The following is a 144,179-nucleotide window of genomic DNA, read 5'->3' as shown; positions in this document are numbered from 1 at the left end:
ACACAAAACAGACAGGGGAACTACCCCCCTCTCCCGTCACATGGTATTGTAAATAGAATTCTCTTGTCTGAATAGAAAGGATGAAGTGTTTGTTCTTGATGAAAATTTTGTACAGTACATTACAGTGTCATCTGAGGTCATTAGCTGTGCAGTTCCTGTGTTCCAGTGAGGCATTTCCCAGGAAAGATGGGACACACAAAAACAACCACAAATTTCAGCTATCCTTTTATTTTGTGTACACGTTTGTGTATGTCTAATAAAAGTGGTCCTGCATCTACATTAATAAACATATTATTTTATATTTTCTTAAACTCTGGAAGATGCTGATTAGGAATATATTAATTTAGGTTATATTATGTGCACATGTTAGGTCTCATAATTGTTCAATTTTGCTGATCTTTCATTTGGACTTTTTTATTTTTCACCTTTTATGGGTATATATGATTCTTTATTCAGATGTAGGTGAGTCCACAGGTTATAAATTAATGTTAGAAATACTATTCCAAAAGAAATAGCTCAGGTATTAAATATATTATGTGTCTGTATACACAAACTTAAACACCACAGGGTTCTGAGTCAATGTCCCACAGATCATTAATCTTTTATTGGTCTGGTCTGTTTAAAAGACTTCAGTGTAAACACAATACTAATCTGCACATAGCTGAGAGCTGTGTAATGCAATGACAAGTTCCTGGTTTTACTGAAAGCAAAGACAGCTCAGTGGTTTCGTCACTTGTCTTGTGGAAGTTTGACGTGTTAGCATATCAAGATAGGACATTGTGTTGATGAGTGTGTGGGAGAGTGGTTGACTTATCTGCCATCTCGCTCAGAGAAACAGAGGAAAAGGCTTATAGTGTTGTGTGGTCAACATGTTCGCTGTTGATCTGTACTCATCTTATTTTATACCACTTTTTCTTTTGTCTTCTGCTTCACTCTCAGGTAAGACACTGTATTGTGCTACCAGCTTGATTATTGTGGTGCTTCTGCTGCCCAAGTATAGTGTTCTTGATGTAACTAATGTGAACTGCCTGGTAATAGACAGCGTTCAACTGTTTCCTGACAGATTCTTCTACAACGAAAAGAGTCTTTACATGAGTATCTATGGCTTTAAAGTCAGCCTACTTTTGCTTTCTGTTCAAGATTTTACTCCCAGATAGTGAGTACATGTAGAGATGTGTTTGTGAATAACTCATCGGGTTTACATTCATTCTCTTCGAGGATGTGTTCTGCCACTTCATTGACTACACTCTTCAAAATGAAGGTGCCAGAAAGGTAGTTTATTTTGAGGCGAGACCATAAAGACATGCTTTCTTGCCTAAAGAGCATTGTTAATTCACTCCAAATGTGTGAATGCGAAGAACCTTTTATAACCTTTTAAAATTGAAAGAACCTTCATATAATGTGAAGGTTTAACAACATGAGCAGAACTGCCTAGAACTAGTGAGAAACCTTTATTTTAAAGAATATGCTAATGTTAAGAGGCTGGGCAGCACATTTCTGGGTTTTAGTTCCCTAAAATAATCTTCCAATGGACATTAGCTTTAAAGAAGTGGTTTCCAAACTCAGCATTTGGGTATGTAGGATGGGCACCTAAATTCGACTTGATAAAAAAAAAACAATAGCAGCTCCAAAACCTCTGCTTGCCTCTACAATAAAGAACTTACCGTTTTATCTCAGTGAATATAAGGATATCTGCACTCCACTGCACCTAGAACTACTAAGGAACCTATTTTTAATTGTGTATTCATGTGAAGGGGCTGGGCAGCACATTCTTGCTTTAAAGGGACTTTTGGTTCTCTAAAATTATGAATGTTTTCCAAACTCAGCATTTGGGTATGTAGGATGGGCACCTACATTCAACTTGATAAAAACCCCAATAGCAGCTCCAAAACCTCTGCTTGCCTCTACAGTAATGAACTTACCATTTTATCTCAGTGAATATAAGGATATCTGCACTCCACTGCGCCTAGAACTACTAAGGAACCTATTTTTAAGTGTATATATGTGAAGGGGCTGGGCAGCACATTTTTGCTTTAAAAGGACTTTTGGTTCTCTAAAATTATGAATGTTTTCCAAACTCTGCATGTGGATGTGATATGTGCAACTACATTCAACCTAAAAAGAGGCCAATAACAGCTCCAAAACCTCTCTGGTTGCCTCTGTAATAATGAACATATTATTTTCTTCTTTTCTTCAATACCTCCTATACTTCAAATATAATATAACAGTAAACATAAGGAATGCATACTCAACAGATTCTTATGTGGTCCCGTTAGAACTGTACAGCCAAGCCTAGAACTACTGAGAACTGTTTGCGTGAGGGGCTTTGCAGCTCATTCTTGCTTTAAAAGTACTTTTGGTTCCCTAAAGTAATTTTTTACTGGATGTCATTTTTAAAAGCACTTTTGCTTCCCTAAAGTATTCTTTTAAATTATATTTAATTTCTAAAGAAGTGTTTTCCAAAAAGAGGCCAATAGCATCTCCAAAATCATGTTTGTTTCCTTAGAACTGCACAGCCAGTCTTGGGTTGGGCAGCACGTTCTTGCTTTAACTTTTGGGTCTCTAAAATAGTCTTTTACCTGATGTCTTTTTTTTTTTTTTAAGGAGTGTCGTGTGACAGTCAGTGATATTACCAGAAATCTCTTCTTGGGTGGACATGTACATATGTGCAATAGGCAACTATATTCGACAAAGTGGCTAATAGCAGCTCCAAAACCTCTGCTCGGCTCTACTGTAATTAACATATAATACATATAACGCAATAAGTCGACTGAGTCGCCAGGTTCTCTAGAACCGCACATCCACGTCTAGAATTACTGTGGAACATTTCTTTTTAAGAGCGTATTTACGTGAAGGAGTTGGGTAGGAAAATTTTGCTTTCAATGGATAAACTTTCAATGGATGCTATTTCATTTGAGAAGCGATTTGCAAACTAATGAGACAACTCTTTTGAGTTGGCAATGCACCCTGTGCACCCCCTGCAGCTGTGTCCCTGTGCCATTCATTGTGCCAGTCATGTTAATCACAACTTTTTCTCTGTGATTTCATGGATGTTATCACATATGACCACATACAATTTGCATTGTGTCACAAGTGTGCCTTAGATCAATCCTGAAAATCATTTAATTGCATGTGCCATTTTTAGAACTCATTTTCATGAGTCTTTTTGAGCATTTGGAAATGTACGATGGGCAACTACATTCTATTTACATTTACAGCATTTAGCTGACGCTCTTATCCAGAGCGACTTACAAGGTTACTCATATTACAGAGGAGGGCCAATGTAGAATTGGAAGTCTTGTTCCAATTCTTATTAGTGTAGCGCAGCATAGTCACCCAGACCAGGAATTGAACCCCGGTCTCCAATGTGGAGTGGTAGCTCACTGTCAGGTAAAGGTGTTGTCTGTTGCGCCACACCAACCACTGCCATTCTACCGCCATTCCATATTCAACAGCGAGGCCAACAGCATGCTCCAAAACCTCTGTTTGGCTATACATTAATAAAAATATTATTTTATCTTTTCTTTAATGCCCCTTAAACTCTGGAAGATGCAGATTAAGAATATATTAATCTAGGTTAGATTATGCATATTTGTTTTTCTTTATTATCTAATTTTGCTGATATTTCTATTAGGTTTCAGTTTGTTTGACCTTTTTAATGTTTCATTGATGGGTGATTCTTTATTCAGAAGTGGGTGTGTGTCCGCAGATTATAGATTTGTGTTAGAAATACTATTACAAAAGAAATAACCTAATGTTCATGACAACTATATATATATATAACTACAACAGCCAATGTCACAAGGTAACACTTCTTTACGATCTACCCATGGAAAGACTGACAGGGGAGCACATGACAGCCATGAGAGGAAAGTGACATTTTGATGCCTGGAAAAGTGAGTAAGTTAATCATGTATTTTGCAGATCATGTAAGAAAAAGGAATTGATTGCCATTAGCATGTATAACGTTATGGCAATACTTAATAAAGAAATCTAATTTCCCTTTATGTGTACGTATCTGAATTGCATCTAATACTACTGCTGAATAGTGTTAGGATAAGTGTTAATCTGGGAGATTTTTTTGCTAAAAAAGTGAAAATTGTCATTATTACCAACACAAAACTGGTTGTGATGGTATGCAAAGTTATCAGTTTCACTTTGGACTGTTTACTTGTAAGTTAAATGCAAACTAAACTGCCTAAAACTATTTTTCACTGTTTTTCAGAAAATATGGCCATAAGACAGTAGCTTTAGAGAGCACAGGAAAAAGTGGGCCATTTGGGACTACCTGGATATCGGCATTAATACAGAATTAATACAGAATTATTTAATAACATAAGCACAGTCTTGGCCTTCATGAAGTCTTTACTATAAAGCATGTAAACACTGTCTAGACATAATTAAAACAAAGGTTAAGATGGCAAAATGGGCCCCTGATTAAGGAATCACCCCTTATTCTTGTGTAAACCAGTTTGAGATTTTACAACTAAAATGAAAACAGTAGGCAGTAATGCGGCATAACTGAGACTGGGAGTACAAGTATTAAAACACATTAGATTACAGAGATCAGAGAATGCATCAACTATAGTACAGTTTTTGACAGTACATGAAGTCTAAAGGGTTATTTGACTTGTAATGTTCGTGGAAACCTTTTTGGTGCACTGTTGAACCATTTGAAGAACACAGTAACCAGCCAAAGAACCATTTAAGCATCTAAATCATCAAGACGTCATGGTTCTAAAAAAAAACCCTCAACAAAGTGTACAGTGTACTGAACAACTGTTCAATATTCAAACAGAGAATCTGTAATTAATTCTAGGTTGGCAGAGATGTACAGTGCAGAACTGTTAAAGTAGAGGAAATTAAGTTCTGAAATTTCCCTTTCTGGCACGTTGGTTTGTGATCTACCAGTGCAGACAGTTGTGGTTGTGCCTTGGTTATATTCATTTTTTGCCATGTTGGTTTGTGTTTTATCAGTACATGTCTAATGTGGTTATGCTTCCTGATTAGTACTGTTTAGCGAGGACTGATTTACTACACAGTTTGTTTTTTTAACTGGGAGATCAGAGCTGTCAGAGAACTTGTACTGGGACTGGTAAAAAAGAATCACGCTGGCAGTTGTGACAAATTTTACTGCAATTGGCCCGACATCAACCTGCAAACTGGCAAGCAGGCCAGCATCTGAGCAAAGACGACCCATGCAGATTAAGAAATAAAATGGCAGATTGAACTAAGTGTAAAAAATGATCACGATTCATCTAAGTTCATCTAGGTTTCATTTTAAACATTAACCATCTACCTGATCTGGGATCTGTTTTTCCTGAAAAACAAAATTGTCATTGTCATAAGAAGTCGTTACCAACACAAAACTGGTTGTGATGGTAATGAGTCCCCATTTGGGACTACCTGGATTTCGGCATTTACACAGAATTAATACAGAATTATTTCATAACATAAGCACAGTCTTGACCTTCATTAAATCTTTACTGTAAATCATGTAAATACTGTAATGACATAATTAAAACACAGTTATTGCTCATTTTATAGTTCATTTTAGGATGAACTATAAAGATCAAGCTGCACGTAGAATGTTCATCTAAGTTCATCTAAGTTCATCAAGGTTCACTTTAACCATTAGAACCACCTACCTGGAAAAATGACTGATTTCCAGACGACTGCCTTCACCACTGCTGCTAACGTTCCAAGCCATTTGTCTTACATCTTTCACAGACACAAATTGGACAGTTGAAAAAGAAAATGGCCCAGGCAAGTCTGCTTGCACTGTTTTGACATCTTAGCAATGACTATCATACCGCCACTCCACCTGTCAGCCCTGCAGCTACAAGTCTTCTCTCCACAGTTGGCACAGAGACTTGGTCCAGTGTTAAGCTTTACTACAAGGTGTTGTCATGTGAGCTGCCTATCACACAAGCTGTTGACTCTCAGAGACCGTCTGTCAGACCTCTGACAAGGTGTAGGACACAGTATTCGCGTCACTCTAATTTTTAAAGAATGCTCTGCACTTCTATAAGTTCTAATGCCCTATCTGCCTTCCTTGCTTTAGGTTTCTAGTCATTATGAGAGCAGTCTAAATGTGTACTGTTCTGTAAATACTGTGGTAGAGAGTGCAGAAACACAGCCTTTACCAACACTGCAAACTAGTTAGCGCAGTGTAACAGTTATTTATCAATTGTGAGCTTACCTAGAACATTATACTTATTCCAAGTACCAGTGGGGATCCTTTATTTTTAAGAGTATTGTTTATACACTGTTGTTTGTAAGCAGCGGCCGTACAAATCCAGACAAAGTACCTATGTGTTCTTGTGATGGCTATAGGGAGCAGTGCTTAAGTGGAAATGTAGATGTTATGAAGGTCTGTATAAAACCCTCATATGAGGTTTTTAGCCTTGGCCAGGATGCATTTCCTCATCCCAGTACTCTACATTACACTAACCCCCTTTTTTACTCTGCAGGTGCACAGAAAGTTTTTACAGTGTCCAGAGGACAGAGTGTCGTCCTGCCGTGTCCCTCACTGTTTCCAACCAGTGAGAAGGTTAGTTTTAAGTGGAAAAAGGATGGAGAGTCAGCTCTCTGTGAATATTTTTTAGAAAAAAACAAGACTAGTGGCCACAACTGCAAGTCTCGGTTTAAAGTAAATGAAGAACCTATCGGACTGATTATAACTGATGTGAGAAGCAGCGATGCTGGTGTTTATAACTGTTCTGTGACCAAAGTGATCCCCCCACCAGCAGAGGAGAAATTTTTAGTCCTGAGTCTTCAAGGTACTGATGATTACACTCTTTTTCTCTTATGATAATTAATATGTCATACATTATTGTCACATGTTCTGTAAAGTTCCACAAGTTCTGTGTGTGTGAGTTTCCTAAAGCCTGGTGTTGTCTACTGAACACTGTCCCCTCTCAGTTTCAGCGGGTCTTATCATAGAGCAGATGAACAGCAGTGATCTCAGCTGTGTGGATCTGCTCTGTTCTCTGGAGGGTTTGAGTCCAGAGCAGGTGAACTTCACCTGGACCAGAGGATCTGAGCAGCTTCTTCACCAGAACATCCCCACTGGCTTAAATAGCACGCTGCACCTCTGCAAGCCGCACTGGACTGAAGGAGACATAGTCATCTGTCACGCCAGCTACTCCAGCAACCACACGCTCTACAGCCAGAACATCACACTCACATGCAGCGACGGTGAGCCGTTCTTGTGTGTTGATTTGGAAGTGCCATTACAAGTACTGTTCAAATCAGGCTTTCAGTTAAGCCTACTGACTGTGTAGAGAGACTCCTGTTCTTAGACAACAGTCACTTCTTCGTAAGGCTGGGTACTTGCTTGGTCACACAAGCTTCCGTTGGTTTCATCTTCTCTTTCTTCACAGAGGCATGTTTACTCAACCGCTCTGATAGTAGATAACCACTGCAGCATTTTTCCACATAAACATAAACTGTGTGACAAGCAGAAACCACAATAAGCTTTGAGAAATTCAGAATTAGGACATCCAACTGGCCCTCAATGAAGTCAGAGGCCACTACCCTCCCAGCAGCACACATACTCTTGCAAAAGGAAGTAGCAGTGTTAGTGCTGCTGCTGGTCATAGTACTGGTAACAGTGTCAGGCTTATGCCTGACATATCACAGTGAAGAAATTCACAGAGCACAGAAAAAAAGAGTGATGCTTTGCATCAGTGACACTGTGTGTCCTTCCTCGTTCACAGTAACAGAAAATCTATTTATCCAGTGTTGACAATGCAGCACACTGTAACTTTACCCTCTGCATTTACTTGGTAAAAAAATTAACAAATGACTTTCAAGGCAAGTCAGCAAATGGATTGTAACTTACACTAAAAGATTTATTTTAAGATAAAGAAGTAAATAAATTGTTACATTTCAGATCAAAGTTAATTTTGGGACAATAAAAAACTGTCTCCAAAAAATCTACTTTACAGGAGAAGGAAAAATCCTACTAACCTTTAATTAAAAAAAAAAAATATATATATATATATATATTGAAATTCTATTGGTCCATTTATTAAAGCGAAAGACAGCAAACACTGACATATATATTTTTGCATGGGCACAACAATTTGCTAGAAATGTTTTGGGTTGTTACCACCCCGTAACAACCCAAAATGATCTCACATGAAATCAGAAAGTCAGTAATATGTTTGAAGGGTAAAATAATATTGATGCACAGAGGCACAGGTTTTATTTGCGTCGGCACCATTATGGGAGGACCACCAGTTAGATCCCTGGTGTTGCCATAGCCATCTGTAGCTGTGAGTCCAAGACAGCATAACTGGTCTCGTATTAAAATAAAACAAAAACTAATTCAAGAATCAACAAAAATCTAACCTAGAGCTGATCAGGACTAAATGTTTCCAATCATTTTTAAATGTATTTTTTTGATTATTGAGTGACACAAGTCCTGCTGGCTGATGCACTGTAGCTAAAATCAGATTTCACCATTTCAGAAAAAAAAAACTCTCAGCACTTAAAGGTCATCCAGTTACTGGATGGAGTTTAATGTACTGAAAAAAAGCCCTGAAAAATTGTTTGGAACAGATATTTTGGAAATGTAATTGAGTAAATGCAAAGGTATTTATTTGAGTTTGAGCTTGAGTAGAGTACAAATCTTCAAAAGTAACACTGTAAAGTAAAATTCCTTGAGTACGGTCAGACTCTCTACTTTCCTTCTGCTGAGGCCTTGTAGTGACTGAGCTGCTCATGTTGGATGTGGGTGAGGTTGAGGTTATTTCTGTTGTAGTTTCCTCATCCACATGTTTAGAGAAAGAGTTCTAAGAATGTTCTGGGGAATTCTGAAGAGGAAATAGTGGAGAACCGCATCCGGCCTACACCTGGGAAACGAGGGTGTGATTCCGTGTCCAGGCCAAAGCACAACTGCTATGCCAATAAGATCACACGGACAAGAGTAAATCACTGTAGATAATATTGTCTGCGATGAGATGGACGAGAGCATCTGCTATGTATGTAAAAAGGACAGTTTTGCTTTGTCTGCTTCATAACTGTGGTTTTCTGCAATCACTGAGGAAGTTCTATTAGAGACAAATTGGAGATCCTCTTTTGTAGGTAGATTTTAATATAATAAATGTAACAAAACCACAAAATGTCATCATAACACTGTATTGCAGAGCTCTTGTGATCCCCACCGTCAGACCCACTCAGTCATTCTGTGTGTGTTTTCAGGGTGCAGTGGGACTTCGACAATACCCTGGCTGCTGATTGCCTCGATTATTGGTGGCTGCGTGGGGCTTCTCCTCATCCTCCTTTTCAGCATCGCCTGCTTTAAAGGTGAGGGCTCATATCATCATTGTTGTATTAATACCCTCTCATTTTTCTACTTTTTTTACATTTTTATACCTCTATTTTTTTTTTTTTTTTGGGGGGGGGGTGGTAATATGGCTTGTTTTATTAATGGCAAGCATTTCATTTCATTACAACATTCTTGTTAATCTAGTGCCGTATCTAAATTGCTGTGTGCTCACCAGTGTGGGCAATTTTTTTGGCAAAGAAACCAAACAGAAATCCTCTCAACATCTTGGCACAATATAATAATATGGCAAACCCACTGCTCTTAAGGCCTGTTGCCTGTGGAAGCAAATGTTCAGAAATGAACATCACTGTTATCTGAGGCAATACTTATTCAGTACAGTACAAAAAAAAAAAATACCAGAATTTCCTGGAGAATTACAAAGAGGAAACTGTGACTGTCCTCCACCCTCTGTTCAACACCTCTTGCTGACATTTGTTCTCAGGCCTTCTGATCTCTCTCTCTCTCTCTCTGTCTTATTATGTCAAGGCCAGATCTGGTGTGATGTTTTTATCTTTCCCACGTGGGTGGCCTTTTAGTTTCAAGTTTAGCTACAGCTCCAAGTGCCAAAACACACCAAGTCTACTTCCTCTGTGTTAATTAGTCTTAAATTAAAAAACACTTTGTTGATATTCATAGAAAATCTTATGGGTTTGGTTCCAAAATGTATTGAATTCCATTTTCATATATTTTTCTTGTTAGGACTTATTAAGAGCTTTGCACACACACACACACACACACACACACACACACACACACATATACACAAACAAGAAATTCCAGGGCTATACGATGAAACTTGAGAATACTGTTAGATTTAATGCGGAATTGCAGACACCATTTGGAATGTAACTTTTCGTTTACTGGTTTGTTTATTTATTTTATCTGAATGTTTACACACATGCAAAGTTAATGGCTATTCATTTACACTTTCCCACTAGAGTGCAGTAGAGAGCAGTGTTTCCACCAACCCTCACTGACTCACTCACATTACTATTATTTTTTTTCCCCATACATATTAGTTACACCTAACTTATATCCATGCTACTCAGCACAGGGGTCACCCCAGCATGGCAGTGGCATAGTAGTGCGTGTGGGTGGGTGTTGGTATGACGTTGTCAGGCACTGTAGTGTCAATGCTGGCTTGAGGATATCCTGCAACTAACATAATATTCAGTCAACAGAGATTCTGTGGTCAGAAGCAGACAGACGATGATTAACTAGAAGATATCAGTTATATCTGAAATCAGTTGTATATGTAATCAGATCAGATCAGAAGGGTGAGGGTATGTGTTGGTTTTAAAATGATCAGAGAGTGTACCACAAAGGAACAAACCATCACACCCCAGCTTCTGCCATATTGCCGCCACTGCTGGTACCCTGCCCACATCAAAACTGGCTAGCGGTTGTCCAGTAGTGGTACAATAGCTGGTCCGCTAATATTATTATGAGCAGCTCTGTCATTTTTTTCCGTTTAAATTGCTAGTTGGACAAGTTTTAGTCATGTTTCCCACCCCACCACTGTTCTAGTGGACAGCCAGACTGCTCTCATAAAGGATCTAATAAATGACAGGCATGCTGCTGTAGGGTTTTTTAATCCTGTATACCCATTCCCCGGGAACCCGGCCCAACAACAGTTGTGTGAATATAATTATTGTTTTCATTTGACTTCATATAGATTAAGTTATGTGACTAATGTCTGAATATTCTGACAAGATTGCAAACCAGCAGGCTAAACTTCATGTTGGTGAAAGATGGATTCATTAATGGTATAGTAAGACGATGAATGAAGTAATAAGGCTATTATACAGATAACAGAGGCTATATACTACATATGAATAACACCTATGTACAAAACTCACAGATACAGTGGAAAAGCCATTAAGGTGGGGGAGTAAACAGAGCAGCAGGGCAGGATGCAAAGTTTCTAAGTTTACAATTTGTCCTACACTGCATTTGACTCATAGATCATAGAGTACTTATAAAGCGCCTGGAAAAGTGTGCAGTCCTTTCCGGGACAGTCCTCACTTTCAGGTTCAGGTCCTATTTAGAAGGCCGGAGTAAATTTGTTTCTATTTTCGGCAGTTATAAACCTAGTAGGATGCCTATGGCATATGGAATCCCCCAAGTATCGTTTTTTTGGGCACTTTTTGTTTCATCTCTACATTATTGCTGTCACACAAAAACCTCACATTTGCAGTTCTGCAATTTTTCCACTTCTTCACATAACTGGAATCTGGGAGTTGTTTATAGTGTGTCAAAATGTGTGAGTGTCAGTGTGTGAAATTGCCATACAAATACAAGGTTTTGCGTGACTGCGAAGATGTGCTTTTTTTGAGCCATTTCCTTCAGAACTGCAACACTGATTACCACAGTCATGCTGATGATACACAGATAAAACTATTTCTATCACCAGATAATTGCAGCTCTATGGACTCAGTGTGTCAATGCTTGGAACACAAAAATAATTGGATATGGACAAAACAGTGATTATTGTGTTTGGCAACAAAAATAAAGACACTTGGCACACACCTTGAAACCACAGCTCTAAAAACTAAAGTCCAGGTCAGAAATATTGTTCTAATAGACTAGTGAGCCATAATTAAAGCAATCTCCAGAACAGCTTTAAAATATCATCTTAACAATATAGCCAGAATCAGTGGTGTCCCCACAAGACTTAGAGAAACTCATCCAGCAGCATTGACTATTGTTATGGCCTCTTAACTGGACTCAAAAGAGCCTTAAACAGCTCCAGCTTATTCAAACCACTGCTGCAAGAGTTTAAACAGGACGAGAAGAACATTCCTGCAGTTCTAAAAACATTATACTGGCAGCTTTTAAAGTGCTGCTACTGGTCTATACATCACTCGGTGGCCCACAATCTATAACTGATATGTTAGGTCAGCTAGTAGAACCTAGAGACCAAGCCAAACATTGTGAAGCACCATTTAGCGACTGATACCTAGACCTCAGATGTGCCCAAATGTAGCAGTTTTGGCCTTTGGCAGATGCACTTTAAGCTGTCCTTTTTAAATCTTACTTTACTAACTTTACTGTATGTCCAAATGTTTGTGGACACCCCCTCTAATTAATGCATTGAGCTGTGGAACAGTGGGTTCTTGTTCTTTGAAATGATGGTTGGAGCTCCATCCAATACATTTGGGTTGAGTTGGGTTGTAGAGGATGAGGTGAGGTGGTGATCATTCAACATCTTGACCTCATTAATGCAACTGTAACTAAATGCAATCAAATCATCACAGTAATGCTCCAAAATCCAGTAGAAAGCCTCCCCTGGACAGTAGAGACAGTTACTCCAACAAAAGCAGGACAAACTCTTTTTAATATCCTTGATTTTGGACAAAACAGTAAATGAGCGAGTGTTCCAGTACAGTAGCTATTTATATTTGGCAGTTAGGAGTATTAGAGAGCTTTCTTAAAGATTTGCTTAAAGAAGGTTAAAAACATAAAGAGGATTCTTTTTTCTGTAATTTACCCAAGATCACAAGTCCTTGTGATTCCTGATCGTATTACCAAGAGGTAAAATGTACAAAGACAAAAGAAAAGGCCTTTAAATTGAACCTTGTGGCACTCACTCAATAAATCAAGCATTGGGGATGACTAAAGGTAAAGGTAAAGTTGCACATATTTGTCACTATACTTATATACTTATACTTATATACTTATATAAAACTATACTTAACCTAAACTGTACTTAAAGGGCTAAACCCGTTCTCAATATGGTGGATTAGAATCTCATGGTTAACTATTTCTAAAGCTGGAGTAAGATCCAATAATGCCAAAATATAATTTTTCTTATAATTGTTCTTATAAATATATAATTGTTCTCTCTCTTTCTCTCTCTCTCTCTATGTCTCTGTGTGTCTCTGTATGTGTGATGAGACAGGTAGAAAGCAAGAAGATCGCTCAGGCTCTATAGTCTTCAGCAATAAAGTCTATGAGAACTTAAATTTCTTCACATCGAGACCTAGCACTGGTCCCAATTCTACAGTGAATCCCAGGCCCAACCCACAGGGTGAATGTCAGGCTCAGAGAGAAGAGTGCATCTACGAGAACTAACAAGAACTAAGTCCCTGCTGCTGTGAAACCTCTCATCATCTCTGTTTGTGTGTATGTGTGTGTGTGTGTGTGTGTGTGTGTGTGTGTGTGTGTGTTGGCATGTGTATGTAAGTATGTTTATGACTAGTCACTTTATATTATTTTTACCCCAAGCAATGCAAAGACACTATTGGAGTTTCTCTGTGCACGTTGTGCCTCTGCAAGTTATTTTTGTTCCTTGGAAATAAATGAGAAATGAATTTTGATTCTGTGCACTCCTGTGGTCATGCTTTTCTAAAGGAAACAGATCTTCACAGCTGAACAGTGACAGTAAAAGCAGGCCACAATTTTGCCTCATGCAGTAGATGTGTGATGCTGTCAGTTACCAGCCTGAATAGGTGTTAGCATATGTAACCACATTCGACGGAGACACAAGCACACCAGAGAGTGGGAAAGCTTTATATGCTCAGGGGTCAAATGTGATGAGCTGACGTTCAGGCGTGATGACACAGAACAGCACAGAACAGCATGGTGTGGCCTGATCAACACCTAAAGCAGTTTATATAACTAATAAAAAGTAAATAACATCCAAGCTAGTTCCACCTTACTATATGGGCAAAAGTATTGAGACACCTTTTCTCAAGTACTATAAATATTATTTATAGAAATAGTATATTAAATAAATAATAAATATTTATGTAATTGAAATTGTCACCACATCCAGAGCATGGTTTACCTGCGGTCTGATAATTTACCAAAAAAGGCCTCCGTTTTGGTCCAAATTTTATATTGAGGCCTATTTTGACACTACTAGGTCAAACTGACCAGACCAGTATGTGTGAAACATAATCATCACAAAACCTTGTATCTTCATTTTGGCTGTTTTGAATCTGGCAGTTGTTCATTACATTCTGTCCATGTTTCACAATGAACAGACCAACAGAAATGCTCCAATAAGACCTGAAATAAACTCTTTCCATGTTGACTTCTATTAAGAGTTAAGTATGTTTGTCCTTCTCCTGGAAAATTGACATGTTGGAGATACAAGGTTTTTGCATATGCATTAACATACAAAATGGAAACACATTAAAGTAGTCCTTTTCCATGTACATGGTCATTTCATTAATTAAACCCAAAGGCTTTATTCTCCAAAAATGACAAAAAATAATTTTCCAGATTTTTTAAACTTTTATTTTTAAATGGCAATTGTGGCGTTGAAGAAATCACAATAGAGGTTCTTTATTGAAATAACAAACAGCTCTGCGAAGAATGGAAGAAGCTAAAGTATATCAAGACCCATTTTCTGGTAAGAATGCTTAGAATGGTTGCCAGACCACCAATAACACATCTGATCCCTGGTGGCCGCATACAGTCCCACCTTACACTAATCCACAACACATGTTTACTTTGACAACACATGTAGTAACAGTCCAACCCCAACAATGCTCTTTAACCAACTACTTACGTGTCCCAGTGTGCTCTATACTGCAGCATGCAAATCCAGCTCTGCCCATTGGCCTTCACTTACTCAGAGCCTGCTGATGTCTCGCTCCATGTGGTATTGATCTGCCCTGTGTGGGTGCTTCTGCTCTTATTCTCAGATAAGCAAAGACACAAAACATATTCCATAACACAATTGAACATACACTAACATAAACTTAGCCTTGCCTCCACTCACTTATCAGGGTTTGGATTTCTCGAGTCTTACTGACAATAAATAAATAAATAAATGATATTTCCCTTCTGATGCGTGTTTAGCTTCGGTTTAGCCAGCTATGGTAGTCTAGTGTGCTTTCGAGGGAGATAATGTTAAAGAGAACAGATGATATAAGCTAGCATAGGTTATCGTTAGCTTTTAGCCTAACTCAGATGCCCGTTTCCTTTCCTGGCTTTCACTTCTTCACATGCTGAGTTTGAGCTCCTCTTCTCAGACATCCCACCTTGCAAAAAATCATTTCAGGGAACAACATACTTTCTAAATTCTAGAAAGTTGAAGACAGTTCATCACACACACACATATATATATATAGATATATATATAGATAGATATATAGATAGATAGCTAGATAGACAATATAATAATGACAGCTGTTACTCATCTTAGCTTATCATGGGCAAAAGAAAAGTTGTTGTTGAAGGCAGGGCTGTAGGCAGGGCTAGTACGGTTTCTGCAGGACACTAAACTAAACTGATGCACAATGAGAGGGGTCGACTGTAAGTCTCGCCCTCAGAGAACACTGATAGGTCTACTGGGCACAAAGAGGGATCACTCAGGATGCTCTCTGTGTGACTCTCTCTCACTACATCTGGTACTTGCTCGCTCAGTCCAACTCGCTTGCTCCAAATGACATCTGCTGTCATTCAATTCAATTTAATTCAATTCAATTCACATTTATTCATATAGCGCTTTTCACAACGAATGCTGTCACGAAGCAGTTTTCCAGAGATCCGTTTCCAGAAGGCTTTTGAGCAAGCTGACCATTCCTACAAATAAACATGTGCTGGTAATTGGTTTAGAGGTGACTTATGGATCCGTTTAATATGTACATTAAGTGTGTTTGTGCTTTTGATTTGAAATGATTAGTTATTTGACATTGTTACCCTTCAGAAAGAAGTATCCGGCCTTCAGCTGATGGGATTAAAACCTCTGAACCCCCTCAGGTGAAGTTATCCCTCTCTCTTTTTTTATTGTTTACTATGTTTCAAAGGTAAACGAGCACTGTGGAGTAATCGTCTACAGAGCAGGCTAGAAAATGTAAGTGAACCCATTAATTCCATAACCTGTAGAACCTGCTCATGCAAATGAAGATATGCTGGTAATGTTTTGTTGTAGATTACTAAAAATTAGATGTTTGTAATTTTAATCTGAAATCATTTGTTATTTTCATTGTTACCTGTGTCTGATTTCTAGCTGATGGGATTAAAACTTCTCCCAGGAGAGAGTTTCAGAGAAAATGACTTTGCTTTGCTGACTTTATCTCCTGTTAATTTGAAATGTTGTCAAATCTATTCGACAACAAGTGGATATGTAAGTGAGGTTATCCATATTCATAGGTGAATAATATAGACTTGAAGCCTCTTGGAGGCACATCAAAACTCTGCTTTATTTTGATTCCAAGAGCATCAGTTCAAATAACTGTACATAAATACAGTTAACAGGAGGTGTTGCTAACTTGCCAGAGTCTGGAGGGAGACATAATTTGTTACCCTCAGCTAAGAGGAAATTGGTTTGGATGGTCAGGAACAATGACGGAAGAGCACAGGTGAGGCACCTGACCCCTATAACACTGTATCAACTGTTAAGTATGGTGGTGGTAGCATCATGCGCTGGGATTTCTTTTGCTGCCAGTGGAACTGGTACACTGCAATACCCTTCTGAGACCCGGATTTTTGCTTGGTGTGCATTGTTGATGTCTCCTCTTTGGGATAAGTAGGACCTAACAAGTATAAAAACTAAAGTTAGTCTTTGTACAGGAAGTCGTTTTTGCAAAAAACAATATGAGGACGAGGGTCTCAAGAGGTTAAGTGACTGGGATGTAATAGAGGCTTATTTAGTGTCTGTGCCTGTATTAGGTGAAATATAGTGGAAGAATGCAAATAATTAATTAAAACAATAAATAAATAAAAATGTCAAATTGAAATTTGACTTGTGCAATAAGGGACTGTGAGATTTTGATGCTGTCTTGTTCATGTTTATGTCTATTTGCCTGGTCTTGTGTTTCCTGTTGCCGCCCTTGTCCTACCCCAGTGTCTCTAGGTGGTCATTGTTCAAGGCCCTGTCTCTCCGGTCACCTTTGTCAGGTGTTTGTGATTACCGTAGAATAGATAGTCCTGTGTTTGTTTCCTTCTTTCACAAGACTTGTTTGTGTAAATGCTTTCACACAGTCACATATGTCAGTGTTTTTTCTTCTATAGGTTTGCTAAATAAAGTCTTCTCACCCACTTCTTGCCTCCTCATATACGTGACAAAGTGGTCTTAGGCTAACTTAAGACAGACCGCAACAGCATTTTTTTCTAATAGTGGACACATGAAAAGGGGGTGTTCTAGTTTGTAGAGCCTTCTGTGTTTATTTTTACCTCTTTCAGGATGCCCACAGTGCTAATGTTTTTGCACTTGTAAACAGCTTGCCTAACTTCTGGAAAATAAAATTAGCTTTTGTAAGATACAGCTGCCAAATGCTGGAATCTCCAGATCATTCTCCATGGCCATAACATTAAAACCACTCCCTAATATTGTGTATATCAACCTTGTGCTGCCCAAACAGCTCTGATCCACTGACGCATTAACTGCACAAGGCCTCTGAAGGTGTCCTGTGGTATCTGTTACCTCTGTTTAAGTCCTGGAAGTATATCCCTGTCATTTGTCACAGATGTTCACTCACTTTTTCTAGCCTGCACTGTGGATGTTTCCTCAATGTGCTCAGCCAAAGAAATGTACAGTGTACTGTTGGTGTGTTATTAGTTCAGTTAGATTGTGTTTATAATTGTGACTTATAATAATGATAATGATAATATTTTATTAGTAATTGGTGCAGAATTCCATGTACTTCCAAAGGGATCACTTTAGCTAAAGTTGTTTTAATGAAGTCATTGTTGAAGTCACTACCTTTTCCTTCTTGGCTTCTTTATTCCACTAAATGATAATCTTGGCTTTGTAAGATGTCAAATCACCTGAGCTTGTTGAATTGCCTTTCTTTAGACTTTTCTGTCCTGGTGAACAAATGAATGGCCTTGTTGGTTAAAACGGTTAAACTCAATGCTGAAGTGAAGTTCTACAGGAAAAGACAACAAAACCGTCACCTTATACTTGGGGTTACAAGGGCCCAGCCAATTCCCTTCATCCTTATTCTAAACACACACTACCTCAAAGTAGGCCGGTACACACTGATATGCACTACCAGCAACTTAAGTATTTTACTCGTTGAAGGACTAGGACTTTTTCCTGCTTTTGCAGGAAGTGGAACTGGTTTCCCAGGGAGGAGACAGAATTCAGTAAAACGCCTGAACTCATACCCAGGGGGCACTGCATGACATAACTATCACCTTTCCATTTTATTGACAAGACTAAAGCAAGTAATATTAATAGTGCAAATTCTGTAGCAATACTGAGGCCATCAAGTTTAGTGAGTGTTTACACACACAAAAAAATATTACACACATGATGTATAGTGTAATTTAATTATGTAACATCTCTATATTATTTTTAGTTATGCTAAATTAATAATTCTACAAATGTCAAAATAAACATATGTTGTGTTGAACATCAGCAATATCTTTTAGCATCTTTCATTCACTGTAGAAATTCACTGCAGAAATTCAGATTTGCTGATAACAGCCGATACACACACGAACATGTGAATATATGGAGTACCGACGCTTTTTTGTTTCCATTTCAAGCAATGCCTAGACTGCATGCATTCAAAGCACCTGGCTTAGAACCAAGTGTTGACCCAATTTTGAAGAACTGAAACACTGCGACTTGAATATCATGTGTGACAGTTGAGAAATGACCCTGCACTAGCCTACATTTTAGTTGTGGGTACTTTTCATTTTACCAGTCCCTGCTGAGCTGTGTATGCACCCGATAGCTGCTAGCATTGCTTTTGAGAATAACGGAAACTGTGCATAACTCAGAAACCACTGAAGAGAGAAGCTGACTCCTCGGCCTGACACAAATGGTGAGTGTAAATAGGCAAAAAGGTTTTCCTAAACATTTATGTAACATGTATTTACTCAAATAAACTTGGAAATACATTTAATGGCCTTTTTAAAAACACTTCCAACAGTGCCATCTCTGGGATTCAAAATGTGATTTTCTATCACTGGTTAGAGAAACCAGAGTTAAATAAATTAAATTAAATTTAAATTGCAATTAAAATGCTTCCAAAAAAGCTGCTTTAGAGATGTGTTTATAAAATATATTCAAAGTAATAATATAAAATATTCAAAGTAACAGTGATACAGAGCAAGCAATTTAGCTGCCGTATACACCAATCAGCCAGAACAATAAAACCAATGACAGGTGAAGTGAACCCTAATTATCTTGTTACAATGTTACCCGTCAATGAGTGTATATGTATATACATATTAGGCAGAAAGTGAACAGTCAGTTCTTAAAAGTGATGCATTGGAAGCAGGAAAAATGGGCAAGCGTAAGAAACGATTTGTGATGGCTAGACGACTGGGCCAGAGCACCTCCAAAACACCAGGCAACTGGTAAACAAGTGGCAGAGACATGGGATGTGCTAGACAAAGAAGTCAAGACTTAAGATATCTGCTGCTAATGTCTTGGTGCCAGATACCACTGCATCAACAGATCAGAGCTGTTTTGGCAGCACAAGGTCAATATACACAATATTAAGTAAGTCGTTTTATTGTTATGGACGTGTAGCATGATCTGTGATTCCAGCATTTGGGCAGCTGAATCTTATAGAATCAAATTTTTCTGATAACTTGAATAAAGAAAGTTTAAAATATATATTTGCTGTTGAATTTGTAGATACTCTATCAGTAATGGGTTTCTGTGTGCTCTGCTCCGTGTGGATGCCTCTGATGTTTCTCTCAGGTAGGCACACACATTTGTTTCACTGTTCATTTATTCAAATCCTGACAAATAGCCTAAATATATTCACTTTATATGGATATTTTAATATGGAATTACATTACGGCTGCAGTGTTTACTTAGTTTATGAAAAATATATATTTTGGTTGTTTTTTAAAAGATGAAAGATTAAGATCAAAGATTAAACTTAAACTTAAACACATTTTCTTTCTTATCTTCATAAACAGTAGAAAAAGTGTTTAGGCCATTGAAGTAAACTTCTTTTATACAAACTAAAAATGTTTTGCAGTCTCATAATTTAAGACCTGATTGGATTTATCAGATGTTCAGGTTAATCTGATGCAAGAGTTAAATGAAAGCTACACGTCTGATGAAAGCTACAATAAACCTCTGCTGTAGAATCAGCATGAGTAAAACTCACTTTTTCAGCAGAACTCGAACCCTTCAGTGTAATATATATATATATATATATATATATATATATATATATATATATATATATATATATATATATAGTTTATCTACATAAGATGTTTTTCTTCTTTTTTGTTTAAACTTAATTTCTTCAGAAGGTTTGGCCTGTAGTGTTACACTATCTTCTGTACATCTTCTACACAGTTATAAGGGGTAAGACTAATATATCTCTTTTCTTTGAACTGCTTTTTTTCAGTTGTGAAGAAGACAGACAGCACTGCGACTTACATCGTTCATCAGGGAAAGACAACCACCATCAACTGTGATTACAACAAAACAATTGAAAGGGAAGTTTTAAGAGTCATTTTGAGTAGGGAACGGTCACTGTGCTCATATATTTATCAGTATAAATCCTGGAACATTCAATCATGTAAAGACAACATCAGATTAATCTGGATCCCAGAAACAGAGGAAATATCCTATGAGCTGTTGAATCTTCAGATTTATGATTCTGGTGTCTACAAGTGTGCTGTGGAGAGACATGTAGCCCCTCCTGTAAAGTGTCTGGGATTAAAGAAAACATTCATTCATGTGATCGGTAAGAAATAAGATTTTTTCATAGATAAACAAACAGCCATGCCTTCTTACATGTAATGTGACTACCATTTAGTATTTCTTACATGAAACTATAATAATAAGTAATCTTTTTTTCCTTTTATTAATAACATTTCTTTGATATTTAGATAATATTAATTTATTACAGTTCTTTTGTTAGCTCTGCTGTCTTCAGTGTCAGTTAGCCGAGTCGAGTCGATCGCACCCCCTTTCCTACTCAGGACTGGCTCACTATATGATTACTAGATCATTATTGGCACCTATCAAGATGTCAGTTCTTTAATCAACATTTTATTCCCAAACTCTCCTCACTAATTACATTCACTAATTACTTAATTATTGTGTGTTCCTTATGATGAGTAGATTGGCCAGGTCAATAAAGAATCTCCGGCCTATTAATGGTAGCCTACCATAGTAGGAAAACCATGAACCTTGGCATCAGGTTCTGCATAAGAACCTCTTCTGGAGAGCTTCTTTTTTTGACTGGGGAATAGTATTTACTTGCACCCTCCACAAACAGATCCACAGGAATTGCACCTGTTCCCTACAACTGTACTGTCTGAAAAGTCAGTAGTTTTGTAGTTTGGCTCTTTACTGGAAAGATCTTCAGCATTCACTTAAAATACAGATTCTCTCTCTGTCTCTCTCTGTCTGCAGCACGCCCTGCAGTCTCCGTGTCGTGTGTGAAGGGGCCTGATGGAGTTCCCACAGTTCTTTGCACCTCTGAGGGTTTCTATCCTGCTGCTGTGGAGCAGGCCTGGATCAGAGATGGAGATTTTATCACCTACCTGAACACTTCACACACAGACACACAGACACAGCACCTGAACACTTCTGCTGTTCACTGGAACTCCAGCATCAACACAGATGGATCCCACAGCCTCTCATCGTACCTTCAGCTACTGACACACACAACTAGACAGGTGATGTTCAGCTGCTGGGTGAATCACTCGTCTCTGAACCAGCCGATCGCCGTCAACATGTCCTCCATTGAGTGCTCTGAGGAAGAAGAGGAGTTGACAGGTGAGCATGTGTAATGCACCTTATTTCAACTATTTCAGGAAAATGTTTGGGGTGGGGGTAATATAGCATGATAGGATCCAATAAATGGACTTGTATCAGCAGCAGGCAGACAGAAGTGGGCAGCTCAGTAGATAGGGGAGAGAAAAGAAAGGAGAAAATTATGATGGGTTTAGGAGTTTGTTCTAGTTCCTGTATTCCTTAAGTGCATCACTTCTGTTAAAGTGTCTCTCTTTAAAGCTTCATTTCACTGTAAGAGTTCCGGACTGCTCTGATTCTGTTATTTTACTGTGGTGGCGTTCATATTGGTCCTCCTCTATTTGCAGGAGTGATTTTTATAGTGGCCGGGATCAGCTTTGGTGTGTTGACTGGCATTTCTTTCGTCACTGACATTCCCTATCTGTGCTTCAGTAAGTTTACATTACTGAGGATTAACGCAAATGAACGTCTCCTGACTGTAATGCTGTGTAGAGGCTTGTAGAGCAGTTTCAGTGCTGAGATGAAGTCATTCGTTATTTGACATTGTTGTTTCAGGTAGATGTTGTTGTCTGAAGTCTGCATCTGATGGGACTAAAACATCTGAACTCTCTCAGGTGAGGGTTTACCTGAGTATATCTCTCTTGTGGAATTTTCCTGGACTGTCTCTAACTTTCACCCGTATCCTTTATCTTCCTTCATCAGGTGGAATTCCACATGATCTCAGCATCTCCACACATCATCTTAGCATCTCCACACTCTTCTCTAATCATGTACTCCAGCAACACAAACTGAAGCATCTGCTGTACAGGATGCAGTTGTTGATGGTTTGTCATGTCATTTTTGTCACTTCTGAAATAATAATAAAGGGACTGAATATTTATGTTTCAGAAATCTTATTTTGTCTCTTTGATCTAGAACACATCTGGTTGAACTGCTTTATATGACTTCTTTATGGCTTATAAATAATTCAATGCTTCATGGAATTTCCAATTTCACCTTTTTTTCCAATTTCAAGTCCAATCTACTGTCCTTTTTATAATGACTTTTTAAAAATACATTGAATACACTGAATATGACTGGAAAGACCGTCCACATAGTGCTACAATTAATGAAAAAAGATTAAAATATTAGATTAATGGGAAATTATATAATATTAATAAGACAGAATGGTCCCACTTTACTTACTGATTATCTAAAAATGGTCAGGTTATCTATTAATGCTAGCTTTAGGATTAGAAGAAAGGTAAGCAGTGCATTTAGGTTTTTGGTTAAAGTTAAGGTTAAGATTTTCTATTTGATTTTTACATGCCTTATTAAAAAAACATTGATGTCATTACAATTATTATTTTTATCACATTAAACATACTGCTGCCTGATGTAACTCTGATCATGGTTATCCCTGCTAAACCTCTCGGCTCCTCTAGGAGACTCTCTAGTAATCCCAAAAAGCATCTGGGCATTCAAAGGTGAAAAACGTATTTGGTAACTATTATACATTATTCACTGCCACAACTATAAATGGGGTAATTATGCAGTAAGTACAATAAATGATATACAACTATAAATTGAATAACTGCTATGTGTTTGGTAACTACTATAATTATTTCACTACTTATTATAAATTACTGAGTAACTGCTATAAAGTATTATGTAAATATGTAATGTGTATGAAGGTACAGGCCACCAATACAGGCCCATTCAGGATTACTCATTTTGCAACTACGTCAGCTACCTGTAATGTTCCGACCAGGGTGAATTCTTTAAGTAACATCCTGTAACTTCTGCACAATTTCAGGTGGAACATAAAATCCCTGTGTTTTAGGGATGCACTGTATGTTGTGGAACGACTAATCAGTGGATTGATTTGAGGAATCAGTGTTAAAGCAGAATTAAAGCTGACTGTAGCACCATGTTAGAAGCTGAATGTTTGTTAACTGCCCACAGAAAAGTAAACAAAAAGGCTGCATTCTCTGAGAGCAACATCTGCCAACCACACTACAATCAGATAAGATCTTTGAACATAGCTAACCGAAAAGACACCCTCTTCAGCTGAAATGGCGGGATTACATAAGGGCAGTATGTGGGGTGCATCTTTGTCATGACCAACTTCCTGTGTTCTCATAAAGGCAATCTAGCAAAACCAGTGTCTCAAGTATTAAAAACACTGATTACTCTTTATGCACTTTGTAACCTGTGTAACATTTATATCGCATGCTGAGCGAAGACCTTCATACTTCTGCCAGGACTCTAAAACTGGTCCGGATCATATGCATATATAAAATATGTAGGTTCATAGAGTTTCAGTACCTAAATTTGAAGCTATACTTCATCCATCCAACCCTGTTCAACAAAGGCCTCATTGGATTGTATGACTACACTGAGAAAAAAGGTCTAAATCTTACAATAACTGAAAATCTAAAAAATATGTATCTTTTTTTAAGAAAAGACTGCATAACATACATTCAGTCCTGTTATATCCAAGCTTGGTTGATGTTTCTGCAGCTATATACCAGAGACTCCTGGGGTTCTACTGAGTTTTACTCTCTTGCTTGAGAGTCCCCGGTTGTACTGTAAAGAGGGCTTACCCTTGGTGTCTATGGTCTTTGTGGTTTAACTTCAGAAGCTCTCTGTTGGTATTCAAATCCGGATAGATAGTGTGCATTTGATTAACTCGTTAAATTCTACTGGTTAGTTTTTTCTGATAAAGATTAAGCCTAGTTCTGTATGCCACAGCATTCTGAACAGTGATTATCCATTAGGAATAGCGTAGTCCTTAGACTAGACTTCATTCCACATCCAGGAAAAAGATCCTAGGGGTTCTTTTGTAGGTCCAAGTTTAAATTACTCACTTTCAAAACTACACAACTCACAGTAGATATTGAATGATTTACAGCAGTTAAATACATTTAATAACTCAATTATGAATCTTCTGTTCCATTATATTGTCCTCAACAGCAATAAGGGTTCAGTATGGTACTCTAAAGAGACTCTCGGACTCAGTAACAATTGTGGAATCTTTTCTGTTGCTATTTGGAACCAAGGTACCACATCCTTCATACAGATAAACCATTTAATTGTCATGTGTAATTGTCATGAACATCTTCATCAAGCTCACCAAATGTCATGGCTCTATACAGAACCAGTGGCTTTACTTAAAAACTCTTGAAGAATCCCACCTCTTTTTTTGAAGGGTATACCTCTCTTTTTTTCCTCTCTAGTCCCTAAAGTACATAAATAACAAGCATGCCTTGTCTTTCTTCAAGACAAAGGGATCTTGCCGGCATTATTGTAGTTGTAAAAAAAATGCTAGTTTGCATTCTACAGAAAGGAAACTGTGACCACAGAGATGCATTGAGCTCGAGTCTGCTCTTGACTGCAGGCTGTATGAGGAAGAATATCATTAGAGCAATGCTGATAGAAAGGGTGCATGTTCTGCTGCGTGGGATGGTGAGAAAGTGGTTCCTGTATCATTATATCAAAGGTTATGTGTATAAATCGCCTGATTGCTGAAGGCTAGGGTTCGTGTTTAATGTTACTAAATGTTGTCTGTAAATTCATTTCAGTCCAGTTCAGATAGACGAATGTCATCTTTTGTTGTCTGTGTTTAGCATTGTTTTATTTACTTTGGTGGTTTTAGATGAGTGTTAAAATGGGTGATTAAAGAGCGTAAAGTAAATACTGTTCATGTGAAACGTAAAAAAAGGGTAGTTTAAATTGCCTACGCAGTTGTGTTGTTTTTATTTAATACTACATGTCGTCGCTGTCATGCAAAAAACATTACATCTTTAAAATGTCAACTTTACAGGAGAAGGGAAATACCTCCTTAACTTTCAATGGAAGTCAATCTAAAAAGAATTTACGGCAAGTCATTCTGAAGCATTTCTATTGGTACATTCATCAATAAATTTGGACACGATATAAAGAACATCTGCCAGATTCACATTATGTCAAAAAGTGAACAAATGCCAAAGATGCAGATCCAAGGTTTTTGCATGATAGTGATACGATATTGGTCTTCATCAGTGCAATACATATTTGTCTTAGCTTTCTAAACAGACAGATTTAAGCTTTTGTTACCCTGCTTTCTGTTTTGTTTATAGACATATGTACAGTGTTCCTGTTTGCTCTGCTCTGTGTGGATGCTTCTGACTTTTCTCTCGGGCAAGTATTTATTTCACTCTCCATTTATGTAAAATACATGTATACTTTCATTAATATTACCATAATATCTCATTTCATCTCATTTTAATCAGACTTGTCCAAGACAATGTTTTAAACTGGTAGCTGGCAGCTGGTGTGATTCAGATCATTATACTATTTGAGCTGTTTCTATGTAGACTTCTGTAGGTTTGCATCCAAAATGCCTTTGGGCACATCTGACTACATTATTCCTTCAATACACATTAACTTAGACACCAGACCCTTCCATATCTATGCTCAACAGTGCTCTATCAGTCTGTTGTTGTGATTTGATGTGTTTTAATAAAAGTAATGGGAACCTAAAGAACATCTTCATCAAGCTCACCAAATGTCAAATGATTAAAGTGTCTAATATAATTTGGGGCCACTGTATGTAGTTATTAGAAATGAAAAGTCTTAACACTGCCATATCAGAGCCTCTGTAAGGAACATAGTTATATAAAGATGATGCTTTTACATACATACTGATATTTCTCTTCTTTAACTGAATTCTTTTAGCCGTGCAGACAGACAATACGACTCACATCGTTCATCAGGGAAAGACAACCATCATCAACTGTGATTACAACAAAACAATTGAAAGGGAAGTTTTTAGAGTTATTTTGAGTAGGGAACGGTCACTGTGCTCATATATTTATCAGTATAAATCCTGGAACATTCAATCATGTAAAGACAACATCAGATTAATCTGGATCCCAGAAACAGAGGAAATATCCTATGAGCTGTTGAATCTTCAGCTTAATGATTCTGGTGTCTACAAGTGTGCTGTGGAGAGACATGTACCCCCTCCTGTAAAGTGTCTGGGATTAAAAAAAACATTCATTCACATGATCGGTAAGAATGCTTACATTTGCTAGTTCGAAACTTCTCCTTAAAATAAGAAATTCACGTTGTATTCATGTTGTAGCTTTCTGTAACCTTTACATGATCCTATATGTATAAAACAGATGTTTTCTGTACATGAAAAAAGTCAGGGACAGAAAACAATGTATATTAAGACTCTGATGGGAAAATGAGTAATTCATTTAAATGGTAACACATACACAGCAATGATACTGATATACAAAGATATACAACCTGCTGACTACATCAGAGCGTCTTGCCATTAACATTCATATTTTTAGATGGTATGTATAAACAAACCTCAGATTCTTCAAGGCAGTGAATAAAAGATAAGCTATTTTTTGCTGATTCTTATTCTGATTAAATCTGAATTTTTGGCACTAAATATTTTGAATGTAGCCATAGCTAAATCCATGTGGAGGTCACAGAGACTTTAGTGCAGGGATGGGCAATATGACATGAAGATAATTTCATAATACACAATATATCAATATGTCACAATATATATAATTGTTTTATAGCAATAAAAATAAAAAAACAAGTACAAAGTATTTGTTTTGATACTTGTTTTTGGTTTGTGATATTTTACACTGTACCTAACCAGGTTTAATTCTATAATTCTTTGAAGTGAAACACTAGACTCTTACATACTGCTGCAAAGAGTTTCTTAAGCAGTGCCATAAAATAACCATATTTGGTTCCATAAAGAACCTCTTTTTAAAAGAAATGTGTGAGAGTGAAGAACCTTGAAATAAAAAACATCTTTATATGTTTTGAAGATTCTTTCAAATTTCACACATTTCATTTACATAAATGGTTCTTTATGGAACCAAAAGTGTCTTCTATGGCATTCACGTGTATATTACCTTCTCCAAAATTTAATCCTCATTCTCATTCTGTATTCACATAACTCGATTACAGATTTCTAACATTATTATTATTATTATTACCATTATTATTATTAACATTTTTAGCTATTGGGGATTCACTGCTTAATCTGAATTCAAAAACAAATTTGCATAATGGATGGTTTCCAATTCAAACAATGAAAGCGGAATTTGCATGTTTACTCATATTATGTCTTAAATGACCCTTGATTGACAGCATTACAGCATAACATACTTAGGAAGCCATTCTAAACTTTTAAACAGTCTTTGTGTTTAATAGCATAATCACCTCAAACACTGAAAACATTCTAGCGTGTGAATAAACATTGTCAAGTGCCACTGTCAATTAAATATGTAGGTATCTAGCTGCATGCTATAGTGATGACTGTACAGTAACATGGGGCTCACTGTACAATAACTGCATTTACTGCATAGTTGTAGGCTTGGATTGGATGCCAATACCAATCTGTTTTTATCAATACTTTAATAATCAGTGATATTTTTAAATGTGGAAATTCTGTTTTGCTTGAATATTTGTCTTGATTGCAAATGTTAAATGTTGTGATACATATTGTGTATTATGAAAATGAAAAGTGTTATGTACCTTGCAATTATCCACAGCCTCCAGACTGTAGGGGCAATTTGTCCACAAAATAGTACTTTATTCCTCATTATATTTCAGCTCGTCCAGCAGTGTCTTTGTCATGTGTGAAGGGGCCTGATGGAGTTCCCACAGCTCTTTGCACCTCTGAGGGTTTCTATCCTGCTGCTGTGGAGCAGGCCTGGATCAGAGATGGAGATTTTATCACCTACCTGAACACTTCACACACAGACACACAGACACAGCACCTGAACACTTCTGCTGTTCACTGGAACTCCAGCATCAACACAGATGGATCCCACAGCCTCTCATCGTACCTTCAGCTACTGACACACACAACTAGACAGGTGATGTTCAGCTGCTGGGTGAATCACTCGTCTCTGAACCAGCCGATCGCCGTCAACATGTCCTCCACTGAGTGCTCTGAGGAACAGGGAACAAGTATGATTTTCCACACACAGTTTTTACACAGAGATTGCGTTGCCCCCCCCCCCAAACCAGTTGCATTTACACTAATTAAAAAATATATTTTTACAGATCTGCTCATAATCACAGGCATCACCAGTGCAGTGTTGACAGGGACTATCTTGGTGATTGCAGTCCACTGTCATTGTCTCAGTAAGTTGAGCTTTTGCCAGCTTCCTGCGTGCATGTAGAGTAATGTTGTCTTCCTGTGGTTTGTTGTTCCATTACAGGCACCATCACATTACGTTGTGCCTTGTTCACCCATAGATGGTCCTCTATGCAGTTAGGGGGGTTTCCCATTCTAGCTGAAGTCATGATCTGCTAATCTAGTGACAGTGCTTTTAAATGGAGATTATACAGGCTGTTTGTGCACAACTGAATTCATGGACATGAATTAATTAAAATGGCTGTCTGGATACTTTTGGACATACAGTGTACAATTCCACATCAGTAATTGTAGCATATTTAAAAGCAATGTCTAAATACTGATGTAGTTTATCCTTATAGGAAGATGTAGGACCCATTCACGGCCTCCTGCGGAAAGGTCTCAGCCCTCGCCGCATTCTCAAGGACAGTTTGACACATACTCAACACTGGGGAACCACCAGCCAGTCCCGTGCAGGATCAACAGCAGCCAGAGCACAACTACTTACTACAACAGATGCTGAGCAGTCAAGCAGCTCTAAACGTCTGACTGATTTACAGACTGAAACATACATGAGGACCATGTCTTCTGTATGTCCGCCTCCACTAATAATTGTAGTGAAATGACATTCAATGTTTTTGCTAAATGCAAAAAAAAAAGATATTATATATAAGGGTATTTTTATATAGGCAACTGCACATCGCTACAAACCGATACCTTCAAAAAATCAATAAACTATTCATGCTCTTACTGTGAATTATTTATATGCTTTGAATGTGCTGTTGAATGTTCATATATATATATATATGACTATGACTATGACTGTGAATGACATACATGGCTTAAAGTCACCCAACAGCAATCTGAAAGACTAGTGGAGAGCCTGCCAAGACATGATAGACATGAAAGCTGTGATTGGCAGTTTGAACGCTCTCAAAGTTAAAATATTAGTACTGTTTTGTTTACATTTAAATAATAACTTCTGCATTATAATTATAATATAATATATAATATAATTATAATTATGATAATACCTTCTGTGCATTATTTGATCAGTTGTTTTTGAGCAGTTGTCATTTCGGGAAATAAATGCTCTAAATAGCAATATTTTATTTAGAATTTAGGTGAAATGTTCCATGGTTTATGAAATACAACATGAATGAAATTTTCCAGAAAAACAGTAAAAACAAAAAAAAACTGAAAATGTAGGGTGGTCTCTTAATTTTTTCCCCGAAGCTGTATATATATATAAAATTATATATATGAAACTATGAAACTGAAACTGTCCTCTTATGGACATGTGTGAGGACCAGGATTACTCATTTCACCCCGCTTCAACTTGTGCTCCCTTAAAGATGCAGATGCAGGCTGAAGTCTGCTTGGTCAGTGTATAAATATAGCTAGTATAGACATATTTTATAGCTACATTTTTTCATTATTACACTGCATTATTAATGTACATTAGGTCATATTTTTAAATTGTTTCTTGAAAAACTGTAGCTAGCTAATGTGTCTCTGTGTCCTTCTAGACTCTGCAAACCTCCAATAAAGCCATTAATACTCTATAGCTGAGCCTGTCGAATAAAACAGTTGTTAAAAAATAAAGCAGAATATTGGACTTATTTTATTTATGACTTATTTTCTTCACATAAAACACAAGGATCAACGTACTCACTATTTCACAGCTGTGAACATGAAGGTGGAACTACGAGACTGTGGAACTACGGGTTGCGTTTAACGTCGGACACACTGCGTTCATGGCGGCTGCGAGTGGGGTTTGGGCGAGTGAGCTAACGGCTAGCGACACTGAGTGACTGTTGTGTCTAATGCAGTTATAGAGCTATATGTGACCTGGTTGCATAAGTTAGCTATCGCTAGATAGCCTTTGCAAGAAAGCGGGTTCGGTAAACTTTACAGAGGGTCGCGATACTTCTTTGACGGTAAATGAGTCTGAGTGAGGAGTCATGGTGTTAGCAGCAGTGCTGTGTTTTTAGCAGGTAGTCAACCAGAGCCAGTGCTAGTGCTAGTGCTAGTGCTAGTGCCAGAGCCAGTACCAGTACCAGTACCAGTGCTAGTGCCAGTGCTAGTGCTAGTGCTAGTGCTAGAGCCAGAGCCAGAGCCAGAGCCAGTGCTAGTGCTAGTGCTAGTGCTAGAGCCAGTGCCAGTGCTAGTGCTAGTGCTAGTGCCAGAGCCAGTACCAGTACCAGTGCTAGTGCTAGTGCTAGTGCTAGTGCTAGAGCCAGAGCCAGTGCTAGTGCTAGTGCTAGTGCTAGTGCTAGAGCCAGTGCCAGTGCTAGTGCTAGTGCTAGTGCCAGAGCCAGAGCCAGAGCCAGTGCTAGTGCTAGTGCCAGAGCCAGTGCCAGGGCTAGTACTAGAGCCGGTGCCGGTGCCGGTGCCAGTGCTAGTGCCAGTGCTAGTGCCAGTGCCAGTGCTAGTGCTAGTGCCAGTGCTAGCTAACTAGCGCGTGTGTTTGTAAACAGAGATGACACAAACACCGCGTTTGTTAATTAGCACTATTTAATTTGATTAATAAAGCCTGGCGTGCATTTTTCAACTCAAACTGTGATCATTAACTTACCAAGTAAGCTGAATGCCAGCCAGGCACTTGGCTGTCTGCAGTGGCTCAGTAAGATCTCTGGGTCAGTCTGCTGCTGAAGATCATGTACCGTTGATTGTATATGGCAGTGATGTTGCTGAGTACAGCTTCACCCTTAATGTGCTTTTCTGTTGCAGTGAAAGTGAGACCACAGCTCGCTTTTGTCAACTGTGCTCTTTGTGCTGTTTTCATTTAGCTAAAGAGAAGGTCCAGCCATGTCGACCATATCTCATGGCTTTAAAAGCAGCAAGCAAGACTTCACGTTTGGACCATGGAACGTCACTGCGGCAAAAACCCACATTATGAAGTCTAAAGATATTGAACGGTGCGTAATATTATCAAGACCGGTGCTCTGGATGTCGGGGTGCTGTTCGTGTTGTGTACAGTGTTAGTCACCCTGTCAAATCTGTGCTCTAGAGAAAAAAAACATCAGTGATGGATGGTCCAGAAAGGCAGGGGCGATCTTAAAGTGTAAGCTTTAAAAAAAGACAGTGTGATGAATGGTTGTATGTTAATTAGTACTAAGAGGTGGTAATTTATTCAGTATGTCTCAGGATGTGACCTTACCAAGATAACTATGTGGTCAGACACACTGGTTTCCATCTCGGGTTAGCAGAGGGTTTATAGAATCAACCACTTAAAAATTGTAGTTCTATGAAGCTCATAAAGTATCAAGGTGAAAAATATGACAAGGTTTAAAACATTCCCTCAATTGGTCTGTTTCAATGGCTTAATAAATAGTTTCCTTTAATTAAAAAAATTCTGTTCCCTAAAGAGTCCCCTCTAAACAGATGAATCAATTTATTAAATTGAGTATACAGATTGTAACATTAAAGGATCAGTCAAAAGGTAGAGACTAAAACTGTCAAAATAGCTGAGTTTTGGGCCTCCGAGTGGTCCAGTGGACTAAAGCGCTGTCGCTGTGATCCGGATCACAGGATCGCTGGTTTGATTTTGAGCTGAAGTATCTGAGCTGGGGAACCACACCTTCCTCAGAGCATGCTGGCTGCCAAGCGATGCTGCATCAGCGGCAGTTCAAAAAGAGCTGTTGGCTGGCTTCACATGTGTTGAAGTAGACGTGTGCTGGTCTTCACCCTCCTAGTGATGGGAGTGTCCACATGAACGGGGACTGGGTAATTGGCTATCCAGATTGGGTAGAAATTGGGGGTAAATTAGAAAAACGTTATTAGGAATACCATATTTTTAAATTTATCTTTTATTTAAAGCTTCATTTCTGATTTTCCTCATTTTGAATGAGGGTGAGGACTGACACACGTTAGGTAGTGAATGATACTGTGGCAAATATGCAAACACTCATCATTATCCAAAACCATAGGGGTCAGTTGACTGGAAATAGGTTATTTCAGTGTCAGGTAAATCCCTCTGGAAATTTAATTTAGACTTTGCCTTAACCTGAGCCTAATGCAACTGTAATAATAACACAATCTTCGTAAAGTGGCAAACATTTAAGTTCAGTAGTTCCTAAATCTCTAATTGTTCATTTTGGCAAAATATGTCTGCATGCCCATTGTTTGTAGTTGTATTTTATTCGATTTATGATTAGATTCATTACTGTTTATTAGGCAGCCATAATAACTGGTTGTTAATGGTGTTTCAGGTTAGCAGAGGAGATGCACATGCCCTCTCTCCCAGAGATGCTTTTTGGTGACAATGTATTGCGCATTCAGCACACTGATGGGTTTGGCATGGAGTTCAATGCCATCGATGCTCTCAAGCGTGTCAACAATGCACAAGACATGGTAAAGGTGGCATGTGCTCAGGAGTGGCAGGAGAGCAGGTAGGGGACATATAGTATCAGAAATGCATTAAAACAATTCAGCCACATGAACTAAGTGTTGTTTCTGGTCCTGTATTAGCACTTTTATTTTTGTGCCTTCATCCCTGCAGAGCTGAATCTGAACACAAGGAGGTTGTGAAGCGTTATGACTGGACGTACACAACAGATTACAGAGGGACACTAATTGGCGAGGACCTGCAGATAAAGGTAATTTGGCAGGTTTGTCTGAGTAGTTGGTGAAATGGCTGCAGATTTGGAGACACTGGATACATGAATGTGACCAGAGGGATTGTTTACACAGTAGAGGAAGAGATTTGCTTTGGGTATCATACTGGATACCATGATTATCAGTTATGTTTCAGTCAGTCTGAATCGGTTCTTTGATGGGTGCTAATGCTATAGATTATAGGCTTGTGTTTAGTGCTCTAAACTGTTAACCAAAATTAAACTAATGATAAAATGATTATCAGTTTTAAATTGCAGTCAATTTTCTACCTTGGTTTGATCTCTGGTTGATTTTACACTAGTATTTACATCATATTCACAGTACTACTCGCAGTGCACTGTTGTTGCCTATTCTGAAAAATGGGCATTTACTCTGTGTGAATGTTACCCAGGTGTCTCCCACAACAGAGAGAATAGACCTGGAGAAACTAAAGGCTCGGGAGCAGATCATGTTTTTTGAGGATGTGTTGCTGTTTGAGGATGAACTCCATGATCATGGTGTTTCCATGATCAGTGTCAAAATTGTGAGTGATGCCAGTTTTATCTCAAAACTCTTGTTTCTACAGACATTTTTGACGAAAAGAGTCTGTCACTATACATTAAGTAGAAATGTGATCCTGATTTACATTTTAATGAAAAAACATGAATTAATTAAGCCGTTTTTATTATTTTGTGACGTCTGTTTTAGAGAGTGATGCCCACAAGTTTTTTTGTGTTGCTACGCTTCTTCCTGAGAGTGGATGGAGTGCTGATCCGGATTAACGACACACGGCTCTATCATGAGGCAAGTGAAACTCAACCAAAAGGAAAGTAACTAAAGGATCAATCTGTGAATCAGTCAGAATCACTTTAATGGCTGCTAATGTTATAGTTCTAGCTTATAGGCTTGTGTTTTTGAGTGACAGAATTTTACAGTGGAGTACTGCAGTGAAGTTTAGCTGGTATTAAATGTCCTAATCTCTTTTGCCTGCAGGCTGGAAAGAACTACATGCTGAGAGAGTTTAGCACACGAGAAAGCAAAGTGTCAGCTCTTCAGGTGAGGGATTTATTAACACTCAAGACGGTGAAATAATCTCACGACACCATCTCAGAAAGTATTCAAGGCGGGAAAGTTTGTGTGTGTTTCTTTATGGGGTCAGTGTGTGTCTGAATGCACACGCAAGGCAAAGCCTTAATTCAGTCCTGCATTTTATTATCAACACAAATACATGCTTTATCGTTGGGGATTAAAGTTGTAAAACAGGACACCTACAGAGAGATGACTCTCAAAATGCTGAACATGTTTGATGTTTCCTCCTTTAGCTGCCACTTTACGTCCATGGTTTTTGCAAACTACGCATCTGTCCTCGTTGTCAGCACCTTGTTTGTTTTTAGGATATCCAAAAGTAATCCTCCGCTGCTGATTTTAATTTCTTTTTTGGGAGATGGAGACTCTTCTCCCTCTGCATTTTCATATGTCTGTATGGTGTGTGGGTGAGAGTCTGTTAGGTTGCCTTTTTACTTTTTTTTCCTCTCCTCATCTCCCCCCAGCAAGTGTATATGACACGCTAACCATAATTTTCATACCATACTGTACCTAATTGATGCATGTGTTTTTTTATGGGCTGTGCCTGTTATTTGCAGTTCCTGAAGAGGTTAAGCTGGTACCCTGGAATTTCCACTATTACATTTTATTTATTTATTTATTTATTTAATTGGTTGATTTACAAAACACCTCACACGCCACACATAAATGAATACATTTTATGTAACAATGAAAAGCATGATTTTATTTATTTTGCTTATTTCCACTCATTTCTCTTGATGTTTCTTTCTCTTTGCAGCACGTTCCTCCCGCCTTCTACACAGACCCCAACGAGATCGCTCAACACTTACCCCTCAAGCTTACAGAATGTGAGAAGCTGGAGTTCCCCGAGCAAGCGCTATCATCCGAATCTACCAACGCGCCACAGTGACACAAATTCACACAGTGTCTTACACATTTACAAACCTCAGAGTAAGAAGGCTGATCTATAATGTCCGTAAATAAAACCCAGATCAGCGTTCGTACTGTGAGATGTTTGATGCATACGAGCCCGGGACTGGAGCTGTGATGAGCTGCACGCCTGCCTCTGCCTGTAAAGATGACCTTGAGTGCAGGTCCAGCATGCTCTCATTTCACACTGAAGACTTTTTACAACAAAACACTTAGAGCCTGTCTCAATCTGTGACACTGTTACAGGAACATCACTGTAAGTGTTGTCCTGTAAAACTCTCAGAGTTGAACTCACACATGGTGTAAGAGATTGGTCTGTGATGATTCTGTATTTTTTATAAAGAACTAAAGAAGTGGAATGTGATTATTGTGTGAATATGTTAGAGTTATTAATTGCTGGTCTAGAGTTTCATTGATTATCGATGTTAGAATGATGAATAGCTTATTAAAGATATGTGTTTGTAAATGGTGCACCACTCAGCAGTGTGTGTGATTTACACAAAGAATGAAATGAAACAAATAAAAAATGGATGTAGAAAATACTTAAAGTAACAGAAGCCCTTAACTGGAAACTTAAAGGCCTAAAGGCGCTGGGCAGATTATACCCGGAACATTATTGAAGACGAATGTTTCCAGTCGGACGTTAAGCAGTGTGACGCTGATGCTTCACGTGGGGACCCTGCAGTCTGAGAGCAGTAAGTGCAGATCACGGTTGCTGATCATATTCACTAAAACGTCTCTTCTTTTAGCCTCTGTACGTAGTGACAGTTTTATTTATCTATGTGAAAACCTCCTTATTCCCCTGACTAGTCGATGCCGAAAGTAATTCACTCTAACGCTCCAGCTGAAGCGGTTTTTACAGCATTTCCAATTTCAAACGACTTCTCTGCTAAATTAAAATCTCCCAATTGTCACCATCTCTCTAAATTATGCCAAACTGTGCAGTATAAAACCCTCTCCTAATCCATAATCTTCCAGTTTTCTTACAGAATTGTGCAAAATATAGTTAATAATTTTCTCTGATTCACAGCTTTTGCAGTTTTACTCATACGTGCTCTCATCACAGTCTTCTGTAGTTTCTGCTACAACTATTCCAGATTCTCATCGTTTTCTCTGCTAAATCTAGTTTCTTAATATTTTATGTAAGTACCAGAAGTATGTCATCATTTCTATTGTAAATCAGGCCAAACATCAAACGTTTTCCATACACTTCTGTAAAATAATGCCATTATACCAAATATTGCCATCGTTTTTTAACCTGTTAGTTAGAGCCTTTACAGTTTCCCCCAAATGTATCTAGCTGATTCCCAAGACGTTTGCCTATTCAGTTTTGCTGAAAAGCTGCGAATCGATTTAAGGTTTTTTATTTTATTTATTTTTTTATTATTATTATTATTTTATTTCTTTATTATATTTGTTTTACATTAGTCTTGTAGCGGCAGTGAACATCTAAAGAAGCAAACCTGGTCACCAAATATGTCTTGCCCAGTCCATTTGGGATAATTAAATTAGATTTGACAAGTTTATACGTTTTACTTTTTAGTGAACTATTTAAATAAAGTGGGGGTAATTGATTAAAATTTCGTAAGATCCAGTAAGAGACAAATTCCCTCCAGGTCCAGGTCAGCACAGTGTCTAACTTGCATTATGATTTAGTGCCATATCCTGTATACTGAAGTAGTCTAGTAGTTAAATCAATATTTTTTTGTAGTCAACAACTGACTGTTAAATCAAGTTACGAAATTAAAAAGTTACCAAGTACAAAACAATTCAGTATTTATGATTGTTGATTAAAAGCTTGGTCTGGGCTCTGACTCGCTTTCCTCTCAGGCTGCAGTTCTACAGCGAGTGGCAGCGCGCATTATAATGCACAGATCTGATTGGCCGGGGAGCGTCACGTGTGAGATTTTCAACGCATGCGATTGGTCTGTGAGATTGCTGGGCTGCTAAACCTGTACAGAAACGGCTAGAAAAGACACAGCGGTTAAAATAAACAGTCAAAATAAAACAGTTCTTAGTAGTTTATTAGTTATAGGTCCTGAACCGGATTGGACAGCGTCTGAGTTCAGTGACTTTAAATAAATAAATAAAAAATAAAAAAAAGATTTAAAACCTTTATGTGAAGACTGTTTTTTTTTGCTCTTGGGCTCCCTCTACAGGTGTGTAGTGTAATTGACTTTTACTCCACTGAAGTAAATACTTTGAGCTTTGCGTGCCCCACTAATGAACAACTATAAACACGCATTTCTGCGTTAGGTATTATTTTATATAGTATTATTTCAGGATTTTACTGAAATGCGGTTCTCGCGAGAGGTGTTATGGCTCTATTACGAGTTAGTGATGTATTGATTAATAAGTGCATCAATGCATCGATTATCAATTATTAAAAAAAGACTGGTGTAGACCAACCTGTTTCTGAACATCCATACCAAGCAAGATCACATGTGTCTATCTGCAGGACAGAGATGCCGAAGAAAGGGCGATCAGCAGTGAAGAGGCCTGAGAATGAGGCAGAGGATGGAGTGGCAGTGTCTGCTAAACAGAGAAAGACAGACAGTCTCCTGTGCTTCGACTCGCCCGCCAGCCTGTTCCAGAGTCTGATCGCTCCCATGGACGTGAAGCAGTTCTTCCAGGAGTACTGGGAGAAGAAGCCTCTGCTGCTGCAGAGATCAGATTCTGCACTGACCTCCTACTACCAGTCCCTTTTCCAGCTGTCTGACCTTAAAGATCTGTGTTCTCAGGGTCTGGAATATGCCCGAGACCTGAATGTCTGCCGCTGTGTGAACGGCAAGAAAAAAGTGATGAACAAAGAGGGAAGGGTGAACTACAGCCAGCTGAGGAAGGACTTTGAGCAGAGGCGAGCCACCATACAGTTCCACCAGCCTCAGAGGTTCAAGGTGAGCAAGATGAACAGGAGCGGGTGGCGTTCACTAAGCAAAAGTAGGATCATTCATGTTGATCAGAACTTTGTGTGTGTGTGTGTTCAGGATGAGCTGTGGCATATTCAGGAGCAGTTGGAGTGTTTCTTCGGGGCATTGGTTGGCTCTAACGTCTACATCACACCTCAAGAGTCTCAGGGTCTGCCGCCGCACTACGATGATGTGGAGGTATTAACCAACAGCAGAGTTCTAGTGTTCATCCGTTTTTAAGATGGTTCATCTTCTTTTATTTCACGGATCCCCTGAGGAAAATTAAGTGATAGTATATGATGCTTGTTAGGGATTATGTACCAAAAAACAGTCAACATTCCTATTATATAAAATTTTTCAAGCTGTTTTGGCTTGGTTGCCCAGTATTGCTCCTTATTTGTTAAGCAGTCAGGGTTGAAACGGTCCTAATAGGTGGGCCAAAACTGCTGTAGGTGGAATGGATCACATGCTCTATATGTCCAAATGTTTGTGGACACTCCTCCTAATTAGTGCATTCAGTTAATTTAAGTTGCGCCCATTGCTGACACCGATGTGCATATGCACATACACACACGCCACTTGTCTAGTCCATGTAGAGAAGCACTAACAATAGAATAGGACTCTGGTGCAAAACCTATTGGCACCGCACATAATGCCTGACATGGACCAGGGGGATATAAAGCCCTCAGCACCGAGCTGTGGAGCAGTGGAACTGTGTTCTCTGGAATGATGGTTGGAGCTCCATCCAATACTTTTGGGATGAGTTGTGGAGTTGGAGATGAGGTGGGGTGGTGATCATTCAACATCCTGACCTCACTAAAGCTCTTATTACCGAGTACAATTAAATCCTCACAGCAGTGCTCCAAAATCTAGTAGAAATCCTTCCCTGGACAGTTGAGACAGTTACTCCAACAATTGGAAAAAAAGAAAAATTAAGGCCAAATGGGAGAATTTGGCTGTCACTGTGCAGGAATCCGGCCCTCCAGGACTGGATTTGCCCACCCCTGCCCTAAACCCTCTGCTCAGCTGGAGTGCAATAATGAAAAACAATTCAGTCCAATCTTTTGTAAACAATAATCTACTGATGAGATTCTGATACCATTGTGCATCCCCAGTAAGAACTGCTGCTTAATCAGCTGTTGGTTCTTAGTTGACGATTCCACACAGTTTTATATATCTGTTTAATATCAGGATCCTAATATGTGTCCAGTCTTAGGCCCTGTGTTCTTTCTTCCCTCTGGGCAGGTGTTTATTCTGCAGTTGGAAGGCCAGAAGCACTGGCGTCTGTATGAGCCCACCGTCCCGCTGGCCAGAGAGTACAGCTTAGAGCCTGAGGACCGCATTGGCAAGCCAACTCATGACATCCTACTGAAGGTAATTACACCAAGGCCTATTACAGGAAAGCCAAGCATAGCAGCTCAGTGGAAATAATACAGTCCTTCAGTGAACCGCCAGCGCTTTTGGTCAAACTGAAACTAAATAGTAATTAAACCCATCGATGACAAAGAGCTGGGTGTAGTCTGATTGTGAGACATTGTTTCTCTGTTTCTCAAGTGTGCAGCATAATAGGTATCTCCCTCCATCCAGCCACCTACATTTTAACCAATCAAAGATCATGTGAACATTTGCTTGCAATATTTACAGTGTGAAACCAACTAAACCAAAAAAAAAATTGTGATGCAAACACCCCTAACTGTGGTGAGCACTTTAGCTATTATAGAAGGTGTGAAAACAGCTCTGCATTAACTAATGTTTTCATTTCCAGTTGCATTGTTCCTTTGAGCACATTCGCATACTTTTGTTAGCCTCCTTTCACCCAGTGTTTCAATGGTCAGGACCACCACAGATCATGCGTTATTTGGTGGTGGGTCGTTCTCAGCAGTGCATATTATATATGTGATATTTGGCTGCATGTGTGCAGGCAGGGGATCTGCTGTACTTTCCCAGAGGAACCATCCACCAGGCAGACACACCTGCAGGAGTGGAGCACTCTACACACCTCACACTGAGTACCTACCAGAACACGTACGTAAGGACGTGTGTGTGTGTGTGTGTGTGTGTGTGTGTGTGTGTGTGTGTGTGTGTGTGTGTGTGTGTGTGTGTGTGTGTACACATATATACTCAGTAGTAACTCCCTGAAATAACACTTATTTTTCAGGTCATGGGGTGACTTCCTTTTAGACGTCTTCCCCAGTTTGCTGTTTGACACCATGAAGAGTGACGTCAGCCTGCGTCAGGGTCTACCCAGAAGCCTCGTCACTGTAAGCTCAACCGTAATTATTTCAGCCACTGTAATTAACCACTGTGTATATAGACTATTCTTTTCACACAGAGTCATTCTCTCTTATTGCTTTCACCTCTTCTCTTCCCTCATTATGCTGTGTGTGTCTGTCTGTGTGTGCATTTGTGTGTGTGTTAGTCTCCAGGTGTGAGTTCAGATGTAAATAAGCAGGTGTGTGTGTTTCTGAGGGGTCTAGCGGAACGTCTGGAGCATGAACAGCAGGAGCTGCGCTCCTCAGAGATGAAGAGAGACTTCATCTCCAGCCGACTCCCTCCTTACAGGCTGCAGGAGGAGGACATCGCTCCAGGTGAGCCAGAGACTCACTCAGTGTGCGCGCTTGCAGACTGATGCACTCTAGAACAGGTTTCCAGAAAATACGCAGAAGAAAAGATTGGTGGGTGTTGTCAGATCCAGATTTGAAACTAGGGTGACCATGACTGGGGGCGTAGTTAGTGTGGGAGTGTAGTTAGGTTGTTGTGATCAGCAGAGGGGGGTTTAGGTAGGCTTAAGTTGTAGGGCTGTGGCAATGTGTGTCTGAGAGGGTGGGAGGAAGTGGCATTTCTTTAAAAATATGCAACTAACTTGCATACTTTTTGTACTTTATATATATATATATATTATAAAATTATATTAAAAAAATATAAAAATACATGCATAAAATCAAGTGTTGAAATCCACTGTTTCACTTGACACTTGTTTAGTCCTACTGGTGTCTCCAACAGGCTAAAACCCCTGCATTCTCCCTATCGGAAGCAGTTTGACCAAATGACCAAAACTGCATGTAGATGCAGGTACATATGGATCAGTTGTGTCCACCTGTGGGATTCTACTGATTCCCCAAATCTGTCCACTGAGTAGTCATTCCACAACATACAGCGCATCCCTAAAATGCAGGATTTATCTGCTCCACCTTAAATGGTGCAGAAGTTACAGAATGTTACACAACTTCTCAACTGTAACCAGAATGTATTTTCAGACGGGTTAAAGCTGTGAAAAATGTAGATTGTAGAAGCAAATGGCCACATGAAATCAAACCAATCCTGCCCATTTTGTGCAATTTAAAACACCTGGCCAGACACATTTTATTAGATTCCGAAAAGTGAATGTCCAAGAAAAATGTATCATGTAGCATTATGAGCACCACCTTTCTTTTGTTTTTCCCCCTAGTTGGAAAGTTACCAGCACTGGAGGACTCTGTGCGTGTCAGGTTCAAAGAGCATATCCTTCTCACAGTGGAGCCCAGTCAGGAAAACACAGTAAGGAGACTGTCTTGGAAGAATTTACTCCATTCATATGCTGCCAGTATTCATACATGTAATAGTGGTCACCAAACCTTCTCCTGAAGATCTACTTTCCTGCAGTTTCCATGGATGAATCAGCTGAGTCTGCAGCGAGGTAGATCTCCAGGAGCAGGATCAGTCAAACTGGGTTCCCTCTGGGCCACAGCTCTACAGGAATCAGCGGTTTCCCTTTTCTAACACAGTTAAACTTATTACCTAGTTTACTGATGATTGGAATCAGTTCAGTGAGGCCAAGGATGAAACTCTGCAGAGCTGTGACCCGGAGGGAACACAGGTTGACACCCCCTGCTACAAAGCGAAGAAATCCAACTGTCCATGTGTGTTTTGTGTTTTTTTTTTTCTCCAGGATGAAGCCACAGAGTTGGTGGCATTTGTGTTTCACTCTTTAAAGAACAAGAGAGAGACACACATGATGGGGGAACATAATGCTGATGATGATCAAGAAGATGAAGAGGAGACTTCACAGGTGGGACATAACATTCAAACTGTAGTGATTATTATAGCTGCAGATGCAAGAAAAAGTGATTGAACCGGTAGCTGGATTTTTTTTTATTTTATTTTTTTATGTCTGATCATTATCAAAGTCACAATTACAGACAAGCGCAATCTGACAAAAGTTGAGTAAACGTCCACAGTGCAGGCTAGAAAAAGTAAGTGATCCTTTAGCAGCAATCACCTCCACTAAATGTTCTCAAAAGGTTTGCATAACGCTGATGATGGATTTTTGGACTGTTCCTTCTTGCACGTGTCTCAGTTCAGTAATATTTCTATATGTGTTGAGCGCCCAGAGCCTTCTTTAGGTCATGCCAAAGCATCCTGTTAGGCTTTTCTAAGAACACCATTCTTGTTCAGTGGGCAGTGGTTCACACTAGCCGGTCTTTTCTTGTGAACAACAGCATTGTCTCAGTAACATGTAAAACCCACTCTTCCAATCTCAACACCTTTTGCCAGTTAGCTCTTGTAGAAGTCATTAAGACTTAAGTTCACTTACGCTTTCTAACCTGCACTGTGGATGTTTACTCAGTGTGCTCAGATAGGAACAATAGTACAATACAATAGTACAAATGTACAAGAAGATTGTGCTTGTTTTTAGTTGGGATTTTGATAATGAACAGACCACAATTTATTAATAATGAATGTAGAAAATCAAATTCCCTTCTGAATGCAACCTCTTTAGAACTGATTAATCACATATCACTCGCTTATTGTTTTGTAACATCTTCAGCCATGATCAACAATGTCAAATGTAAATAGATAAACTATTAATAGAGCCATATATCACTGTGGCAATTAAAAAGGTCTAGAGTCTAGAGGGGAAGTGATAGTCTAATGTATGTCTAATATATTTAAATGTAGCCTAATATATTTCTGGTTAGGGCTGCAAAATTTTGCTATGTGGTCAAAATATCATGAAGCAACTATATAATACTAGACATTGCATGGATGGATTGACTTGCAATGCTAGACATGGATGATTGAGGGAGTGATTGCACAGATTTATTCCTTTGCCTAAAAAAAACATTAGTCAGGATGCTTAATGCTTACAATAAATAATTCAGTAATTCAATAATTAGATTAATCTGCATTTGTGCAACATTCTGAGATATCAGTGTTGAGAAGACCAATGTCATGATGAAGACTAAGGTCCCAGGGAACCCATACTGTTCTCAGATAGCTCTCTAGATCTTTTTTTTTTTGTGGGTTCACTGTATGAGTACACCAAGTGAGCTCTCTAACTACCTGTCCAATAAAATGCTGCTGTTTCCCCAGAATGTCTCCCCTTTTGGTGTAAATTGGGAAGCTAGGTTATCTGGCCAAGTCAGCATTCCACAATTTTGCGTTCACTGGAGCTACTAAAACGGCACACTAAAGGTGGATAATGTTGGCATGGCAACTTGGGTCAGTTGTAAGAGACGGAGGGGCTAGTTGCTAAAATGTGTGGTAAATTACAATTATATGCTTCTTGAATGGGACAAACTTCCATTCCATAAAAAAATCATATTAGCCAAAAATATTTTTACCACAATATATAATAAATAATATTCAAACATGCATTTACTTACCTAATATCTTAAGCATGTTTTCTTCCAGAAATGAAAAATCTATGCTTCTTAATCCTGGTCCTAGAGAACTACTGCTATGCTTGTATTCAGTATATTCCCTGCTCCAAACACACCTAATGCACCTCACCACCGACAAGTCTCAAAGTGAACTGGGCATGTTAGAACAGGGGAAGTACTAAACTATACAGTGCAATGGTACTACAGAACCAGGGTGTGGAGAACCACCAATGTAACACACAAGTTCCTTGCCATACAAATACTATGTAGATTTTACACTGTAGATTTAACAGGCAAATTAAGGAATAGTGTTCAGCAGTACTGCTGATCTGTCCAGGAAGTTTCTCACTCTTTCATATTTTACTATTGTCACAGTTCCAAGGTCTCCGCTTTCCTGTATCCCACCTCCCCGCTCTCAGACGGCTGCTGAGCGGAGAGCACCTCCTCGTGGCTGAGCTGCCCCTGCAGCAGGATGCAGACAAACTGGGCCTGGTGTTGGGCCTCTGGACTGAAGGATTGTTGCAGGTCTGCTGACCAGCTTTGTTTTTGCCTTAGCCTCACAATGTGGTCAGGACAGGAATACAGCATGTGGGCTTCAGTCATTTTCACCATCATGTTTATAAGCAGCGGCTTTTGGACTGACGAGGAGAGACTGAAGCAGATGGATATTAGAACACTTCTCTCGTCTGGTCTTGCTCAAACACAGCTACTTAACCTGGCAGAAGGAATAGTTTGGCAAAGGTTCACAGTTCACATAATTCTCCACTTGCCCAAGATGATTAGTTAATAGTCGATCAGTCAAGACATGCTGGGTGTCGATTGTGTGTCCAACTTTCCGGCTAATGTGGTTAGCAAACACCTACATCAATAGTCACCAAAAATGTCCACGCTTTTCTCAGCCCACTTAAACCACATCCAGGTCTTTATTAGGGCATGCCCACTTGTTGATTTGCTTCAGCATAAGCAGCATGCTTGGATGCAAACTGATGTAATACTAAACACAGTGTAGCTGAATGCTCAGGACACCTGTATCTAAAAGGACTGTTGTATTGTAGAAGTCCTACTTTGCCTTAAAGCAGTTGGTAGGTCCGTGCAACCTTACTGAAGACCTGGATGCAGTTTGAGGCGTTGAGTAAAGTGTGTGGACATCTATGATGCAATTTTGGGTGACTTGACTTTCTCTGTTTGTCAGCGTCATAGTTCCAGTTTACTAAAGTAAAACATTCGGACACTAAACACGTCTTGGCTGGGGTAAATGAAAAATGGTAAACATGATATTTCACTGATCCATTCCTTCAATAAGAGAATTGAATCCGGTATATTTGGGCATGGAAATCGCCAACTTGCACTGCTCATCAGCGTTCCAAGATCCTGAGCTGTGGAAAACTCAGCTATGAGGCATGTGTACATACGTGTGTAAGACAGTGGAGTTTGTCTTCTGCAACAGAGTGTACCATTGTGTCGTGACGCTACCAGCAGGGCAGTGTGACATGTAGCCAGGATCCTTTCAGTACCATTGTCAGAACAGCTACTGTTCTGATAATTGCCTCATGTTTGTTCCTCTCTCACACATACACGCACAGATCTCTGACTCACTTTGTCGGAATAAATGTGTGTGTGTGTGTGTGAGATTCACAGCCACTTTTGATGTGACCTTAAGTGTTAAACTCCTACAAAATGATTTGGAAGTGGCAGTTCTGACTCATTTTGACTGAGTGCTTAATAAAAAAAAACTTGAATGATACTCCGTCTCTCATGGTTTTGTTTTAAAATATATAAATAAACAAGCATAATACAACTACAGCTAAAAGCCTGTATACATAGCAGTTGCATGCGTCATTGCCTCCAGTCCTGTCAGAGCCAAGGCTGTCCTTTCTTCTCATCACCGATGTGTTGGGAGAAGAATGAAACGTTTCTAAAAAGCCACACCAGAATTTATTACATATCTTTAATATTAATGACATCTTTTAAAAACTGTGAGCTTATTGACTTGAACTGTACACGTTCTGTCTTATCAGACAGTGCATTCGATATTTAATACATCTTTTCCTGCATATCATACACTCAGTGTTCAGTGATAAATCCAGTGATTTGACCAGATCCTCTTTATATGGCCCAAAGCCGACAGGAATAAATAGCTGTTGTTGGCGTATGTTGTTTCTTTGTTTTGGAGTAAAGGGAAAATTTCTACATGGCATCATGTCATAAACAGAGGAGTCCTGCAATTCCCAAAATCAGCATATAGGGGGCGCTGAACCCCTATTTTATGGCCGCTGCTTTTTAAGTGAGGATCTTAGTAGTGCAAATGTGCTTGGATGAATAAAATAAAAATACAAGCGTATAATCCGTTCTCTTTCTATAGCCCTAATACAAGAGCAGACCACCCCTTTTCTCCACGGCTACTCTGGCATAGAATAGTGGTGTATTTGTCAAAGTAGTGGTTTTGGTTGTTTGCTTTAAAACTGTAGTTTGGACAGGATTTACCTCTGGTTCAGAGAGGGCTGCTATATCTACAGGCATCTGTTCCAAGCCCAAAGAAGATAACCTGCAGCTGTTTACAGTTTGCAGTCTAGAGTGGAGATACTGCCGTCTGGTCCTGGATGGCCTAAGCGTGGTCCTAAGACAACAGAATTGTTTTTTCTGAGGTGATAGAACAAGGAAAATAAACAGACAGACATGCTATGGCTCTCCCGTACTACAAGAATTGAGGAACACTGGTCTGGACATTTTTCAGTGTGTTCCTCTTTTGGTTGTCAGAGGCAGTGCTATTTAGCTTCAGATGGTCCAGCCCATTACTGTGGCAACGCTATGTCAGAGAAACAGTGTCTTAATTCACGCCACTAAAGCACCTCTAGGTCCCAGAACTGAGTGGCGTTATCGGCGCAGAACTCACTCAGGATCAGATGGTCTCTGTCAATTCCACTCCCACCTGAAACACCATCAGAAAGGTTCCATGAAGATTTGACATGTGCATTAGTGTCAGGCTGTGGCTCTGCTTGTATTACAATAATTATAATTAAATAATAATAGAAAAGATCAATTACTTTAATGTGATTGAATGGAGTGTGAATTAGGTCGGAAAATATTTAGGAAATATACAAAGTTATTTATTTTATTATTTTAAGTTACCTCTCCGGTCTAGTACTAAGTTGAGGTCTAAGTGAGGGGAAATGGTCCCGTTTTCGTTCAGCCTCCACCTCTGATGCATACGCCCATGCTCTTCCCACAAGGCCACTCTAGCTCCCACAGATGCCTTTCCTCCAATCACAGACAGGCAGCCCTTCCCCACCTGTGCACACACAAACATAAAAACTCAAAACCACTAATCAATTGCTCTTCAAATGCATTTCAGTTCTTTACATGAACCTGAAAGAAAGGAAAAAGGATTCTTCATAGGTGAGTATGCACAGATGTATCCTACATGAAAAACTATTACAGCATGTGATGATGGGGTGACTGGGGGTCATATGGGGACTTTTGCATGCACATCATGGATATAGTAAACACCTGTATAACATAGACCAACTACATGTTTCATTACAAAGGGAGCAAAAGTATTCCTGGTTATTTGTATTAAATGTAAATTGTGAAAAATCATTTGTACTCGTCGTTTTTAAAATGCGTCAACACTGGTTATTTGCAATAGCCACTGTATAGCCTTAAGTTGGCTAGATGCATTGGACTAACGTTTGCTAACATTTCCGCTTGTGTTAATTACTGTTAAATATTATTAGCTACGGACAACAATGAAAATATTTCTTTTAACTCACACATACACTCACATACAGATAAATATGTACATATGTATATGTATGTATATATACACACACACACAGACACGCACTATTTCATCTCTGTATATATATTTGTATATTTGTATTCTGTACTTTTTTTTGCTTATATTTCTATATTTTCATTTTTATATTCTATTCTTAACTTAAATGTAACTTATTCCATTTTTATTTTCTTCATTTTTATTTTATTTTTTCTTTTGCACTTTTGCACTTTACTTCATTAAGTTAAGGTTTAGTTAAGTTTAAATGTAGATTTTTATTGTATAGCTTGATGTGAGCAGACTGTCAAAAAAGCATTTCACTGCAAGTTATACTGTGTATGACTATGTATGTGACAAATAAAATTTGATTTGATTTGATCTGAGCTATGTTCACAACATATGCCAAAAGTGAGGGAGATCTCTGGCATCACCCTGTGTTTTATAGTATGATTACAGTTACAGTAATATTTTAGTTCAAAATCATTTAGTTCAAAAACAGGGATTGTGCTTCATAGATTTCTTTAGCTTAGTGAATAAACCCTTAGTGAATAAACCCTTTTAAACAGCTTGTCTGTGCATTAAAGCACAATTATATTTCTCCACAAGGGGTTCCGTTCATAGCAAAGGCGTTCACCAGTAGGTTTTGCTGAGTCTGCTTAGATGGATGTGTGCAACATTACAGCTTGTACTTTAGTTTAGAATTTCAATAGTGCTCTATAGATAGAATCCTATTTTTCTGCTCTATTTTTAGCTTCACTGCACTTCAATTCTGACACTTGAGACAATACCAAACAGGTAAGAGATCAATGGAGTGCTCTGCAATGGTAATACCTCATTTCCACCAGGATAATCAGTATTTGGACTACTATGCAAAGAACTGCCTAACTACTGGTCTGCATTTGTGTGGGTTTGCGCATATATATATATATATATATATATATATATATATATATATATATAGTTGCACAATGCACAAACGAACTAACATCTGCTTGAATATTTCAGTGCTGACCTTGCTCTTGAGCAGAGCCTGGCTGTATATCCAGTGCTGTGTGTCCAGCGCGCGGTCAGCAGGACGCAGCAAGAGTTTCGCTGGAGACAATGGGTCTGAAGTTCGCTCTGCTGCAAGTGCCATCCCCAGAGCTCTACTCCGCACCTGCATGTACATGCGCCGCTGAGGAGAGGAACAAAGTGGTCAATCAGAATGAGAAACACACTTTACAGCCATTACACAGCAGTACAACTGAATTCAAATCATGTGGCAGTGAACTCACACACACACACACACCCTGAGCAATGGGCAACAACCACAGCACACAAAGAGCAATTGGGGACTTAAGTTGACCTAGGGCACCTCAGCAGAGAACGTTTCCCTAGTGCTGAGGAATATCTCATGCACCCTTGGCCATAAAGCATCTTCTGATCCACAAAACAGTTATGCACCCCTCTGGCCCCACCTATAAAGGGCAAAGGATGAGGTGGAGGCTAATCAGGGCTGGCCCATTTGCCCCACCCCCCGACAGTGGATGGAGAACACAGCACACCAAGTCGTTCTAAAAGCAGTAAATGTCAGACTGAACTTAAAAAAAGAGGAAAGGCGTTTGTTGGTTATCCAACCCATTTGTACCCCCCCCCCCCCCCCCTCGCACACAATGCCCCGCTCACTAGTGAGGACCAACACGTACACCCTCTGACCAACACACACCCTCTGACGCGTGCACAGTCAAGCTGTACATTTTCAGAACTGCAGCCGGACAACCAACGCACCTGGAGGGAAGCGTCACATACTTGGCTTCGACGCACCATCTCGCAAACGCCAGTGACAACCAGCACCGCAGCGAGGCAACTTAGGGAGAGTGCAAGGCCAATTGTTCTCTCTCTGGACCTCGGCTGTCTCGGACCCTGGCTAGCAGCATGATTCGAACCAGCGATCCTCGGATCCTAGTGACAGCAGCTTAGTCTGCTTGACCACTCGGGACCCCGCACATACATACATAAATTCTTTGGTACAGGACATCCTGAACATACTTTTTCTGTTCGGTTTAATTAAGGCTAAATAGATTCGAGTACATAGCTGTTTCATAAGAGCTTAATTTGATGGAGATCTAAAGCAGTGGACTGGCATCATTTTGGATTAGCAAAATCAAATCATAATAGATCCTTTTAAAGAGCTAATTAACATTGACAGTGGCAGAACAGAAATGCACAACCCACGTTCTCGTTCTCGCAGTGCTACCTCCAAACACACACATACACACACACTTCTGTCAGCTCCATCTGGCTATGTGGTGAGAGTATAAATATCTGTTTAAGAATGTGTGGGTTTATCAGGGCCTTACAGACCACCACTTTATCACAAACATACACGCTCTCTCTCTCACACACACACACATACACACAACTGACTGTCCCCAAATAGCTGTCTAATAAAGATGAGTATGATTTAGAGCCCACTCTGAATAACTGTCTTTGTCAGGCAATTGCCACTACCTACACAATTAAGTGATGTGTTAAGATGACATGACTGGTTAAACAGACTATAAACAGAAGTGTGGTTATTAATTGGGGTTTAACTCCACCAATATTATTATTTATTAGAAGTCAATATCCTCTTCATTTGTGCCACGAACAGTTTTTGCTGTTATGAGTTATGCAATATATTACATGCTTCCTCATGTTAAATTCCATACTGCCAACTTTTTCAGGGCAAAAAAGTGCCAAACATGAATACATTTAAAGCATGTTTTTTCCTTTCTGCAAACAGGAATAGGGCAACTGGGACAATTGTAACAACCTTTCTTCACATACAACTTAGAATAATCATCTCCTTGTTTTAATGTCCCAGGGAACAGTGTAAAAATAGTAAAATTGCTTATATAACTCCAGGGGCGTTTCTACACTACTACTTCATGTACTGGGGCATACTGAATTTAGAGGGACATAGGTATACCCATCTTCTTGCCTAAATATAATACTAACTATTACTGTTGTTTTTAATTACAGTAATATGTTGTTAAATAAAATGTAAGTAATAATATTATTACCACCCCAGCATAAACCATGTGAAATTGTGATTGTCTTTGCATATTCAGTTCATACGAACTATGCTGGCTATATCACAGCACTCATTTATCAATGCCCTTTTTACTAACTAGCATGAACATTAGCCTATGCTAATGTAATTGATGCCTTTGCTACTTTAATATGCATGTGGCATGTATTTTTGGTTGGTTATACGGTTAAAAAAAGTGGCCATAACCAAAAAATATAAAGATAATAGCTTGCATTACCTTGTCTGTTGCATGGCTGATTTTCTTTTAAATATTTACCAGCATCAATTATGCCGTCCAAAAAAAAAAACTAAAACTGGCTCTGACTGAAAGCGTTAGCTGTTCAAGCTTTTGGAAAGACGTTGGACATTATGGGAAATGTAGTACCTGTAGTTATGCTCAGCAATCCAGGGTAAAATTTACTTTTTAGAGAGGCATAGCAATATCTGATTGCGAAACGAAAAAATAGGTGAAGTGATGGACATGTGAACAAATGAACAGGCAAATAGGCAACAGATTGACAAATGGATAAATGGATGATAGACCAGCAGAGAGACAGGTATGTTAGCTAGCTTGCTAGCTTTTGGTTATGCGGAATGATTAAGCATTAGCTCGCTAATTAGCTTTTGCTTGGCAAGTTTCTCTGACTTGAATAAAATAAGAGAGCTAAATGGATAGTTTTGTTAAAGCTGTGTGGGCGAAATAAAACACGTCAGCCCGGTGACTGATAAGGCCACAGTTGACGCAAGCAGTACCCAAGATTCATAGCTCCCATTTTACATTAAAAGGGGACAAAAGGGGACCGCTGCACTGTGGCATGGCAATGGCGTTCCCCAAAAGTGGTTCACTTAGAGGTGGTGATGAGGAACGGAAGAATACAACAAAATATGCTTGAAAAAATGAGTCATACATTGAAGAGGTAAAAGCACTACACAGGCCCAGAGAGAGAGAGAGAGAGACAGAGAGAGAGACAGAGAGAGAGACAGAGAGAGAGACAGAGAGAGAGAGAGAGAGAGAGAGAGAGACAGAGACAAAGTGATTATTAGTTACCCGTCTGACTGGCTGGAGGGAGCCGATGGTGTCCCAGCTGCTGTACTCGCCCCAGCATGGATACTCGCCCGTCTGCAGCAGCATTTGGCGTCCCTTAAACTGACTGAACTCATAAACCACCCACCTGCAAGGGGCAAACAGGTAGGGGTCTCTTAGCAGCAGTAGTCAAGCAGACAAAACTACCAGTTAATACTTCAACTATCTAAATAAGACAACTGAAAGTGTGAGAGATTGTTACAGGCCACTGTTGACTCTAAGAGACTGGGTGAAAAAGTTGTTCATGGTCTCCATTGGTGAATCTGCCACAGTTTCCAGCCCCTCAAACGAACTGAGTGAGAAAAGACTGATTGAGGGCTCTGAGAAGCTCTGTGTGAGACAAGAGACAGACAGGCCAACATTATTTCACAGTATGCTACAGGAATCCAGGGACTAGAGAAGGTCATTCAGGACAAAAGATTAAACAAGCTCAAAAATGCTTTTGGTTAATGAACCAGGAAGGTTGCGCCGATCTGTCAGCGCTTTCATAATATTTAACCCTTCTAAAGTTACGACTATTCCTTTCAGCAATATCACTCAAACGCATTTATGTAATTACATAGTAATTAATTACTCAGTGAACTACACAAAGAATTACATTCACTAGGGCTGCACGATCTTTGGGGGAAAAAACAAACAAAAAAAACACTGACCCTACGATATTTTGTTGTTCTGTGATATAAACTGTAATATTTAAAAATATAGGAATTTTCAGCAGATTTCTTCAGAAATTAATGATCCAACATGACATCATAACATTAATAATTCACTCTGTGTATCCAAGATTGGAGTAAAATAAATTATATTGGGCAGATATAATCTGCCTGGTTAAACACATGAAAACAAGAAAAGTGGGAATTCTCCTTTTGTATCAAGCAAGTTGTAGCATGATGTGTATGATTTTCCTTACAACACTGCACATCCTGCGATGTGCCTATTTCACATACACACATTGACAATGTTAAAACAGTATATTGTTTAGCCCTAACATTTATTTTTTCCATTAAATAATGTTTTCTTTCCACAGAAGAAGATTGAAATGTAGCAACACAATAGCTAAAATGTAAAACTACAGTCCCATGTATAATTATTGGCAGCCCTGGTAAAGATGAGTAAAAAGGCTAATACGAAAATTCACCTTTTGGTAAATAATCTGACCCTGAAATAACAAGTAAAATCAAATCTTTAACTTAATTCAATTCATTCTTAGGATGCAATCCTTTATAAAGGATAAAGATTTTCTAAGTATTTCTTAAGTATTTCTCAGAGTCTCTAGGAACTATTTGATGTGACCTAGGTCAAATTTCCACAGTTATTCTTTAACATGGGTAAGACAAAATATGCACAATGCAAATAAGGGAAGGTGTTTTCTACAGTCAGGGTAACAATGAAAAAGTTTCAATCAAATGGAACTGAGACAAACTCGCCTGGGCAAGGACCCACATTTATTTTGCCCCCAAGTATAGTGAGGAAGATGTTGGAGAGGCAAATAAATCACTGTTGGAAAGTTCTATAAAAAAGGAGAATCTTAAGGTCAGAAAGTCTCTAAAAGCTACCATCAGACCCCATGCTTTCCTGCCATTTAACCACAAACGTAAGCACCTGGAGATTGCTAAACACTGAAGGGGCTTTGACTGGAACCATGTTCCACAGAGAGATTAAATGAAAATCAAGCTTTTTGACGTAAAAAGAAGGATGTCTACACTGCAAAGAACCTGATGCCAACTGTTAAGTATAGGAAGTGTCTATGACATTGTGGAGCTGTTTTTCCTTTAAAGTCACAGTGAACCTTTTAGGGTACATGGAATCATGTAATATATGAAATATATATTTTTTATATCAAAATATGGGGTGCCAATAAATAATAGGGGACTGTGTCCTCCTCTACTGCTTAACACAAACATGGCATCAACTGAAAGCTTAGAATCCAGACTTTCAACACTTTCTCCCCTTCTTTCAATGAAGTACATGTAAGAAATGCTGAACTGCACAAGGTTTTGTTACCGCCTGCAAAGGACAACCTTTAATTTTGTGTTTTCAGGAATGTTCACCCACTAAAGTAAGAGAGAAAGTTTTTATTAAAAAGTGCCACGACTCTTTTCAGACTCACGCATGGAATGGGTTTGAAGGATTTGATGGCTGTTGCCATGCAGCCACAAGAAGTGAGATCAGGGTAAAAACCTTCCCCAAGGACAAACTGGTTCCCACAGTAACCTTCCTCATCATACAGCAACCAGCTGAAACGAACGAGAGAGAGAGAGAGAGAGAGCACTGTAAATGCTGACTTTTTATGCTGTGCAATTTTCAGCAGCTGAATTTAAGGTTCATGTTGGTAAAGCTTGGAGTGCCTCACCTTCCCAGAATCACTCTGAATGACGTGGGGCTCAGCCCACCACAGTCTGCTACTTCAGTTTCAAACTCTCTGCTCTCTCCTGTAAAGCATGGTTTGCTGTAGGCACGCAGCTGCACGCACAGACAGAGAGAGATACGGAAAGAGCAGATTAGACCCTCAATGCTGTACAGAATGTTGAATTAGAATGACAATGAGATTTTATACCCCTTATAACATCAGACATCCCATCCTGCAAGTTCCATCACCCCATGCATATGTATTTATATATTTATGGTAATAGCAACCTTAAGCTATTAGACTATTAGATTTGCATACTAGTGTGGGAAATGAAGTGGTTCAGGAGTATTGCTTTGGTAACTGTAGTCTTGTTTGTCCCCACTGCCTCTTCTCCTACTCCTCATGTGTAGAGAAAGCAACTCATAGGCTTGTTTTGTTTTTGGATTGTCTCTCTTTATTTTTTATCTTTAACTGTTCTCAGCTTTGGATTTGAAATGACTGAAAATAAACAGTTTTCTATCCAAGAAAATCATGATTGAGCGAGAATACTGTATTGAGGACAGTGTGTTTGTAAAAACAAATGAAACATTTACGCTTTACTGCTTAATTAACACACTGCAGGCTGTGTTAGCTACCTTAGGAGGGACTATATGGCACTAGGTTGAACAAACTGTAACTTACACAACTGTCTGTCTGTATTTGAGCACTGCTGTGATTCCTAGGTTAAAAACATAGGTTATATCCTTATTGTATGGTTTAATGTAAAACCTTAACAGATTTTGTCTAATTTGTAAACCACATTGGGGTATTTAAAGAAAATGTGCCATTAAAATATATACTTTTATTACATTATATTATTCACCTCATGAGTTATTTTTCATCGTATTATAACATAGACAACACAAACGCTACCGCTATAAACAGTGCAGCAACACCATCATTATTTTGACCCCTATTACGCAGGGGTCACTTTAGTGTATTCTTGGGTGAAGTGTGTTTATACACAGAACCTGAGGACATTAAACTGAAGTGATGGACACTTTAAAGAGAGAGGTCCACTGTAAATCCCACCCACAGAAAAAGCTTATGGGTCTACTCAGCACGAAGAGAGACCAATCAGTATGCTCACTGTATCACTCTCGCGCTACATCTGTCACTTGCCCTCTAGTTTCCTATAGAACTCTATGTACAAAGTATACACACCATTATCCACATAAATACACCCGTTGCACTTTAACAACTGGAACTAGCAGCCCAGTCACACTGCATACCACCAAAAACCGTCACCCTCACAGCGTAAGTGTCTTTTTTTAAATAGCAATGCGTAAATGTATCTGTATAACTTATATTATTAACAGCTTATTTATCTGAACAGTGCAATAGTAGATGTAGTGAATATTATTCCTAAAGTTTTCCCACACTTATGGTGATGGAAAATGCGCATACCAGAAACTTTGACTCCTCTTCTCGGCTCGGCTCCTTAAAAATGTATCAATAAAAGACAGAACGCATCAGTTTAAAATTAATGTTCACATTTAAAAATCATATATACACAGAAGGCCTGACATTATATTACCATCATAACCTTTTCCAGTACATGCTCAGAAAGTATGTAAATAGCACTGTCCTTTCCTTTTCTCTTGGTGCATCTCTAATGGTCCAGCAGTCTGTTCTCGAATCTAAACTGCCACCGTGTTTGTTTGTGTCCATACTCACCCTGCGTATAGGCCGGATGGAAAGAGGTGAGCTCTGGCTGCTTCCCCAGTCCAGTGTCCCAGGGTGCTGGCCTTTCTCCAACACACACTGCTCTCCTGTGTAATACCTCCCACGGTATGCTACCCACCTGAAACATGAAAACAGCTTGCTTCAAACAGTCAAGGAACAGAGCCACAGAGAAGAGTTCTACACTTACACAAACTTCAGTTTTAGAAACCTCAGCATTTTTGTTGCAAATGTCCAAGTGGTCTGGAACTCATGCTGAGTTCAGGCTTCATTACCTCAGACTATCTGTTGACTGACTGCTACTTATTATATTAGGGCATTAGCCAAGGGCAGAGACGGTCCCTCTGGAGCTACTTGACTTGCTCTATCTTGCTCAAAAAAAAACCAGGAGGATATCATCAGCTTGCACTGAAGCCCCTAAAGGTTTTCAGTAAATATAGTCAACTATACATTCCTGACTGTAATATATGTAAATATAACTATTATAGAAATATAATTATTTTAAGTAAATCTGGACTATTTTAACATATAATGTAAAGAGCATTTTCATATATATATATATATATATATATATATATATATATATATATATATATATATATATATATATTTTTTTTTTTTTTTTTTTTTTTTTTTTTTTGTTCTATGTATGCAGTCATGGGAAGAATATAGAATAAGGTACAGGCTAATATACATTGAATAAACATACGTTATTCAGTTGCCTATTCTTTCTTTTCTCTTTATCACTCACTGTTCTGTTCTGCAACCTACTGAAAATAAGGCAATTCACAGACATTCTGTACTTTTTCCTTTTTTTAAAAAAAAAGCTGACCCCAATTTTCCTCCCTAAATGATTAGAAATGCCAACTGCCCAACGTACCAATTACGAACCATATATCACTTCCAATTCTCTTAAAATTAGGAGAGTGAAGACTAGCACATGTCTCCTCAAATATATGTGCAGTAAGCCACTGCATCTTCTCAAACTGCCACTAATGCAGAATCACTGGGCAGCCCACACGATCAGAGAAAAGCGCCAGCTTCCCAGCTCTGATACAACAGCTAACAGACAGCTGTGCTGCCCAACATTGCGCTAATAGTGATGTGGGGAGAGAGTGCCATAGACCCACCCAGAGAGAGCTCAAATATGCTCTCTCAGGCTCCAGATGTTGACTGCGAACAGTATGATCCAGGATCATCGGATTATAGCGTCAGCGCCTTAGTCTGCTGTGCCACACTGAGCACATTTTTTAATTCATAAACTTAAGGAGGATCAGACGAGGGCGTTGTGTGGGGCTGTTGTACAGTTTTAGGGTATGTGTGCAGAAACACATCAAACATGCTAACATTTCCCTCCAGGGGAAACTACCCAGTACTGGGTGGAAGACAATGGTGTGAATCAAACTGTGACTGTTGTGTATCGTTACACCCCTAGCACAAGTTCTCATTTCTTCAATGTCTTGCACTCACACTCCACTCTTCACAAGGATGGCGTCCGTCCCCCGCACTAGTCCGTTCTGCGGAAGATCTGCCATGTCTTGGTCCACAAGCTCCATCTGCTCTCCAGAGCTCTTCAGAGAAACTTCAGGCTCAATGAAATCCTAAAATAACCACAACAGTCCTTCATACAACACAAGCACGTTCCCTTAACTTCACATATTAGCTGCCATAAAAACTACTGGCTATCACAGCAAGTACCTCACTGTAGAAAAGTCTTTCATATTTGCAATATGAGTTTTCTAATCTGTGAAAAAACAAACTATTTCAATGGCTCTCTGCTACTCTGGTCTGTAAATGTCATTGCTGATCAACTGGTCATGGTGCACAGAGGCGCCTGACAGCGTGAGGAGCATAGAGAAACGGATTAGTGGTGAGAGCGGAGAGCTGGAACAGCCACATCCACCTGAAAAATCCCATTAGAGACAGAGGCAGAACCCTCCATCTCTCTCTTTCCTTTCCATCCCTTCCACTTTCATCTCTCACTTCTACCTGTCTCTTGTTTTCTCTCTTCTGTTCGCCATTGTATTTTAACATGAGTAAGCAGTGGCCGTAGAAAACACAGTGTGCAAACCGGTATGGATTATTACATGCACTGTTTATTGAGAGATAGCAATGAGTCTGCAAACTGGGTCAAAGCCTCAGAGCCTCAAATTCAAAATCTGACCCACTTACATCCCACTCCACACACACAATTTCACTGAGATTGCATGTATTTAGAACAGCCTCCGACAGTGTAAGTACTTGAGTACTTGGCGTCTTCTGGAGGAGAGGGTGATGATAATTGTACAAAACCCGCCGTACAAGTAGGTAGATACATTTGTGTGCATGTCAATGTGAGTGTGCATGCTTGTCTTTGACACTATGTATTAGTGTCTTCACACTCAAACCCAGGACATTATCAGCAATTCTTTGCAGGTAATGTTCAGACTTCTATCCCTTAAATGGGACTTTACCAGAGTTCTCTGGGAGGGGAGGTGGGTGTCAATCCTTTGAAGACGTAAGGTTCGTTCAACGGGGATGCCACAACCAACCATGTCTCTTTCACTTTTGAAACGATTTTATGATTTAAAATGTTCAAAAATTCACTTTTGGTTCTATAAAGAACCATGTTTTCAATGGAGATGTGTGATTGTGAAGAACCTTGTAAAAGTCTAAACAACCTTCGTTTTACCATTTCACAGGTTCTACACAGAAGAACCTTTTAAAAGTTTAAAGAACTTTCTCTTGATGTAAAGGTTCTTCATTACAAACAAGAGGTTATTTTATGGCATCACTCAAGAACTATTTTTAGCACATTTATTTTTTAAGAGTGTAGTGGTCTTACAGGTCAAATGCATTCTTTGGGGGATTTAGATCCTGGCCTGTGTTCACACTTATCCCCTTCCAGATTAATTGACTTCCTGTGCTTAGTGTATGTGTGAAAGCGTGTGTGTGTGCATATACTCACAGCCTGAAGGAAGCGGCAGGATCTCAGTGTCAGCCCTGGCTCACTGAAGAGAGTAGAGCAGTTACTATATTCGCCCTCCTCCAGCACGCACTGCTGCCCCCTGTATTTCTCACAGGAGTAGCCCACCCACCTGCTCACACACACACACACACACACACACACACACACACACACACACACACACACACACACACACACACACACACATATATATATTTATATTTACACATGCTATACTGTGGATCAGTGCAACCTTCACCACAATATCCCAAAACAAAACATGTGCAGCCCACTGGGTCTTCCCTCCCTGAAGTTAGCACCCATCTATCAAAACACAGTCAAGTAAAAGGTTAAGACACTCAATGAAAAACCTTTGAGATGGGTTAAAATAACTAAATTAAAACAACTAAAACGGGACTAGCCCCATTTATACACACTAAATCACATACTTGCACATTACAGCACTTCAGAAAGAAGCGTGTAGATGCAGATGAGTGAAGAGTTTGAAAACGTTTTCAGAATGGGGCTCATAGTGGCTAAGCAGTCTAATGCACTACCACTATGGTCTGAGGGTCCATAGGTTGCCATCAGTGTCATAATTACATTTTACAAATAATTTTAAAATAGCATCTCTTCAGTTTTATGTGTTTAGTTATATTACCTCCATCTCTTAATATTATTCAAATCAAGATCAAATGTCCATATGTTTAAATATATTAAAAAGGACAAAGGTTTTCATGGGGTGTCCTAACTTTTTAGCATGACTTCAACAGTAAAACATTTAGAAACACACTTATCATTAAAACACACTGCAAAGACGCCTAGTTTTCTATCAGCACTGTCATTAAGGTTAATGCACATGCCTAAGGGCCACATAAAATGTAAACTATGCACAGGCCTAGAAATCTCTTTTGTTAAAGACATAGTACAGAGAGGTAGAGCCAAAAAGACAATGAAACTCATATCGGCCTCCCTCTCCACCCAGCTCCTACAGACCACTGGCACGGACTAGCCCCATTTATACACACTGAATCACACACTCACACATTAAAGCACTTCCTCTGTTTGCAGAGGGTGGAGAGCAGACACAGCGCTCAGTTTAAATGAGTGGTTCCACAGTAATATAACTAGTATTCGACATATGCACACACAAGCACCATGCATTCATAGAGATTATTTCCACTGGAACAACATCATTTACCATGCTTCTCGCTCCAGTAACATTCCAGGGTGGTCATGTGACTGAGATTGAGAAACTGATGTTTGCCTGAGAGAACATGAACCCCACCTACGAAATTATCCAGATCTGGCGGGGTATTGGCTCTCAGCCACACTTAACCACAGACAAAACACACGCACGTACAGTTTCCTGTCATCCATGAAGGAAGCAGTCACAGCAGTTAGCAGCTTATTAGCTTATTTACTGTAATAGAGCTGTTAGCACCCAGACAATTTACACACATGCACATGCAAATAAAACACTCACACTCCTCCAGCAACCCGTAGAGAGGAGACCTGTGTTAGCCCGCCTTCAGATCGTAGACTGGGCGTGTTCTCCTGTAACTCTTGACACTGACCCTGGAACAGTGGCTTCTCATATAGCACCATCTACATAAGAACACAGAAGAACATCACTTATAACACAGCAAACATTTGGTTGGGGAATCAGGGTTGAAATGACACTCCGGTACATGACTTCTATGTAGGTTCAACTGCGACTGTTTACAGAGAACTGACCTGTCAACATTACAACAGTGTCATTTGGTGGTTGATGTAGCGCAACAGATAACACCACTACCTGCCAGTGAGCTACCACACCACGTGGGAGACTGGGGTTCGATTCCCTGTCTGGGTGACTATCCTGTGCTACACCAATAAGAGTCCTTGGGCAAGACTACTAACACTACATTGGCCCACCTCTGTAATACAAGTTACCTTGTAAGTCGCTCTGGATAAGAGCGTCAGCTAAATGCCGTAAATGTAATCATAATAATAATAATTATTATGCCAGATTTAATACTCCACAGTGAAACTGGATAGCCAGTTTGTTGGTTTTGTTCCCTATGGATTTGTCATGACCCTGGTCCTCCTGCTTCTGTGCTGTTTTTTTTTTTTGCGTGTCTGTGTTGCACTGTGCATTCCTATAAGTGTATTCCAGGGGACCCTTTCCATTAAAAGGAGCCATATGATGCATGACCTAAGGGAGAGATGTGTAGGGTTCCTCCCCTTTGGTGACCTGATAGAACATACTGTTCAGAACATCCTAGCACTCCACACTTCTGCACTGTTAGCCTGCTAGCTCTGTTACACTCTACTTAATCAGTAAATCTTTGGGGAAAAGTTGGGGGTGAGTGCCTTTTTGGGTCTAAAAAAAATGAGTGTCAACCCTCATTTGCTGTTATGGCCTTACTGAAAGACCAGCTCGTGATAAGATTTAACAATGAACTCAGCTCACACACTGATTCTACTCACAATACTAGTAGAAGAGCTCAATGCTTAATGTTGAAAACTTGCATAAAGAAATGATGACTTTTTCCATTTTGCTGTGCAACCCACCAGTGATGCTACAGCTGGGAGGTCTGAAGTTAAAAATATGATACTGGATGTACTTGTGTGGGAAAAGCTCATGGTGGTCTTTTGGGCGTTTAACCAATAAAAATGAGAATGCACCTTATGCTGTCCCATCACCACAATGTGCACAGCTACATATTTGCACTGTGATGTACTGTGTCATGTGATGTATCTTGTGTATCATGTGTCTCACCTTTGGGTCCAGAGGTCTTCTCACTCTCAGGCCACCCTGCAAGCAGAACAAATGCAATTTAGTTAACATTTACATAAGGCAAGAAACTGTGTGCAGCAAAGACATGTGCAAGGCATGTGGCTACCAATACATATCAGCATATCTGAACTTTATTCTCTTATACCTCTCCCTTTCTTTAATATGAACAGACTACATGAACTGTAATGTGTTGTTCAGCTTCAGTGGTACAATACTCTTAATATGTGGTATTCTCCCAAATTCTCTAAAATCATCAATGACAGATGCTGCTGAGTAATAATCATGCTTGTAATGTGATCTACAGAAGCAGATGTAGGTTTAATGTGTGGTCTGTATCAGGGTGAGAGAGGTTAATGTATCCTCACCATTCTCACTGGACGCAGTGACCTCACACAGGAGATGGGGGAGTTCTGGAGTGCGGGTGTGGTCAAACCTCTTGCTTCCAGAACTGTGCAATTTCCTGTGAATCCAGCACCATCGTAGGCCAGCCAGCTACAGTTACAAGCAGACCACGAATTAGTTCATGCTGGGAAATAAACCACTACCACCCAGCTACAGAGCCACGTACACAGAGAAAGCAGTGGTTATGGAAAAACCCACTCCTTGACTGCACCACAAAAGTGTGCTATATTTAAAAAAGTTGCAAATGAAAGAACTTAAAAACCTTTTTAAACACACTGCTGCTTTAAGAAAGGTGTTAAACTTCTTCTTCATTATTCCTCCTCCTTTCAGAACATCAAGTCATTTTCTATCATAAAAATGTAAACCCAGGCCCAGGAAGTGTAATTGTAGTTTTTAAAACTCAGTAGACCAGTCAGCGTTTTACATTCTAGTTTGGCAAGGTCTACCTTAAAGTAAAAATGACAGAATGGAAAATTTAAGGGTAAGCATTAAACTGACAGAGCAATTCATCACGGAAAATGACCTTTTGCCACCGAAACCATCCTTAGTTCTTATCTACACACACATTGTGAGTGGGGTTCAACCTGGGAGCAGTCAGCGTTATGGCTGGAATATGCCAATGCAGACGCACTAGTCGAAGGAGCTCAGCAGTCACAGAGGGCCAGGAAGTGGTCTTTCCTTTACAGGTGCAAGTTTTCAATAACACACTTATGACTCAGCACTGAACAATGTGGTACGGAGTGGAGGGTGCCAGCTGGCACAAACACCCCCTGTGGGGTCAGTCTGTGCTGCAGTGGTTTTTGTGTAGCACCAGTGAAGTCAGCTCGATTTGAGCCGGGAGATCAAGTTGCCTTTACGGCAGCAATATACAGGATATCTGACCTGCAGTTCCACGATGGGTCCACTTACCAGCCAGAGCGCACACTGAGGTCAGAGAGATGGACAGGGCCATTCGCATCCACATGGTCAGCTTCAGAGTGGAGGCATACATGTTCTCTTTCTGAAGCGCTAACTGAAGGCAAATGAATTTCTGGAACACTGTCATCCTACAGAGACACAAAGATACACATTAATGGCTGATTAAAATGCACATTAAGAAGTGTACCTAGCACTAAGCCAAAAGAGCAACACTGTGTTTGTACTGAAGATTGATGAACCACTTTTTGCAAGCCCAAAAGTTCTTTGCACTTTAACACGAACTCTCTCTACTGTACTTGTTTTTTCTACATGAACACCAAACTGCTAAACTCATTATTGCACAGCACACTTTGCATACATATACTTAACATTGGTGATGCTGTTCACACCACCAGTCCTGGTCCACCTCAGCATACACACTTGAATTCACTGTACTCTTCCATTTACCTGCACAACACCCAGTTGTAATCGCTGGACTACATATTTATTTCTTATTACTTATTAGTGTAGTAACTTAGTTTGCACATTAATCAGCCTGCCTTCATGCACACATTTGCGCATGTACATGCACGTCACACATTTAATCCATTGCTGGGTCGTGGATTTAGCCTAAAAATTTGTTTCGTTGTACTGTACAACCCCATATTCGTATAATGACAAATTTAAATTGAATTGAATCGAATCAAATTCTGATGAAAACCTTAAGCTGTAACCTGTTAACAAGTGAAGTTTGGATTTACATGGTATTGTGGGAAATTAAGTGAATTTACAAGTATCGCCATTGTAGTTCTGTCGTCTCATCCAGTCCCCACACTACTAGCTGTACTGAACTTGCACAACTGTCTGTTCAAAATCAATTAAATGAAACCTAGTCTCATGCATTTGGGATTTTGTGTTGCTCTGTATTGTTCAGCAGCAATATCTAGTAAAATATGGCACTGAAGTAATTTGGTAAGCATTCTACGTCTACTATATTCATTTCTTATGCTTATACATCTGAGAGAGGACCGCAAGCAGGCGAACACAGGCAAAATAAAACATCACCACTGTTCTGATCACAAGCATTGTGCCAGCTTAAAGAGGGCATCTGCTCTGTTCCCATTTTTCACTGTCGTGTAGGTAGCCAGCTCTACGGTCCAAAAAGAAGCATTTTGCTGTGTCCAGTATTTTTATATAGTGCGATGTTATCTGTTGGCAGAGTAAGTGAAGTAGCTGCCCGCATCAGATTCAAAACCCTGATAGTGGCATGCAATGGTAAATATCGGACCAGTCCCTCCATTCCTGATTGTAATGGTCACAACCTGAACCATACCAGGAGTCCTTTGTGCTCCACGTACAACTCGACATGACCCACCATTCCTTAAGACATATGGAAGACAAGCAGCTACACTGTTCTCTTTTCTGGCACAGAGATGGTGGGACTAACTTTTCCTGGCTGTCCGAACGGCAGAGTTGCCTGCTGTCCTCAAACGTCGACTAAAGATTCATCTCTTTGAAGAGCACTTAAACCAGCACTAATCTTGCACTTACAAAAGGCTTGTGATTGCATTAATGTCTTACTTTGATTTTCTGACATTCAGCAAATTGTAGTATATTGTCACAGCCACAAAAAAACCTTCTCCTATCTTTATTTTGACCTTTTGACATAATTTGAATCCTTCAGTCGTCCTTCAGATTTTCATGATGAGTGGACCAATAGAAATGCATACATTGACTTCCACTGAATGTTAAGGTTTTCCCCCTCTTGTAAGGTTGAGATGTAAGAGATACAAGGCTTTTTGTGAGACAGTAAAAATGGACACTATATTGACAAAAGTTTTAGACACATGCCCATTTATTGTTTTTTCTGAAATCTAGGGAATGAAAAATTAGTTTATCCTTTTTTTTGTTGGAGTAACTGTCTCTACTGTCTAGGGAAGGCTTTTTACTAGATTATTAAGCACTGTTGTGAGGATTTGATTGCTTTTAGCCGTAAGAGTGAGGTCAGGATGTTGGATAATCACCACTCCACTTCATCTCCAAATCATCCCAAAAGTATTGGATGAAGCACCACCATTCCAGGGAACACAGTTCCACTGCTCCTCAGCATAATGCTGGAGTGCCTTATAACACTCTAGCCCCAGCCTAGGTTTTAGGCATGGTGCCTATAGGTTCATGTTTATGTGCTCCAGAGAGTCCTATTCTACTGGCAATGCTTCTCTACAGGTATTACACAAGCGGTGTTAGCAATGGGTGACAGCTTAAATGTCCACAAGAATTGGAATATATAGTGTACATGTATACAAGTATTGTGACTTTTGTATTTGGAGTTATCTTTGGATTCTAGCCTATACACACTGTACTCTTAAAAAAAGATAAAAGAAAAATCAAGGTAATACAAGGGGTTCTTTTAAGAATTTTGTAAAAGAGATGTATGAGTAAAGAACCTCAAAGAACCCTCTGTATATGGAACCTTTTCTAAGTGAGTACCGATAAAGTGATATTTTTTAAGTGAACAGCAAAGGACTTCTGTAATTTGCTCTGGATAACACCTTCTGCTAAATGCCGTTAATATCAATGTAAATATAAACACTAGCTATACTTCCCGGACAATAGACCTCTGTATAATGCTTTTAGATCTTGTTTACATGAAAAATATGAGAATATATAACAGCTTAACCCCCTCAACCCAACCATTATCCTCAATTTTTACTATTTTTATAGCCAATGCTTTAATATTTTATCAGTATACTCTAAGACACAGTAAAATAGCAAAGCAATTAAATAGCCTGTGGGATGCATCGGAGGAGCATTTACTCATTTGTGAATGTGAATTCCCACTCATGTGTACTCTAAGATCAATGTATTCTTGTTCAATAATAGCAACAGAGAAAGAGAGAGAAGAGAGAGAGAGAGAGAGAGAGAGAGAGAGAGAGAGAGAGAGAGAGAGAGAGAGAGAGAGGAAAAGGCACTTAAAATGCTAAGAGCAACTTAGCAAAACTTTTGACAGAGATACCTTCACTGCACTTCTGAAAGAACCAACGGACAGCGGGGCTGGAGCAGAAGGTTCTTCACTTTCGGTGCTAACTCCATTGGCCCGGACAGTCTGTCCCTCCTCTAGCACGACACAGGACCCTCTGTATCCCGGCTCTACATACAGCAGCCAGCTGCGAGACACACAAACAGTATGGACCTCCATTACTCATAAAAAAATAAAACACACATAAACCTCATGCCACCCATAACCATTCACAAATGACTCCAAGGACGTTGCCATAGGGACCAGGCCCCTCCTTGTATTGCTATTGCTATAGCTTATACTCCTCTGTTAACCGCCACTGCCAGAGCTGAAAGAAAGACAAGCTGGTTTAAAGGAAGGGCCTACAATAGCAGTGCACAAAGAAGCAAAATTGTCTTCTGTCCTCTCTGTTTCTTTTCATCTGTTTCTTTCAGTTCAGTAGATACTGACCATTTTCACTACTGACAATATATGCACTAAATAATCAACATTAAAATGTTCATGGGGAGCCGATTTTAAATGCAATCAGATATTTGTTTAAAATGATGAAAAACCTAAATCTCTCCCTCTCTCTCTCTCTCTGAAATCATAAGCCGCTTAGTCACAGGCTGCTGAAGTCCATAGAGCTGCAGGTGGCTAAGGAACAAAATATCAGCCCTCTGTTGCCTGTAGGGTTCAACCTCTCTGTCTCACACAGCCACAAACACACATGCCTCACAACAGGGGCTTTTCCTTTGGGTGTTTTGGGTGTCAGAACTAAGTAAACGTAGGAGTCAAACAACAAACCAAAAAAAAAAAAAAAAAAAAAAAAAACACAGAACAAGATATTCAATAAAGCCACATCTTAAGGAAACTTCTGAATCATAGCGATTGTCCTGTCACATTAATAATCCATCAAAAGCAATGCTGACTGCTTTGAAGCAGCAGTAGTCAGCCCATCGATCCAGACAAAAGGACTTGAGTGAAAAGGCTACTGGAAAGCTTTGGACCTCTACTTCTCTCAGCTCAGGCAGTGGCACAATCGATATCCCGAATCAAAACTCACACGGAAATATAATTTCAATGGAACGCCACTGAGCGTGTCGGAACACAAGTCTTAGCGTCTCCTACTGAGTTCATGCTGAATTTCACTTCCTCTTAAAAACAGCCAGTCTGACTAAAGCTCAGCTCATCTGAAAGAATGGAGCATACATGCAGAGAACTCCTGGTTCACAAATTGCAGCTGGAACCTGTTAGCTACATAGCTAAATCTAAAACATTTTAGCATGTATGCTAGCAGAACAAGGGGTTTTGCTTGTATTTTCTTTCTCAAGAACAGAAGGTACAGTTGTGGTCAGACACAAATGTCGTGGCAATATTTGGCTTCCAATGATTCCTGTACTAACTGTTCTTTTTCTGGGACAGAATGAGAGTATAACATACAAAACCAATAGAAAAAGCTTTTATAAGTCAATATATGGCCAATATTATACATACAGGGTCAAATAGCACACATACAGTAACACCTTATTTTGGAATAATGTCCATTAGAGAGTTGTACCTTGACCAGACACTTCTGGTATCAACAGATCAACAGGCTTCTGTCAGAATTCTGGTTGCATATTTGACCACTCTAAGTGATAGAGTTCAATTAAATTTGTTGATTTTCTGGTCAGGACTTTGGGAAGGCCATTCTAGGGCCATTCCAAAAGCTTAATGTTATCCTGTTTGTTCTATTCCACAACCACCGCTCATGTGTGTTTGGGGTCACTGTCCTGTTAACACCCAATTTGGTTTAAGTTCTGGTTTGTGGCCATGATGAAGAACAGGGTGACAGTTTGGGTCTTCATCTAGATCTTGGCAAAGTAGCTACAACACTTAACTTGCACATCTGTACAGTTGTTTGAATGGATAATATTGGAATTTAAAGTTCTTTAGAAATAGCTTCAAGAGAGATTCCTGACTTGTGGAAATCTACAATAATCCTTCTCAGATCTATACTGAGCTCCTTGGACTTTCCCTTCATACTGTTTGTTGGTCAAACCAAATAGTGGTTAAGTGGCCTTGGCAAGTTAAAATATTATGGAAATTTCAGCACCCCAGAATTAACAATTTAATAGAGTGTGTGTATAATTTTGACCCTGTGTTGAGTTCAGAAAATCCCACCAGTTTTTTTCTATTAAAAATGTCTACTGTACATGAATTCCTCCCCAGAAAAAAGAGACAGTTGAAATAACATAAGGGAAAGCCCAATATTGCCACAACATTCATGCCCATAATGTATGTAAACTTCTGATTCTACGTTATCAGCTAAAGCTTATCAGCTAAGTTAGTCCCTATTAACATCACTAAATCTAAAAATCAGTCTTGCTGTTCCACACAAATGCCAAATACTTCTCATCCAGCAATACTGTAATAATAATAATAGTTCTTATTATGGAAGGTTGTCAACAAATTTCATCAGCAACGTGACTGTCTTCTGTTTAAGCCTTAACTGTGACAGTGTTTACAAGTGCGTGTGTGTTCGTCCACACGTGTTATCATGCATGTGTTATGATGGAGGGCTTCTGGTCACGAGGCGGGGCCCTGGCGAGGGTAAATAATGCAGTGTGATGGGCTCAGGGGGGAAAGCAACAGAGGCAAACTGAAGGTAAGCATCCATTAGTGAGGAGCTATTGCGTAAGCTCTTAGCGTGGCACACTCACATGAGCACCTCCATGGTGGAACAGCAAGCAGAACAAGCTGGAGAGAATGGAAGCCTTCTCATCTATTAGGCAAAAGCTGAACCCCCAGGACACACACGCATACACACACACAGTTCTACACGAAATAATGTATGTTTCTCAGGCCACAGCAGCATGATATGATTATGCAACTGGTTTGAACATGACACCACATTTCAGCACTTCAGTGTAGTGCATCTAGACACGAATCTGTCTGGTCACTTACCAGTGGAATTTGTGTTTAAAAAAGTGTGAAAATAATAAGATAACAGGCTAAAGAATTCACAGGAAAACATGTAAGACTTTGACAAGGTTTGAGGTTGAAACCAGCAGAGTGTGTTATTTACAAAAAAAAAAAATTAGAATAAACATACAGACTGGCAACTGCTAGAATCGAAGGAAGGATAGAGCAAATGAGGTTTAAAAATGAGATTTACTGCACAAAGACAGCCTGATGGCAGTGCAGCGGCTATCTGAGGTGATTTAGATAGCAGAGAGACAACCACAGGGAGATGAACAAGTTCAAACAGCTAAACTGTATGAGTCTGAGTCTACTTTCACTTCTTAAGCCCATCAAGGTCACATTCAGTGATTAAATGAAGGCAGTGTCATTCAGATGAACAAGCCCAGTTTGGGTCCATGTAGCAATAACAATAGTCAGGACTGTAAGAATGAAAAACAGGTAGAACTGCTGTCATAGCAACATGTTGTACACACAACCGAACCGATGCCTATGTTCTATTTAACATCAGGATGAATTTAACTAGACATTGGACCCAAACATGTGATTATCATGTAGTATTATTATTATTATTATTATTATTATTAGCATGAATTATTGTAGTAGTAGTAGTAGTGGTGGTAATGCTACTAGTAGTAGTAATAGTAGTAGCAGTACTAGTTATAATGGTAGTAGTAGTGGTAATACTAGTAGCAATAGTACTAGTCATAGTGGTCGTAGTACTAGTATAAGTAGTAGTAGCAGTACAAGTATTACTTTTTTTTGTAGTGGAAACAGGGGGAAGTTTAGAAATTCTAATTGTGTGTATTGAACTGTACATTGTTCAGAATTAAATAACTGTTGAATGGAGCACCACATTTTTCTACTGTTGGCAATACCAATACTGCAATTTCTGCAATATGCAAAAGAGTCCTCTAAGAAATCATTAAACATTTTGCAGGACACATCCTGTGAGCATCCTGACCATTCACAGACCCTCTAAAGGACTTTCTGTGGGTATTTAAATGATACAACAAAGATTTTGGTTCAAATATGCCAGCCAATATTTATGAATTTTAGTGATTCAATAATGTGATTTTAATATGAAAGATGCACAATGATAACAGAACCACATCAGCACCAGACAAATAAGATCTGACCAATATTTCAAATAAATATTATATATATATTTTTTTATTATTCCCCAGAAAGCTGAATGTTAAGCAAGGCTAGACTTTGAAAAAATGTCTGCGAGTTTGGTGTCGGCATCTTAAAAAGAAGACTAAGAGGGAGAGATATAAAGCCTAGAAGAGACTCCCCAAAGCAGTCCGCCCACCTCACCTAGATTTATGCCTACTCAATCCAAACACCCTCAGGCCCAGAGGGCTAAATCCGTGAAGAGTAACATTAACAAAAGGTCCAATTAATATCCTTACCATCCTCTCTGGGCCTGGATTGTGGCTTCATGTGGGAAGAGAACTTGGCTGGCATCTTCCACATCTTCGCAGACATCCCTCCTGGTCCCTCTTAGCGACACACCCTCATAGATGTGCAACTGTGCCATTAGAGATCCATCATGAGGAGGCAGTCATTAGACATACATCATTAAGAAACAGTGGGGTACTTTATACTTGCTTTTTATGATTAGCAAAAATAACTTTTGAATACATTAAAAGCACAGAATAGAAGAAAGACATGTTACTGTCAAGTGTTTGCATAATTCAATCTTTGTGATATAAACAATGTAATTCAGAGTGGTACAATGTTAGTTAGGTAATAGAAACTGTGGTTGTGATGGAAATCAAGGGTCAAAATGTCTAAAGCTCACATTTATAATTTTATATTTAATTCTGATAATTATAACATAGTCTTCTCATTCTTTCTTTTGCATAGGTCAACATAAATACAATAAGCAATAACCCCTCTGTAAATCTGTAAACATTTGCACATCTGTCATTAAATTGGGAGCAAATGACTCAATGTAGCTGACTGATGGCTAGCAAGCTAGCAAGGCTGTTAATACTATTAATAAAGAAAGCTTGCCAACATGTTTAGTAGACTGGTTTATTCAGATTTGCTTGTTCTCCCTTTCATTCAAACTCACACATCTCTAAACTGCCAACTATGGTGGGCTTGTTTTTCTCCCCTCTTCAGGGTATGACATTACCTTCAGAGAGCTCCTACAGTGTCCCCACCCTGAGGCTCTCTTAAATATAAATGAATGAATGAATTAGCTATTTTGCCATGTGCTAGGCAGACAGACAACAGAAATTTGACACGTTATAACTTTTCAATGATCTTACAATTTTTTTCCAGGACATTTTTAGCAACTTTCTTATGACTGGAAAAATAGCCTCTAAATATTCAGATTTACCAGTACATGTGGGAACCACATCTCTTTGGGTAGTATTTAGCTGTACAAAACTCTGAATGTACATCTTATTAGCAATAAATTCGCAGTTTGAGGCACTAAACGCTTTTCAGAAAATCAACAGCCTTTTAATAAGGATGCTTAACGACACTACCCTGAAAACATCCCATAAGTATATGAGGTGGTATTACACATATTACATACTCTGCTATTAACACTTTATGATTCAGCCTAGACTTCACGGTGTTATTCTCAGCTACATCAGCATAACAAAACTCATACAAATTTATGCTAATAAAGCTAAATGTAAAATTATGACCAATTGTGTAAAACAGGTCAGCTCTAGAAAAAGAAGACCTCTGTTCAGCGTACTGGTATGACTGTACCGCACAGAGAGATACAGTTATACTCCAGTGGAAGAATTTGCATTTAGACAGGCAGGCCGATGTATAATGGCTGACTGCTGCTGTCAGTTAGCAACTGTACATCACACTGATGGCTACTGGTCCTGCGCTGATGACACAGGACAGCAATTAATAGCCAGTTACATAACACAGATAGGATTAAATTTGTGACAAGATGACAAGGCTTTGCAGAGATTAAGCTCTTTGATAGCGAGAGGACTTTGTGGCCTAGATCCTCTGGCTGAAATGCTAAAATTCTCATTAAGGAATGTGAAGTCCAGTTACAAGGCATGTCAATGCTCTACAGGAGAGATTAGAGCAACAGACTTCAACATTGTACATCAGCTTAGCAATTAGGAGGAGTGTGAGAGTGAGAGAGGGACTAGTAAAACATATCTGGTAGGACTGCCCTGGATACAATGAATACCCAAGCACTATTTTGGCATTAGTTTTTGTTGATTTATTACTTTAAAGGTAGTCCTTAATTTAAGCAATCATGTCATCAATTAATCCCAGGCATCCATTTCACACTGTCTTAAAGCACAATAGCAAAGACATCCAAGACACCAACAGAGCACTTAAACTCATCAGAAAATTAGAAAACTGATTAATAGAAAATCTGCTAGGCACTGGTGTAAATTGGAGGCATGACATGTTTTACAAATAATTCTAATATGTTAGAATACTGAATACTGATCCAGAGTGCCACCTGGTAGGCTACATACCTTACTGATTACGCTAGTACTATTAGCATCAGACAGAAAATGTTTGAAATGTTTAGGGCTGATTTCAGTTCATTTGTGCCATCACATGGGTTCACAATTAGTATGCCAGTAGTTGCCACCATATAATTTTGATATATATGATAAAAACACTCTTAAAAGTATATGTATATAGGTTACTGATTTTAACTCTCTGAACTTACCAAAGTAGGCCGTGGATTGACTTTTCCAAATGTTCCAATCTCAGTCTGTGGAGCGACATGGCATATAATTTCATAAAACACTCCAAACCAATCCGAACATAACTTTAATAAATAAATAACACATTTAATTAAAATGCTTACCAGAGTAGTGGATGTTGTAGTTTCCTCATTATGATGAACAGTTTTACTTGTTTGCTTCTCTTTATCACGTGATGGCACTATGCTGGATTTCAAATATTCATAGAACGGGGAGTTAGCTGTCTTTACAACATCATTCATTTTATTCAGAGTGGGTTTGCAACGCTGTGCCCCCAATTCTTCATCCTGTGTTCCACTGGTTGTTTTCTGCTCTAGACTGAAGCTAGAAGGAACACACACTTCTGCTGCAAGTTCAGATTCCTCGCTGTGAAGTCTTATTCCTGTGAGCTGTTGTTGCAGTAGCAAACTTGACTCCTCATCAGTTGCTGTATCTTCATCGTCATCATAGCGGTCCCAGAGGGGCCTGAGAAACCGCTGAGGGCTCTCTGGCTCCTCAAGCTTCTCCTCAGAGTCTTCTGAGTCGCTGAAGACAGACGACTGCAGCCTTTCGCTCACTGACTGCAGCAGCGAGAGGATGGAGGAGGCCTGCTGCTCCACACTGCGCTGCTCCTCTTCTGTGGCTGGGGGGACATGTAGCACGTCCTCCCGCGAGGTGTCCTCTCGCCCACTTTCCTCCTCATATATGGGAGAGAGAGAGAATGGGTAGGCTTTGGCCCGTCGTGTGCTGGGACTAAGCATCGGCCCGGTGTCGTTCACAAACACAGTATCTAACTCTTCTTCTTCACTGATGATTGTGAAGCCTCCGGGTGCCTGGTGCAGGTCGGCAGCTTGCGGCCGACAAGAGGTGCCAGGGATGTCTAAGTGCGCTCTGACCGAAACAGGGAGAGCTGCTAGCTTGCCTGAAGACTGAAGACTGGAACCCGGTGATGAATCTGGCCTATGGTCCTCACTTTGGTCGTCAGTAACACTACAAACAAACACCTTGACTGTACTGCTGCCAGCCATGAAATCCGCAGAGCTGTCTGAATTAAGTGGCCGGGTCAGTCCTGGACCAGCAGAGGCCATTTCTCCCTTTTTTATCTCTGCATTCGGTCCATCCTCAATCACAGTTGCTAAATACGTCTTAACCAGGGCAAAGTCTGGCTCCCCATCACTTGCACAGTTAAACAGCCCCTGAGTATGCTCACTATGTGGACCCTGAGAAGCCAATCTGGGCTGTTCCAAAGTCTCACCACCAACAGGGTGAAGTGCTAAAGTGTCATCAGCCACATGGCTTTGCCTGACTGACAGGTTTGGTCTGTCCTCTTTCCCAGAGAAGTCTCTAATTTCAGAGATATGAGGAAGCTGTTGTGAATCCACGTTCCTTATTTCGCTTGGAGATAAACTTTCACTAATACTCCGCAATTGCTTAAAGTCAATGTTATTAATGATTGGAGACGCATCACCTGAGTCCAAGCCCAATGCATTACCATGGTTATTGCTTTCGTTATTGACTTTGGCTGCATTCTGAGGCCCTGTACGGTCATTCTCTCTCTGTGTAACACAAACGTGAACTCTGTGCTCCTCCACAGCATAGCGTTCCTCCCCTTTGTTTACCCCAGATAAAGATTCAGATATGGCTTGCTGTTCAGATGGGATATTTGTTTTATGACTAATATTGCAATCGCTAAGATCACATTGGAATAATAGTTCACTGTTTGTCTCAGTTCCCTCAGGTACTTCCCTCTCTTGAAGGTTTGCCTTAACTAGGAAAGTACTATTCACAAAGTTCTGTCCACTGTTTTGACAGACAGGACTCTGCATACACAGTTCCCTTTCCTCTGTCTCTGATTTGTCTTTGAGCTCTGGCTCTGTATAGAGTGTGCTGATTGGCCCACTAACTAAAGTGATGTCAGAATTCATGGCCATGCTCCGGATGTCTGTGTCTGAGCCAGCAATGGACTCGTACCCTGAGGAGGGAGTGGACCTGTTACCATCTGCCTGCACTCGGCCACCCAAAGTGTCATCTGAGAGGTTTAACTGGTGGTTCCCATCAGGCTGAACAGGTAAATGTTCTCTGAACATGCGCTCCATACCAGCTGATCCATCCATGTTGTTCCTTGCTCCCAAAAGCATGAGGGTTTCTGCACCCTCATTAAGATCCTCACTTATGGGAGTCTCACTCTCTCTATTAGACGCATCAATCTTCTCCAGAGCAGCCAAAGCATTTTTAAGAATATCATCTACCATCTTCTTGGACTCCATCTGCAATGTCTCCTCATCTGGAGGAGGCTGCGCCTCAGCTAACCCAGACTGGGTGGACTTGTCCTCCAGAACAAGCTTTGCCTTCCAGGCAGCATGTCCTGATATCTCTGGCTTAGATGACCGAAAGGTTTGGTTGTCCTCAGGGCTTTGTCCATCTAGCTGTGAACCAGACAGCTGGCTTTCCTGTTGACAATCAGAAGCAATGTCTGAACCACTAAAGCATGTGTGTGAATTAGGGGCAGTGTTAATGTCAGTCAAGTGTGTGTTTGAGTTTGTGGCAGTGTCAGACAGTTGTAGGTGGAAGGTCTGTAATGCTTGAGCTGTCTGAAGGTTCATCAGAGCATCAGTGTGAAACAGTGACTGAGTTTCATGATCTGATACCTTCTCCAGAGGTGTAGACTCAGACACAGAAGGCTCCAGTCCATCAGTGTGTCTTTCACTAGCTCCATCTGCCTCTAAACAAACAGTTTTTTCACCAGGACAGGATATGCCAACAATCAGTGTTGGGTCAGATTCTGAACCTGCAGGCTGCGGTCTGGCCACGGTGTGTATCTGTAAGGCACTTTGGCTCAAAGCACTGTCAAATCCTTCTTCCCCTGTCGAAATATGTGCACTGGAGAGTGTGTTTGAGGAACCTGGGGAAACTTGTCTTTGATGGTAAGACTCCACTCCAGACGCAGCTACACAAGGGCTGCCTGCACTTGCCCCTTGCTGCTGTGTCTCTTCCTCTTCTGAGGCAGACAAGCCCACACCAGCCCCATGCTGCCCTTCCTCTCCCTCAGAGATTGGTGAATGAAGACGCACCTCCTGCTTCCTCCTCATCTTCCTGATCTCCCTAAGGCCACGGTACGTCACATGTGTCACCACAGGGGGAGACGCTAGAGCACGGCGCCGCTCCTGGTCCTCATCCGAAGATACACTCTCTACTGGACCTTCTTCATCCTGTTCAGTCTGTGCTTTCTTCTGCAGCCTATGAACAAGACATCAGTATGACTGTACAAGCTTGTAACCAACAGTCAATTTTATAGTTTATAAGTCTACCCAGAATGCTGTAGAGCCATTCCTCCTAAAAACACAGCCCCTGCATGGCTTCAATAAAGCTAGATAGACAGATTTACAAGACTTTTGTAATAAATTTACAACATGAACTTAATGGAGTCTACAATAATGCCCTTTCATCAATTTTATCTCCATGTGTTGGACTAAAGGGTATCCCTGCTTACTGTTAATAAGTTAATAAGAAGGTGCAGTCTGATAACTGTACAATCCAAATTGTATAAACAAAGATATTAGTAGCTAGGGGAATGCAGTTTAATATGGCTGGTGACCACAGGCATGCACTAAGTGCTGCTTTTAAAAAGCAAATGCTCTTCTGTATGTCCAGCAGTCGACATGTAAAAGCACCTAGTTGAACAGCAGTTCAAGAACGTTTTTCATTAAACATTCAAAACCAGCTGCTACATAAAACCTCACTCTTCCCAGGGGGCACAGTACTGATGCACTTAGCAAGTCACTTTACCTCATACCCTACCGGAACATCACTTTTACCTCATAGGCTTAAAGGTTTTATCAGAACACTTTAATAGTGCAATAATAACTTAAATGTTTACTCAGTGAGGTTACACTGCTCGATTTAGATAATCAATAAAACAAGTCAACCAGGAAACAAATGTCCTCCTCAACAAATGTACACATACTTATACAAATAATGTCTGCCTATATGAGCATATATGAGCATTAGTGAAAGAATGGATCTAACAAGCTCACTGAATTCCAGTGTGGTACTGCAATAAGACGCCACTGCTGCAACAACAAGTCAGTTGGTGAAATTTCCTCCCGCTTTAATATTCCACGATCAACTGTAAGTGGTATTATTGAAAAGTGGAACCATTTAGGAACCACAGCAACTCAGCCACGAAGTGGCAGACCTCGTAAAGTTACAGAACGGGGTCACCAGAGTGCTGAGGCGCATAGTGCTTGAAAGTGGCATTAACATCAGCACAAAAACTGTGTGATGGGAGCTTCATGCCTGAACAGCTGCATTCAAACCTTACTTAACCAAGCACAATGCCAAGCTTTGGATGGAGTGGAGTAAAGCACACGACCACTGGACTCTGGAAGCAATGGAAACACGTTCTGTGGAGTGACCAATCATGCTTCTGATGGACAAGCTTGGGTTTGGTGATGCCCGGAAAACATTACATGCCTGACTGCATTGAGTCAACTGTAAAGTTTGATGGTCTTGGGAAGGCCCTTTTCTGTTCCAGCATGACAGTGTCTCAGTGCACAAAGCAAGGTCCATAAATATATTGATGGATGCGTTTGTTGTGTCAGAGCTTCACTGGCCCACACAAAGCCCTGACCTCAACCCCAATGAACGCCTCTGGGATAAAGTAGAGTGGAGATTGCAAGCCAGGCCCTCTCATCCAACATCAGTGTCTGAACTAACACACATTAGTGTTTGCCATTTTAGTTAAATAGGCAACAATTTCAACAGACACACTCCAAAATCTTGTAGAACGCCTTCCCAGTAGAATGGAAACTGTTATAGCTACAAAGGGATGGGGGCAACTCCATATGAATACCTACTGGTTTAGAATGGGATGTTATAAGAGCTCCTGTTGGTGTCCCAATACATTTGCCCATGTAGTGTATATTCCTAAAAAAACAAAAACAAAATGCATGCCTTGACTGCCAGGTGAATGGTTCACATTCACTACAACAACAAAAACATCTCCCAGATACCTGCCTTCATCCTCAGGGGAGAGTAGGCTGTCATTCCACTCTAGAGGATCATATAACTGCAAAGATAAGGCCTAACCAATGAACAGACATTAAAGCATAGTGCCATCACCAAAACATTTTCTTACCATTCAAATTGCCTGAAACCAAACAGTTTGTACACCACTGGCATCATCACCTCACTCCCTTTGACTAACTTGCTATAAGCTACAAACTATAAATAAATCAAATTTCAGTCATTTTTCTAATTTGACAGATCTTAAATGTGTTCTACAGTGAACTGCTGATTAGGCAAGATTGTGCACCCATTTCAAAACATGGACAAGGCAGCAACAGTGATTGAACATGATATCCAAACATCTTTTAAAATCTTCATACTTGAAAGACTCTCTTATGGCTTTACCCTGAAATGTAGAAAACTAAAGAAATCTGAAGGCAGCCCACAGTCTGAATAGTGTAAAATGAAACAACTCTGAAGCAGCACACTAAAAATACGTAGCATTTCATGCAGGAGTGGGAGATTTTGTGTGCACGTACACAAGTGTGTGTGTTTGCGTGACTGTCATGAACAGAGCTGGCAAACTGTCACTCTTCAGACTATTCCTAGCAAGCAGTGCAGCACAGTTTTCTCGGCTGGGTCTAAAGCCCATCCTCCACAGACATGTCTAAACAAATGAACTGTAGCCCCCTTCTCTTTCTTATGTTCCAGAATTATACAACTCCCTTTTAAGCTCAATCTATAATTGTTCTCCCGGCAACAAAGAACAGCCTTTAATAATCAGTAGGCTACTTTCTTTTTCTGTCTCTGGCCCTAAACCTGATGAGCTATATGCAGAAACTGAGAACGACTGAGCACAGCTCTATTTAGAAATCGGTGCCGTTTTCTCAGCACAACTCTTCTCTTGCTCATTTTAGTGAGTGTAGACGTCTCTACTTTCTCTCTGCAGCAAAACTCCCTGCACATCGTCCCTCGCCTCTGGGCACACTGGGGGATATGGACCATTACATACATTTGCCCTCATCACCATACCATGAGTCATCATTACTTGGAGAAAGAGAGAGAGAGAGACAGAGACAGAGACAGAGACAGAGAGAGAGAGAGAGAGAGAGAGAGAGAGAGAGTGTGTCTCAAATTCCATATACAGTTCCTATGGGGCCTCGTGTCTCTCAACCCTCTTTTGCCCAGTAGCTCCACATGTACATCCAGTCAAACACAGGATGAATGTAGAATGAGAGAACAAGACCTTGCAGCACCTCAAGAGACAACTGTCGAAACGCAGAGCCCAAGCAGTCAATTTAGCCTGCTCTTCTTACGTTTCCAAAATATACAAGCTGCACAAAGCTTAGAAAAACATTTCAAAAAGGTCCCATATTTTTCTGGCATTCTACTCATCCCTTATGAAACCCAAAAATAATCATAACCCGTTTTACACAACCATTTTTAACATACCTTCCATCCATCCAACCATCCATGAATCATATCTTATCCGCTTCTACCTGGTGCAGTTGGATCCAGAGCCTACCCGGACCTATTGGACAAAGGGCAGGAATACGCCTGGATAGGGCGCCAGTCCACGGCAGGGTCACCAACCCTTCTCCTGGAGAGATTACCTTCAACCTAATTCTAACACCCCACTACCACACAAAGCTTTCAGTGCTGGGAGCAATCACATGAGGTTCCACCGCATCTTTTTAAACGTCACTGGACAGTTTGACACGCTCGCAGGAGAAAACTAACTGCCAGTTCTGTTGCATCAGCTAAAAGACGCCCACATTGGCTAGCATTGCGGCAAGTGATGGGGGGGGGGGGGGGGGGGGGGGGGGGGGCCATCCCACACACCCAGACAGTCATTTTTACAGTCTGGTACCTACCGATGTGCCGTTCAGCCAGGCTTGCCTGTGCAGGTATTGTTATGGATATAACCCTCCTCCAAAGCGGGCTGTTTGCTATGCTGTGCTGTCTCTAGCTTTTTAATGGAGCCTGGCTCTGCACTCAGGAGCACTCAGAAAGTAGTAATCCTATCTCTGTAATTTTACTCCTGAATCACTTCGCTGTTGCAATCAAATCCCATTATTTTCTGCTCCCACGTCCCAAGCACTTTCTTCGTGCAGAGACACACACGTCCAACATCGCGTAACATCAGTGATTTAGTTAATCAGGCCCCAAAACTTTTGCCTCCCAGTCCGTCTCTCTCCGAGTAGGTACAGTAAGGCAGGTTTCTGTAGTTAATTGAAGTGCTATGAATAGAGCTTCTGTTTGGCCTAGTTCTACAACAGCAGCCTCAGCCTCACCTTCACTTTCTCTATGACTGTCTTCCTCTTTCTATAAGACACAAGGCCCTTTTTCTCATCTCTCCACTCCCATTCATTATCTCCCCACTGTCCAGGATTAAATGCTTACGTACATGGACACACATCACCAGCTCACCTTGTGTAACACCACACCCCTTAACCCAACCCACCCCCATGTCTTGAAGGCGCTTTGTGTTCTTCAACTCCACTCACTTTCCGAAAGAACTAGCTCGGGCAAGGAGTCAAGGATGAGCATTTTCTCGCACAAGGCTTGTCATGTAGCTTCCATTCAACTCGTTACAAAAGCATCCTCTATTATTCACTCCTCGGTAAATGACGTTGGTCCAGAGCTAACTTTCATTTAGTCAGGGAACATTACTGATATGAAATGTATTATTTTACCATGGCTATTAACTTTGGGTGTTTTAAGCCACACATATTGCAATATGAGCTATTTAAAAAAATGTTTTAAATGCAACAAGACAATAGAAACAACATTTTTTATTTTCATAATTTTACAATCAAATTTTCACTTTTTCTACCAATTTGGTACTGGCAGTTAACTCACCCGTTCGTAACTCCTCGACACTATGAAAGAAATTACTTAACACATCTCTGATACATGCAAAGCAAGCTCATGCTAAGTAAAACCTGAAACCATAAAGCTCAAATATTTGAGATTCCTTGTCCCTTTTCCTCTCTAAATTGTAAAAAACTAGAATAATAGACTAATCTTGATTAAATTGTCTTCATCTTGTTTTCTGGAGATCAGTTCATCTTCTATTTATTAACTATTCATAGTAACAGAAATTTTGAAATTATGCAAAGGTCTGTACGGGTAACTGTATATTAGCATGTCTGATATCATAAAACTTTAATCAAGTTTTTACTGTCTTACTGTCCACCTCCATATGGAAAGGAAATAACATTTTTGTGTATTGCTACACCCCTAGTCACCCCTAGACATTTTGAAAACACTGTCTGGGCATTTCTGAGCCACTTCCACTCCTTCAGGAAATTTCTAGACACAATGAGTCTACTCTTCCATTGCCGCCTACCCTCTGTCCACACCATCAACACGTTTGTTTTCTCCAAAGTCAGAGTGATGCCTTTTCATCTCTTCCAATGCACGAACAACAGCACAATGCAACAGCACATCATGCACACAACACTCACAGGGACATAGAAGGTGAGAATGAGAGGTACACAGCACAGGACAATTTCTGAGACAATACATGCATTCTTTAAGCCCCACTCATTACAGTATTAACTGTCTGAGCTCAGACTAGCAAGAGAAAAATTAGCTTAATTCTAAGGAAACTGCACAGGCCAGGACTGAGGGACATGTTCAGTAATAAATAGAAGCTACCTAAAATAAGGTATGAATTTCACATTTCAGAATTCAGTGAAATGTATCAGCTGTATCTAAGCTTTAATCATTACAGCCAGCGATGCCTCAGCTTCTGGATGCTAAACTGATAAATGCTGACCTTGGACAGCTCTTCTGGTAACAGCTCAGACAGACCAAAGCCTGATGGAGAAAGTGCAGGCTGAATAGCAATCAAACACTTTTAGAGGGAAAATCAGAGCTATATTTAAGAAGCTGTCAAATTAAGAAATGCTTTACATGGAGCCTTTTTGGATTTGAAATTGAGAACAGTGGCTAAATTCTATATGGATACAAATAACACCTTCAGGTCAAACAGGGGCACCTGAAATTTCTATTCCGAGCATTTTCCAGAGTATTATGACAGTTTTAGAGAGCTTTAAGCATCTTAAATGGCTTTGGTTACTTTTCTTTCTTTCTTTTCTTCTACAGATTGTGCTTTGGGCTGAACGCTTCCCATACAATGGTCTGGCGTGAAGCAGCTTGGTCCGCTGCATGTGGCTTGGAGTGTTTACGTTGCAGTGGCCTCAAGACGTAATCAGCTCCTCATAACCTAAGCGTTACCAACCAGATCTTTATCCTCTCTTCTTCCCCTCCTTTCTTCTTCAGGGCATAATGCATGTGAGCTAGCCGTCCTAGTTTTTGCCTCTTTTGTATATTTTTTCTCTGTCTTGAGTTTGTGTGTCTGTGTGTGCGTGTTTTAGACTTTCTGTCTCTTACATATGAAAGACAGCACTGTGGAAGGCCCATACCGCCGGTGCAATGACATCATCTCCACGCGCCAGGCCTCAGGGTGTGAGCAATCACACAACGCGGGGGCTGTGTCAGGACAGTGACCTTGTGATGTGTTTACTTCATGGTCATTAAAGACCACACACACACACACACACACATATACAAGCAGAGAAACACATGCATGAACACAAACACATGCCTACAGGCTCACCCCAGGGGACTAGAACTCGTAGCCCTGGCACCCTCCCACTCACACTGTCTCCAGCTGAGTGTACGACACACCCAGGTCTCCTGAGCTGCCTTTGAAGTTGATCCCACGTGCTCAGATACACAATGGCAACTTTTGTCTGGGAATTCAGATTCCTCTCATGCTCATTATTGTGGGATCAAACTTTAAATAAGTGTCTTTCACAGCAAAGCTTCCACCATAGCAGTCATCAGGAGTTGCAGAACACTTCTCTAGGACTAGCTCTGTGTTTACAAACCTGGGTAAATGTACATACCAACACTTTAGCGGGCACATGCTTCTAGTTGTGTTAGCTATTCAATTGCGCTGCATTTTGCCACATCAAAAACTGGAATGTTTAGTTCAGAACTTCCTAACACAGAACAAAACCTCAAAAACAATAGAAGAACATTCAATGAGAAGATAAACTAGAACCAGTGAACAATGCCTATTAAAGTGCTGGAACAATACTAATTATACAGTTAGCATAATTAGGCAAAGATCAAAAAAACCTGATTTGATGCCCGTATTATTAAGACTGAGATCCAGTAGTTGCATTCTAAGCTTTATCAATCTCACACACACAATCATACTCTGTATAATATGTGCGTTAGTTCCAGTAGTAGCTCTCTTTGCCTTTTCCATCACACACACAAACATACACACATTTCTGACGTCCAGGCAAGTATAAGGTCAAACTACTCACTGTGTGTCTTCTACGTCTTGCTCAAAGTGCACTGTGGAATTAACCTCTGGACCAGCCACAGAGGCAGACAGCGCCAGAAGCTGCTCTCCTCCCTTCACACTTGTCTGTGCCTCGGTACTTCCTATCAGCAGTGTATTGGGGTCAGTGTGCTGCGCGTCCACTGCTCCCTGTGCATCTGACTCCGTGCCGGACTGACTCTGCCCGTCAGCTCCCCCGGGCTCAGCTCGACCGAACAGGAACAGGCTGCCCAGCCTTCTGAAGAAGCCGTCTACAGGGGGCTGCGGAGAGCAGGGCTCCAGGGCAGGAGGGGTGATGGGAAGAGGGTCGCGCTCCGCATCGCCGTCTTGCACGCTGTAGACCGGATCACATACACTGTCTGCCTCCACCAGCCGGTCCTGCTCTGACTGCTCTGGTGCCTACATGCAGAGATAGAGAGAGACAGAGAGAGAGAGAAAGGGAGCAAGAAAGAGAGACAGAGAGAGAAAAAAAAATCCGCCTGGTTAGGTATCCGAGCTGTGAGCCGGTAAAGTGAGCAGAGCTGATCGCTAGAAGTACCTCTCTCCCTCTGGTTCTACTGTTCCAGCAGCCACTGCCTCTAAAATGCTAATGTGACTGAGACAGCAACGTGCTCCCCCTCCCCCTACCCTCCCTTAACCCCCATCAGTCCAGCCCACTGCAATGTTAACTCTTTCACTGCCATACAGCACTGAACAGCTGACCCAGACTACATTCAAACACAACATTTTATTTAGTGTTGTATTTACACAAATGGCAACACATAAAAATTGTGTGGTTATTAACTATGTTGTTTGACAACAGTAGCTACTGTTAATAAACTACAATGCTTTGGGGGGAGGATTGCTTATTGCTTTATTTATTAATAAACATTGGAGTATTTTCTCACACCCCTTAAATAATTTGAACAAATTGCCTTCTATTCCTTACTACTTCAATAAACAAAAATCCTTATATTCTGATGTATTATCTTTTCCACTCTCAGATCCCAACAAACACCATTTTATATCTATCTGGAGTATAGATTGTGTATCTGGAGTCACAGGGGTCCAAGCATTCTTTCAGGAACCCAGGACTATAGCCCACAAAATCATCCACGAAGCACCAAAACCACACATGCCACGAGCAAGTCAAAACACTGCTCCTGCTACATTGCCATTACACTGCCACTGCAGGTCTCCCAGGAGTTCACACAAGACACAAAAGGACTTTCCGAGCCGATGCAATTTGAAGATTAGTGTATTTAGGGCACCTCAGGCAGCTGTTCTGCTGTGAACACACACAATAGATCTACTACAGAGACCGGAACAAGTACCCTTTCAACCTCTAGCCCCTATTCAAGCCAGCCAATAAATCAGAGGCAGCAGCATAACGTTAGTCATTTTTTCCTGGCCATAAAGTCCCACAGGATGAAGGCGTGCGTGAAACTCAAGAAATCATACAGTGGATTTGTCTTTGACAGTTCACACATGGCTCTCAATGGACCAACATGGAGGCTACAAACTGGAAGCCCAGACATCCACACTGTAAGCCCACATAACTACACTTAAAGCCCAAACCAAACTGGAGGCTACAATATCCAGACCAGAGGCTACAACATCCAAACTGGAGGCACCGATTTCCAAACCTAAACTAAAAAAAGACCATTATGCTCGAAAGCATACAAAAGGTTGGATGCAAAAATCAACAACATATATAATTTACAATTATTAACAAATTGTCCAAGCCACTTACAAAAAAGATGGACATGGAACAAGGAATTGAACCACTGATATTTACATAAGTGAGTTTAAAGAATATAAATGCCCATTAATACAGCCATTTTAAATGCTGGCTGTTATGCTGGGCAGATATCACTAATCACAATTTGCCTTTTATCCAAGTTTTTCCATTTGTAATGTATTGACTGCGGTCATGTGGAACACCCCTGCTGCCTACTCCAGACCCTAGCTCCATGAGCAAGCTCTATCATTCTCACTATCTCACTTCTCCCTTTTCCCTCCTTCTGTCTCCCTCCTACAGTGAGAGTGGCAGGAAGCTCAGCAGGAAGCTGATGAGGGAGGAGAACGTGTTTCATAGTGGCCTTAGCTCTGATGTGCACATTCTCGGGTTGTTTGGAGCGCTGACAAACACAACACCCTTGGAGGAAAAGCAGACCCAGCCCCGACTTCTGCTGTTGGCACACTTATCGAGCAGCCCTTACAGAGAGAGTGAGAGCGAGAGAACACTGCTTTCAAAAAAATAAAAAAATAAAAAAACTACCCAGCACAAGCTCGGCTCAGAGCGCCGCCTGAGGGAAATCGCCTAATAAAGAAGATCCAAAGTCAAATGAGGGGAAAGAAAGAGTGGTCCAAAAAGCATCAAAGCAATGTCTGGGATTACAGTACAAATGTGGCCACAGGTTTAACGTTTGCAGTGCAAACTGGTCTCTCACTGGAAGGAGCTGGAGTGTAAGGCAAACAGCATACAGCTGCTACTGATCAATAATGAATCGTTGCCTGCAAAGTCTGGGATTTGGGAGTCAAAATGAAGCTCCACATATGCAGCTGTGCACCAGGCTTGCAGGTGAAGCTGCATGTAAGGGTTTAGAGATTGTGTGTGAATTCTAAAGAGGCTTACTAAGTGCTTCTTTTATGGTTCCTCTACAGAGTAGCCACTCAGGCCTTGCACAATTAACTTCCTTCTGCATTCATATGTAGTTAACCACACACAGCACACAAACAAAACACAAAGCTAATGTCAAACAATAACTTCAAGGTACTTCGGCAAGAGTGACTGACTGGACAGAGTTCAACTGACATTTTTTGTCATTATGGAGGTGTAGATAGTAGCCATGGATACAAAGCCTGTAACCAAAGTGTTGATCCTTCCTTGCCATCTAAACTAAGTATCATACACAGACAGACACACACACACACACAGACAGGCATTTTTAGGCAAAGCTCCTAAGGATCTTACATAACCAGCTCAAACCTGTTGCCTTTTTAGCAACATCTCCCCTTTTCTTGTGTCTATTTGAGTTTCTACAGCATGAAGTGGGAGCTCATAGGTAGGAGAGGGTGATATAATAAAACTATTATATCATAATATTTATATAAATGTATATAATATATTATATTATATATATATATATATATATATATATATATATATATATATATATATATATATATATATATATATATATATATTTAAATAAGACATTTCACAATACACAATATTTATTGCGATATTCTGACATGTAAACTGCGTCAGTAGTGACATGATTCTGTCCCATACTTAGTACACTGATTTATACAGAAAATGTGCTGCATTACATCCAATTAAACAGGACTCTTCCTAGTCAGTGTTCAGTTGCTCATACATTCTAATGATATGCAGATTAAGCTCACAAAACTATATTGTGTATCACGATAACAACATTCATCATGATACGATAAAAGTCATATTGTCCATCCCTACTATACCACACTCTACCGCACCTGTGCTCCTGGTTCCATGGCAAGGTGATGCTCAGATGTGGGCAGTGAGTCAGCCTCCTCAGACAAGCCAGCATTGCCGTAATCCTCATGTTCTTCACTGGAAAAACAAAGGAAGAGAGGAAGTTCAGAAGTCATAGACGCTGCACAACACACTGGACCTCTCTGTACAGAGAGCATACAGACTCCTTCACACAGAGTGTAAATCTTTGACCTTACAAGCATCGGATGCTAATTTAACAACGATTCAGTCTGGTTATTTTGGTACATTTCAGGATTATATTCACACTGAATACAAAACGTACAAAAAGGTGTTTGAAGCACTAAAGTTTTTATTTACATTATGTTTTAAATAGCTCAAGAATTTTATTTTGGCCAAAACACAGTGCATATCTTATTAAGTTTTACCTTAATCAATTAAAACAACACAAAAAAATGCAGTTGAAAAATAACTGCAGGCCAGTGCATCAATTCATTCTCTACAAATCCACTTATATTTCTTTGCACACAGAAATAAAAAGTACAGGTGAGTAACCGGGATGGACCAATGACATGGACCAGACAGAAGGTGTGCAAATGATCAGTAATTTTATATACATCTGCTGATTCCAATAATATCAGAATCATCTCAATACTGGGGGATAATCGCATCAGACATATGTTAAAAAGAACTGATATTTCAAACATGCGTAATGATGTCATTTAATCATTTAAACCCTGGACAAGCACATTAAGGCAATGTTTTTCTACTGTACAAAAATATCTGCATTTCATTCATTTACTGTTTGTAACTCTACAAATGCACTTATACATCTATATTTTGTATTTCTCTGATGTTAATCAAGATGGATTTACTGCACAATGAAGGAAAAAGCTGACATTGCAATAGTTTTTCTGCAATATATTGTGACATTAACAAATACAGGAATTTTCAACAGATTTCATCAGAAGTCAATGATACCCATAAATAATGCACTCTGTATATCGAAGACTGGAGGGAATGAATGATACTGGGCAGATATAATCTACCTCTGGTAGATGGGTCATGGAAAATGAGAAAAGTGTGATTTTGCCTTTTGCATCAAACAGCAAAAACGTTTAAACATCTAATTACATTTGCCTTATGTGACACTGCACAGCTTGCAATGTGACTATAGCTTTAATAAAATGCAGCAATCTGGAATAAAACCAGCTTATAGATTATAGTATTATAGATTAAGTATTTTTAAGTATAAGAATAAGTATTAAGTATTAAGTATTTTTACTTATTTTTATATCATCACTGCTAGCAAAAATGCCAAATCTCCAAAATAGCAACTTTACTGAAGTAGGGAAACCTTCTGACCTTTTTAAGTGGATTTCAACAAATTTTAAACAAAAAACTTTAAACATTTTAAAGCATTTCTATTGGTCTATTCATTACGACATTCTGATACAATGTAAATAACAATTGTCGGATGTCCAAAAGTGAAAACCAATATACCGTCTTTGTACAACACCGATGATACACTCAAGTTAAAAGAATATTTGTAGGAAAAGCACACTCTCAGCTTTTGCCCTACATAAGTAGTCACAACTTTATCATTTTCTATAACTGTCATTTGAGCTTGATAACTCATATGAAAAGAGATGAAGGGCATCTATTATTCTATTCTAACTAGCTATGGTCTTTCTTGGGTAAATAGCAAAGCACTTTTGTAAGCATCTAACATTTACAGTGTTTCTAATGAAATGTGCAGTTGAACATAAACAATGCTTCTTAAGCCCTAACATTATCCTCTATATACTTAGAAAAGCATATTGTGAATTACAATAACAAAATTGATCATGATACAATATATTGAAATATCGTCATATTGCCCCGATACCAGATTTTCAAGTATCTGCCGATACTGAGTACCGATACAGACTTAAATAGTCAATAGATGGCTATTAATCCGGATATTGATAGTGTACCACTTTTTATAGGTTGTACTATATATATATATATATATATATATATATATATATATATATATATATATATATATATATATATATATATATAAAATCCCAAATAAGATATAATACGCTTGAAAGAACAGCGTTTACTGGTTAAACATTAGCTGAACATTTGAAAAGTTTCACAGCTATGAAACTTTGAAAGCTATGAAAAATTGCCACAATGCAGCAACTCATGCAAGTAGGGAGGCATAATCTTCCTAAATTTGACCAAACAGCTTCTTAACTCGTGTTAGAATAAAGAAAATCACATTTTAGAGCAGTGAAAAAAGAACAAAAAGTGCTTATGTAGCAATTTCACATTCAGGTACACGTCTCCATGTAAAAAGCTACTCAGCTTCAGTGTGTGACCTTTAAACAACCTGCTGAAACTCAACTTCTGGTTTCAGAAAAAAAGAAAAAAAAACCTCATGGAAACAAAAACTGCTAATGTAAAATTTCCATGAAATGTCTGTTTAATGATAACTATGTATTGGTCATTTAAACATCTGGTTTCATAAAGTAAGCAAAAAAAAAATCTATATTTGTTTAAGCTTCATGGTATCAGTGCTCTCTATTGCCGATACCGATACTAGGTGTAAATGTCAGTATCGATGCCGATACCAATACAGTATCGGTGCAACACTATAACCTAGATGTTCCTCCGTAGTTCTACGTTAACTCAGTACTGAAGTTCTCGAACCCTTTTCAGTCCTCGTGTAGTTCTGACAGTTTCTTCTACTTGGAGTCAGCTAGCTACTTCACTGGAGGCACTTTCATTTTGCAGGATCCTCACTGTAAGAGACCTAACAAATAAGTTCATACAGCTTTAAAAAGTGAGCAGTGGGTGTCATGTTCCTCATACTGTCCATGAGGGAAGGCACAGTAGAGGGTCTGAAAGGATGAGAGCTACATGTCCCATGACAATGCTAGCTAGATAGCTGACCCACCCTCCATTTGTAAGACACAGTATAGGGTTACTCAGGAGAAAGGGACTGAGAGGGGCTGAGGTATCAACTCAGGCAGCTACTTGCCATAAACTACAACACCCATAGCTTTACTCGAGACTGTAAAGTGTCACGTTATACACCTCGTCTAGTTTACGGAGTAATTAAATAATCCCAGGGACGGTGGTATGAGTGCTGACAGGTGGTGGTTGGAGCTGGTCTTCAGTCGGTGGTAGGAATAACGTTAGAGCTCCGAGGAGAAGAGAGCAGGAGGAGACAGCCATGTACAAGCAAAACATCAGACTAGAGTGTGGTTAAAAAGAAAAGAAAAGAAAAATGCAGTAACGCTATTGGTAACTGTTTTAAAAGAAGGGCAAGTTTGTAACGACAAGTTTTCCGTACCCATTTTCAGTCTCGGTGTCCGTTTTCTCCTGGTCCAAAGACCTACTTCTGGAAAACAGCCTGAGAAAGTTTCTGGTGAAGTCCTCGTGCCACGACCGTTGCCGTTTTAAACTGGCCATCGTGGCGCCAAGAAGTCCGCGAGACGAGCATCTAATAAAACACAGAAGTAAAACCTACATTAAAAACTCCAGTCCCATATTATAAATGTCCTGAAACGCTGAGCGGGTGTCCAGGCTAAGTCGTGTCGGCTCGTCGGCGCTGGCACGGCGGGCATCCACAGCGAGTTTGGTGGAGTGTGAGGAAGTGAGGGAGGAGTCAGTCAGCAGGCCCTCTGAGGAAGCGCCGCCTGATCCAGCCTGTGGAGAGGGCTGTGAGCTGGGCTGTGAGCTGGGCTGTGAGCTGGGCTGTGAGCTGGGCTGTGAGCTGGGCTGTGAGCTGGGCTGTGAGCTGCTCTGTGAGCTGCTCTGTGAGCTGCTCTGTGAGCTGCTCTGTGAGCTGCTCTGTGAGCTGCTCTGTGAGCTGCTCTGTGAGCTTATACCTCACATATAACTCACTGCTGTACACTGTGTTAGGGATTAGTCTGGGATTAGATGGAATCTGACCATCTTTATGAAAAGGCATGAGGAGAGGGGGCTTAACTCCTTCACTAATTAGTGGACCCTAGAGTAGAGGTGGGCAATATGACGATATTTTATCGTATCGTGATAACAATATGCTTTTCTGAATTAATGGAGGAGACTGTTAGTGCTTAATAAACACTGATCAGCTGCAGCTCTCATTACAAACAGCATCATATGCTGAATCAAAATCACTGTATTCAGTACGGGAGAGGATCTGAATAGTAGATTATAAGAATCTGTACGTAAACAGGGCCATCCATTGTAGTTTGATGTGAAGCATGCCTTCGTTGAGAAACTTGCAAAGTCTAAACTTTCCTACAGTGTTGAATTCCTCACAGAAAGCTATTTACAACTTTACAAGACAACTACGTTCACCATTTGTGTCGGACACAGATGGAATTTGGCCTTCACCTTTAATCGCTCCACACAAATACACCCTAGTGATTAAACACACACAGTAACAGTGAGCACACAGGCCCGGAGCGGTGGGCATCTATTACTCCAGCTGCCCAGGGAGCAAAGAGGGTGAAGGGGGACCTGCTCAAGGGCCCAACCAAAGCAGCTTGCCCAGCGAGCCCGGGTATCGAACCCCCAGCCCTGTCATCAATAGTGCTCTAACCGCTGAGCCAACACTGTCCCCGCTACTAGTACTAGTAATTTTAACATAATTAAATATACTTGAACTTGTACTCAAGTTTACATAACAAACAACCCAGTCATCAATAGCCCCGTGCTCTAAACGCTAAGCACAGCCCTAACGATGCCTCAGATGTTGTATTAGTATAATAATTATTATAAGAATATTAGATAGATTTGGCCTGAAATGTAGGTAAAACATATGTTTTATATGTAATGCGGTTTTATTTGGAGGTACACATGTAGCTGACATCTGTATGTGGAATATTTGGGTTATTGTAGCATAATGGCATGCCAAAGTAGGATTCAGTTTCCCGGCCAGGCAAGCACACCAAACTACACCAATAAGAGTCCTTGTGCAAGACTGCTGATGCTACGCTTACCTCCATGTATCACTTCACTTAGATGCAAGTCGCTCTGGATCAGAGCATCAGCCAAATGCTGGAAAAGTTAAAGTATTTTTGGGCTGTGAAAAACTGGCTATAACTGCTCCTGGTTCGTATCACCACCCCTGTAAAGAAATCGGTGGGTTTTCACATCCAACCATTCTGACATTACTTTCTTTCCTCCATTATTAAACTATGTAGACATTTTATCAATTGGTAAAATTCACTTTTAATATAACTGTTTACTGGAACCTGTTATTATTTTTTATTTTATTTTATTTTATTTTTATATTATTATTTATCTCCATGTATAAATGCAGTGTTGAGGAGGCCTGAGTGTTTAGCAGGCCTGAGAAGGGGTTCATTTACTTTTTAATAAAATTCTACACTAAACTCCATATTCTGGATTAGGTCCTGAATAAAAAAAGAGGGTGAGGGAATCTGGATTTGTGAAGATTTGTAATGATAGGCCTGAGTTGATGTCACCCTCTTAACACTGGACAGCATGTTCTGGATTAGGGGGAATCTGAACGTATGAACACAACGTGGGTGTAGAAGTGGAAACACTGAATGCATTTTCTCAGCATGTTTTTAGTTGGATGTCTAAATCATATAAACTCCTCAAACTCTATGCTCAGAAATGGATCCCATCATATTGGCCACTGAATAAGGATATAGAGGGTTTTACTTTGGTATTCCTGTAAAAAAAAAACAAGTCACGGCAAACTCTTCTGAGAGTAGTGCCTCCAGCTCTTGGAATGGCATGCAAAGTTCTAGCCTGTGGTGTCGCTCCCGCTGTTATAGAATCTGATAAATTAACCACAGCATTGCAAACTAAGGTCAATGGGGTGAGGAGGAGGAGAAGATTAAGCCAGGGTGTCTTATACTGCTGCCTGTATTATATCTGAAGTTGTGTAACACATTCACACTCCTACCAGAAAGAGCTCTTAAAGACGTGAAGCAGAGCTGGTATAAACCTGGGTCTTTAAAAAACCTTGCCAACGTCAAATTATACAAAACACTCCGCAATAATGAAGGCAGTTTCACAACCGAAGCCCCTTCCTAACCTCATTACAGCCTTCACTTTAACAAAATTGTCAGCAAGGCAGACATCACACAGTGTTGTGTCAGTGTTGTAATCTATAACGAGGCAGTAGAACTGGCTGAGAGGGTGCTTCTTCCTCCTGTAATGTAATTGGAGGCCATTTAGAGATGCACAACATTTTAAGGCTATTTAAGGACTGTCTCGCCAGCAACTTCCAGCCACGCTCTCATACCTGAGGCGGATCAGTTGTCAGCTGCTGATGTGTAATGCGTCTTCTTGGGAGGCCAGGGGCCTCCTGTGGCATCTCTAGTGCAGTGGCTCCCTCTGCTGTTTGCTACTGAAATACTGACCCAGTAACTCATCTGGCCTTTAAACAGAGTCTGTAGCACACAGTAGTGTGAGAGTCTGTGTGAATGTACACTAAATCTTTTTCCTTTCCATTTTTTTTGTGTTGCAATTCCTCAAATGAACAATCTTCCATTCCTCACTCTTATAACCTACCCCATAGGAGACCAGTTTTATAATATTGTGCAAAATAATGTATTAAAGAAATGTATCAATTAAATTGAATCAATGAATTGAGCAGCTCATTATTGCTTTGTATTATTGTATTATTGCAGAAATGGGGTCAGAACTGCTTCTATGTAATATATGACATTTTATTAAAGTGTCTGAATGGTTAAATGGGTTGGAACTGGCCTTTAGAACCCAAAAACACACGTGTAAAATGAGGTGGTTTCGGCTCAAGTCCTACCCAAGCACGCCCACATTATGTACATGAGGTCACATGTACACACATTCACTAACTGTCCTGAGACGCGTCCAGGATGTTGAGTGTATGTCACTTAGGGACTTCATTAAAGTTAAAGGAGGTTAAAGGAACTTTCCACATCTTCTAAAGGGTCTGTAACATATGTGACCGTGGGCTCTTGTTCAGAGTGGATTGATCTGAAAAGCATCATTCTAGGCAATAATGGATTGTAGGTAGGCCTGAACACAGCAGCGCTGATGGGATCCCAGCCTCCTATAAGCAACTTAAGGTGTTGCATTTACATTTACATTTACATTTAAGGCATTTAGCAGACGCTCTTTTCCAGAGCAACTTACAAAAGTGCTTTGCTATTTACCCGAGAAAAACCTTAGCTAGTTTGAATAGGCTAATAATTTAAAGATACCTCTAAGCTTTAGACATTACTAAACACAAGTCAGTAAGGTGACCATAGTACTCTGCTATTCACCCAAGTACTCTCAGAAGAGGTGGGTCTTCAGTCTGCGTTTAAAGACAGTGAGCGACTCTGCCGTTCGGACACCCAGGGGAAGCTCGTTCCACCACTTTGGTGCCAGGACAGAAAAAAGCCTGGATGCTTGTCTTCCATGGATTTTGAGGGATGGCGGGTCGAGCCGAGCCGTACTTGAAGCTTGAAGGGCTCTTGGTGCGGATCGGCTTTTGATCCGTTGCCAGCAAGATGAAAATTTATAATTCTACAACAGTTAGTTACTTTTTTTTCCCACAAACACTGTATCACTCTGCTAAACGTTGAACAATAATAAACAACAGCTAGTTACGGCCTTGTGAGCTGATTGGTTGAGAAGCGCTCTTGATATGCTGTTCTTTTGCCATAACAGCACCTCTTTTTCACTAATCCACTGTATCACCCCTCTGAACGCAGTACAACCAAGAAGAAACGTAGCTAAATGCCCTGAGTAAAAGAAAACAAGAAATCTAAAAGGATTAAGGCAAAAATACACAACAACAAATGGACAAGAAAGCTGATTAAGTTTGTCTGTATAAGGAGCTGGAGAAAGAACTGGAGGCTGTGCAGTGAGTGGAGTTTGTTACTGTGACATAGCAACAGGCCTCTATTTAAGGAACTATAATTTGGCGGACGGAAATGCTTACATTAAAGCATATTAAATGCTTGTGTGTTACCCTGAAGTAACCCTGAGATACACATCACAGCCGTGCTGTAATTTTAATATAATATAATAACACACTCCTTCTCATGTTCTATTGCTTTGATGAACCAAGAAGTAAGGTAGCTTTTAATTACCTAAAAACAAATGTGGGAGAAAAGAAAAGTGAGTAAGGAGCTGTAGAAGGAACTGCAGGCTGTGCAAGTACTGTGACGTAGCAAGAAGCTGCTTGTTAGGAAACTATAATTTGGTGGGAAGATAAGCTAATATTAAAACCTATTAAATGATTCATTCACTGCTTAATTTGTTTATTTCTTAAATTATTTCTTTTCCGAACTGTTGTTTAAAAAGCAACAGACCACTAAAAGTCATGTGTTATCGTGAAATAACAGCACGGCAGTGAGTAAATACTGCTGTATCCCAGCAATGCTGTTACGTCACACTAAAACACTCCCTCTTGTGTTCTGTTGCTGTAATACGACGCCTGAGGCAGGCAGAGTTATATGAGACATGCATGTTTTATGAGGCCTAGAATGTTTTAAAGATATGTGAAGGTTGGAGTGATGCACACATGGCTTTGTCGTACACTTTATGTGCAAATGACTGCATACAGATACTTTAAGTAAGTTGCACCCACTGTTGACACAGATGTTCAAATGCACACACAGCTTGTCTAGTCCCAGTAAGATAAGCATTGGCAATAGAATAGGACTCAGATAGAGCAGAGAAACATGAACCTATTAATGCCAGGAGTGGGCTAGAGGGGTATAAAGCCCCCCAGTACTCCACTGTGGAGCAGGGGAACTGTGTTCTCTGAAATGATGATGAAGCTTCATCTCATACGTCTGGGATGAATTAGGGAGTCAGGGTTGAGGCATGGTGGTGATCATCCAACATCTTGACCTCACTAACTAGCGCTCTTGTCACTGAATGCAAACAAATCCTCACAGCAATGCTCCAAAATCTAGTAAAAACCTTCCCTAGACAGTAAAAAAAGAGATACTCCAACAAACTCTTGTTTTATTCCCTTAATTTGGGGAAAAACAATAACTGAAAAGGTGTCCCAATACTTTTGTCTCTGCAGTGCTTTATGTTTTATGATAGTAAATATAATTCTTATATTTTAGTTGTTAACATTATTACTCCTGGTTCCCAATACCACCCATGTAAAGGGGTTTCTCGACAATCAGGAACTGTAGAATTCCAGACAAGGGACTCAGAGGTCGCTGGTTTGATCCCTTGGACAGGCAGGAAGTGGGGTTGAGGGGGAGGGTGAACTGCAAACCCTAACCCTTTACAATAATTCTTTTTTTAGTTAGCTGTGTTTTCTGTGTAGTTACTAAATATTAATAAGCTATGGATTATAACAACATAAGGGGGGAAGCCTTCGCATCAGTTGGATTATTATTATCTCCTGTTCACAGCAAAGGATGGTGGTACTGAATCAAATATAGTGTAAAAATATACTTCATAAGCAACAGTCATGTCTTAAATCAACACAGTGGATGAATTTAACATTCAAAGTGTCGATTTAACACTGGCACATTTGTTGTGTGTATATGTCCAAAAGTTTGTAGACACCTGCTCATCACATGTTCATGCTCAGCTAGCCGAGAATGTTATAGGAAGGCTCAGCATGCCTTCATGCTTTTTCAGCAGTTCCAGGAAGGTTAGCCGTAACATTACAATAATAATGTTCCAGGAACGTTCTGAAAACATGTGACATAATAATAAGTTGCATCACAACGTTTTTAGAACATTTCTTACAGCAGCATTCCCAGAAACTAACAATATGGAAACATCTGAAGTAACTTTCCCAAAACTAAAAATACAATATAATAAAAACATTTTTGGTATTTAATCACACTTCCTAATAATATTTAATGAATGCATCATAAAACATTTTCCAAACTGAATCTGAACATTTATTTAAACATCGAATAGGATATTTAAGTTTTAGTAAAACATTTAAACAATGAACATTACTTTTTTTTAATGTGCCTCCCCATATTTAATTGTAAAAGTAACCTAATAAACATATAAAAAAAAGTCCTAGGATGTCCAGACAACTTCACAAAAAGTCATAACGTTCAGAAAGTTATACTAATGTAAAGTTCTACTAACCACACATTTCTAGTTGGGTGGTTCCCAGCCCTAAATTGAAGGGAAAAATACCCCATTTGCTGCAGTAACAGTTTCTACTCTTCTGGGAAGACTTCAGACTAGATGATGACAGAGTTTGATTGCATTTAGTCACAAGAGCAGTAGTGAGGTTGAGTGCTAGTGTTGGTTGATCTGGATCACAGATGCAGGGGCAGATCTGGTGATTTTGGGGCCCTGAGCAAAAGACAGGAATGGGGCCTTCAATAACAAGTGTACTTGTACTGTACTTTTAGCTCATTTTTTTCAATACATGTACTCAAATTCTACAAGATTACAAAACTACCTTTTTACTTTGTAAGGTTTTAGTTGGGAACTAAGGGGTTACATTTGTGAAAGTCACAAAGGAAAACTTCAGCGTTGTTTCAGTAGATACAACTAAGCGAGCTTTCCCCTTGGTCAGAACTTCACGAAGCTCTAAAGCTTCAGGCCTAAACGCATTGCAAACTGCACCAGGGTGCATGTGACAAAACTGGATGTTTGTTCAAAATAGATGTATATGAAGGAACTCTTGCAGAACAGGTACGCCTCTACAAGTATTTATATGTTGTATGTATTTGTATGAGATCATACAGGCTCAAATCTAATCAAAGGAGATTGTGTCTAATATTTACGCCTATAGCCTTGATGTAGATTTGTTAACATGTCTAGCTGAGCAATTAAACATAATAAGCACCCGATGGGGGCATAAAACAATCATGTTTTGACCAATTTCATCATTCTGGGCCTTCTGGAAATCCTAGATATATCAATGGTTGGGAATACAAGCAGTAGCCTATCCTGTACACATTTCATGCAAGGTACAATTTGTTAATGCTTCTTACAAGCTTTAAATCCAGCCTGGAGCGTCAAATTACAAGCTTTGATTGTTAAAGTCCATATTAGCTTAATGCTAACATTCTACTAAAACCCCTTTGGATAAATTAGCAGTGTCATACAGGTGTGTTTTTCCTGGCTTTTGACCATGCTTTGACATTTGTGGCCTGCACTCAAGGCCTAGGTCTAATAGTCATGGATCTCCACTGGTATAATTCAGCAATAGCTTATACAATGTGAAGCAGAAATTAATGTCAATGTCCAGCAATTCAAGCCTTAATGAAGAAAAGCTTTGAACTATAAGCACACTTTTCTTCCCATGGCCTCTGGTTTGATTAAAAACATGAGCTTCTTTGACTAATGTCCATGTAACAGTGCAGGTCATTCGTTTCTTAAAGGGTAGACTAAGAGGCTTTGGCCTGCTCAGCATGTGCAGATTTCATCCAGAGTGGAAAAAAGGCAGCTTGTAACATTGCACAGATCCGATACGCATAATAGCTGTAATTTCGAACAGGCACTTTCTGAAATAAAACATGGCCGTTGATTCCAGGGAAGAAGGAAAGAGAAAAAAAGCACAGGTTGGCTCAAAATGAGACTTTAATTGCAGACACATTTATTAATACAGAGCTGAAAATGAGGCTGACAGCTATTCACTCCACCCCCATCAACCTCCCCTCCGACACACAGGCAGAGGAAACAGAGCGGGTGTAAGTTAATTATATGTTTATTTTAACCATAATAAATCTTAATGTGAGGCCTGTTCTCAGCAGAGAGCGAGCAGTGTGTTTATGTGATGGCTGGGACAGCAGAGTGAGGGAGAGATGCCATACGTCTGAATGGAAGAGTGAACTGGCCAGGCAAGGAGTGAGCTGCTTCTGTTTCTACCTTCGGCCTGCTGCCCGCTCCGTCTGTCTGTCTGCCTGCTCCAGTGCAAATCTAATTCAGTGGGAAAAAAATGTCCTTCGATGCCTCATAGCGCTTCATGACCATGCAGCCATGTAGAGGTGCAGTGGTGGACGGTCAGGAGGTTCATGTACTTCCCTGCTGTTCTACTGTACTCAAATAGATCTTGCAGAGCTTACTACATGGTCACTAGCTTGAAACTGTGTCTGCCCCAGGTGGTTGCTATGGTTTTGCTATGGAGTTGCTTAGTGGTTGTTTTGGTGTTACCAATCGATTGCTAAGATAGTAATTACGGTAGTGTACAACCACCTAGCAACATCATAGCAACCAAGCAGCGAGCATTCTACTTTTACGTGAGTAATACTTCTGTACTACTGTACTCAGAGCTTGCCGAGCTTACTACATGGTCACTAGTGTGTAACTGTGTTTGCAAAGTGGTTGCTATGGTTTTGCTATGGAGTTGCTTAGTGGTTGTTTTGGTGTTACCAATCAATTGCTATGGTATTACAGATAATTTACTACAGTAGTATACCTCCCAGCAACACCATAGCACCCACGCAGCAAGCATTCTACTTTTACGTGGGTAATACTTCTGTACTACTGTACTCAGAGCTCATACTCAGAGCTTGTACTCAGAGCTTGCCGAGCTTACTACATGGTCACTAGTGTGTAACTGTGTTTGCAAAGTGGTTGCTATGGTACCCTAGGTGGTTGCTAAAGTGTTCCAGGGGGTTGCTATGGTTTTGCTATGGAGTTGCTTAGTGGTTGTTTGGGTGTTGCTAATCGATTGTTATGGCATTACAGATACAGAGTCATTAAGATGCAGTGCACAACCGTCTAGCAGCACCACAGCAACCACACAGCAAGCATTCTACTTTCACCTGAGTAATATTTAACAAAGGGTGTCTGAATCTTCACTCAAGTACAGGATTTGTTTTTTTGTTTTTTTATGTTACCATGGTTATAGCATTACTGGAATAACAGGGGTGTGTCTGCCCATGTGCAGGGCAGTGGGGAACCACCACTTTATTCTAAAATAGGATAGTTTGGAGTTTGGGTTTAGTTGTCTGTGTATTTAAACTAATGCCTGGACTTCACGTTTGTCCAATTAAAAACAACATTAGGTTTGTTTTACTGCTGCGGCTGGCGGATATGTTTGGAAAAGTGAAAAATGTTCCATCCCTGCACCATTGGAATATCCAGTTTGTTAATGCAGTATTACATTTCTATCATTTGGAATAGGCTCTCATTGCAGTGCAGTGACTTTGGAACAATAGTGGAGCCCATTTTGCTGCTGTACAGAACCCTTTTTAAAAAATGTTACTATATACACAAAGTCCCTGTACAGAAACCTGCTCAGAAGCAAATAGGGAGGTGTCTCAAGTTATTGTAAAAATATTTAATTTCAAGTGATTGTGGAGTACTTTTTCCACTTTTTCCTATTTTTCCATTCGTCATTAAATTCCCACAGAATGTAAAAAGCAGCTGGTGTGAAAAACGATGTTGAACAAACAGAAAATGAGGCAAATGTTTTTAGACAGTAATGATATGCCTATGTAATGATACTGCATTATATATACAGAACTGCATTATAAATATACAAATAAAAAAAAAATGCATTGCATTGTTATTCAGTGTTGTTGGATCACATGACTCCCTTGACCCTCAATAACTGAATCTGGAACATCTGACATTTAGGAAAGTCTTAGCACAAGATGGTTATTTATTAACCCTTTAACAGTCACATTAAGAAATACATTTGTGAAAAAAAAAAGATTGGAAAACTGTGTTTCTGGAACCTGATTTAGCCAAACAATTCAACCAGCTGGTTGACTTGCCCAATTAGGGTAATTCTAGACATGAACTAACCGCCATTACTGTATTACAACAGAACTGGAATATAATCAGGTTTACAGTACTAAATAAAACATGGACAAACATGTCCATGCCTTCAAGTACAGCTTATTTTCTTCACTGTCCTGCAAAAACCTTATATCTCCAAAATGGAACTTTACAGGAGAAGGAAAAAACCTTCTTCACTTTCAATGGAAGCCTGTATAAACAAGTCATTTTGGAGCATTTCTATTGGTCCATTCTTTAGGACATTTTGACACAATGTAAAGAACTTACAAATAAAAAATGGAGATACAAGGTTTTTGGAGGACAGTGGGGATATACATATTAGAGTAACACTTAATATCTACCTACCTAGATAGTTGTAGCTATAGCTATTCAACGCACAGTGTTCTTCAATTAGGCTTACTTACGATGGCCATGTCAAATCGCCAATGATGGGTTTTGCTGAATTTTTATTACAGCAATTGGATCACAAAGAAAGGCTGAGCATGCAGTTACAATGCATGTAAAAGGCTTGTTTGCATTTTGTGGCTTTTTACAATATACACTGCAAAAGAAAACACTGCAATTGCGATTAACAAATGATATATTGCACTGCCCTTCTATTGAGATTAACCGTTGATGCTTAGCAGATGCAGGATGGACCAAATCTCTGTGGAAAGGAGAAAGATAAATCAGGGAAAATATTGCCGTAGAAATTGGCCTGTGCCGTCTTTAGGGCTGCATTCATTAGATTATGAAAAGAATAAATTACATACCCCCACCTGCGGCACCTGCAGCCACAGAGCTGAACAACAGAGAGGCCTGCACACCTATATGGCGGGGGAAGATTCCTCAGGGGCATTTTTCAACATTCTGAGCACATCATGGTCCTTTAAGGATGGAGAAAAATGAAATGCTCGGTAACTGTAATATTACTTTGAGGCCACAGTGAGAGTTACACGTGTATGTCTGTTTGCATGTGTGTGAGCACGTGCATGTAAAGAGATGGATAAAAGCTTCAGCTTTGACATCTGTTGCACAACGCACACCAAGCCGGAAGCCATATGTCTGCCATCAGTAAGAGCGTGGGGTCCAAGGGCCACCAAACCGACTAAGAACTATTAGTCCCCCGAGAGCACTGGCCCCAGGATAAAAGAGCAGCCGCGATATTATAAATGCAGGACTACATTTTCCAGAGCAAATCTTCCGTCCCTCCGAGCATTGCTCTCGGTCGTCTGGATTTCATCAACGCCAATGCCCCAGCGCTCACAGTAGAACAGCGCAGTTGTTAAAATTGTACCCCATTGACAACGAGAAGATTGTTTTTCTTCAGCAATCAATCCCTGTGTGTGGTTCGGCTAATTAAAACAGTCTTAAATTCCTGGATCTGGATTTTCCCCTTTTCCTTCTCTGTCCTCTCATTGAGGAAAGTTTAGAGCAGCCATTAGTCCTGCTTTCACCACTGCAGCGTCCATGGCCATGTTTGAGCCAGAACGGCTCGGACCACCATCCACCCCCAATACCTGAGACTGTTTGAGCGAGAAACGCTCCTGGCTGTGTAGGGTTAAGTAGGGCTAATTGTAGAGCTTTACAGTTTGTGTGCAGGTCAACAGACCGAGAGCTCACACTGCTTTGGAAATGCATTTCTGCAGGCTAACATGCTAAAATGCTTTCCACATGCTAGCAAGAGCGCTGTTCACACACAGAAAGGCAAGCAGGGCATAGCATGCCAAAATGTCACTGCCAAGTGAGTTTTTTTTAGGACACATTTTTTATTAATTCCTTGATAAACAGTATGCTCATAGTCTAGCATACTGACAAAGTCACTGTTTGCCAGCTGTTTGCAAGTCATGAAGGGCTGATTTGTATTTTTACAGCTTAAAACATGTCCCACCTCCTCATTACCACTATTGACCTACATGTATCTGCATCTACATCAACCATGGTCAAACTGCTTCCCACCACAGCCTAACAGCCGAGGCTTTACCAGGCATTTTTATTTTCCTTTTTATTTTTAATTTTTAATTTTTTTACCTATTTTAAAACACATGAAAAGGAGATGATTCCATAATCATAAGCTATCATAACTTTTTATTAAACTTAAAATAAATGTTTAGGGGTTAATGTTCATTTACATTTGCCACCATTAGCTATTTGACTCCCTCCGACTCTCTCTCTCTCTCACACACTGCCAAAAGTCTACAATTTAGGTGTACTTAGGTGCCCCCCAGCAACAACATCCTAACCACAATGGAGGCCTGTGTGTCCTGAGTTTTTGAAAAGCAAAACATGGTCACCCTTGCATATAGACATAAAGTGGCATGACCACGTGTCCATCATTACTGTCATTACTGTATCTAAAACTTAATATCACCTTAGCACCAAGCTAGTGGTGGTGTACACAGACATTTTATGGCAGCTGTAGAATAAACATGGATCATTTTAAGCATTTAACCCCTTAAACAGCCTATGGCCTGCTTGTGGGCCTGAAGTGTTATTACAAACTTCTATTAATAAAGAATAGCCTCACCAGTTTGTACAGAAGTCCCTGTAGTTACTGAGTAATACAGCCTTACAGCATTTAGGGGTTAACAGAAACATTGAGGTATTACATTCTTTAGTTATAGGTTTACTGAAAACTCCAGTTATAAGGTTACAAGGACTGATAACAGTGTCCACAAGACTCATTTCATTATTAAAATATTATGCAAAAAGTAATACATCTGATAACTGGTTGTGCCACCTTTAGCGTCAATAACTGCAACTAACACTTCCTAAAACTGGAGACCAGCCTTCAGTCTTCAGCCACACTGACGAGCTTTGACTAGGCCCAGTTACATTTTACCCAGTCCTTCTCTTCCAGGTGTCATGGTCCCATCAAACACAGCAAGTCACCCAGGGCTTGAAACGGCATAGCATCCCCACGCTATCACACTACCACCACCATGTTTAAGTGTTGGTATGATGTTCTCCTTGGAGAATGCTTTGGTAGATTTACACTAGATGAGATAAGGGTCCTTTTGTAATGAGTTTCACTTTTGACTTGTCGTTATATTCGTCTTGCTCCTTGATATAATTTGGTGAAATCATGACCACTGAAATGATCAGTTCCTTAGATGTTCTGGGTTCTTCTATGGCTTCCTTTTGTCGCTGCACTGCACTTTCTGAGACAATTTGCTAGGCTAGCCACTTCTGTGAAAATTCACCCTCACAGTTCCACACAGTTTTCACCATTCTGAGATTCTTGAACCTTCGTGACTGCTCTGTGAAGCTGTCCAGACTGAAATATTTCAAAAAGATTTCTTTTTCAGCTCTTCCAGAATTGTATTCAATTAAGGCATGGCATGCTGCTTGTTGAGACAGCTTAGCCTACTTCACACTCATCTAATGTTAAAGTTTGCTCGAAGATTCTCGAAGGATCTGAAACCATTTAGGGTGATTTTAGAACATAAACTGTATAAATGTTATTGTACAGTACGTGCAGGTCAGGGAGTAAAAAGAGGAGACATTTAGGATATGGATCTTTTAAGATCACTATGGGATTTAATTCAACAGCAATTCAACACACAGGGCTGTTAGTTTACTTTTTGGCTTGAATGTAGCATTTCTTTTTTGACTCCTCATCATTTGGAGGATCTAACTGTACTCAGGATTAAGGTTACACAGGACAAAATATTTTGGTTATCACAGATAAACAAAAACAGCATTCATTTAACTCATATAAGCATAACCAGCTTAAACCTGGAGCTCGATTGTAAATCTACTGTGAAGGTAAGTGAAGGAGGGTGAAAGAATTGAAGTTGGGGTTAATCCTTAAATACCTGTTCTTTGTTACTGTATTAGTTTGGAAGATTGACTGAAATAGAATTTCTGTACTTGTAGTTTTACATTTCCAAGAGGATAAACATACTTTTTATGCATTACATTTTCATTTAGATCTTTAAATTACTTTAAAGGCTGTGATATCGGTCTTTCCCTTCTGCCAGTTTGTTGAGCTGCTTTGTTTCAATGTAATTGTTTTTAATAAAACATCCAGCCAAATTCCTGTCAGTGTAAAATGAAACTGCCCACAACTGTGCTAATTCATCTTTGAGCTCTTTCATATATATATATATATATATATATATATATATATATATATATATATATTTATTTATTTATTTATTTTTTGGGGGGGGGGGTGTAAATAGTGTTGAGCTTAGAGGCTAGTTTACACTTTATTAATACTAAAATATGGATTAAATGTTGTAACTACTACTCATTCTCTTAGCCCTCCCTCATCTCTCTCTCGCTCTCTTTCTCTCTCACACACAGCTGCTCCTATCATAGCTCTTAGGCTTAATCCAGCCCAATGACCGAATGATCATCCATTTATCCCTAAAAAGTATTTATTCTATTAAAGCTTCTGTGTTTGAGCTTCTTTATGTTCGGGGCTAAAGTTCTCAAAACTACACTGAGATATTCCAAGAAAAAAACATGGATTCCCTTAGACAGTTTATTAGGAATAATAAAGAATTGTTCAGAATTAATCTCAGAATATTGTTGTGATTAACGCGATTAAACCTTTTAAATGATTGACACCACTAGTGAATAAATGCATTTAGCTTTTTAGTTATTTAGCTGTACCATGCATAGCTCCCACTGATATATATATATATATATATATATATATATATATATATATATATATATATATGAAAACGTGAGAAACGTGCAATTTCCACTTCTGGAAACAAAGCTGTGACGTGACATAAATTTAATTAAATAATCACAATCAGATTACTAGCTCAGTATTTATTATGTATTTATATTTATTATAAGCCTTTGTATATCATTATCGTATAATTTTTTGCTACGCTGTAATTTTACGTTTTTAATAAGTGCTCTTTCTCACCTGTAGGGGCCCTCCTCCCAAGTGCCCTTGACAATCCCGGTGCACACTACCACAAACCAGGCTATTTCAGCCCTTACACACATCTGCTTTTTATAGTCTTCTGAGAAGTTCCCTCAAAAGGTGTTTGGTTTAGTTGAGATAACACGCAAGCATCCACACACACACACACACACACAGGCGACCCCCGTCCTGTCCCACTCTTCCACCACTCCCCCAGTAGCCTGGAGCTGGTCTTCAGATGAAAGGCTGTAATGTCAGGCAGGTGCAGCAGCAGTGGAGCAGCGGCGGAGCGGCAGTTGTGCCTTGCTTTCCTCGGCGCAATTAATGAGCGAGCTAATGACACACAGCAGCGACCACTGCTAGCACACGCGTGCTTCACGCCTTTAAGCAAACTACTTAAGGTCCATCTAATGACCCCAAATGGCCAGTTTAAACGCTCTGAAAACAAACTCGGCCTGCTTGTATGGCTGCATAAACATGTAGCCGAGCTCTTAAGTCGTGAGCCGCTGACACTCTCCATTAGGGGTCATTAGCTGTACTGGATGGATGGTCGTGTCTCTAATAGGGTCGTGATTAAGTGCTTCACCGGGATGTGTTTTACTTGTTCCAAATTAGCAGAGCCCACAGAAATGTGGAACAGCAACACACCCGCCGTGCCAGAACGACAAAGCCATTTACAGTCCTGGAGGGGTGATCATAATGCATCTCAGAGCAGGTCGTGTTGATCCAGGATCAATTTCCTCTCTGTTTTTGCTGATCTTTGCTCACTGGAGACTGACATCCATCAGACACATCCATCTTCCGCTCAAACGCCTGCTGAATTCCGGCCCAGAGGCCAGCTGAGATAGCTAAAAAAAAAAATTATAATAAAATAATAATAATAATAATAATAATAATAATAATAATAATAAAAGCTAGAAATATTATAAATGAAATTCTTTAAAAACGATTTAGACGGTGTGAAGTATTTTTTTATTTTAAGCGTAGTTTAAGCGTATTTTATAAGAAGGCTAAAATGAAAACATTGTGTTGACCGCAGGTCACAACAGTAGGTGGCACACTTGTGCATTAAGATTAAATGGACCAGTCTGGCAGTATAAGATGAGTAAAATAGCACAGACTAAAATGCGAGGTGATTTTAGGAGATTATACACAGCAGATTAACCCTTTGATCCCTCTATAGGCTCACTATTCAGTTAATTAGCAATAAAATATTAAGACTTTTATTTTGAATTTTTAAAAAGACAGAACAGCAGAAGACTTTTATTTAAGAAGAAGAAGAACAACAACAACAAACGATAAAAAAAAAGCTATGTGCAGGTTTTGAGTATCCAACATTTAACATAAACAGGAAGAAAAAATAAGTTAATAAAATAATAATTTCATAATAGGCTGTCAACCAACCAGCTACCTGTTACTATGCAGTTCATGCCGTTATACCCCATTTGTCTATAGACTTTTTTTTTATAATCAAAGCCTAAATCTGTCATATTGATCATACATACAGTTGTTTTTCAATGAGAAATACATAATAAATACTGAGCACATGCACAGAATAAAGTACCGTAGTATGATTTATCATGCGTACAATAACATATAGTATATCAAATATGTAGTAACTGCTCTGAAACTGATATGCAATATATGTTTCCATGAGAATTAGGACCTGAAGTGTGGTCTCAAAGGGTTAACCTGAGTTTTTCCTCATGTCTAACACTTTTAGATAATTAAACAAATGTGTATTTATTCTGTATATATTATGTGTGTATATATTATTATTTATGTATTTATTTTATAATTAATGATTACATTAAATAAGCTAACAGTTTGATGCACTCTATATACAGAAAAAATAATAATAATCATGCCTGTCATGGTGGGAAAAATAATCATCAAGCTGAGCGTGTGGGGATCGTAATGAAGTGGAGTGTGTGAAGAACGTCCATGCTGTGAGTCTCTTCTGAAATGGAGCAAGCAGACTGCACTGGACTCACAGTGGCAGGATATCACTTTTTGCAAATGCCTCAGTGTGTGTTTAGATGTGGCAGAGATGAGCCTAACATCAAGGCTTGTAGAACTAATACACTACCATACAGTACATGAAGGAACTGGCATATATATACACACACATATTGATTTGTTTTATTTATTTAATAAATTATATGGAAATTATGTAGATTTTTCTCAGTGTATCAAAGCAGCCAAGGGTCTTATGCATCAAAACAGAGACTAAAAGGGGCTGATCTATGTTTGGGTTTCAGCCTTTTATAAAATTAATTATGTTACATAGCCAAATCCAAAGCTATTTAATTCATTAATTGATTAAACCATTTATTGACCCTCAAGCCTTATTAAGATCAAAGCAACCAGGTCAGTTTTGTATGAATTTACAGTACATCATACCTCACCAGTTGTTCTCTATTAACAGAACAATGAGGGCCAGTTTAGGTGTCTGTTTATCTCCATTTAATTTATAATGCAGCTTAACCCATAGTAACTGCTTTCATACAGATTCTTTAAAGCTTACGATATAATATATCTATTATTGCACTGGAATATCTTCCAGAATAATAGCAGATCAAACTGATTTAATTCGAAAAATATATCAAAATACTGGAAGCATGTTCTCAGGAGTCTGCGTAATCTTATTTGGGCAGTGGTGGATAAGTCAGCTAAATATGACATATAATTATTGAGATCTAAATAGGTGGTGTAATGTCATGTTCAGGTTAAGAGTAGATGCTAGTAGAACCTCAACTTACAAAGCAAATATCATTTTTACTCACTGATAGTAATTTCTTTTAGTTTTTTGTTTTAGACTGGGGCCTATAAGATCCTTTCTATGGCACTAGAGTGCAGACCATGCATCGCCTCCACAACTCTAATCTACTATACAAGCTTACTACTACAAGCTGCTCTCAGCACAGGTAGCTGTCTGTCTGTCTGTGTGTGTGTGTGTGTGTGTGTGTGCATTTGTGCTCAATGGTGTGTGTAAGGAGACAAAAACACACTGCAGACCTGGTCCATCTGGTTTTACGGTTAGCGGAGCTGCCAGGCCCAGTCCCTCTCCTTCCTTTCCCTCTGTCCTTTTGGGTTTTAATGAATGCTGATGTATTGAATGATTGAAAAATGTGCCCGACTATCATCAGGTAACAACTAATGAATTACTTGGTTTATGAGTGTCTGAGTGTGACATATGATTAATCATTACTACTATGTAAATGAACAGGGTCTTCAATTAGCTTGTGTGTCCAGTGGCACAAGAGTGTTGGCCCTGTCATCAAGAGATTGCAGGTCCGCTGCTTGGTGATGCCACAGCCATCCATGGCTTGGAGTGTCAGAGTGCATTATTTGCCTGGTTCTCTCTGGATGAAGGGTGGGGGGTATGAAATTTCTGCCATCACAGGCATGTCTTAAATGGCTGATGTAACAGGACTGACAGGTAGTGCTCTCCTCCAAGCCTCCTGTTCAGCTGTCCAATGATATGGAACTTGACAAAACTATGACAATGCTAGCTTTCACCCTTCCAGCACTGGTGGCATTGTGATAGTGGTAATGGGTAGAAATTGGAAATGACCAGTCCAGCAGATTCGCAAAGAACTAATGTCGTTACTCCATTTACTCCAATACTGTTATAAAATTCAATCAAATATATTTAGGAGAAAACGTATAAAGGTTAAAAGTATTTCTGTAGAGACATAAGAATAAATCAAGGCCTATCAGGAGCCTATTAAATTAGTGACGTTAGTGGCTTCTTCCTTCATCTGCACTGTGGAGACTGGGAGAGGTTGTATATACACACACCTCTGTGTTCTGTTTGCTGGGTGTAGGTGTGTCTCTATCACGCCTGACCCTCAGTGGCTGGGCTGTACTGCGATAAAGCAGTCCAGATAGAAGACACACACATACGAGAGTGTGTTTAGAGTCGCAACCGCATGAGCATTCTCTGACAGCCTTTTCAAACAGGAAGCTTTCAGGTCAGATGGAACCATTTAACAATTCAGCTTGGCTCTTTTTCTAAAGGGTTCTGTTGAAGAGAGCAGCAGAGCCAGGAGAGGATGGAGAGATGAAGAGATGGAGGGATGAAGAGATGGAGGAACGAAGAGGTGAATTCTGGAAGGGGGCGGTCTGCTGCTGATGGTAATTTGGGTATTAAACCTCCTCCTCTCATTAATCACCTGCCTCTGACACCTCGTATATTTACACACACACACACACACACACACACACACACACACACACAGCACGAACAGGATTCAGACAACCCAAGTCCCATTTATCTCTATTAAACTCTCTCAGTTGACTTAAATAATACTGGTTATTTTAAATACTGGTTCATTATTATAAGTAATGTCATCCTTGAATAACATTAATTAACATTAATACATTAATAAATTATTATTATTTTAATACATAGTTTCACTCCAACAGGATTTAATTATGTTCATTTATTTACTTAAGTAAGTAACATAATTAAATAATTATTGTAATCTTGTAATAATTGCTAGGGTTTTTTTTTACCCCTACAAAATATGACATAAAATCAGAATATAAAATATTTACTATTATTTTTTTCACTGGTTTTATTAAATTAGAATAGAATAACACATGTACAAAGAAAGTGTGTTGTGAACTAAATGTATACTTTTATGAGAACTAATCAATAAGGAATACATAAAAAATAGAAATGAAGAGACTGAATACAAGTGCTGTATATGTGCAACTTGAGCAAGATAAAATAATGAAAGTATGAACAGGGCAGCAATCAAATCAATTTAGATTCTAAATAACAACACAACCAGTAACAGCATGGGAATGTAGATGCAGTCTTCATAAATAACACAATGTGGATAATACTGGATCCTGAGAACTGAGGTTATTAACTTCAGCAGCTGTCGCTGTGTTGTAATGCAGCTCCAGGTGACAGTAGCAATTAACCGTTTCCGTCCAGATGCGAGATTTAACGTGTGAGGTGCCAACCGACAAAAGTTACAGTAAACAATGTAATAACAGAGATACTGAGCATACACACGCAGCGGCATCTAAATGCTTGGACGCCCCTGGTCACAATTTCTGTTACTGTGAACAGCCAAGTGAGTCAAAGATGACCTAATTTACAAATGTCATGAAGTTAAAGATGCCTTGTTTCTATACTAATTTAAGAAAGATTTATTTTTTTGACCACCCTGCATGGTCAGTCCTTAGCTTCACATCTTTTTGCAAGCATCCCAACCTGTAAACGTTTCTGTAGCAGCGTGTAGCAGAAACCTTCAGTTCTTGTTTGGTGGATTTCTGCACATTCTTCCCTGCAGAAGGCTTCTCGTTATGTGAGATTCTCGGGCCGTCTTGCTGTACTGCTCTTTTAAGATCTGATGTTTGATGATGTTTAGTTCGGAGGACTGTGAGGGACAAAGCCTTCAACTTGCGCCTCATGAGGCAGTACATTGTGGACTTTGGGGTATGATTGGAGAGATCCCTCTGTGGTAGGCATCACACTGTTCACTGGGGAAAAAATAATAATAATAAAAACAATATATATATATATATATATATATATATATATATATATATATATATATATAGTTTGTGTACTGTATACACACAGGCACACACACTATGTGAACATAAGTATTGGGACACATCTCTTAATCATGGAATTCATTGCCACAGGTGTATAAAATCAAGTACCTAGTGATGGAGTCAGCATAGTGCATTAAAGTCATCAACGCTCTACTGACTCAATAACTGCAGAGTTCCAACCCGCTGATAGAGCTGATAAGAGGGGACCAATTCTGTGTTAATGCTTATGGATTCAGAATGGGATGTCATAAAAAGGCTCCTGTTGGGGTAATGTGTAGATATGTCAATTAAAATTATTTGAACTTCCTTTGAAGGTTAGTACAGCTATACACTATATTTACTAATACTACTTACTATTACTAACACACACAATTATTATTAATATTATTAAATTTTATTATTATTAATATTAATAGTAGTAGTATAATAATACTATAATAATACAACCTCATTTTGATGTAAAGGTTGTTTATCTTTGAGATACTTTTTGAGATGTGTATCTCTAAGATTACATCTCTTTTACAAAAGTGGTTCTTCTAAGGCCTTTATATTTTAGAGTGTAGTAGTAGTAGTAGTATGTATGTATATTATGAATATTATTATTATTATTATTATTATTATTATATTAAATGTTAAACTGATCTAATTGCCACTGGTGTTTACATTGTCAACATTTCTGGAACACAAGATCACACAAATACAATTCTCAAATTGAGTGTATTCGTAGTTAAAGTACCTGTAGTTTGTAGTGTAGCTATTTAAAAACTACCTCACAAATGTCTCCAAAGGTCATCTGTAAAATGCCAGAGCATGTATCACATACATTTCCAGGATGATTCCAACAAAAAATAAGTTCTTCCCCCGAGATTCATTGTAGATTTAACGAGACTCACCGTCTGTTGTACTACAACCAGAACTCCTAAACTGCAGTCATTTTTAGACATCATGACTAGAGCTGCAAACACGAGAGTTTAAAAGACTATTGGTTTACTTGAGTAACGGAGGGGCAGGAAGAGTGCCTGGGTTTGGGTTAGAACGGAGATCAGTGACCTGCACACCTGGAAGTGGGAGATATTAATGAGTTACTAAGCTCCACTAACCAAGGTTAATAAGAGGTTAAGCCATGCACTGCTTCTGGATCCACTCTCACTCTCATCCCCCCTTCTCTCTCTCTCTCTCTCTCTCTCTCTCTCTCTCTTTCTCTGTGTAAGTCACAAATCACCAGCGTATGGCCACATATAGCCGTAGTGACACAGAAGCAACTGCCTCGGTTCTTCCAGGGTTTCTGATAAACACATTTTAAACATATTTGAGGCCTTCTCTGGTGTTCCTCATCCGAAAAAAAAAAATCCCTCCAGATGTAACCACAGGAGGAAAACAGACACTTCAGATGATATTAAGCTCATTGAGTCCTCTGATGTCTAACTCCGCGTTCACTGCATCAGGTTATGTGTTTTGTAATGCTGGCTTTGGTTACAAATAGTTTCCAAATGGAGGTTCTGCCATAACTATCTGCTTCACGAAGCAAAAAACCTTGTACAGTTTGGCTGCAGCTGGATCCGGGAGATTCGCATTCAGGCTTGCGGTCATGTTTTAGGCCTTCATGCCGCCAAAGTGTGTTCAAGCTCAAGTCTGTCTGTCTCTAAGTACTGAGAAAGTTTTCCTCACTGTCATGACCGTAGGCCAACGTCTGTTTTAACACCTGTTCTTCTTTTTCTTGTTACTGGTAAATCTTAGTTTGGGGATTTAGTTGATTTAGTGTTCACATGTATTCGGCCATTTCTAATCCCCATTTTTTAAATAAGTAGGTGTTTCCATTATTCTGTCCATTCTCTATGTAGCCTTGTATAAAACTACCAAAATGTACATACATGTGGCTGTCTGTGAGCTTTACCATGGAAACCCCACCATCTGCTCCGGTTGTGGGAGACACAGAGAAAGAGAGAGAGAGAGAGAGAGGGAGGGAGAAGCAGGTTTTCAGTATTTTCCATATTGAGCTCTGTAAGATAATCCATCAGGACTGACAGGCCGAGAGAAAGCGATAGCTTGAATATCACAGCCAACTCTCCTACACAAATAAATGGACTGATTACAGCCTCACACACTCCGCTCCACACACCAGAACACTGTCACACAGCATAGCAGAGCCACCAGCACTTACCCATCCTGGACATTCATTTCTGAATCATTCACTAATGAGCTAATGAGCAGGACAGACGTACTTATCCTAACAATTCCTGACTGCATGTACCTCTCCTCATTTCCTCGCCTTCTATATATGCTAAACACAGTGCTACTATTTTCAGAGCATCCTACCATGTGTTGTGTTATTACATTTATTAAACGGGCAGGTCATATTAATAACTATAGTGATCTTACAGGAGGCTGGTTTGTAATGCAGGGTAGTTAGCTAACCTGAACATCTGCTGTTGTAATATAATAAATGACAAATCTGAAGCTCTCAGTGTCAGGGTAGTTTCTTCACTTTTTCAGGTTCAAGTCATTTTTTAATTTCCACAAAATGTATGGATATGTATTTTATATATTTATATATTTTTGTTATTGTTATTTGAGATGTAATTTTTAATCGTTTTAAAAGTTGCAGATTAGCTACTTCTTCACAAATCATTATTTCATAAGAGAGTATATTTCTCTGTGTAAGTCTCTGTATAGATTAATATTACGGTAATTACATAACCCGATTAATATCGCAGTCCGGCAGTATTATATGCACTACCACACCGATTAGACCTCGCCTAATAAGTCGAAGCCTTTGTTGTGATCTAATCTCCATTTTGAAGAAACTACACCAGGCAGTCTGATACTCGGGCTGTAGTGTCGGGCTGTGTAGAGAGGATCAGGGCTGCGGACTAACCTTTTTTTAAGTAAGGAAAAGTCGTCTGTCTCTCTTACTTGTTTGATAAAGCGCTCAGGCACCAGACTCTGCACCCAGAGCGAGCCCTGACTTCGGTTACACGGCTGTTTAACAGAAGCCATGGCGCTAATTATTTACCTTTCCCCGCCCGTATTCGGACAGGCCCCGCCCTCCAGCGCTACGATTGGCCAGTATCGTTCACACTCAGCCAATACAGAGCCTCTACGCACCTGCGGTCCATAAAGCGGTTTGATTTTTTTGCACTATGATTGGCTGGTAGATTGGTTTTCTTGTTTATGTGATGTTTTCTAATTTCTAATACTCAAACATAGCAAGCATCATCGTAAGGTTATTGAAACTGCCATACAAATATAATTCAGGATGTTGATTTTCATTAGGAGAGGTTGATGGTTTATTATTATTATTATTATTATTATTATTATTATTATTACTATTATTATTATTATTATTATTGCAGTTGTTTTAATAATGCATTATTGCAGTATTATTAGGATCCAATGTTTTATTGGCTAGTATTTGCACTGATAATAAGCCGTGTACCGAATTCGAACAATCAGCCAATCATCGTACGGGAGGGCGGGGTTTGTCCGAAAACGGGTGGGATATAAACAACGCTGTCTTCACGTCACGCGGTTTCAGCCTCCTTGTTTGCATTCCACCTCTCTCTCTCTCTCTCTCTCTCTCTCTCTCTATCTCTCTCTCTCTCTCTGTCTCTCTCTCTCTCTCTCTCTGTCTCTCTCTCTCTCTCTCTCTGTTTCTCTCTCTCTCTCTCTCTGTCTCTCTCTCTCTCTCTCTCTGTCTCTCTCTCTCTCTCTCTCTATCTCTCTCTCTCTCTCTCTCTCTCTCTCTCTCTCTCTCTCTCTCTGTGAGAGGTGTTAGTGGGTGACTCTGGGAGTCTGGTCCTGTGGTGTGGGATTAGGAGCAGTGCGGGAAGAATAAGGAGACCTGCATGCAGACACTGAGGACACTTTATGGACCTGAGTCGTTACCGGACTTCAGCTGTCTGACACCCAGGAGGAGGAACCTGGACACGGACCGCGGTTCTCTGCTGTAGTTTCAGGGCTGTTCGTTCAACTTTTCGAGCAGTGACACGTCGAGCAGTGTGCTAGCTAATATCTCCTGATGGTGCTGGTGCTGGTATGATGCCTTAATGACCTTAAAGGACACCTGAAACCCTGAGAGTAGAGCAGCGCATCAGAAGCTCACCTCACCGCGGACAGTTGTACCAGCCGGCCGGCTCTGGAGAGGATGAAGCGTCTGGTGATGTTTTGGCCGTATTTTGCTTCCTAATTGAGCGCTGAAGGATGTGTGTTTTCACGTAGACCGGCTGGTTTCATGCTGGTAGATGATACTGAGTGTTATCCTCTTGACTGCTTTGCTGATCGTCTGGTAGCTAAACTGGAGATGTGTTTACAGCATGAAGTCCAGCGTGGAGTCTCAGTCAGGTAGAGTCTCGCCTCTCAGACCAGGATCCGCTCTCAGTGCTAACAGTGCTAACAGTGGTAACAGTGGTAACTTCATTCAGGGCTGGACTCTGAAGCCCCTGTCACACTGCAGAGTCCTCTGAGAGACGCTCACTCACACTCGCGGGCTGACCGCTTTCACACACACTGAGACACTTTATGAGAGCCGCTGATTTCACGCACAGCAGACAGGCCGAGGGACGGGGGGTCTCTATTATGCGAAAGCGAGTTTCTGCTCGTCAGAAATGAAGGAAAAGTCGAAGAATGCGGCGAAAACACGGAGAGAAAAGGAAAACGGGGAGTTTTATGAACTGGCCAAGCTGCTGCCGCTGCCCTCGGCCATCACCTCTCAGCTGGACAAGGCCTCCATCATCCGCCTCACCACCAGCTACCTGAGGATGAGGGCCGTGTTTCCGGACGGTGAGCTTCACAGAAGTAACGCTATTGCTGTTAAAATAAGATTAATAATAAAAACAGTAGATTAATAAAGGCTCTTTATTTATTAAATGACAAATAAATAGAATAGCGGCAAAACTGTAGCATGTAGCATGAAAAAAAAATGGACGAATAAAATGTTTCTTTATTATATTAAAATAGAAAATATTTCATATAAATATTCATAGATACATATATTAGCTGACAATATACGCTAGATTTTTTTTATATTAACTTAAAATACGAGGTTATATTTATATACATATATACACACATATGAATTATGAAACGTTTGTTTCTCACAAATTAATATACACAAATTTATATATTTAAATTTGGTATAAAAAGCTGTAATAATTGAACACTGATTTTTTTTATATCTGTCACATAGTTTCTGCAATAAGCGTAGCTAAAAAATATTATTAATAAAGAATAAGATGTATTTATTATCAATGAGCTGTAAAAAAAAAAAAAAAGAAGCTGTAAATGTAAAATGTAAATTTTGTTGATCCTCTCCGCTGAAGACAGACTTTCAGAAACGCCAAATGAAAATTATCAGTGCAGTCTTTAATACAGTGTCCCCGGCCTTTCTCTCTTATAGGCTGGATATTAAAAAAAAAATATGAATTTATGATCTAAATGTGAAAATAGGAGATTATTAATTCTCTCTTCTATAAAAACTGCACGATGTGTCAGAGCTCCAGACGGCGCGTGTGATAAGGAGCTAAATATACCCAGTGTTTTAATAAACTCCCGCGTTTTAATTTTTTATGTTATGTAATTGGATTCTGTTTCAGAGTTGGTATTTTAAAGTGAACCTGGTTTCATTTTTAAAGCGGTTTGTTTATCGTGTGAATAAATTTCACTGTACCGGTTTTTCTTGCGCTCTCCTGGGTTTCGTTTTAAGTAACACAGAAACACGTTTTTACCATTTTAAATAATTACATATATTATAGCTACAGTTTTTATACATTTATATAAAAATATATACTTATAAAAATACTTAGATAAAACCACATTATTAGACTAACAGGAGACAGAACGCGATTTTACACAAACACCCTGAAAACATATTTAAAGGTTTCTTTTATTTATTATATTTATTATTTATCACTACAATTTACGTTATGTTTGAGACCAGCGCGATAAAAGCCTAACACTCAAGTAAGTCATAGGGGTCTCTGCTTAGTATATATGCAAATACAGAGAGAGAGAATACAGTGATACCGTGATAACCTTATAGCTTCTCAAACTCGTAGCTTCGCTTTAGTTAGACAAAAGAAGATGTGTGTCTGTGAGAGTGTGTTTTCCTCTGATCTTAGTTTATACAGTGTAGCTCTGTTTTGTGTGTAAGGTCTGGGAGAGGCGTGGGGTCAGCAGTCCCGCATCAGCCCGCTGGACAGCATGGCCAAAGAGTTGGGATCCCACCTGCTACAGGTTAGTGAACACACTACTGTCCACACAAAGAACCACCTGTAACACACACAGCATGTGCGTGGGAGAGAAAAATGAACACACTTGTCTGTGTCTGTGTGTGAGTGAGAGAGAGAGAGAGAGAGAGAGAGAGAGAGAGAGTGTGTGTGTGTGACATTTACAATGAAATATTATATACACTCAAGTAAAATACATTGGTATATATTACACGTATTTATATACATGTGATATACATTTTCTGTACATTTTATGATCAATCATTATTTTTGTGTTTAATTAAATATTTTCGGAAAAAATAAAACATAAAATGAGGCACGGCTACATAAGCTTATGGCATATTAAAAATGTTTTAATTTTATGTTTCGTTTTAAGCCTTCTAAAATTTACAGAAAAACTTAAAAAAACAAAAAATCAACGGAACAACCCATTGCATTAGACTGTGCATATAATCTGTCACACAATTTTGGATATTTTTCACTTTTTGAGATAGTGTGACCTAATCTGGCAGGTGTTCTTTACATGGTGTCAGAATTAGACCAATAGAAATACTTCAAAATGATGGAATTAAAATTAAAATATTTTTTGCATCAACTTGAAAGCTAAGAAGTTTTTTTTTACTTCTCCTTCTGTAAAGTTGCCATTTTGGAGATACCAGGTTTAGTTTATAATGAATATTATAATATATCATTTTACCATCACTTATTACATTTCAATGAACATATTAAGCACTCTGGGCTGTTTACTCTATGCATAGATTTCTGTAATCCTCTTTTCCTTAACTTGGTTCAGCTTAGGATCCTGGTTCAGATGCATGTTCATTCAGTGAACGGACCCACTACAGCTGTGTAACAGTGCTTACAGCAATGTCCTTTAGCTAAACTGGACAATCTGTGCTTTTTTCATTTAGCTGGATAAGAGTGTGGTCTGTTACACATGTGGGCTGTGCTGTCCTGAACTGTATTGATGCGTCTGTTCCACTGTACATTTAAATTCACCACATGTATCATACTGCTTTTTACCCCCACAGACCCTGGACGGGTTCGTGTTTGTCGTGGCGTCTGACGGTAAAATCATGTACATCTCTGAGACGGCCTCAGTTCACCTCGGCTTATCACAGGTGAGTCCATATCAAACAGCTACTCCAGACATCAAACCCGAACCCTCAGCTGGTATGTGTGGCGCTCTCGGAGCGAAGCCCCAGTCAGAGAGGGGCCACTCTGATACGCTCTTTGAGGTATTTTATTTGCGACTCTGTGGTGATAAATAAAACAATGGAAGGCAAACATCTCCACCTGCTGATTCAGATGGGTGAGGGTCTGTGTGATTTGTGGAGAATATTATCAGCTGGAGTTCTCGCTGCAGGGCTGGTTTTGTTCGCCACGTCGTTCTGCGGCGCGTGAAAGCATGAAGCGTGTTTGTTCAGCACACTGAAAACACTGAGGTTCAGGTCATGCAAATGTCACTATTTTTCACACGTGGAGTGTCTGGCACAGTGAGCTGCAGTCTGCTAACTGGTGATGAAAAGTGAAGGCAGATTAGGCCGATACACAGAGGTCACTGTGGACTCTCCAACACCTTCGGCTTCACGCTCAGAGACGTGGACGCCAGGCAGAATATTAACCCATCCTGTTAATGCTGGGAATCTTTATTTCTCTGGGGGGTGTTCTAGGGCATGAAGAGATGAGATGCAGTGGGAGAGAAAGAGAGAGAGGGATTTTCTCAGAATTGCTTTAGACGTTCTGTTCATAAGGAGAGAGACAAGCTCTTATTCCTGGAAGCAGTGATACACTTGTTATTTACATAGCCTGGCAGTGAAGTGCTGCATCCTAAACACACCCACACATACACACAAAGGTTTGTTTCTGTGTATATATATGTATACATATATATGTACGTTTGTTGTCATTGAAAAAACCTTTTACAGAAAATGGAAAAAACGTAACTTTCAATGAAAGTTATTTCACAAGATTTTGGGAGCGTTTCTGTTGGTTCATTTTTAGGGAAATTTTAAACAGTGTCAAAAACAAGATTCACGTGTGTGTGTAATTATCTACTTGAGAAACACTTAAATATGTATATATAGCATATTTACCATATGCCATATGGTATATTTATTGTGGACATGTAATTATCTATTTGCAAGTAACTAGTGAAAATAGGTACTTACATAAAGTTACTGTCTTGCAAAAGCAACTTTACAGGAGAATGAAAAAACCTTCTTAACTTCTTAAAAGTAATTTTGAAGCATTTCTATTGGTTCATTCCTTTTGAAATTTGTCTACAATGTAAAAAACTTTAAAAAGTTAAAATTAGAAATAAATATAGAAATATAGACACATGGTGCCGATATATATAACACATTTGAGGCAAACTCTTGTACTACCAGTAATAATAAAAATTTAATAATCTAATAAAAAAATTCACACACACACATATATATATATATATATATTTGAAGTACCAATATGTAATACTATATTCCATGTGTATTGTATTTGTAATTGTAATTTTCTATGATGTAATAATAGAACATATAGGTATTTACATATGAAGCACACTGTTATTATTACTACTATTAACAGTTTCACTCATAGGTATTTTATACTATTGTAAGTGCCTATATGTAATATTAATATAGTCCATATGAATTATACACCCATAAACAGAATAGATTTGCACATATAGGTACTTACATTTCCTTGCTTTCAGACGTTGTGTCTCCAAAACAGCAACTTTACAGTAAAAAGTTGTTAGTTTTTTTAATCCAAGTCATTCTGGAGCATTTTTACTGATCCGTTCATCATGATATTACCAGATTACCAAGATGTTATTGTCTTTTTTTAATTTCTTCATACTAGACCGGTTTGTTCTTTAAAGCTAGTACATATCTGTCCTGAAAACTGTCAGAGTAATGTGTTGGATTTCAAATGTGGACATGATTTCCATGTAAAATCTGCAATGTCAGCAATGTTGTTTTTTCTGTTTACTTACTTCGTGTAATGTAGTTCATTCAAGTGGAAATGATATTCTCATTTGAATCAATTTAATACTCCTTTCGGTGGAGGAGAACACATACTTGACCATTCGTACACACCCAGACGTGCTCACTCCAACCTGCTGCTTTGCATCGTATCAGAGGTCAATCTGAGACCGAACGGCTGCTCAGAACTCTTTCATTGGAGCCTCTATTTATCCTAGTAAAAGCAACTTTTTAAGGAAACAATGAAGGAAAGTTTAACTTTACAATTAAACCAGTGCATTTAGTGAATGTAAATGAACTGTTTCATGAGTTTTATATTTAGTGTTGATTTGGTGGTAATTCTCATGGATTATGCTGCCTTAAAATGTCCTGTGTAAAACGTTTATATAAATTATTTATATATAACCACAAATAGAAAAAAACAACAGTAACACAATGTTTCAGGCATCAGGTAACATAGTCATAACCATAGTGTGTGCAACACCTTTCTGTGGAGTAGCTGTAGAGGCACATCACGCTTTGGATATTTGTGAGCGACTCTGATTTGCCGGGTTTCTCTAGAAAGGAGTACTTTAAAAGTTGGTTGAACTCCACTTTAGGATGTTGTTTACTGTTAAAGGATGATGGATGCTTGAATTGGACTTGTTATGGAATTGTTACATATGAATTTATTATAGAAAATTGCAGTTTGGTGTGGTTATCCTTTACTCAAAACCAAATGTGTGTGTTTTTGTAAGAAATCGTTCCCAGACTGTATTATAAGTAGGTCATATTTTCTGGAGAAGAGTGAAACACCCTGGTTTGTCTCCTGAATCAACTTTAATGGTTTCCCATTCTCTGGCCTGCTGTGCACTATTATTCTAAAGGCTTTTGAGAAATTGAGTATTATAAATGTGGGAATTTATAATAGACAAAGAGCAAAAAACTCACCAGTGATACAATGAACTTTGCATAGAACATTTGTTATTTATTTGCATGAATTTGTAATAGTTGAGTTCTTCACTGCCCACTATGGTGTTTCTCTAGCACAGCTACTGCTGCTGCAGACACCATCCCTTTCCATTGCCTGAAAGACTTTCAGTCCTTTTTTCTGAACAAAAAAGATTTTGAGATAAAATAGTCTTGTTGGAAAATGTGAATGAGAGCTATAAACAACTAATTGGTGTTGATCTAATAAGGCTGTGCTATTTGATCCTCTAATAGAAATAAAGTATATTATTGCTTAGGTATCATTGCTTATATGTTCATTAGAGCTTGCAGAAGGCCACCATGCTGCTAATGTATATGAAAAGAACATATGTTGGCAGTTCCGATAGATGTGATGTTCAATTTTCCATTAATATTTGATTAAGTTTTTTTTTAAAAATAAGCATATAAGTTATAATAAGCATATAAGTTATAAAGTTATAAAGTTTTAGCTATTTTTCAATATTTTACATATTCGACAGTGTTGGACCAATAGAAATGCTCTGATATTACTTTGCATAATATTTTTACACTAAAGTTCATTGGAAATGAAAAAGGTTTTTTCTTCTCCTGTAAAGTTGCTGTTTTTCTGCGTGGAGAAGGTTTTTCAAACCTTATATATAACAACAATATATAAAACTGTCAGTTTATAATTTGTTTAGCCTCCTAAACTTTGTGACGGCTGTTAAATTTGAAGGTTTAATTTTTAGTAAATACATGGAAAATTATGCAAGTTGTAGATAGAGGAATTCAAGTATGGAATCACTGATGGATTCCTGGAATTGTGTGTGTGTGTGTGTGTGTGTGTGTTGTACAGTGCTTCAAAACTATCAGGTGATAAAGTTTTGAAATAATTGTTCTTGCAAATGTAGCCAGGATCAGCTCTGTGTTACTTGCTGTAGTTTCTGAAAAAAATTGTTTGTGTTTGATTCAGAATCTGATTCCATTTGTTTAACAAGCAATAATAATAATTCCAGATCACTTTCTTAAAAATAAGGTGGAAGATGCATTGGTTGAGATCCCACACATTCACACTTCACACACCCGAGTGTGGATCTGTGTGGGTGGCTTTAAAAGTGTTGTTTCTATTGTAGTCAAATTAGCATCACCCATAAGAGCCGGGCCCAACATTCAATAGCATGCAAATATCTCTGCTGCTGTTAATGTGAGAACACCTGCATATACTGGCTGCTGACCATTCAAATATATGGCGCACGCTAAAATTAAAAGAAAAATAGGAATCTGTGTGTGTGTGCACGCACCTGAGCTAGAGCTGCACAGTATGGACCTATTACAGTTCGTGTTGCTATACATTAGAGAACCAATAACTGAACAGTTATGGATCGGATATTGGAAGGATAAAAAGGAATGACTGTGATTCAGTCCAGTACTGAATCTAGTCTGAAACAGCACACACTAATATTATGTGGTGTGATGTTGTGAGCTGTGTGTTCAGTCCTGTAGTGTAGCTGAGTGTTTGAGATACATTTATATGGTGTTGTTTGAGTTAACTCAACTTAGTTAAGTCAAAGTTCTGCATCTCAGTTTGGTCAACAATTCATACTGAGTTGGGCCAAACAAAAAATATTAATAAATGAGCTGCAGCTGAAATTGATAAAATACTGTAAGATTTTAGGCTTAAGATATTTAGTCTGTAGCTCCTCCTCCACCATTTGTTTACTGTTTATTTCCATCTGTAGGTTACAACATGCCCTATTACATGGCGTCCCCAGACTGGGAGGCTTTTGACAATGGAGCCCTGAGCCCTTGCTGGGATTTGAACTTATGATTTTCTCACGAGCAGGCAGTTAGACTGTTGTGCCACCCTAGAGCTGTCAAATTACACTAAATAAAAAAAATAAAAAAAATTACCTCTCAGTTTTTTCTTAAACACAAAAAAGTAGATGGTTTACATCAGCAGAATGGAGCAACTGTCTAACCGCCTGCTTTGTCAAGATACAGGGGATCATTTTAAAAGTTCAACTCCTAGCAACAACACAGCCCTTCATGGTCAGTTCTAACCTGCAGATGGGAACAAACAGTGAACACATTATTTATACATTATTTTTAAGCTCTATAATAAGTAAATTTATTATTTTACATTGCCCTGACTTTACAATTTTTACAGGACACTTAAACAGCTCAACTGAAAGCCTGCACTGTTTTAACTCAAAATAATGGACTTTGTTGTATTAGATAAACATCTTGATTCATGGCACCCCCAGAAATGCTTGTATGAAAGGCTGATCATGAAAAAGACAATGTGATTGGTTAAAATGCTTATTTACACATACTACTTTATGTAATATCGGTACTGCAAAAATCGGTATCACGTTAAACTATTTATTGTGCAGTTCTAACCCCAATTACACTGATAAATCTAGAGGTGCTACAAACGGTTCTTTGAGCAATGCCATAGAAGATCCACTCTTGGTTCCATGAAGAACCATGTTTATAATTGAAATGAGACAGGATGAGACAGGAGATTCATGGTCGGGAGTCTTAGAATAGTAAAGCCTTTCCGTCCATGTAAATAAACCCATCACTCCTAAAAATCAACCATTCTTCAGATTAAATTTCTTCTAAAAAACACATTTATGCAGTTTTCCCAAAGATGTTCCATCATTATAAGAGCAGAGCTGCAAACAGTTCTGCAGTTTAAAAACACATCATGAATTTGATTCCTCTGATGAGTTTTCTTAGGAACAAACTCCCAAAAATTCTTAGGAAGATATTGGTGAATGAAGTTTTGTATGGACCCAAAAGTGGTTCTTTTATGGCATCACTCAAAGAACCACTCATAGCCCCTTTATTTTTAAAAGAGTGGCATCGGCCGTACTTGCAAAATGCCTCTTCATCGTAAATGAACAAGAACAAGCCATGGCCAGGGGCTGTCTAGATGGACATCTAGCCTCAGGCAGAAAGGCATGGTCATCTAAATCAAAGTTCGCTGGACGTTCAGACGCACGCTCTGCATGCTTTTGCATCCTGACCACGTCAGCCTGGACTGCTCCTTCGGCCACAAAGCTTCGGCTCGGCACAAAGCTCAGCTTAGAGCCTGAGCCGCAGCTGCTTAGAAAGCAATTTGTAGCTGAAGTGGCGCACGGTGGCCCTCACTGTGTCCGGCCTGCCCTGCTAATTTGCGCAGCAAAATAGATCAAAGTCCGGCCTGCGCTCAGCTTTTGTTTTCACATGCAAATCCTCTTTTTTTTCCACGGACATTAACCCTTTACACTGGCTGGTGTCAGTTTCTTTTAGAGTGCAACCGAATGACCCATCTCTTTGAATGAGACACAGATCAATTTCAGTAGGAGCTTAGCTTTAGTTTCACCACCACCACACACACACACCCACCCACACACACACAGCCACACCGTGCATAATAGACTAAATTTCTATGAGCTGAGGTAATCTTCTTAAATCAGAGATTACAACTAATCCGATCCCAAAAAATGTTTCAATTTGTCTTAAAAGTTCTGCTGAATTACGTTCTTTTAAAAAGACAAATGAGCATTAATCTGGTGAATCACTGCATGCACAATTAGAGTTCGTTCAGAGCACATCTCTGTAACTCTGAAAACAACTCAAGCTGACTAATTACTGACAAATGATGGCTAAATAGGTCTTTCTCAATCTCTCTCTCTCTCTCTCTCTCTCTCTCTCTGTCTCTCTGTCTCTGCAGGTGGAGTTGACAGGTAACAGTATATTTGAGTACATTCACCCATCTGACCATGACGAGATGACCGCAGTGCTCAGTGCCCACCAGCCACTTCACCCACACTTTCTACCAGGTAAGTATCATAACCATGTACACACACACATACACACACACACACACACACACACTTATAAATGTAACTAAAACATTGCACATTCATAATTTTGGTAAAACCACTTTTTTTTCAATAACAGAAATATAATGGGCCTCCATGGGAGAAGAAGGTGTGGTTTTAATTCTCTGGACTCTACAAACTTGCCGCCATGTTAAATCCAGTGTTTTACTATGTTTTTTTATTAATATTTTGTAATAATACATTTCATAAAACGGCAGAGTTTATATACATCTCATTGTGAGATCATCCTGTCACATGTGGAGTTACGAGGCTATAAAGAAGGCTTGAGAAACTTGTCTTCTGTCTCTTACTGTCATCTGACTGGTGGAGCTGTGTGTCAGTCATCTGCTTCTAATCTGTAATTGGTGGATTTGTATGTCCATCTGTTTTTTGTGTGAAACTCACCAATGGACACAATAATTAAGGACTTACCCATCATGTCAGAACCATTTGACACATCTGAATGAGGTTGTAAAAGGCAAAATGCGTTTTTTCGGAAATTTAAGAAGATCCAGAAAATCTAGAAAATGCCCCTAGACCCTATAGGGTTAACCCACAGAGTTTTTCGCGGCTATGATGAGGTGGGGTGGTGATCATCCAGCATCCTGGCATCGCTAATGCTGTTGCTGCTGAATGCAATCAAATCCTCACAGCAATTCTTTAAAATTTAGTAGAAAGCCTTTCATGGATAGTGGAGACTCCAACAAAAGCAGGCTAAACTCTTTGAAATACCTTTGATTTGAAAAGAAACAGTGAATAAGCTGGTGTCCCAATACTTTTGTCCAAATAGTGTAGGTTGGGTAGAAGAGCATTATTATTTTTGTGTTTTGAACAAGTAAATGTTTGCCTTTTTTCCTCTTATATACAGTCGTGTACTGATAACCCAATCATTAAGACCACTCACAGATGAAATGACTAATATTGAAAATCTCATACAACAGAGCATGTCAAGGTCTGCATAAGTATGCTAGACAGTAACTGAACAGTCAACAAAGGCAGAACCGACAGTGTGGCAGAAGTATTAATTTTTTTTATGAAAGTTAAAGAAAGAATGTGGCTGTATATGGGTCTGCATAGCTTCAGACCGTTCATTGTGCTCATGCTAACCCCTGTCCACCACCGAAAGCACCTACCATACCTACACACAAGTTTTGAAACTTAATTCTTAAACTGTGGCAGTTAAATCCCACAACTTAACAATACTTAAAGGAACGTTTCTTGATACCACAGGAAGCCTTCAGAAATCTTGCCGGGTGAGCTGTTTTTGTAGCACCTGGACTACCAGCAGAATAGTAGGCAGGTTGTCACAATGTTTTGGCTCATCAGTGTATAAATAGCACTGGTGTCTTTAATATATATTTTTCCTTCCATGTATCCTTCCAATCAAGCACACATACACACAGGTTCTATGGTATTCCTACACAGTGAGGACATTTTGAAATGTCCAAAAATAAACACACACACACACACACACACACATTCACATATAAGTATTGGGACACACCTCTTAATCATTGCATTTAGGAGCTCACTGAACTCCAGTGTGGTGCTGTAATTTCTTCCTCCTAGATATTTCACCATCAACTGTGAGTGGTTTTATTAAAAAGTGGAAACTTTCAGAGCCCACAGCAACTTAGCCACGAAGTGTAAGACCATGTAAAGTAACAGAGCAGGGTCACCGAGTGCTGAGGAGCGTAGTGCAGAAAAGCCTGCAGAGGAACAAACCTGCTGTTAGAGCTGTAAAGAGTGATCAACTCCATATGAATTCCTATTGGTTTAGAATGGGATGTCATTAAAGCTTCTGTAAGTGTAACGTGTCCCAATTTTTTTGTCCATGTGGTGGACTCGTCTAACATGCGTTGCTCTGATATTTGTGTGTATTTCAGAGTATGAGATGGAGCGCTCCTTCTTCCTTAGGATGAAGTGTGTGTTAGCCAAACGGAACGCAGGACTGACGTGTGGTGGTTACAAGGTAAACACACACACAAACACACACAAACACGTTTCAAACAAAGTACAGATTTTAGCCGGAAACACGTTCAGTAACACTTCCATGCTTTACAAATAACTTCAGCAGTCAAATTTCATGGAAGACATTAGCAGAGATCTGCCGTCACACCTCAGGATGCTCTCCACTGATTCTATAAACAGAATAAACATTCATTTTGTTACGGTGCTTGAAGTGAGTTGGCACTCACCATTATGCAGTACCTGCACTGCATACTTCTGCATTTTACACTTTGGTGTACCTGGGCTTTTTCCTGCATACTGTGACTTCTCACAAGCTGTTAGTACCTAAACCAAATGCATCAAATGACCAGGATTTCCAGGAGGCATTTGTTGAAGTCCTGCCTTCTCATCGCCACTATTGGTCTACATGTACTCGCATCTACTTTAGGGGTGACAAACATGCAGCCTGCAAGCTGGAAACAGCCTGATAAATGTTCTACCCCACCCCTCCACATACATTTAGAATACATGTTCTCAATGGCAACTATTTCATTACTACTAGTTCAGCTACTTATTAAAAGAAATCCACTCTCCCTAAACCACACAAACTGGGAGAGAGTCAAACACTGCAGCAGAACCAATCAGAATCTCTAATTCAGCTGGGGGTGGGACAACTGTCACACCCTCCTTCCGACACGATCTTGGGAGTTTTCTTTAATTGACTCACCGCATACAGTGAATACTGTCTCACTTGTTTACAGTCAAAAACCCTCCGCACTCCCCCTGACTCTGGATGCCTCTTGCCATTGATGCTGGGTATTGTTATGGCTACACCTAGCAACTGACTTATTTATGTATTTATTATATATATATATATATCTGAGAAGAAGTTCTACATTTCTTCAGTAAAACACTCATATTAGTATAAATACTAATAGACAATTTGCAAAGTGCGGACCACGCTTGCTAGCTAAGGCAAGGAAGAAGAACTCGAGCTGATGGGACCCGAAGCCAGCCTCCCCTTGCCAGGTAGAGCAGGGGCAGTGGTGGGTGCGAGTTTTCATCAAGGCAGAGGAGCGGTTATAGTGCATAACTCCATAAAGTAGCGGTTTTACATCACTGTGTTTCTTAAAACATCTCCAAAGCTCTCTTCATGGAGAGCTAGTATTATTTATAGTTATCATCCAACACTTCCTTGGGTACTCAGTGCTTAATGATGGTAAATCAGGTGAGCTAGAGATGAAATTGACCAGGGCTGGCTGGGGGTGTACAGGGGGAATCTGGAACCAAGCTTAATTCTTCAGACTAGTTTACAAGAACTACTTTCTTCAAAATGAGAAATTCTAGTTCATTTTAACTGTATTTGCATCTGTTCTGATGGGATCTGGATTTTTTTTTCAAGCAGAAACTCTCTTATTGCTGATATGCATGTTTTTAAATAGTGTGCTTAGGTGCCTAAAACCACTGTACATTGCACATTTCTGTGCCAGAAATATGGGAGCCCTGGGGTCATATGTAACGAACTTGCCAAATAACAACGCTACACGCAGTAAGAAGGGAGTGATTTGTTTTCAGCAGAAGAATCTGGAAGTGAACTGTTTTAATGGGTCCTCTTGCAGTAATGGAACATGAATGCGTAATAGCTCACATATCTGCTCTCGCCTCGGCTGCTTTCCATGCCGTGTCCGCCGGGGTCTCCCCTCGCGTGAGCGCAGGCCCCCGACCCCCTCCCCAGTCCCTCCACGCCAGCCTCCGTCACTCATAAATCACACAGCCCATCGCTTCGGAAATTTGTTTGAAATTTACATTGGCAGTAAACAAGCCGGTTATGTTAAGTAGAGAATAAATCATGGGCAGGACTCCGGGAGTGAGCAAGAGAGCTAGATAAACAAAGGTCGCTGTTAGTAAGCCGAGCTCCGTGGCGAGAAATGCGTACATGTGTATGTATATGTGCACTGAAACCTCAAGCATAGCTCTGCGGCCAAAGTTAAGCTCAGACAGAACCTGCTCACATAATAGACACACACATGCACATGCACACACACCTTCAAACACCACTTCCATGGATTCCAGCCATCAGCGCAGTCGGCTCAGGCTGATTTGCTCTCCAGACCCCAAGAGGTGAGCTTGAAGAGAGGGGGAAGGATCAGTGAGATGAATGTGCCGTGTGTGTTGTGATGTGATATGCAGCTCAGCGTACTGTCAGGTTCATAAGTGCTTGAACAGTGACACAATTTCTGTAGTTGTGCCTCTGTACATCAACTCAATGGTTGTGAAATGGGTTTAACAAAAATATTGCATTGACAAAAGTAATCGGACAGTTGATTGATGAGCGGTTTCATATCCAGAAGTGGGCTTCTTTATTTCTTTATATGACAATTTTAGAACATAAAAAGTTTGCATTTGCATTTGATAGCTGTTTATTGAAACTATCAATTTGCAGTCCAAATAGGAGTTGATGAAAGTGAAGGAGGCCATCATATGGCCAAAAACAAAGCATTACTTATTAGAGATGGCAGAATGGCAGAAACTTCAGAACCTGTCACATTCACAATTTGGTAAAATCTTAAAATGAAGGAATGACCTGATGAGCTCAGCCTAATCTAAAAGGTCTGGAAGTTGCTGAGCTAACCTGTGCAATTCATCTTTTTAAGAATGTACCAAATTGTTGGCTGGTCCTAAAGTTTCTGCTATCTCTTCAGTTCCAAATTCTTTTCTTGATAAATAAAAACCTCTTGACAACATCTGGTCATCCCAAAGTTCAAAAGTCCTATCTCTGTTCACTGGTTTCTTAACTGTGAGAGCTTCTGTACACCATAGAGAAAAGCATGCGATTTAATTCTGCTCTGATAGACTGCTGAAAGATCTCTGCTATTTAGAAGAGAGCTTTATTAGAGCTAAGGAGATTTTACACTTACGCCTAGGCTGAGCTGAGATCAGTCTGACCAAAAGAGATCAAGCCACCTGTTGATTTTAATCATTTTGATCAAAGTGAGAAAACCCAATGATTGCTTCTCAGGACCAGGAGAGAATTGCTTAAGTCTCACATTGGTCTCAAACAGGACTAAACCATGTCTAGGAGAAATAACGAGACTAAGAGGATATCTTACCTTTGATATTTCTTTCCTCTGGAAAGTCAGGAACAATCCGGAGGAAGCAGGAGTATCACTGTGAATGTCTACACTTATGCCTACACGCCTTCCTGAAAATTTAAATAGATCCAGTAGATGTGAGATGCAAACCACTGGCAACAGCCTGCTTAGTTCTTGAACAAAAGTCTTTGGACAGATGAAACTGACTATGGAGAAGGAAAGAAAAGGGTTATGTTTCAAAGAAAAGAATCCCATCATCTGTCAAACATGATGGAGGCACTGTTATGGCATAGACGCGTATGGCTTCCAAAGGAACTGGGTCAATGGTGTTCATCAGTGATGTGACTGTTCGTAGAAAAAACAAGACAAGTTCTGATAGAGCTATGCTTTCTCCTTTGATTCTGTTTAATGTTGCAAAACTGATAGAATAGTGCTTGAAAGTACAGATGGATAATGACCCTAAATATAGCGCAAAAGCTAAATTTAGAAATTGTAAAAGAATGTGTGAAAGAATGCTCAGCCCAGTTGACAAACCTGAAAGCAGAAAGAACCACAAAGAAGCAGCAACTGCGGACGGCTGCATTCAAGGCCTGGGGTGCAAATGAACACAGGTGCACCTTCATAATTAAGACATGACTAGCACAAATATTAGTAAGTCACTTGCTTGTTGTATGAAAACATGCTTATCTTTCAGGTTTCAGGTTCAGATTTTGACTCAGATTTACTGTAGTTAGTAAAATAAAACATCTATCCTTGAGAAAGTGTGTAATTATTTTGACATAATGTCTTGTTAACACTTACAATAGAAGATAATGTCATCAGCATCTGCAAATGAGCTTCTATAATAAGTGTGTTTGGAGTCAGTTTGTTTTCAGTTCTTTTATTAAGCACAGGGAAACTCGATTGACAGTGTTGAATTGATTGTCTGAGGTAATCACCCACCTGCTGGAGGGACAGTAGCTAGAGATACAGTTGACATAATGTTGAAGCATGTGCCTCAATTTCTAATCTTAGAGTAAAATCAGCAGTGGCAATTTGAGGGCAGTTGTATGGGCACTGGGTAGTCTTCTTCATCTTATTTTATATAGCTTTTATTGCATCCGCAGAGACAGTGCATTTAATCCCAAGCTGTGCCTGGAACTGCAACCTTTATTGTGCTGTTATGACTATAGTATTTATAGCACCACTGCCACGCTACTGTGACAAGCTCATGATAAGTCTATATTAAAAAGCTTGCTGTGTTTGTGCTTGTGTGTAGGTGATCCACTGCAGCGGCTACCTAAAGATCCGTCAGTATGTGATGGACGTGTGCCTGTATGAGTCGTGTTACCAGATTGTGGGGCTGGTGGCCGTGGGTCACTCCTTGCCCCCAAGCGGCATCACAGAGATCAAGCTCCACAGCAACATGTTCATGTTCCGTGCTAGCCTCGACCTCAAGCTCATCTTCCTCGACAGCAGGTGAGTATCCATTATCCTCATCATCATCATCATCATCACCACCACCACCAGCTAAGAATCTAGTCAATTGTAAACCCCTTCTATGTAGACTTGCACCACTAGTTGTTATAGTCATATTTGTTAACAATGTAATGTTCGTGGGGCTCCCAGTGGACTAACAGTTCCACTATGGCCCTAAGAACACTGGTTTGGTCATTCTGCCTGCCATCAGCAGCCGGAGCTGGAGAGAGCACAGTTGGCCCTGCTCCCTTCGGGTGGGTTAATGGCTCTCCCCACATCACTTTAGTGTGATGCTGGCCGGCTTTGCTCTAAGAAATGTTGGTTGTCCAGTGACATTCCATCGACAAGACTTTAAAGAGGCAGTGGCTGGTTGCGCATGTGTCAGTCCTCATCTCAGTCCTAATCACAGCTAATTTACAAAGATCAGTCCTAACCTTTTGAACCCTGGAACTATTAGTCTATAACAACTATAAACAATGATAGATGTAACGGAATAGCATATTATGCAGAATCCCACAGGGTTCTATTCAGGGTACTTTTTTTTAGAGAAAATGTATTTGGTGAGAACTATAGTTATAAGGTGTACAACTGACATGAGGGCCTAACTAAAATTGTCATGCAAAAATGCATTCTGATTGTTTTTGGGACTTTAAATCATAGAGATATTGTCACTGTTATGCAAAAATGTTTATCTCTAAAATGTCAACTTTGGAGCATTTCAGTTGGTCCATTCATCATGTCACTGACATTGCGCAGTGACACAATGCATAAGACTTTTGTTCTAAATTCTATCAATTTGACAAAATGCAAAAATAGAGATACAAGGTTTTTACATGAGAGTGATGATAGGATTCCTGGTTATAGTTATGAGAGCAATACTGTAACTGTACTGTGCCAATTAATAGAAATGTTAACTTTATGTCCCATTTGTGCACACGTATGCCATCAGGAATGCGCCTGCTGTAACAATAAACGCCCAGTTGTTGCTCTGGATAAATATGAAATGTTTACAATCTTGACATATAATTATTTATATTAATGTGTAAAATGATATAAAATCAATTATTCATCTTATTGTTTTATCCTGTCTTACACACCCTGAACTTATATACATATATAGATAGTAGACTGTACTTTAAAAAGTTGAAACAAGGTGTTAATTGCTGCAAATGTCCCAGATTTGTACATCTCTCTGTGGCAGCACTAAGGACGTTGTGGAGAATGAAAGTTATTTGCATGCACAAACAAAGCCTGCGTTTACTCAGCAGACTGCAACGCCCAAATCAGATGTGCTTTTCAAAGCCTTTTTTAATCTGATTTGAGTTCAGGCAAGCTACCAACTGTGATCACACACACACACACACACACACATATGATCCAAATCAGAAGTGAAATGATGTACAGAGATGATCCAATTGAGAAGTGATGTATTTTAAAGAAATGTCCAAACATGGCTTTAATGTGGTGTACTAGATTAATGATACTGTAGTAACAGTGTAGTAACACTGTAGTAACAGTATATATAATATAGTAACAGGATTTCATTCCATATCATATGTTATTATATTTTTTTCAGTTACTTCTGTTGGTCCATTCATATTGAAATGGATCACATTGTGAAGGGTCACATCATGTTTTTTTCACATCATGTATAAAATTATTTTTTATGGTTGTGCATCAGCCTGATTCTTCTATACACTTCTTTACAGCTTTTTGATTGGATGTTCAGTTTCCTCGTAGCAGTGGATTTTTGCAGATTTTTTACCATGAAAATGAATGAAGTGTGCAAAAAAGTGTACAGTGTCACTGTGATACAGATACACTAGTAATGCCAACCATATGGGGTACCACAGCAACCATTTAGTAACACCTAAGCAGTCACTAAGCAACATTATAGCATCCACCTGTGATACCATAGCAGATGCCTAGGATGCAATTGCAGTCTCCTAGAAACACCATCGCAACCACCCAGCAACACCACACCAGCCACCCAGAAAACTATATTGATCATGTAGCAAAACAATAGCAATCACTTAGCAACGTCATAGCAATAATTCAGAAAGCCATGGCAACCACTTAACAGCACCATTGTGACCACCTAGCAAAGCTACCTGTGATACAACATTAAACATCTAGCAGCACCATAACAACTACCAGGAGTACCATAGCAACCACACAGTAACACCAAAGCAACCAGTTAGCAACACTATAGAATCCACCTGGTATACTACAGCAACCACATAGCAAATGCCTGGTAGTGAAAACCCACAGGCATTCAGGCATTTAATCTCATATTCTTTATTTTCCTCTACCTGTGCCAGAGTGGCGGAACTGACCGGGTACGAGCCGCAGGACCTGATCGAGAAAACACTGTACCAGCATGTGCACGGCTGTGATGTGTTCCACCTGAGATATGCACACCACTTACGTGAGTCAGACTCTTCCAAACATTCTTAGTCTTTTCTATAAATATAAGAAAAAGGGACTTCTTGCATTTGTAGAAGCAGTAACCTGGCAAAGAATCTTTAAAGCATTTAAGCCATGGTCCAGTCTAAAACCTACGAACCCCTTTTTTAAGGATGTATCCATAAAGAGGGCTGAAGAGTTGACTTATTTAAGCATACTGGTTGATGTTTTTTTCCTGTCATATAAAACCTATATGATGTATTGTACCATCATCTGGATTGCATGTTTACATATTGATAGCATGTCATGGTGAATGGACCATAGAAATGATCCATAACAGAGATTAGCATTAATGTATTTTTCCTTCACTTGTAAAGCAAATACAGAGATTCGACAGTGATGATCTGTGAACTGACAACATGGCCATAAACATGCCATAAACAGATCAGTGTGGTTAAATGTTTACTCTGCTAGATACTGAAGTGTTATGCACGCACCTAATGCTAATGCATTTGAAACAAATGGCCAGAACTTGTTTAACCATAATGACAAGCAGTGTCATGTACCTTATACTTCTGAGAAATATTGGACTGAATGTATGTATTGTATTACACACATGCACACAGCCATTTGATGCATGCCGTCACCATGGAAATGCAGACATCAAGCACACAAGGACATGAAAAAACAAGAACAGCAGAAATTGAGGCCGTCTTTGTTAAAGTTGCACTGGGAACCAACTAACTAGCTCTCTCTTTTCTTTCTCTTTCCAACCCTTCTCCCGTACCCTCTCACCCTCCTTTTTGCAGTGTTGGTGAAGGGGCAGGTCACCACTAAGTATTACCGCATGCTGTCCAAGCATGGCGGCTGGGTGTGGGTCCAGAGCTATGCCACCATCGTCCACAACAGTCGGTCCTCGCGCCCACACTGCATCGTCAGTGTCAACTATGTCCTTACGTGAGTGCCGGACCTCCCCCTTAATGCTCCCATGACCTCTCTGCTGCTTCTTGTGTGATGCTGAATCATTAATTGTGTGTTCATGTGCAAGAGCATGAACTCACCAGACTGTGGTGTTGATTCTATGTGTTGGGTATGATCAATGTTCAAGACATCTTTAGTTTTGCCCTGAAGCAGTGGTATGTTGCTAACAAATGACGGAAGCTTATGACTATTAATTTGCCTCATGAGAATCTATGCATTTCTAACATATTACACATTTACCTTAAACCCTGTTGAGACAGTAAATAGGGCTATACCAGTTTCAATAGAGCAGTGGCTTCCAACCTTCCTTCTGGAGACCCAGCCAACATTCTCATGTGGGGCTCATGCAGGTGGAATGTGGGCTAGGTGGATTCCAGGTGAGCATGGGCTCTGAGTCTGGGTTTGGGCTTCCCAAACGAACCTCATCATTACAACCCTCCCTAATCTCACATGGGTCCCATCTGGACCCCCATGTGCAGGGTACAACTCAGATGGGCCTATGTTTAAACCTTCCTGGTCCCACCACTGACCCTGGTGGGGCTCTGATGGGTTACCATATGTGGGACCAACATGGAGCCCATGGACAACACATCACATTCAGCCAATTAAGGAGGTGAGGTGGATTATGGTTGGATCCAATCTGCAGGAAGGTAACTCTCAAGGAGCAGGGTTGGAGACCACTGTAATAGAGTATCAGAAAATATGAATAGAATACACTGAATACACTGAGAGGTTTACACTGAAATGACTGGCCTTTTTATTTGACATATTTTTTGACAATCCAACCAGGTCTCAAGGAAAATATCAAAATTAGCCTGCTTTCTTGTTAAAGTAGCTGTATGAGTGTATGATCAAGCATTAAGAGTGTATAAAGTGGAGTTATGACAGAGTTGAATTTTGGGGAAAGGGACATGCCTAAAGGCCCTTTTCTTCACGTTCACGTGTTTATGACGACGATTTCGCAACTTACTACCATCCCTTCACCTCCCTTTATCTCTCTAATATCTCTTTTTCCTAGCTCCACTTATCAGAGGGGCCACCCGAATTCCCGAAATTTAAGTTTTCAAAGGTCTCATTTGTTGATGGCTCAGTCCGAACGTAAAAATGTTTGGCTCAATTTTGGCTTCTTTGCGGGAAATTAAAGCCTGATTTTTTTTGTAAGTAAAATTCTGTGACAAACCGCTAATGGCACTTGCAAATGAGGGACACTGGGTAGTAGTGCCAGGTATCAGGCAAACAGTAAAACGGGCCAGTAATCAACGCTGTTTGCAGATCACTGTAGATCTGGCAGTGCGATTTATGAATCTGGTCCACTGTGGTTACAAGTTTTAGCATGTCTAATAACAGTAGCATATTGATGTCTGAGCAATCTGCATACTTCTGTCCATTTTATAAGCAATTATAAGGTATAAGCTTCCATCGCATGTTAGTCTCATTAGCCTTGTAGCTCCAGTGTAAACTTCAGACACCACACACAGCTTGGCTGATTGACCACATTTGGGCTAAAGGGAAAACTGTGTGTATTTGTTTTGCCAAACTATCACTTTTAAAATAAGCTTGTCATTTTTTCCGGCTTGTTGCTTGTCACGCAGCTCAGGACTGTTGGTCTGGCCAGCTTAGAAAATCAAGACATCTGCCCAGCTTGTAGACTGTCAAGAGCCAAACACAACATCATTGTAATACGGAAAACTCTACTTATTTCCCTTTTAAAGGAGAGGATAATTATGTGTGTGACTTTAACTTGCTGTGTGTGTGTGTGTGTGTGTGTGTGTTCTATAGCGATGTGGAATATAAGGAGCTGCAGTTGTCTCAGGATCAGAACAGGCCCAGACCGGCGCTCTCCTACAAGAGCTCCTTGCCCCCCACTCCGGACACCCGCAAACAGCTGAAAGCAAAACCAGCCAGGATCAAAACCAAACCCAAAATATCCCCATACCCACAGGTACACCAGCAGAGCGTCTTCAGGCACACACAAACAAGCATGTTCAGAAATGCAAGCACGTACACATATACAGTACCAGTCAGAGATACTGACACATCTGATTGATGCTGAATGCAGGTTTTCTGAAGGGATGTTTTTATGTCCCCTACTTATGTTAAATGGTATGTTTTATTAAATTGAAACGGGTACATCAGTAAAAGAAATTCCTTCTTAAAAAAAGGTTAGGAGTATTTTCTGTGTGTACAAATTAGAGGTGCAACAATACACAGAGTTACATAAAACCGTTGCTTATACGCATCTCGATTTTTGCCAGTCGTTTTTTTGCCTTTTTGACTCCTTTTTTTATATTGTGTCAAAAATTCACGATGAATAGACAAATAGAAATGCTCCAAAATCTTTTTGCATTGACTTCTATTAAATGTTAAGCAGGTTCTACTGTAAAGTTGACATTTTGGAGATGCGTGACAGTGATGATATGTTTTAATATTTTAGTTTAGTTTTTTTTTTGCTAAATAACACATTATACACATTTGAGCAAAATGAAATATTTATATTCTTTATACAAGCAACTCACAATATCTTTAATATTCAATTGAATTCAATTCAGATTCCTTATATAGCACCTTTCGCAGCGTATTTAGTCACAAAGCAGCATTACAGAGATCCAACAGTGAACCATGGCAAAGAAAAACTCCCTCAGATCAAAAGAAAGAAACCTTAAAAGGAACCAAGACTCAAAAGGGAAACCCAGGCTAATCTGGTTGAGACCAGATACCACAACAAATAACAGAAAAAGAAGAATAGCTGAGTAGAAAGAGTGAGATAATGAGGAGCTATGGTTAATGTGACAGTAAGCCATGAGTTATGAGAATGTGAGTGAGTGAGTGTGGAACACATGCTCAATGTTAATGTGAAAGTCCATGCAGGGTAAACATGTGTACAGCTATGCAGTATCTAGAGTGGTGTGAATGAACCGATACAAGGATCTAAAGCAGGACAGGATAAATGCACATGTAATATCTTCCTTGTGCTGGACTGAGAGGCAAGTTGTAACAGTTGCAGAAAAGACAAATCGATTTGAACACAGTTAACATGCATAACATTAGTACCACCTGCCTTATATTGCAGAGGTCCCCCTTGTGCCACCACAACAGATCATGAAGAAGGCATGAACTCCACAAGATCTCTGAAGGGGTCCTGTGGTATCTGCCACCAAGGCATTAGCAGCTGATCCTTTAAGCCCTGTAAGTTGTGAGGGCCTCCGTTGATCACATAAATGATCCTTAGGTGCCCATGACCCGGTTGCTGGTTCACTAGTGGTCCTTTATTAGACCACTTGTGGTAGGTACTGACCACTGCATACCAGAAACACCCCACAAGACGGCTTGGAGATGCTCTGACCCAGCTGTCTAGCCATAATTGTCTGTAATTGGTCCTTGTCAAAGTGTGTCAGGTCTTTACTCTTATTATTTAGCCCTTATTGTTTAGATATCCTTTAACAGATACCACTGTAGATAAAGATAATCAGTGATGTTAGCTGATTAAATAAAAAAAATGTATATGACATATAATATACTTATTCACCAAAAAAAAAAAAAAAAAAAAAAAAAAAAAAAAAAAAATATATATATATATATATATATATATATATATATATATATATATATATAAAGGACTGATTGCTAAAAATATCTGCAGATGACCAAAATTACCAAAACTTTTCATGTTATACTACAAACTACATCGCTACACTTTTTTGAAAAAGGGGTCCTTGGGGGTCCTTATGGGGGAATTTTTTTTTCATACTTTGTGTATTTGTCCATTGCAGGTTTCTGTGTCCTCTGATAAGCTGGAGTCTTCTCCAGGAGGCGGCTGGAAGTCCAGTCCCCCTTGCAGTCTGTCCTCCTGTCAGGAACAGAGTCCAGACTCGCTTCCCTCAGTCTCACTGCCCGTCCCAGAGCCGGGCGAGGTGCTGCCTTACAGCCTGCCGCTGCCTTATCCCTACACACACACTCACGCAAGCTTCCCCACGGACTGCAGGAAGCTGCGGGCAGCGGCGAGTTCCCCTGAACAGGCAGCTGGCCAGCTCCTGTCTGCTCTGCCGGCCCAAGGGGATGGCCACTGGGGCAACAGCTGCTCCCCCAAACCCCTCCTAAACCCCCACACTTTCAGCTCAAAGCCACCTCTACATCCCCACGCTGGCAGCCCCACAGGAACACCCAGCGGCAACACTTATACAGGTGAGCACACAAACGGACCACTGACCAGTCCAGCCAAGTTATTTCCACTGTTTCTGAATGTGGATATAAATATTCTGTTAGTATTATGTGAATTAATACATACGCTCTTATAAATGAAGGTGCTTTTGGGTGGTTCTTTGAGCGATGCCATAGAGGAACCACTTTTAGTTTTTACAAGCCCCATTTGTAATAGAGACCTTCATTTGTCATATCGTTTATATCTTTAAAATAAAAGGAATCTTTAGGATCTTGAAAGGTCTTTTTAGGAACTTGAAAAATAAAAGTGCTTTTAAATTATTCTTTGGTTAAAGTAATAAGAATGTGTGAGTGGGAAGAACATTTTGCAGGTCTAGCGACTTTTTACTTCATGAAAAGAATCTGAATTTGTTCAAGTGTATATTTCAACCATGCATTACTAGTATGGGCTTCAAGTGGTCCAGCAGACAAAGGGGCTGCCACTATGACTCAAGGATCGCTTTTTCGAATCTTGCTGCCTGCTATCAGCAGCCAGAGCCAGAGAGAGCACAATCCCCACATCACTTCAGTGTGCTGCTTGCTTGCATGGTCATCTACAAGCCGTTGCATCAGAGCTGGGTACCCAGCGCTTTCCTCTGAGTGCATTGCTTGCCTGGTGAGGTTGCATCAACAGCAGTTTAAAAAGAGGCAGTGGCTGGTTATGCCTGTGTTGGAGGAGGCACGTGTCAGTCCTCACCCTTCCAGTGTCAAGGAGCATGACATTGAGAAAGAGCTATCTAAAATTGGGGAGGAATCCTTTGGCCCTTTACATTATTTTATACGATTTCTAAACATCCAAACCAAAACCCTTGTCTTGTGTTTATCAGAATTAGACAGCATACACTGATTAGCCAAAACATTAAAACTACTACAAGCTGAAGTGAATGACTACTTAATTAAAATCATTACAATGGCACCTGTCAAGTGTGGGGACATTATCAGGCAGCAAGTGAACAGGCAGTTCTTGAGGAAAGGAAGCAGGACAAAAGAACAAGCATAAGGATCTGAGCAGCTTTAACAAGTGCCAAATTGTGACAGTTAGAGCATCTCCAAAATGGCAGGTTTTATAGGGGTGACAGGGTGACAGGGTCATGGGCACCCGAGACTCACTTCACTCACTGGGAGTGAAGGCTAGATCGTCTATTAAAGAACCAACTGCTAAACAGGTTGCTGGCTATGTCTTGTGGAGTCCATGCCTCGACATGTTAGAGCCGTGTTACTGACACAAGGGAAGACCTACACAATTTTAAACAGGTGGTTTTAATGTTATGGCTAAAAAATGACATAAGAATGATTCCTGCCTTTTGAACAGTGGTGTACGATTCTGTCAAAAGCCTACCTGGAAATGGTTCTTTTTAATATTTTTAATAAATGTTTTTTCTCACTGCCATAAGCAAGAAAGTCAGTTGTTATTGTACAGGAGAGATAGTCCAGATGGAGAAAATTAATACATTTTTTTGTACATAATTGGAGGCTTGCTGTGTGAAAATCTCTATTATTACATTGTTAGTTGTAATAATGTACAATAAACACTATATCCTGACAATTATTGAGCCTTAAATATTACCTACTTCTACATATTATCAGTGTATAATAATTGGCAGCACTTTGATTCATGTGGGATAAATGTCATTTGTTTTATAGTTTATTGCTGCTGTAAGTTAATAAAAGTTACATTTGCACCATTAATGTAGTATCTGTACATGTTTCTTGACAAGAGTTCAATTTATTAACCAGTGTCTTACTATTTATGTTAATCCTTCAGATCGAGGCTCAGTAGGCCGAGGGTACCCCAGCAATCTACTGCATGGCGGCTTCAGCAGCTGCTCCTCCTCCAGGCCCTGCAGCCGTTTTAAAGAGGAACCGTACGAGCATCCTTCTCTGGGCCAGGGCAGGGCAGAGAGCCGTCTCCACACGCCTCTACAGGGCAGTGCAGAGGCCAGGAAACTGCAGCTCCTACGAGACAGTAAAGACCCTACGGAGAGGGGTGAGATGGCCGTTTCGTGCCCGCTGCTGGTGGGAGGAGTGCTGGGTAAGAGCAGTTGTGAGCAGACCCGGACGCCCCAGGGGCTCAGCCAGCACCTCCCCATGCTGCTGGAGCAAAGACGCAGACTTCGTTCGACCGAGGCGCCTTTCGAGTCCCAGGCGGGACACCCTGGGCACTGCGACAGCAACGGAGAACGACGAGTGGTCAGGGGAGATGAGAGGAGGGTGCTGATGGGAATGGGCCTCCAGACGCAGTCGCCGTACGTCTCTCTGAACTTTCACCACGTCCTGGCCAAGCACGGCTCCTTTCCGGCCACGCCCTACACCCTGAGTCACCTGACGGAAAGCTACGGCTATCGGGGGGAGGAGCTGAACCCCTATTTGTATAGAGGCCAGAGCCCAGTCTCAAGTCCCTCCCCTGAAAGCCACAGTGACATCCCTCATTATATCGGCACCTCTGTCATCATCAGCAACGAGAGGTGACAACGCTCAGGTTCAAAGCTCAGAGGTCAGGTGCTGAGGACGCTAAGACTATGGCCTGTTCAGTATAGAGCGCACTGTTTTGGGAGTCTGTTGGACAATGCTCTTCACACAATCTCACAATGTATCACAACAGGTTTGTACTGACAGTGTACTCGGAACACGGACACGGAATTCCCACAATGTGGTTTGAGGTTTGAGGAGGAGTCTTGCATTTCCATGCATTGGCAATGATGGAAAGTCACAGAGTGACTAGCACTTGTAATCTTATATGAATTTAGTGTACATGTATATGCCATAGTTTAGATACCCCTGGCCCAATTACATGTTTTGATTTCGGAAGTGCAAAAAAGTAAATAAAACCTCTGCAGCAAGTTCACAACAAACATTTTCAGCTAATGCCAGCTAATGTTAATGTACAGTTATTTTATAATATATATATATTATGTTATGTATATTACATCCAGATCTATTAAGGGACTGTGAGGGTCATTCCAAACGCTTCAGCTTGTGTTTCTTGAAGGTCGTAGATTTAGAGGTATATTTTTAATATCTGTCCACCACTGCTTTGCTTTGCCTTTCTGGCCAGCATTTGAACAGTCCTGTCTTAAAGTTGTTGTTTTTTGGTCTATCAGCTTCTCTCTATACTGACAAAGTCATTTCAGCCAGTGGACATTGTGAGCTGGAAGCTTTTTTTTTATGGCCTTCCTGGCTTGGTTTTCTGATGTTGAGCAGCTGCATTGATGAGCCCTTGGTTGTTTAGTGTTGTACCATATGGTTCAAAGAATCAGCAGATTTACTATGCTTAGAATTCTTGATTTCTTGACCTGCCTAATCAGTCCTAGCGAGCCTAACAAATTCAGTTGTAAGTTCAAAGACTTTGCATTTGGTAGAGTGTCCAAACATTTGCACATAGCCTAATTACCGTTTTAATTTTCTACAGTCCTACAGAGGTCTTTCCTCTTTTGCTATCACTTGATGTAATGCTTGCCAGAATTGGTAGTTTTGTCTGCGTTGGTTTGAAAAGGCTGTATCCACCCTCTGAGCACTGGTTGCAATGTGTGACTAGGTTCTAGGGGTCGAAACTAGAAATGAGTAAACTAGGGAGAAAACTGGAAAAAATGAAAAAAATGTGACATTTTAAAACAGTTTGCTGCAGAGTCTGCATTTACTTATTTTTACTTCAATAAAATAATTACCAAAATAATTGACAAAATGTAATTTTGCCTAAGGGTGCCTAAACCTTTGCATACAGCTGATTGAACTCGCCCATTCTGTTCCCGATATTGTTCTACGGAGTTCTCCTGATTTGAAAATGCAGGGACTAGCAATCAGGTGACGTTTGAGCACAGAGTAAGTCTCTCTCGTGCCATAGAAATGGATGAGTGTCCACACCAGAACACAAGAACAAGAACGCTGACCCTCCTTTGATGCTTCTGGGCATCAGATGCAGACACAGCTGCACTCATGTAAGCCAACGCCAGACTCCGTCACGGAGCTGCACATAACTTCAGGTACTGAGTATATTCTATTTTTGCAATCAACATAGCCAACTGCAAGTGTACAGTGATCCAGCCAACAGTGATGCTAGTGGTAATGCTGGGAACCGCTGCCATATCTGCCAGCCATCCAGGGATTTTCCACTCAATGTCTTCATATTTGCTGCCGTTCTGAACAAGTTTGTGTTGATGAGACTATGCATAAGAGAACATGCAAGAACACTGAGTCATGGCATCGCGTCTCCCCAGCTGTAGGACTTTAAAGAAGATATTGGGTGAAAATTGTAATTCTTATGATTCATCCCTTACTCCAGATGCAGCTGATCAGCCAAGACACGTTTGTTGTCTGACGGTTGCTTCTTTAGTTTGCAGCAGAGAGGTTAGGCTAGCTTTGCTAACAGACACTGGGCTTAAACTGTCACCAATGTCATCTCTGTAACTACATGCCAAAAAGAGCTATAGTTTAAAGATGTTTTTAAAACAATAATAGATAATATTGTAAGTATATTACAATCCACATATCATCCCACTCTGAAGTGCTATTCCACCTCAAAACTGGTTCCGGCTGCTTCACCATTTTGCTGTGTAGTTTAATTTAGACCTAAACCAGATAAAGTTGTCTATGTTAAATAAATGAAGATCTGATGGCTGATTGACTGTTTTTGGGTGTGTATTTGCAGAAGTGAGATTGGTGACAGTGTTTGTTAGCAATGTTAGCCTTGTACAGGGAGTCCATTTAGTTTGCTGAAAGGTGTGCAGAAATCCGGCACCCCAGCGCCGAATTTGCCGACCTCTGGCTGATCTTCTGCATTTGGGTTTTGAGTGATACATCATGTTCATTTGATATTACATCTACTCCATAAACCGAATGAAATCTGAAATCCTGATCTCCTATATGTTAGGCTCATAGTCACTGACCTTTACACATCATATGGAAATTTCCAAAGGTTCTGATTAATGAGGAAGGTGTATGGTGGTCCAAGGGTTTTGCCACACTGCAATGGTGCAATTTCTAGAAGGAAATAACATAAAGATGTACTGAGTTGCCCTCAGATTTAAAAAAATGTACTGAGTTGGAACAAATCAGCAAAACAAGAAAATAAAGGTAATGTACGGTCATATCTGCTTCTCAGCTGAAGACATTAGCCATTTCCATGTTCAGGTCCAGGTTCTCTGTGCCTAACAGCAGTTTAGTAAAATGAAATATCTGTTCTAGTA

General features: G+C 39.8%; 7 protein-coding genes across 10 annotated transcripts; 6 read left to right on the top strand and 1 right to left on the bottom strand.

The window, feature by feature from the left end:
• Positions 1–775: 775 nt before the first annotated feature.
• On the top strand, positions 776–13,656 carry LOC140536789 (uncharacterized). Of its 2 annotated transcripts, XM_072658806.1 has the most exons (5): positions 776–939; positions 6,474–6,782; positions 6,925–7,200; positions 9,211–9,315; positions 13,239–13,656. In XM_072658806.1, exons 1-5 carry the CDS (start codon positions 870–872, stop codon positions 13,409–13,411), a joined length of 933 nt encoding a protein of 310 aa, XP_072514907.1. In that variant the 5' UTR covers positions 776–869; the 3' UTR covers positions 13,412–13,656. The 2 variants fall into 2 exon arrangements, with proteins under 2 accessions (XP_072514907.1, XP_072514906.1); XM_072658805.1 differs by lacking the exon at positions 776–939 and having other exon boundaries at positions 5,929–6,782.
• Positions 13,657–19,903: 6,247 nt separating this feature from the next.
• Positions 19,904–22,772, top strand: LOC140536405 (uncharacterized). The gene is made up of 5 exons (XM_072658191.1): positions 19,904–19,955; positions 20,623–20,964; positions 21,639–22,004; positions 22,328–22,458; positions 22,683–22,772. The coding sequence occupies exons 1-5, from the start codon at positions 19,904–19,906 to the stop codon at positions 22,770–22,772; spliced, it is 981 nt and encodes a 326-aa protein (XP_072514292.1).
• A 2,616-nt stretch (positions 22,773–25,388) lies between these two features.
• On the top strand, positions 25,389–29,868 carry LOC140536404 (uncharacterized). Its single transcript, XM_072658190.1, has 6 exons — positions 25,389–25,427; positions 26,081–26,141; positions 26,679–27,014; positions 28,593–28,952; positions 29,049–29,129; positions 29,484–29,868. The coding sequence occupies exons 1-6, from the start codon at positions 25,389–25,391 to the stop codon at positions 29,642–29,644; spliced, it is 1,038 nt and encodes a 345-aa protein (XP_072514291.1). The 3' UTR covers positions 29,645–29,868.
• Positions 29,869–30,848: 980 nt separating this feature from the next.
• Positions 30,849–36,074, top strand: tiprl (TIP41, TOR signaling pathway regulator-like (S. cerevisiae)). The gene is made up of 8 exons (XM_072658293.1): positions 30,849–31,061; positions 31,914–32,042; positions 33,336–33,515; positions 33,626–33,722; positions 34,133–34,264; positions 34,429–34,524; positions 34,714–34,776; positions 35,564–36,074. Exons 2-8 carry the CDS (start codon positions 31,933–31,935, stop codon positions 35,693–35,695), a joined length of 810 nt encoding a protein of 269 aa, XP_072514394.1. The 5' UTR covers positions 30,849–31,061; positions 31,914–31,932; the 3' UTR covers positions 35,696–36,074.
• A 277-nt stretch (positions 36,075–36,351) lies between these two features.
• Positions 36,352–46,010, top strand: riox2 (ribosomal oxygenase 2). 2 transcript variants are annotated; one of them, XM_072658721.1, is made up of 10 exons: positions 36,352–36,410; positions 38,174–38,612; positions 38,703–38,822; positions 39,870–39,998; positions 40,546–40,649; positions 40,783–40,885; positions 41,044–41,212; positions 42,073–42,161; positions 42,553–42,672; positions 44,642–46,010. In XM_072658721.1, the coding sequence occupies exons 2-10, from the start codon at positions 38,181–38,183 to the stop codon at positions 44,798–44,800; spliced, it is 1,425 nt and encodes a 474-aa protein (XP_072514822.1). In that variant the 5' UTR covers positions 36,352–36,410; positions 38,174–38,180; the 3' UTR covers positions 44,801–46,010. The 2 variants fall into 2 exon arrangements, with proteins under 2 accessions (XP_072514822.1, XP_072514823.1); XM_072658722.1 differs by lacking the exon at positions 36,352–36,410 and adding an exon at positions 37,909–37,971.
• A 190-nt stretch (positions 46,011–46,200) lies between these two features.
• On the bottom strand, positions 46,201–90,397 carry LOC140536462 (beta/gamma crystallin domain-containing protein 3). 2 transcript variants are annotated; one of them, XM_072658291.1, is made up of 22 exons: positions 90,113–90,397; positions 86,787–86,883; positions 83,290–83,705; positions 73,060–76,171; positions 72,919–72,963; positions 70,655–70,773; positions 66,294–66,444; positions 63,290–63,426; positions 62,344–62,470; positions 61,961–61,996; positions 60,683–60,804; positions 59,197–59,326; positions 57,720–57,850; positions 56,244–56,370; positions 55,974–56,006; positions 54,531–54,640; positions 54,288–54,414; positions 52,380–52,507; positions 52,142–52,265; positions 49,054–49,215; positions 47,396–47,555; positions 46,201–47,195 (listed from the first exon to the last, which is right to left on the bottom strand). In XM_072658291.1, the coding sequence occupies exons 1-22, from the start codon at positions 90,229–90,231 to the stop codon at positions 47,107–47,109; spliced, it is 5,802 nt and encodes a 1,933-aa protein (XP_072514392.1). In that variant the 5' UTR covers positions 90,232–90,397; the 3' UTR covers positions 46,201–47,106. The 2 variants fall into 2 exon arrangements, with proteins under 2 accessions (XP_072514392.1, XP_072514393.1); XM_072658292.1 differs by lacking the exons at positions 83,290–83,705; positions 86,787–86,883; positions 90,113–90,397 and adding an exon at positions 82,343–82,456.
• Positions 90,398–115,297: 24,900 nt separating this feature from the next.
• On the top strand, positions 115,298–141,484 carry LOC140536869 (single-minded homolog 2). The gene is made up of 11 exons (XM_072658932.1): positions 115,298–115,684; positions 117,054–117,136; positions 118,161–118,250; positions 124,762–124,870; positions 126,799–126,884; positions 131,213–131,412; positions 133,734–133,840; positions 134,628–134,775; positions 136,579–136,741; positions 138,570–138,981; positions 140,762–141,484. Exons 1-11 carry the CDS (start codon positions 115,510–115,512, stop codon positions 141,463–141,465), a joined length of 2,277 nt encoding a protein of 758 aa, XP_072515033.1. The 5' UTR covers positions 115,298–115,509; the 3' UTR covers positions 141,466–141,484.
• Positions 141,485–144,179: the final 2,695 nt, after the last annotated feature.

The sequence above is a fragment of the Salminus brasiliensis genome, chromosome 16, assembly GCF_030463535.1.
Source record: "Salminus brasiliensis chromosome 16, fSalBra1.hap2, whole genome shotgun sequence".
Classification (NCBI taxonomy): domain Eukaryota; kingdom Metazoa; phylum Chordata; class Actinopteri; order Characiformes; family Bryconidae; genus Salminus; species Salminus brasiliensis.
This window is presented reverse-complemented; position numbering and strand designations above follow the sequence as displayed.

Bases quoted from the DNA above. Each gene is read 5' to 3' on its own strand.
- LOC140536789 (XM_072658805.1), top strand. From the start codon at position 6,314: ATGTGTTCTTGTGATGGCTATAGGGAGCAGTGCTTAAGTGGAAATGTA. The intron at 6,783-6,924 runs GTACTGATGATT...GTCCCCTCTCAG, and splicing joins TTTAGTCCTGAGTCTTCAAG to TTTCAGCGGGTCTTATCATA. The intron at 9,316-13,238 runs GTGAGGGCTCAT...GTGATGAGACAG, and splicing joins CAGCATCGCCTGCTTTAAAG to GTAGAAAGCAAGAAGATCGC.
- LOC140536405 (XM_072658191.1), top strand. From the start codon at position 19,904: ATGGGTTTCTGTGTGCTCTGCTCCGTGTGGATGCCTCTGATGTTTCTC. The intron at 20,965-21,638 runs GTAAGAAATAAG...CTCTGTCTGCAG, and splicing joins AACATTCATTCATGTGATCG to CACGCCCTGCAGTCTCCGTG. The intron at 22,005-22,327 runs GTGAGCATGTGT...CTCTATTTGCAG, and splicing joins GGAAGAAGAGGAGTTGACAG to GAGTGATTTTTATAGTGGCC.
- LOC140536404 (XM_072658190.1), top strand. From the start codon at position 25,389: ATGCTGATAGAAAGGGTGCATGTTCTGCTGCGTGGGATG. The intron at 27,015-28,592 runs GTAAGAATGCTT...ATTATATTTCAG, and splicing joins AACATTCATTCACATGATCG to CTCGTCCAGCAGTGTCTTTG. The intron at 28,953-29,048 runs GTATGATTTTCC...ATATTTTTACAG, and splicing joins CTCTGAGGAACAGGGAACAA to ATCTGCTCATAATCACAGGC.
- tiprl (XM_072658293.1), top strand. From the start codon at position 31,933: ATGTCGACCATATCTCATGGCTTTAAAAGCAGCAAGCAAGACTTCACG. The intron at 33,723-34,132 runs GTAATTTGGCAG...AATGTTACCCAG, and splicing joins GCGAGGACCTGCAGATAAAG to GTGTCTCCCACAACAGAGAG. The intron at 34,525-34,713 runs GCAAGTGAAACT...TTTTGCCTGCAG, and splicing joins ACACACGGCTCTATCATGAG to GCTGGAAAGAACTACATGCT.
- riox2 (XM_072658721.1), top strand. From the start codon at position 38,181: ATGCCGAAGAAAGGGCGATCAGCAGTGAAGAGGCCTGAGAATGAGGCA. The intron at 38,613-38,702 runs GTGAGCAAGATG...GTGTGTGTTCAG, and splicing joins ACCAGCCTCAGAGGTTCAAG to GATGAGCTGTGGCATATTCA. The intron at 41,213-42,072 runs GTGAGCCAGAGA...TTTTCCCCCTAG, and splicing joins GGAGGAGGACATCGCTCCAG to TTGGAAAGTTACCAGCACTG.
- LOC140536462 (XM_072658291.1), bottom strand. From the start codon at position 90,231: ATGGCCAGTTTAAAACGGCAACGGTCGTGGCACGAGGACTTCACCAGA. The intron at 60,805-61,960 runs GTGAGACACATG...GTTCTTATGTAG, and splicing joins GAAGACCTCTGGACCCAAAG to ATGGTGCTATATGAGAAGCC. The intron at 54,641-55,973 runs GTATGCGCATTT...CTGTGCGTGCAG, and splicing joins AAGAGGAGTCAAAGTTTCTG to CTGCGTGCCTACAGCAAACC.
- LOC140536869 (XM_072658932.1), top strand. From the start codon at position 115,510: ATGAAGGAAAAGTCGAAGAATGCGGCGAAAACACGGAGAGAAAAGGAA. The intron at 124,871-126,798 runs GTAAGTATCATA...TGTGTATTTCAG, and splicing joins TCACCCACACTTTCTACCAG to AGTATGAGATGGAGCGCTCC. The intron at 134,776-136,578 runs GTGAGTGCCGGA...TGTGTTCTATAG, and splicing joins AGTGTCAACTATGTCCTTAC to CGATGTGGAATATAAGGAGC.